Here is a 144179-nt window from a genome sequence, read left to right as displayed (position 1 = left end):
ACTCCATTTCTGCCCCCAGTGTAGAGAAAGCCCTGGGGGAATGGACAGAAAAAGTCTAAGTGTCATTGGCCGCTTCTCTAAATGTGTTTACATACTATCATTAGGCCCTGTTCACTTTGATCTTTCCGTGTTTTGTGCACGTAACAAACACAGGTTGCAATACAAAAGGATGAATCATTGGGCTAATGGGTGGAGCAATAATGAAGAAGAGTTAAGATTATACTCTTGGGAGACCTGTGAGATACAGTGTGGTTTTATGTGTTTCAGTGGTGCTGTAAAAAAAATTAAAGGCTTATCATACAATTTGTAAAGGAACTTTAATAACTTTAATAATAATAATAATAATAATAATAATAATAATAATAATAATAATAATAATACTAATACTAATAATAATAATAATAATAAAACATTAACTTAAAACATTAAGTTACAATTTCAAATGTTTAGTCTACAGTCCAGTCATCTTAAATAAGCTTTTACTTAGAATTTGTATTACTATTATTATTATTACTATTGTATTACTAATAGATATCTTTCAAGAATCACCTTTCAGTGTTATGATATCTTTAAGATCAAGCAGTCTCCATTAATTATTTTTTCATTTCTGCCTTTTCTATTTATAACATTAGCCACTACAAATCCATGGTTTTCTCAATTAGCTTGATATATTGCTTATTACATCTTTATTATGCTTTGCAACTGGAAAAATAATCACACTTTTTATTTTTTTTCTTTAAATTGAAAAATAATTCTGAATCATTAGGCATGTTTCTTTTACTTAACTGCATTATGGAGCTGAAGTGTCTGTTTTGCTGCTTATCTGCCCCAATGATCTTATTTCTCCCATTAAGTAGCTTACCTTTTGAACTGAGGCTGGTATGATGTTTTTACTGAAGATGGGGAGCATTCTAGAATGTGCAGTCATAGGTCAAGAGGGCAAAAGAATTGTTTTGTTTTGGTTTTGCTAACCTTTTTTGTGAGATATATTTTCTGCTGATTGGCATTATTAAAACATTTGTCTGAAGTGAGTGAATCTAGGATTTTGAAGCAAGGTTAAAATGTCCATGTTTGATTAACAGAACCCAGGGGATACTGAAATGAACAGCGTGGGTCAGTTATGTTTCCTTATGAAACCAAGGCTGGCCTCTAATTAAAATTGTTGTGCTCCAGGAGCTGTATGCCACACTCCTGGCTCTGAAGCCAAGCAGTTGGAGCCACCTGTGCAAAATCTCCAGTGACCCCCTTCTTAGGCATAACATCCTCCTTATTAAACCAGCAAGGGTATCAAGTATAAGTCCACAGAGGTGCTCTCAATCTAGATAACTCCCTACTGAGCTGGTCTACCTCCTCTTCCCCACTAAGCCAGTTCCAGCTGCTGTTAGCAATGTCTAATAGGCAGTGTGGGCAAGTTCCTAAACCTTTTTAATCTGCTACTGGCGTGGCCCACAGCACCCTTCAATCCTCTAAAAGCTGACCACCCTGCTAGTCATTTATGGTATTTTGCTGAGCTTTGTGGTAAAAAAGGTTTGACCTTCCTTTAACCATGTTCAATAGCAGCTCGATCTCTCTTGTTGCCTCCTGACATAAAGGCTTAGCAGCATTTCCAGTAAAAAAAATTCCAGTGGGAGCTCCCTTCCGCCAACTATTCTCCAATAGCAACAGTAGGTGCACAGGGGATTTTGCTTGAACAAAAATAGGATTTACCTGTATTCTGTACCAGCAAGGCTGCCCCTTTCAGAGTACCCACTTGAATCTCAAGATTGAAACCTCACCCGAGGGCTGGATTAACTCTTTGGACTCATGGCACATGCTGTCTCAAGTTTGCTTTTCAGCTTTATAAATACATGATGTAAAAGACTGAGAAAGATGCAATGTGCAATATTTTAAAAACAATTGTCTTTATTGTTTCAATAGAAGCCTACCTATTATGTCCTTGTCAGATAATTCCCAAAATGCTTGTGCATTCCAGTTCAATTTATTTAGCCAAAAAGCATCATCTTGCATATATTTATTTTAGTTTAAAGCTCAAAATATAATGACAGGTTTAAAGTGGAAACCAAAAAGAAAATTTCAGCAAAGTTCATTCTGCAGTAGTAACCATTTTAATGCATATGTGAGAATGTTTCTTTTACCATGATTTTTGTAATTTTACTATTAATATTCAAGATAAAAGTCTTCTTGGAGAAAAATAAATAATTTAATTTTTTTTTTAGAGTTAATAATAAAATAGTTTAGTATCATAGTTCAGTGGTATTTTAAATGTAGACTATTAAGTTACTCTATGTTTCCACATGTTAAAATATTTATACATTTACATGAGCTAAATTTCATTTATACTAGAACTTTTTCACCTGGCAAAAACACAGTAACATTATACAAAGTGTTCTACCAAATTATTCTCGTTTTTATTAAAGCTCTGGCAAAACTGAACGAAGCAAATACTTTCAAAATATTTAAAATTCAACTGGTTTTTGGAAGTGGGAAAGAATCTGCAAATTAAATTTTAAAAAATGTAAAGTGAACCTAAAAGAATTTTCAATAAATATACTGAGAGCTAATGGAATAAACAGCAACACTGAGCTTTCCTATTCTCTTTGCATAATTACTTGGAAATATTTTGGCTAACACTGAATGGGGAATGCTAAACACCTGTTTGCAATCTTAAACGTAAAATCCTCAAAATGTTCCTAGCTGGTATATCACCTATAATCTTTTCCAAAGAAATTAAAGATAAATTGGAAGTACAATAAATGTGCATTCGGTTTTGTAGTTTTGACAGACTTCCAACAAAACAGAAAAGGTAACTGTAACAGAGATGTGATGAATATGGTTTTCCTTTCAGTCTTTATGATTCACTGATGCTGTTCAATCTGATTCATCTGGTTGAAACAGCTAAAACTCAAAAACATTTAGATTTTAATATCTCCCAGGAATATAAGGTAAGGTCATAACTGAATTAAATGGATTTCCTGTGTGGAAAGCATATTAATAAGCATGAATGAGAAGTTGTCAAATGAGCTCATAACATATGGACATCTGAGTTCTACTCAAAGCACATGCCACCCATAATATATGACTTACATTTGAAGTCTGTTAAAAGGTCCTGGTTTCTTCACATATATGAATGTTTTATGTATTGTTTAAATTTGATTTCTCTAATTGGATGAAATACGCTAATGATTTGTTGCTTGTTTTACTTTTGTGATAAATAACAAGAAGATGAGACTGTTTCCAACTCATACATTAAATATAAGCAAAATATCATAAAGTGAAGCCTTTTGTGGAATTTTGTCATCATCACAGAAATCCCAACTTTATGTTTTAGTATGTCAGGATTATGAGACACTTACACTTGGATCAAGACAACGCTATGTAATATGAGCTAAACAATCCACCAACAAAATATTTGGAGTTACCACAAGAGTCAAGTAAATGTCTGGATTTCTGGTTGAATGATTTTTTTTTTCTGCAAAGAGTAATTATGTGTATTGTTTTACACCTTCAGGCCAGAAATTTGTTTTCCCATACTAAATTTGAATATTTTAAGTTTCAAAGTTCAGTTTTAATTTCCTGAATGCATTTCTGGTGCCACACACATGAAGTTTTGGATTAGTATTTGATTTAGTATTTGTATGGAATGTACAATATTAATTCTCAATTCAATATCTGCTTTGGATTTTTTTAAGTCTTCCTCAATAATTTACAAATGTCTACATTTATGACATTCTATACTACAGTATATGCTCTAGTCAATTCTGTTAAAATGTTTTCCTCTGCTACATGAAAATAGTATGCTACAGTAAGTTTTTTAATATTTGCATATTTTGGAAAAATAAGGAACAAGTAACAGGTTTATTCCATGCTGAAAAGAAAAAAAAAACAATGTTTTGGCTGTGGAGCCTCTTCTTCACAGCCTAAACATTGTGTTTTTTTATTTTCTTTTCAGCATGGAATAAACCTTTACTTGTTCCTTTGCAGCCTACACATGCTGACGCAGCTACCCACCTGAACTACTTTTGGAAAAATATGCAGTTTGTGAAATTAACACTACTGGAAGGAACAATTTCTGGACTTATGAGGAGGTCTGACAAAATCAAATATGTTTTCAAAAGTCTGTCATTAATTTTGGTGATAACTACAGGTGTTTTAAATATTAAACAAAACTGACAGTCAATATTTTGTTGAAAACTCCCCTGAAAACTAATGAAAAACTGGAATTCAAGAAGCCACCAAACATTTCTTGTGTTGATTCTGGTGTTCTGACCTGAATAAAAACACGTAGTAGTCATTTGCAATTAAAACAAATTGACATGGAAATTGCTTTCCAGATTTAATCTCTGCCACAGCTTGTGCTTTAAGGCCTAAAGAGCACCACACACAGTCTCAGAGGAAATACACTCCACTCTCTCAGACACAAACCTTTAATATCTTTTTCTCTATCAAATAAATTAAAGATGAGTATGCTGTTTTGGCCGCATTAAATATGTATATCATACTTTATATCCATGTTTTAATTTATATTATTAGTATACTTTAAGATCCAGAATAAATCAGGTCACAACTTTTTTAATTACATAATTTAGTCTAGTACAAACTAAGATTTCCACAAATATATCATTCAAAAAAGAAAAAGATATGACAATACACACTGAAAGCATGTCCTTGTGAGAAAAGCCTATTTGTTATAGTACATCTTGAGGCAGTGGCAGAGGTTATATGGAAGGTAAAAGGCAAATCTACAAGAATCCAGACAAGATCTATATCCCTTAACTCAAAAACATAGGGTTCCTAAAATGCCTGGGAACCGAGTATATAGGTTCTATGAAAATTCTGAAATGTTCAGTGCTGCAGGTTTACAGTAGAACTGCTACCTACCACAGGAACATTAGATTAAGAAAATAAAAGTCTTAAGATAATACTATTTGTTCATTAGAATGCTTATTTAACTTTTTACATGATCCAATCAGCTTATGTCAGTAGCAGTAGAAAACTGCGATAATAAATGTAAAATTCAAATGTTTGATTATGTGTGGAATGGTAAAAATAGCTCATGAAAATTAATATTTACATATCTTATGTAGAAGCATTACATATTTAGAATTATAGTTCTTAGATATTTATTAAAGACAAAATACAGTGCTCCAGCTGCTGGAATTGATATGGAGAATGCACATAGTGTACATATTTCACTGCAAACCTCTAAAAGAGAGTAGTTGAACCAACATTAAATCCGGGAGACCTCTTACTCCCTTAGGTGTTTACTGTGATAAGGTAACGGAACAATGAATATTATTGTGTATTTAACAGCTGCCTGGTTAAAGAGGATCTCAGGAATGCATACAACTATTAAACTATGAAAACAAACACATTTGGATGCGGTTTAATGAGATCTTTCCCACATTAAGTACATAATAAAGATCTGCATTTGATTTTGAGGTGTTGGCTGAACCTTTGAAGCCTTAAACTTAAATGATTGCAGTGTTATGACCCTTTAACCTGATCACATCTGATCTTAGAAGTTGCGCAAGGCTGGTCCTTGTTAGTTGTAGAAAGGGAGACTTTAAGGAAAGCCCAGTTGCTGCTGCAAGGAGTGTACCAGTAGGTGGACCAGTAGGTGTTACTCTTTCCACTAGTCAAGAATTTCCATACCAATGCCTTAGTGTGGTATCATTGGAAAGTGTGCTGTAGGAGTACCAAGTAGATACATTCCATTGTGGCCTTAATTTGACAATATTGGTTGGATGACATGGGTTTCCCCTAAGTGTAAAACATTTTAGGATCCTTGGGGATGAAAAGTGCTCTATATACACAAGGAAATATTTTTCAATATATAAAATATACTTACCACTTATCATTTACCTATTATTCATGTCTTTCCTTTAACAATGTCTGTTATTTTTTCTGTTAAGACTGTAATTGCCATTATACATCAGCATTCCAGCAAAGATAAATTATTATGATGTCTTGAAGTTGAATGACTGATAATATCAGATGGAAGTAAAGGAATGTTACATCAGCTTGTGAATACTGGGTTTCAGATTCTTGTATGATGCAAATACATCTCAATTATGCACTGTCTCCTAGTCACCCTTAAAGGCCTGCTTCTAAAGACACTTATTGCTTTTCCATAAAAAAACAGACAGGCCAGGCCTCTTTTCCTATTTTGAACTATTTGCTTTTTGTGTGCTATTACTGTGGAATTAAGTTTTAAATGATTCCCTTCATTCAGCTCGCCTCCTGCAGCCCTGCCCATCTTCAGTCTTTTTTTTCTCTTTCCTCCCTCAGTATAGCTAAAGCCTTAGACTCTATGTTGCTCTCATTTTCACTGCCAGATCCTTAAAGGTAAATATGACAATTCCGTTTCTCTCATATTAGATTGCTCTGATAACAATTACTGAGTAGTGGAATCTAGAGGCTCCAGTTGCTCTAAATCGTGAGATCCACATCTTCTCAAGTTTCACTCTCTGCGAATTTATTCTGAATTTCTCTATTTTCAGGGATGCTATCTGTTCTTTCCACCTTCCGCAGGGCCAGGAGTGGACTACTACTGCTTATTTTTGTTTGTTAAGGTGGTTCTTTTTTTTGCCCAATTAAATTTTCAGTTTGAACCGATTTGTAATTTATCCACTCTTCCTGTTCTAAAGCAAGCCCTTATTTGAATATCCATAACCTAGTGGTCTCGCCCTCTCTAAACTGATCCGTCCCTCTGCTCCAAAATGATTCTCTTCTTTCTTCTAACAGCTGAGCTCCTAAAGGTTTTCTCATTGGCTCCTTCCTAGAATCTCCTCTTCGCCACCCCCTTTTGGTATTACTTTCTAGCAGAAAAGCCCTATCACTTTGGATAAGGTTAAATTTGCAGCTCACCTTCCTCCCGACAGCTGTCTCTATTTTCATTTCAGATTTTGAAATTATCGCTACTGTGACTTGCTATCCTAGTCGGTGCATTAAAATTATGATACCCGCATTTTACCTCACGCCAAATCTTTCTCCTATCTTCTCGCTTTCTACAACAGTTGTCTCTCAATGCCCACGCTAATATATCAGCTGCCACTCGGAAGGATATCAGACTTTGGATCTAAACCCCGTCTTCAGAACTGCCTCTCTTCTACAAGAATTGGTGTCCTTCTCTGAATGACCTCCTCCTTTTCACTAATACTTCTGTCTTTCAGTAATATTTAATGCTCAGTGGTTTTCTCTCTCTTCTTGTATAATTGTCAGCCCTTCTAGAGCTCTGCCATCCTACACTGCAGCACCTACACCGAAACAGACTTGGAAGGGAAGAGAGAGCCTCACAGCCTCCATCCCATTATAAACATTCCGGTAACCCAAGTCCCACCCCTCAGGCTCTGTTCCCAGCCCGCATTGCGTGCGCATGGCTGAAGGGGACGGTGCAGCCGCTAAAGTGTCCCAGGTGGGTACATGTGCATGATATAGCTTTTAACAGTTATGATTGTGAAACCTGAAAAAAGTGTCCTGAATTATAAAGAATTGAATTGTTATTGATAAATTAGCAGACACGGGTTTATTCTGCCGGTTTCTAATTAGAAATTGAACTTTGAGCTACAAATAACAATTTGGACAATGATACAAAATGTGCAGTGAGGCAAGGGAAGAAGTCACTCCTTGGTCTTTATTTATCACAGTTGATGGGAATTGCAACATGATTTCACGGGGTATTGGTGAACTTGATTTTATGTTGTTTGAAACAGCATATACAGTAGAAGCAGACTAATAAATAAACTACTGTAGTTGACAGATAATGTCTGCCTATATTTTCACCCTGGGGTTGGAGTGATGACTACAAACTTTCAGCAACTCATTTTGTACATGAAACAGCTTTGTACAGGTCGAGATTTGCCAAGGTCTGTATATCATTCTCGTCTGCTGATCTTTGTGACTTAATAGAGATGGAAGATCACAAGACCCGTAGAAAGACAGCGATCTGCATTCTTATCAACTGGTTTATTTTTCACAAAAACTGTCTGTAATGGAGAAAACAGGAGGTCTTGTATTTGTGATTGTAAATTCTATATCTTGATTTAGAACTGTTTCAGGATGTACAGCAAAAGGGCTCAGTGGAATAGCAACAACAAAAGCTGAACAATTGAGGTTTCCTTTGTGACTGGGCTTCACACCTCAGATAAAATTGTTTAGTTTTATCTAAAGGTTGATTTTTTTTCTTACTATGTAAACACAAAGACCTGTACTAAGTAAAATCAAACTTTTATTTGACTACTCTACTCCTCTGCACATCCATATATTTTATATAGTAGTTCTTAGACTAAATGGTACAAATGCTCAAGCAAGCACAATGATGCTCCATCGAACTCCTTATTTCAGAATATTTTGTTTTATATGTCTGTTCTTGCCTTGCACCCATTTTTCCTTCTCAAATCTTAAATGTTCAATTCTGACTCCTCGTGATAGCACATGATTGAATACAGATGCTATACTTTTTATACCCAAAAAAAACAGAAGTTGAGACTAATCTGGTTCATGTTTTTTTGTCCTTTGGTGTTTGAAAGACTCACTCGATGAAAAAAAAAATGAAACTGAGACTTAATTATAATTACCAAAGACCTTTAGATAGTGTATCAGGTTTTTTTATCTTTGATCTGGCAGTGGTAATTAAGAGAACAGTACAATCATAGGGGTGGTCTACATAAAACATACAAAAAAGAGAACCACCGACCTAATGGAGTTCAGGAGAAAAACAAACATGAACAACAAGCATGAATCACCTACTCACTAGCAGATAAATACAGGTCTTTCCCCCCCCCAGCTTTCTATGTTAAAGCATCCCTACATCATTTCAAATGTAAAACCTTGTTGGATTGTTATAAAAGGGGAAGATTCCCAATGCCTTGTCCAAATGACCAGGCTGTCATCCCTCAAGTCAGGAAGGGCTAAAGCAAAATCACGACCAAACAACTCAAATCCAATATTCACTATCTCTGAAAATCTGTTTTAAAAGAATCATAGAAAACAAGAAGAACAGAACACAAACTTCACTTTGTAATGTATTCCATAATCCTCTCTGCAAAGAAGTGCCTCCTCTCTTTCTAAAGTTGTTACATGCCTAAGGCAAAAACAAATCACCCGACTGAATTTCACACTGTGTGGTGGAAGGAACCAAAAGTAGCAACAAGCATATATTGTCTATTGTTTTGAAGGCTGAATGTTACCATAATAAAACTGAGACTAACATATCACAACAGATTTCTGGGAAACAGCTAAATCGTCTCCAAACCAGATTTTAATAAGAGACTCCCGTCTATGTACTGCCTTGCTTAATTTTCAAGTTTATTGAAACAAGCAAGAACTTTTTAGCCATACAAACTTGCTAAGCTTAACACAGTATAAGATTTGTTATAGTGCCTGCATGTCTAAGAAAATGTTTTTTTAATTAGTCTAATTCTATATGCAAAATATAACCCTTTTTGTTTCCTATTTTGCTCAGAATATTTTTTAATTGTACGTTTATTCCAAAATCAGTTATATTTGTACAGTGCAGAAGACCAATCAATTGGTGAACAATTAATAATAATTTATAATGGGAAATTAATTTGCATTGCTTGATCTTGTCCTGAACTCATCTTTGATGTTTTAACATCAATCAGCACTTACTTCATGAATCAGTATGAAGCAGATTCACGTGATGATGTCAGACAAGTTTACCACAACATTCCACTTTAAAATGATTAAAAATGTATTTATCAGCACAAAAATGAGGAACCACAAAAAGCAAAAACACTATAAAAAGGCCATTTATTTGGAGAAAAAACCCTGAAATATTCTGATGGATAGTAACTTGTTATTTCACAAGTGCATACTTGTATTTAGCTCATTTAACACAGTGATCTCTACTTTTAATAGGTAGGCAACTTTTTATAAAACAAATAACTTGCTACTGCTATGAATTCTTCAGATTTACTTTGTAAAATGAGGAGAAATAACACATTTCAAATTATAAAATATTTTTTTGAAAACCTTCAAATGCTTCATGTATAGAACTATTAAGGTTTCCTACCTGAGCTCAAGTCTTACATACTGTACATAATTATACAGCAAGACCAAGCTTAATTTACACCCCTGGAGACAAATAAAGCATTTTGAATTAAATTTAATTGAATTAAAGTAATTCATCTCTTATTATTGTATATAATAAGTGTGTTTCATATTGTAAATATATATAGTATTGAAGAAAATCATGCACAGGTTTTAAGAGTACATGTAAACTTATGAAGATTAATCTTCTTTTAAGATAAAGTTTGAGAAAAGACCAGACGTTCATCCAGATTTATCAGGGGTGCCATCGGTAACTTTACCTGTTTGAGGGAAATATGAGCAGGGAGTGTTTTTCAGACCTTGCCAAGGACACACATATTTACCATGAAACACTGTAGAAATATTCACTAAAATTTATTCTAAAACTCATTTGTTGTGTTTTGCATACCTCTCACATTATATTAATGCTAGTTTTGGATTCGGTGCTGTAACATTAGAAGAAATAATTTGAAATGATAGACTTCACACAATTTTTTTAGTTCACAGCCTTATTAAAGATTCCCGCACTTTTTAGTTTTAGATGTTTTACAAAAACAGGGAGGTTAATTTGTAAATTGAAGCAATTTTAAAGGGCATTGCAATTGCTTAGAAAGATATCAAAGGCATCACTGATTCTACGTTTTTCAGCAGTTTTATGTAATTGAGTTTGAGCTTTGATAAAAGAATAATATTTTGGGACATTTTCACTGGCACACATCACGTTAGAGACTGACAGGAGCAATGTATGTAACATAAGATAGCAATCCAAGACCAAGAACAGCTGGAGAGCTAATTAAACTCACTTACGAATAAGAGCATATTAAATCACTTCTATGAGCTACAGATGGTACTGACATAAATAATGTGAGAAAACTAGTAAAGTGTTTTTGCTTTGTTATTGCTGTGGTTTGATATAACATCACCTGAAGAAAGTTAAGCAACTGAAACATTGTATTTCTTCTTTCTACTTTTCAGTATGGGATTTATTTTTAATTCTTTCCTCGCAAAAATATGTGATATTTACTGAAATGTACAACTACAATTTTAGAGGAAGTAATTCAAATGCTCTGCATTTACGTTTATCAGAGCTCATTCTCATGTACTGCATTGTCACTGTGTCTTTAGTAACAAAATGAAAACAATAACAAAAAGAATACAATTAAGGTGGTCCAAAATTACTTGATAAAACCAGTCATGAAATCTGCTTTACAGCTCTATCTTGTCCAATCCTCCGAGTGATGTCCCAATTCTTCCAAACTGTGAGCAAAATTCACACCTGATTAAGTTCAAATTTCCTCCATTTAAAATGACAAAATCTGAGGTGATGTGCATAAATCCCAGGGAAGATACAATAATGCAAGGGTATTCAGACCCTTTAAAGTTTTCAAATGTTGCTGGGTTACAAATGGTACAAATATTTTTCCAATTCGTATTTTTGTTGCAAACAAATCAAAATTAGTTAATAATCAGCAGATATCTTAAAGAAAGTCCAAAATTGAAATATGCTTGCTGGCATAAGTATTTAGACCCCATACTTGATAGAACCACCTTTTGCTGTAACAAGTTTTAAGTATTTTGGGGAAGGTGTCTACCAGCTTTGCCACAGATCATTTCATTTCAAATCATGCCACAGATTCTCAATTGTGTTGAAGATGGGACTTCCACATACCACTCAATGACATTCAGCTTTTCATTCTTGAGCCAATCCAGTGCCAGCAGCCATATCACCCTGCAACTCACAACTGGCAACTCACTGAAGCTAAGCAGGTGTGAGCCTGGTCAGTACCTGGATGTGAGACCTCCTGGGAAAAACTAAGGTTGCTGCTGGAAGAGGTGTTAGTGAGGCCAGCAGGGCGCGCTCACCCTGCGGTCCAGGTGGGTCCTAATGCCCTGGTATAGTGACACGGAGACTATACTGTAAATAAGCGCCGTCCTTCGGATGAGATGTAAAACCGAGGTCCTGACTCTCTGTGGTCATTAAAAAATCCCAGGGTGTTTCTCGAAAAGAGTAGGGGTGTAACCCTGGGATCCTGGCCAAATTTCCCATTGGCCCTTACCAATCATGGCCTCCTAATAATCCCCCTCTATGAATTGGCCACATTACTTTGTTCTCCTCCCCCCCCCCCCACTCAGACGGCAGGCGGAGCGACGCGCCGGTTGGAGTATTCTTGGTCACATTTAATGGCAACGTCAGCTCAAAGATTTGGTTCAAACCACCAAATGGAGACTGGTGTGCCGACAAGCGGACCCTGCTGATGAGGGATTAACGCTAGGAAAGAGAGAGAGATTCTTGAGCCAATCCAATCCTGGTCTCATTTTACCACAAAACCTTTTCCCAAATTTTAGCTGGATCACTCCCTTGCTGTCTGGTAAACTTCAGATGGGTTTTAAGGTGGTTCATTTGGAGTAACAGCTTCTTTCTTGCACTTCTTTCTTGCAAAGTTGGTAAAAACCCTCCCATACAGGCCAGAGCTCTTGATATAGGTGACTGATGCACCTTTACTACACTCTCAGCTTCTGAACTTTCTAGGTTTTTCAAAGCTGGCCTCTCAGTGGCTTCCCTCACAAGTCTCTTTCTTGTTTGGATGCTGAATGTTGAGGAATGGCCTTTCCTAGGCCGTGTCTAGGTGGTGTGATGCAGTTTCCACTTCTTGTTTATTGAGCCAACTGTGTTCACTGGGATATCCGAACAGTTTGATATTTGTTGTACCCTTTTCCTTATCTATGCAATTTTATCTCTAACTTCCTTAGAATGCTCTTTAGCCTTAGTTTTTTTCTCATTAGATTCTGGCGAATAATCCTTAACTAGGATTGTAAATGTGACAGTCACTTCAATGATGCACAAGCAGAGCCCAATGGTAGCAATAATTGCTTACACTTATATAGTGCTTTTCTGGACACTCCACTCAAAGCGCTTTACAGGTAATGGGGTCTCCCCTCCACCACCACCAATGTGCAGCATCCACCTGGATGATGCGACGGCAGCCATAGTGCGCCAGAACGCTCACCACACATCAGCTATTAGTGGGGAGGAGAGCAGAGAGTAATGAAGCCAATTCATAGATGCAAGTATATCCTCATTAGGGCAATTTCTTTCAGTAGTGTAAACCTAAAGCTCTTAGATCACAGGGGTCTGAATACTTATACTTTTTTTACATTCTTTCAGATATCTGATTTTGTCTTTAAAACATCTCTGTTTGAGCATTTGAGTTTGCAATAAAAATGTTGATTGGAAAAATGATGTGAATCATTTGTGATCCAGCAACATTTGAAAACACATAAAGGGTCTGAATACTTTTGCAAAGCACCATATTTACTTAATTCCCAACAACTTGGACACAGTAGCCCAAAACCATGCCCTAGTATGAGAAATATGGGAGTCTTGTTTGATCCTGTACTCTGTTGTGATGCACAAATAAAAGCAATCTGTAAACTTTTGTACTTTCACCTCAGAAACAGTTGGTTTTTTCTTGATTACCCTGTGCAGTAGTAGCTTTTACAGTGGTCTCCCTACCTTCTCCTTATAAAAATTGAAATGGTCCAAAACTCGGCCTTTTAACTCCTACTGTCTTAAAGGTATTCAAAACCACATCACCACAATTCTGACATGTCTTCACAAACTCCCCATTACCCTGCACATTTAGGTTAAAATTTTACTTTAAACTTTTAAAGACCAATACACCACATTGTAGAGAAATAGGTACACTTCTGTTACTTCAGAATGCTTTATGATGTCAATAGCATGCTCAACTAGCACAAAGAGTATGAAAAAATCTTGTTAGGATAATGAATTCAAAATGCTATAATGCAGAGGTGGTAAATAGCTTATTTAAATTAATTCCAGACAAAGATGAGATGCACAAAAACATCATGACTGGTGATGGGGTCCAAGAAAGAATTAGACATAATATGGGAAACTTCTGCAAAAAATCGTCAACAAATCATATTAAAAACTGAAGATTACTATCTTGTTTTAAAGCACATCAATTTCAGGCAGTAATTGGATTTTAAAGAAAACAGGATAACAGTTCAGAACATCAAAAGAACTTTGGATCAATTAAAACTATGATAAGACGTTTTTAGGAGGGAAATAGAGTGTTACAGCCACAAGATATGGGTAAAACATTTAAATATGGGTAAAGCATATGTTCTTAAAATGGACATGCAGGAAGTATACCGTGTCTGTAATTTAAAACTTTGTGTGGTATGCAGTGAATTTAGATCAAGTTATATGCAATCACCTTGTGGCTAGTTTCTATAACTTGAGTTTAAATGTTTAGGATTTGTATTTCATTTAATCTGCTTCCATGTCATTCTCTTTATTTTCATTTCAGCATTTCATTTCTCTTTGAGGAAGCATGCATGGTTTATAGTTGTATGCGAACCGTTTCGACAGATGACAGGAGAAGTTGCTATGGTTGACAAATTACTGTATGATGTAATGTTTCCTGGAGCTGCAGAAAATAGAAAGAAAAACAATTTCAATTAATATTTTGTGTGCTCTAGGAAACTTCAGGTATCTTGAACGTGAGTTTGCTGGAACACTACTCATCATTTGGATGCAATTCTTGCATTTTTCTGATAGCAAAAAATAAATAAATGTAAATATATTTTAATGGTGTCATACAGGCACTAAGTACAGGTTTGTGGAGGGAGCCAGAGCCTAAACCCAGAAGCAGCAAGTACAAGGCAGGACACAAGTTCTGTACAGAATATCACAGGGAACACAAAGTCACATATACACTCACACCAGAGTCAATTTTCTCAAAAGTCAAATTAACCTACCAGTATGTCTTTAGAAAAACGGAGCACCTGGATGAAACCCCAGACATATTGCACCCCAGAATTCAACCAAGGGCCCCAGCACTGTGAGGCAGCAATGCTAATCACTGCACCACCATGCTGCCCTTTAGAGACTGAATCATGTAATTGAAAATATTGCTAATGCTTAGCTTTTTATGTGTTCTGCAAATGCTGAAAAAGAACTTATGCAACATTACTTTACTCTGAAAACGAACTCATAAATGTTTTTGGAAAGACTTCTAAATGTTCCAGAATGACATTATGTTTCTGGAAATGTTTTTGAAATGTGACAAACTCTCCTAGTTCACATAAATGCTGTACTACCAGAAACTAAATACATCTTAAGATAAACCTGTTACTGGACATTGTACCTTCTTCCCCAAAGTAAAAAAATAAAAATGTACTGTATGTTCACACTTTTCTGTGCATGTAATCAAATACACCATTTACAAATAAAATATACCAAACACATGTCTTATAAAATATACATGTGCAATTCATGACTTAAGGAATCTTTTATAAATCTGTAGAAATCAGTTCTACTTTTCAAAGCAAAATAGAAATGTTTTTTGGGTGGTGAATAATTCAGATTTTATTTTGAGGCTGGTTCTCAATGTGAGCAGGATGATCAATTTACTTACACACTTATGAAGTTAGACCAGATCTTCACAACTCAAGTTGTTTAGGGTCACTGTTTTTGCAGGGTTATATCCTACCTGAGCTCCTGCTAAATAGCTCCTAAGAACTACCTAATAAATCTGTTTGCTGAATTAGCCCAGATTAACACATGCCTCCTGTTTATCAGATGCTGAGCTATAAAGAGACCTGTTAAACCTGCCGGATTGTGGACTTTCAGGACCAGCGTTGTGTACCTTTGAACGAGTCTATTCTTTTTCACTTTTGGTTTGCAATAGTTTTTTTTTACTTACGCTGAATTCTTCAAAAAAGAAGAACCCCAGTAGTTATCAGTGTTAAGGACCCTGTTTTAGTGGTGTCAATAAGACTTTTGAAAAAGGGGAATGTATTCATTCTTTGAATGCCACAGCAAAACCCCTTTCACAAGCCTAGAGCTTTTTTGTTACAACTCTGCTAATTTTATCTGTTTTTTTCACAAAAACATTTCTTAATGCATGACATTGATGAATGCATGTAAAAGATATGGTGCAGGTAGGATACTATTACAAAAAGGAAAAGGGGAAAAGGTCCAAAATATGAAGATTAAGCCCTGTACTACAAGGGCAGGATGTTTGCTTGCCAGTGAAGTGTGACTTCAGAGATAGAGGAAAATGTCCTTAAAGACAAGGTAAGCAACATCGGAGAGTAACATATCTCTCCAAGAGCTACAGCCTGTTCATTTAGTATCATCCCTACAACATTGTATTTTTTACTAAAGCAAACAAGAACTCTGCATTTAACAAAAGTATTTTATTTCTAATTGAACGCAGTACATCTTATTTTATTTTGTTTGATTGTGTCAATGTTATGTCCTGAAAGATTTCATCTCATATGGAAAGAAATAGGCAACATAATAGTTTTTCTCAGTGTTTTCATAAGCCAATTACTGTTAATAAAACTGTTTATGTCTTTAATAGTCTCAAGTTTATTATATAAGCAATAATCTATATATGTGACAGTCCTACATTTTAAAATGTTTATGAGCTCTGAATGTGCTATTATTTCCCAACATTCTCCCATTGGAATACAATCCCTGAGGAGCAAGGTGCCCCTAATTAGACTCTTCCATTGACACACTGTAAGGAATCTTGAATGTCATTTTATGAACTGCTTAAAAGCATCCTTTCCAGAATGACAGATAGAACTTGTAATCTTGTGATTGTGAATTGTTTTGCAATGCCCTAATAGTGTTCTGAGTTTGTATTTGCTTATATATTTTAAAATTTAGGGTAGAGGGTAATTTAACAAAAAGCAATTTTATGTAAACAATAGCACGGCATGGTGGCACAGTGATTAGCATTGTAGCCTAGGGCTCAAGCTTCAATTCCTGGGATGCTATCTGCATGGAGTTTATAAGTCCTCATTGCGTATGCATGATTTTCCTTCCATAATCCAAAAACCTACTGGTAGGTCAGTTGACTTCTGGGACAATTAGCCCTGGTGTGAGTGTGTGTATGTCTGTGTCTATGTTTGCCCTGTGATGGACTGCTGTCCAGGGTGTATCCTGCTTTGCGACCGTTGCTTGCTGGGATAGGATCTGGCTAACCTGTGTGTATTGGATAAAAAAGTTAGAAAATGGATGGAAGGATATAAAAATTATGTCCTACTACAAATATTTTCTAGTTTCTATAAATAAGCTCAAAAGCTATCCAAACATATTGAGCATGTTTAAAACAGTTGTTTTTTAGTCGCTAAATGAAATGTTTAACAGCATAATATAAATGGATGAAGAACAACAATTGGAAGCAGACCTTTCCTGTGAGACATATTTTATAACTTAATAAATAGGGTACTCATACTATCTTTATTTGTGTGAGTGATACATCAATAAACAATACCCCAAGGCAACAACAACTGGGATTTGTTTGAGCTAGTTAAATAATTTCCAGCGACAGAAAAAATACAATTGAAATGTCACCCATTTTTCGGGAAAATGAAAAAAAAAACACCATAAAAAGACACACTCTGCTAATACTGTATATTACAACCATTACTAAAAACAAAATGATGTAGCAAATATTTCCTTGTAACTGAGTGCCAGTGAGGAATTACTAGCAACTATTTTAGTTAGGTAAAGAAGGCTGAATGTTGAATCCAACAAAGTAAATGGATAAAATATACCAATCAAGTGTTATGTTAATTTAACTAACGACTAATGCTGTTAAAATGCTTTTCACATTCACTTAGAGTTGATTCAGCTTTTGAACAGGAGCAAGTCAAAAAGACCATCTCTTCTAAGGTCATTACACATCCATCATGTTTCACCTGTACTTGTGTAAATAACATTTATCTTAAACAAGAGCCTGAGCACTTTACAGATTAGAATGACAGTGATATGCAGTTGGGTTTCTCTCCAAAAAGGTGTCTGAAAGGTATGGCATGGATCACTGCTAGAGAGAGATCTTATAGCACCTGCCTTCTGTTGAATTTGACATTAAAATGTTCTTTTTCATAGACAGCCAAAGCAAATAAGTGATCTTCTCCTCTAATCAATAAACTCTTAATGTGTTAGTCAGTTTTGCGGTGTTGCTAAGATAGCGTGTTTCCAATTATGCTACTTCATGTACTGTATCTCAGTTAATTAAGTTCACACAATTGCAGTTATACAATAATGTGTATGATAAAATAACTTTTGAATTTCTAAACATTTATGAATAATTTAATGACATCTGGTGTTATGCTTTGTACTCTAATTCTCCTCTGAGAACAGCTTCCCCACACTCTACTGCATCCTTTTCAGTTACAATTTTTAGGTTTTACTTCTTTTAGCACACACACAAACTTTCCAGCAAATTCGTAATAAGAACAAGCTTGAAATTCTGAAAATAAATTATGTAAAGCACTTCGAGAAGCCACTCAAAAGTGCTATATTACGTAAAAATAGAGTTTATTATTATAAAATCAATTTTCCTAGATTACACAGTGTAGTGGAATCTCTGGAACAGAGACAGACTATCTTCCTCAATTTAAATTCTAATTCTCCATGATCCCCATTTCTCACATCACAATACAGAATTGAAACCAGGGAACTTTTTTTACACAGGACGTTGTGAGAGTCTGGAACATGCTGCCCAGCCATGATGTTGAAATCAATACATTGGCTTTTTTCCAGAAATGGTTGGATGAAATCAGATCACTTGTCTTCTAAGAATAAAACAAGTTAAATGGGCTGTGTGGTCTCTGTTTATCATACTGTATGTTTCATATGTTTCTTTGACATTGGTTGGCATGACTTCCAACATCAGCCAGACTGAACTCAGAAGCCGGAGTTGTAATACAGCAAGAACAAGGGGGTGCATGGCATTGTCAACCTACAGGAAAAAGAAAAATAGGGAAATTTAAACAAAACGACAAAACCAGCCAATAAAATGATGCCAAAACATCACTGATTATTATTCACACTTAGAGTCACGATAGACATAAAGTCAGTTTAGAAAATAGCATTACTAATAACAGTTATTTTGTATTGTAATTAACGGAGTAATTTTGTCATGTTTAGATACATAAAGAAAATTTACCTCAGTGTTTAGTATGTCTGCAACTAGAAGCAATAAGGTACTTCTAGAGGGCATATCTACTTCGCTGAGTTTATTCTAATTGGTTTGTTGGTTTTGTCCCTCACCAAGAGGGATAGTTTGGGTTAAATTACTGTTTGCTAACAGGATAGGAGTTTCAGAAATTATTATGGAGTATCTTTGTAACCCAAGTAAAAACATTAAGGATACACCTCTTGTTTTGAATATGTAAATAATCTGTTTGATTTAACAACAATGGATTTTGCATTTCCTTGTTAATAATGCTGCGCTACAAACCGAACATCTGTGCTTTACTACGTTTGGTTTAGGACTCCACTAAATTTCCACTAAAATCTTTATCATCCACCAGGTCAGTGAATGTTTACCCTTCTTTTATATTCTAAAACAAGGTAGTGTGTATGAACCCTTTCAATATTTTATACATAGATATAAAAAAACACTGAGAGAACAATTGATGCTGCATATTAATTCATTACAATCCTAGTAAACAGGGATAGGGTTTTCCCCATTACTATGTAAAGCAAACTGACAATTTTATAACTATACATTTTTGTAGGGATAATCAACCAAACATTCTGCAGAAAACATTATAGCATTTTAAAGCTCACAGTGCCCAGGTTATACCCAGTGTTAAGAATTGGATGGATTCTTGTGTGCATCAGTTTATGACATTCCAATAGAAGAGATTTTAGTTAAACCAATTATACTTAAGGAACTTGGACCGATGGACAGCTGTGGTTCAAATACAAAACTACCTGCTTTTTGACTGGTTCTTAATTCATTTCCAGTCCAAACGGGATATATAAAAATGTTCATATTATCTGCAACATTTCTGATGGCAACAGACTGTTCAACTTTCTGGATTAAAAGAAAATTTGCTTGCTTTCTGGATTTTTTGTTTATGTTTTATCTCAGGTTTTGCACAACCCTTCTAATGGATGGTATGTGCTTTAACCTGTCATAGATGTGGTCAGGGTGGGACTGGCATGTACGAACACATGTTTTGGAAAAAATCATGTGACATTGTCAAGTGCTGTGTCAATGAGCCCAAAACTGATTTTACTCTATGATGATTCCTGCTGTTAATCTTCAGTCAATCTTTTAGGAGTGGACACTAGAATTTCTTCTAAAAATTTGGTTGCATTAATTTACAGAAATAGTCCTTATAGAAAGAAGTCGGCCAGGCTATTCTGTGCTGCCAGAAAATCTGTGTCACATTCACATTCAGACCCAGAAACCATTATTGATACTCAAAATCTGAGTAGTTTTTTACTGGCAAACCTCTACCTGTATTCCAATCTCACACACATTAAAGTCAAATGCAACTAATGATTTAAAAGTGACCGTGTTTCTGATCATTTTCCACTTCAGAACAAGGCTTAATCATCTATTTCATAGTTAAGAGTAAATCACCTTCATGAAGATTATTGCTGGTGAAACATCGATATTTGAGATGACCATTTTTGTGTACTTAGGATACTCCTCTTTCAGGTTTTCTAGATTTCTATTCCCTTTTTTATTTTTTTAGTATGATAAAGTGATGTATCAAACTTTTGTGATGTGCCACAGTTAGCTTGGGATATTGTATTTGATGTATATCAAATTCAATCAACTTTCAAATATTCATTAATATAGTTTTAACAAGTCTCTGAAATTCAGTATTTCTGATGGTATTGTCTCAGAAACATCTGTCCTAAGCGTCTAGGATTTTGAATGAAACAAACTTGTTTGCCAATGTTTTGGAATTGCAACAGTGTACCTTGTCTCTATTGACTCTGTTAACTGGAACACACTCCTTTTTGCCAGCTTTTCTGTATTGGTGCTCTGATGATTAGGAATGTGTACCTCCTGGAATTAGGAGTTTGCCAAATTCATTCTTTTCATGGTGTTCTTAGTTCCTGATGCTGCTTTTCTGGGGATTGTATCTATTTAGGGGGGAAATGAGTTTTGTTGGTAAATCCTAATAGCTCTGGCTTTTGGAGTTTTCCAGGATGATAAAAAAACATGGAGGACCATTTTATGATGGCTATGTAAAATATATATTTTTTTATATAAAATAAAAATATAAACTGATTTAGTTTAATCTGTTTATATACAGTCAGTCCATGTACAATTAACATAAAACAAGTTCTGACTTTTAGTACACAGTGGTTTCCAATAGTTATTTCATGTGTGATCACCCTATAAGATGTATTGTAATTCTAGTGCCCCATGGTCTTCCATTGTCCACTGGGGATAACGCTTCCAGTTTGGCTTGCAGAAGTTGAAAATAAAAAAAAAAGTTATCATTGCTGAGCAGATAAGATTCCCTCAATGTCCACCAACAATGTTCTTGTATTAAACAAGATTCTTCCCATTTCATTACTCTTCTAGCACCCCATCAGCTGGTTGAAAGATGCTACATCCAATATATCTTCCACGCTGTCTTCCACGATGTCTCCACGCATCATCTGTCAAGGTTGAAACAGCTTTTATTATTGAATAAAACACTCAGCCATTCTCTGTACCACCACTTCAGATGTTGTATGGTTCACAAAAGACAGTGCTTTGTCAGTTGTCAAAATGATAAATCAGGAATAAGTCAGAATGTTATTCACTGTGCATGGCTACTTCTTTGCCATTGAATTCATCTAGGTTTAATATGATTCTGGGTTGTTATAAGGTTGAAAAATATATTTATTTCTAAGGGCACTGCATTGCATCAGAGAAATAAATTATGTTGTATTATTTTATTGTATCATAATAATTTAATAATAATATAATATTGTAATAAGATTTTATTTTGCATGTATAGTGGTTTAATTTCTAATGGACTGTTATATTCAATGTACTGTACCTTGTATTTCTATTACTCTGTATGTCTGTTTTGTGAATTAGGAAAACAGACATGAAAGCTACATATTTTATTGTAGGTTCTAAACTATAACTTATTTTATTCTATGTTTTTCTTTTCATATAATGTTTCCCTTTGAAGCTGAACATTTAAAACATTGTTTTGTCTATTCATTACAGTCTTCTCTATTGCTCTTTTGGCCACTTTTATGGTTCACTGCCAATTCCTAGCTATTTTGGCAGGGGCCACTTTTGTTTGCATAACTACACGTTTCTTTATCTCTTTATTGTGGCCTCTGCTCCATTAAGTGAAACTTTGATATTTTTCCAGTTTTTCTCATAGAGTATCTTCCTCATGAATATGAAATATGCATTACTAGAAACCTCCTTGAAATTATAAAGATTGTTTTTCCACCTTTCTGCTGCTGATCAAAGGCCTGGCAGAATGTCATGTCATACTATACAGGTATACCGGGATATAGAAGCCATTCAATTTGTGACAATAATTAACAGTTTCTTTGTCTACCAAGATGAAAAACAGACACCAACATTCAAAAACCATTGAGTTTTCCCAGGGCGAGCCAAAGCTACAGTAGGTTTCCTTGGAAACTGGGCACATTCCCATGAGGAGCCATATTCTACTCAGGGCTATTCTAGCTCTCACAGGCTGATGGTCCCAGCCTCCTCCATCCAATTCATGGGTGCTTTATTCATCAAGCTACAATACTTAAACCCTGCTCTGCCACTGATCTGGTGCTCTGTCACTGAGGTACTCTGCCTGAATCTGCCTGAAAGATTCTGTCATGAACTTATTCTGCCTGTCTGCAACCAGTGCCTTCTCAGCACTGGACCAGTTGCCTGCCCGAATCCCTTATGGCAGTACAGATCCCCTGTCTATATCTGCACTCAAAGCTCCAGGTCCAGGTCCTGCCAGATCCTTATCACCATCTTACTTCCTCAATCTCTGCCTGTGAATCAGGCCACCAAAATTGCTGCAGTTCCCCTCTACCCTGGACCTAATTTATTTCAAAAGCTTCCCTCTGGCAAATGCTTCAAGGCAATCAAAACCAAAACCAACAGACATTTGAACATTTTCTTTCCCAATGCCATATTTCTGCTTAACCAGCATCCTCCCCCTACAACTCCCCATTTTAGCTGAAAAACTTTGAATTAGTATTATTGCCAACTTGGTTCATACATCTTGTACATTTTGCACTTAAGAACTGATGCGGTTTCCCAACATGTTTACTGTACAATGTTGCACCTTACTCCTCAGGCAAATATAGTTTAGTAAGGCTCAAAATAAATATATTATTATAAAACAGAAAATTTAAAATTAATATAAATATAATATAAACATAACAGAATAGCAATTTACAGTGTAACATACAGCTGAGTCTTTCATTTAACTATTTTTTCCAGAAGTCTCACTTGTTGTTTATGAGTGTTCAAAAAGATCTCAGCTGGGGGTAAGCCGAAACACTTTATGGAAACAGCAGTGAGTCATCATATACTTCAACCACATTTCAGTGTTAACCAGAGGGCATGTAATCCAAAATGATTGAGTAATACCAATGTTTCCTGTCTAATATTTTTCATATAAGGTTCCATAGTGATTTACAAACTGGAACTTAATTATATTTAATTATAAATTTCCTTTTAAGCATTGGGTGGTGAAGTTTACCTTTTGGGAACCTTTTGCATTCAACTGTCTCTTTCAGTGTACAGTATTTATGAAAACAAAAGAATAGCTGTGAAATTATAAATACCTGGGTGTTGTACTTTACGTCATTAGCTATGGTATGTGTTGGAATTTCATTTTCAAAGTAGTAAAAATATTATTTGTGGTTAGGAAAATTATACAGTGACAGTAAGACATCCCAGTTTCAGCTTGTAAATTGATTATGGTGTAATAACTGTCTTGGATATAATAACAAACATATGAATCAGCTAATGAGCTTCGGAAACTCTAGTAGTAGCACAATTTGTTTTAATACTATGATTAAAAGTTACAGGACAATTATATTTCTTTTGGATTTTAAATATTTTTTAGACGTGCAGGGCATATATCATTATTCTATTAATTTTATCTTATATTAAAACAAGTAACAAACACATATCAGAATCTAGAATCTACAGTACCTAGTAAATGTACAACATGGACATATGAGCTAATTTGCCCGCAAGAAGGAGAATATTTATTATATTAGGACAACATTGCTACAGCAAAACTATGAGTATTGTATTCTTAATGGCTGAGCATAGAGTGGAACACTTAAGCCCATGTTTTAAAACTATTATCTGTACTCACAGATTATCTTATTTGTACAATCAATGTTATCCCTCCTTTAGGTGCTAAGGGACAACATGAACAATATTTTGATTGGCTTTTGTGCAAAATCCTCAATTAATATGTCTAATCTTCACAAAGTGCTAGTACAACGTGAATTTATAGCAGAGAAATCTACTGTATGTCCATCACGTATTGAATATCTTCTTCAGCCTTTCAGTTCAGGATTCTTGACCATCTAATTAAACAAGTGACCACAGTTTCCAGAAAAACTTAATCAAAGTGAAGACTTAGAGAATACCTTGCTCGTGTTTATTTCTTTAGGTTTTGCATTGGTATGAGTCCTACAGGACCAAGCCCTTGGGCATCTCTGTTATACAGTATAAGCATCTAAGAGATACAGTAGTTTTGCTGTCATTTAAACAACATATTTAAATATAAAAACATTTTTTACTTTTATATTTTTCTTTGCAGTTTTTGTTGGTATTAAACTTTTTCAGCCAAAAGACTGTTTAGTTTAAGTATCCATGTTTTGATTTAAAATATTCTATCTATCCACTTTATCCAACACAACATTGCAGAGGAGCTTGAGCCTATCCCAGCAAGTAACAGGCGCACAGACACACACTCACACCAGGGCCAATTTCCCCATAAGCCAATTAACTTCCCAGTATAGTTTTGGAGTGTGGGAGGAATGTGGAGCACCTCGAGGAAACCAAAGAGAACACGGAAAGAGCATACAAACTCCACACAAATAGTACTCCAGGGCTCAGTGCAGCAAGACAGCAGTGTTAACCACAGTGCCACCATGCCACCCTTAATATGTTCCATTTTAAAATATATATCTGTAATTTGTAATTAGGGATAAATATTTTTGGAAGGCACCATTAAACTGTGTAGGCTTCTTCCTTTTCAATTAGAATACAAAAGCATATATTTATACAGGCATGTGTGATTCATATGTATAACATATGAACATTTTTGCCTATTTGATAACATCTGAGTTGGCACAACTTGATTTTTATACAAAACATTCCAAGCTATTGTTAGAGTTGGTAAGGTACCATAATTTTTTATTAGCAGTAGAAAGTTGGTTTTAATTATTTAGTGACTGAATTTTAAAACATATGGCATTACCACATTTTTTCTGAGCCTAAATGCATTTTTGTTTCTGGCAAGTTTTAAAATGTTTTCAATGAGCTATTGTAAAGTACAATTAATACAAGTGAGAGTATTATTTTTCTTCATTTCAACATTTAAAACAAAGTTTAAGTTTAATCTTTGTCTCTAATTTTTCATGTTACATAGGTAAGTGAAATATTTATTGGGCAGGAGATGTTTTGGGGTGTTAATATCTATATTTTCATTTAGACCAGTTTGAAACATATTTAATGTGTCATGGGATAATGCAATAATCATTAGTCTCATAAAATTAGACTGTTTTGTTATATTTCTTTGAAGTTTGGAGCTATTTTGGATATACAAAAATGCACCACTCCAATTTTTTCTGTCTTAGTATGTAGGAAAATAAAGAAAATGCAATGCGAGACAAATGTTATAAAGTATATGTCCTGGTCTCCTCTTAAAGCCATTGACTTGTATTTTCAGTTATTTTTTATCTCTATATTTTGCTTTTTCAGTTGCTGAAAAAAATCTGTGAAACTGTCATATTTAGTCAAAAGTGACTGGAAACAGCAAAACCAGAAGAATCCTGAGGGCCTGTGGAAGACTCCTGCTCATTTCACACTGGAATGTTTGCCACTTCTAAGATTCCATCCCACAGTCTTGTGGAGCCAAGCCAAGTTTTAATACAGCCATTACAGAATGGCCTGAACAGGAAAGGAATATGGTTTTAATTTATTTAGTTGAGCCATCGATTGCATATTAACTGGGTGTAAAAGTACATGTGATGGGGGTTATGGGATAATCTAATTTATGTGTTATTCTCTGACAGATAATTAATGAAGAACTCAGTGCTATCACACTGGATCACAACGCACAATATAAGTCATTTTCCCGTATATTCAAAGAAAGACAAGCTGTTTTGACCTTATTCTCAAACACGCCACCTTATTAACTTCAGCTTACCCATTTTATAGGACTTTTAGTTATACTTCTTACCCAGTTTCAAACTACACAGGATTTTATTTTAATAACAGGATATGCCAAATTGAAATGTATTTAATTTTAGGCCACCATGCAAGAATGGGAAGATATTTCCTTTCCAACAACAAGTGAATAGCTCGCAGCCTATGTTGGTATCAATTTCCCTGTAACACTGGTTTATGTTACAGTCTTTGCTTGGTATTGCTGACATTCATAGACATACCATGTTTCCAATGAAAACACAATGCAAAGGTCAAAGGGAATTCTTGAAATGCATGCTAAAAGACAATTTCTTTATAATCCCTAGTGTTTGTTATTATTTGGTTTCTTTGTGCGGTCAAAAAGTTGTCCAAGACATTTTTTGTAATTCTGTTATTTATTTGTTTTAGATACAGATGCCTGGTCTTTACATTCAGTCATTAAAGCGAAGATTCATATTCCAGAAAATCATACTTTTTGAAATGTGCTCCTGCAGCAACAGAAGTGATGTAATACAGTTGGCAACAATGTTTTACTCTTTCTCTTCTTTATATTTGAATAAAACCATACATCTGTCCTTCAAATAATAGTAATATAAATCATTATGTTATATTGTAACTTTAAAAGAAAATGACTAAAATTGCTTATTGAGTGCAATACAATGCAAGATAAAGTGTATGATGTTTTTTTATACTTCATTTTAACTTTTTCCATCTGAACTAAAATAGCCACCTGCACCGTGGAACAATTCACATACTTCAAACATCTGGTCAGCCTGTTTCTAAAAAACCTATCAAATTAGCGGACATTTTCAGATGTCTTAATGATATTTTATATACAGTAGTAACCTTTTAGACAGTTTAGTGCCAATACTCACTATAATATCTGTTTAATACAGCTTTTCAGTTATTAAAGTAATTCTTGAAATTAATACTGCTGTCATTTCACTTTCATCCTCTCTGCTATAGGTCAGTTCATTAATATGTGTTTAAAACATAAGCAAAGTTCATCTATCCATTATTAACTGCTTTATCCAGTTAAGAGTCATGGGGGAGCTAGAGCCTATTCCGACAAGGAACAGGTCCAAGGCAGGGTTTATCCAGGATGGGACACCAGTCCATTGCAGGGCACACAAACACAGACATGCAGAGTTGTACACCAGGACCAGTCTTTGGGCTGTGGTTGGAAACTGGAGCACTTGGCAAAGTCCCTTGTGAATACAGGAAGAACATACAAACTCTATGCCAATAGCAGCCCAGGAATTGAACCCAGGGCCTAGCAATGCTAACCACTGCTCCACTGTGCTGCCTGAAATAGCTTATATCAATTTAATTAAGAACAAAAATATTAACAAAAACATGGCTAATGAAATATCTTTAGAATTTCAGAATAATTTGATCACCACTCGTGATAGCAAAGTCCAAGTAATAATAATAAAAATGAAAACATATAGCAGCATGTTCAAATACCTTACATTGTCATTCAGTGTTACCTGATGTAATATTAAGGAGGACATCATGTGCTAAAATGACCAGATTATACTACTCTAACCAGTAACGTATTCATAGGTAGTACATTATGCAACACAACTGCAACAAAACAAAGTGCATCAAAACATTTTTGAAAGCATAAGCAATTTGATTAGTTGAAGATATTCCTGTCTACATAGGAAAAAATATTTGTGTGTACTCCAGATAAGTAAATTATACATTGGAAATGTTTCCTGATCTTCGAGCCATTTTCTAGCCACTTTCTCCAGTATGGAGCTGTGGGTGAGCTGGAGCCTGTCCTGGCAAGCAACAGTTGTAAGGCAGGATAAACCAAGGACAGGATGCCAGTCCATTGCATTGTGCCCTGTCCTTCACATCAATTGATTGTAAATTGTTTTTCTGTGCTTTTTCACCTGTTTTCTTTTGCGTTTTCATAAATTAATTTAACAAAATGGCACATAAAAATGATATGATAAAGAAATATTTATATTTTCAGCATCTTGTTTACAAGCCATATTATAGACTTTACATTTCAGTGGTTGTTTCTTCACTTTTATTTTTACTATTTCGCTGACGTCTCCACACCCAGTACCCAAAACATGCTGTAATTTGTTTATTTTTTCTAAGCTCCTAATCTCTTAATTACACCCTCAGCTACTACAGATTTTGTTTGTAAACGTATTCAGCTCTTAAAAAGGTTGGGATTTAGAATATCTATATTTTTATTGGTAACATGAAAACTACAACTGTTTATACAATAGGAATGCTCAAGGGACAAAAATAGTTTAAATAAGTGAAGTTGGAAAGAAATTTAAGGCACAATGAATACTTTAAGTTCCTGGGTACCTTCACTTGATTTAACTTGGTCCCAGCATGTAACTGGAGCTACAAAGAAGGCACAACAGAACCTTTACTTCCTCAGACAGTTGAAAGAATTTGTTTTTATCTTCAACTATCCTTACCACAGTTTACAGGTGCGCTATTGAGAGTGTGCTTATGTGCGGTTTGGCAGCAGCCTGTTGTCTGACTGGACAGTGTTACAGGAAGTGATCAGGTCAGCCCAGTCCATCATTGGAGTACAGTTTCCATCTATAGTGGACATTTTTACAACTTGCTGTCCCAGGAACACTGGAAGTATTGCTAAGCATAACAATTATCTTGGTTTCTAATTTTTCTTCCCCTTTCCCTCTGGTAAGCCTTATAGGAGCACGGATCTCTAGATTCAGAGACAGTTTCTTTCCACAAGCTGTCAGATTACTGAACTCTATCCCTACCACTGGCTAAAAATTGATGTTTTTTTATTTCTTCTCACACTGCTTGTCTGACTTTTTTAATGTTGTATGTTATTTCACTTGTTGTTGCTGCTGCTGTTCTGTGTTTATGTTGTTAGTGATTCATTTAATGTCTTGTATCAGAGCATACATGCAAATAAGCATTTCACTGCACTTGTGCATATGACAAATAAACTGAACTGAACACCCAATCAGTTACATATTGAAAACCAAATTGAAGCATGGAGGTGTGTGGAAAAAACACTAACAGACAGAGAACCATCATGAAGACATGCATGTATGTGAATGTATACTCTATATTCCTTTGCGTTAGTCCTTTAGTCTGAATTAGGCAAATCAATTAGTTTTTCCTGACCCCTTAACAGCTCCAAAGACAGGATATTAAAATGTAGATCATGTTGTGTTTAGTGCCAGCTACTCTTCAGATACCTAAATGCAGGTACAGTTATTGTATAAATGACAATACTGGAGTTATACAATCATAGTTATTGGACAGATGTTTCTACTTAAACTAAATATCAAATATTTTAGATAAAATAATCATGACAGGTAATTTTAGAGGATAATATTTGGCCAGATATTGCTTGGACAACAGTATTCTGTTAATGTGTATGTATGGATGGCCACATGTCTGAGGTATGATGACTCATAAATAGGTGAAGAAGTTTGACTAAGACCCCTGACAGATTGATTTTCTGGGGGCAGGTCCTTCAGAAATAATAAAAAAAAACATTACCAAGAAAAGATTTGGAGAGCTCCTGCAGTGTTAGAGCTGCTACTAAAGGCTGTATAGATGGTTAAACCCTCTTATCATTTATTTTACTTTTATAACATTTCAATAATGTTTGGATACATGTCATTTACCTTCCCGACAAAATCCTTCCTTTTATTATCTTAACCATCTAATGCTACAATCTTATAAAAACAATATTGCTTTGAAAATGTTACAAACCCAAATTGCTTCATGGGACAATGTATTTCTTACAGCATTGAAACCCCAAAATAGGTGAGATATACATTGAATCAAATAGTTTTCATTTTCAAAAAGGTAACATGCTCTGCAAAATCATTTCTTTAAAGAAAAAAATCCAGTGCTGTTATGGTAAGGCATTTTAAATTTTGAAGCCCAAACCATATGTTTCCAGTAGCATTACAGTAGCCCCCAAACCAATTTCTCCTCCATCTGGCACAGGATACTACATATTCAGACCCAGCAGGGGTGCCCATAACCAACAGGAGTGTGTTCCAGACTGGTTGCAGCCATGTTGTGCTGAGAATTCAGGAAAGGTTAGCTAAATGTAATCCAGCTTTAGAATATACGTAGACTATAGCATAGTGTTTGAAATACTCTTAATACAGCTACAGTACATAAGGTTAACTGTTAATTCCTCTTCAAGACATAGCTTCAAACTTACTGTGTGCTCAAGACCTTCCCTGAGGGTTTTACTTTTCACAGAGATTTTGCAGAACAACCAGGTGAAATTAATCTCTGGTCATTTCATCCCTAATTAAAGTTTTTTCCTTGATCTTTGAGCTAAAAGGCTTAACTAGAGGTGTTTGATGACCACATGTGGATTTGGCATGGGAAATACAACATTTTTTAACTGTATTAATATGTTGCCAGTAGCGCGGTGGTAAGCATTGCTGCCTTATAGCACTGGGGTCCTGGGGCCCAGGGTTCTGTTCTGGACCTGGGATACTAGCTACTGTATGTGGAGTTTGTATGTTTTTCCCATGTTCGTGTGGGTTTCCTCCAGGCACTCCAATGTGTTCCCTCCCACAGTTCACAAACATACTGGTAAGTTAATTGGCTTTTGGAAAAAATTGGCCCTGGTGTAAGAGTGTGTATGTCTATGTATGTCTGCCCTGCAATGGACTGATGTCCTGTACAGGGTGTTGCTTGCTGCTTGCACTACTCTAAATATGGATAATAAATGAATGGATGAATGGAATAGTAATATGACAACCCTATCAAATTTTAGCCTCCATGTTTTAGATTTAGAATGAAAGAATTTGCAATGTAAAATTCTAAATCAAAACAAGATTGAGTTGTAACCTATACAGTACAGTATGTGTCGTTTGTCTAGTTGTACAATACAGTATGAATTCCTCCACCTGCTGCACTTTGACTTCAATCAGGTCAGGCTCACTTCTGTCCCCAGTCTTTAAACTGTAACTCATTTGCTCCCAAGTTTGCATAAAACACAACTCTGATAAAATGAACAAATAATGATAAGAATAAAAAAGGGCTTAGGTAGTATGTCATGACTTCTTGAACCATGTGTTAAAATCAAACAGATAACCCTGTAAGTATCATGATACTTATCCAGGCACTGAGACCTCAAGAGCACATAGACTATTTTAATAATCATGTTTGCAAAGCACTGTTCATCAAAAAGGATGCCAAAGCACTTCACATATACAGTAGGTGGGGATCCACTTCATACCTACAGAGTTTTTTGATAAAGTGTCCTCCTGGAATCTGCCTAGCAGGGATGTTGCAGAATAAAGTTACTGGGGCATTTAGGGTCTATGCTTGCTATACATTGCTATAAGCCAGCAGTGCTACCAGCAGGAAGAAGCACCTGTGATCAAAACAGGTATAGACCCAGTCAACCTTGTGCGCCAACTTAGGAAGAAACAGCAAGGGAATGTAATGGCACAATACATGCTTTCCCAATTTCACACATTTGAACCTAAGGATCGTATCAGATGACATTTTACTGGAATAATTGTTTGATATTTCCAGTTAAAACAAACCGGGGGGGATACACAAGATGTTAGTGTCAGAAAACAAAAATGCAGTTAACTGGTTTGGATCATTTTGGTTTCAATAGGAGAAAAACTCAAACTTTTTCTTATGATTTTCTTAATTAATCTCAATAAATCCGCCCCATGCTAATTACAAACTCAATACTGGATGGCAAGTTTGCATTGAAAAGAAACAAAAAGTCAGAGAACAGCTAACAATTACTAGGCTTATTATGAACTGACTGAATTTTCCATATGTAAATATATATTATAATAATAGCATTATAATAATAAATAGTATTATAACATTTGATAATAATGTAATTTTAATAGTGTAATTAATAGTAGTAGAGGTTTCTAATAGTGTAATTATTAGAATTGTATATTAATAGATTCATAGTTCTGTTCTCTTCTTTAGACTTCTATGTGTTTTGAATGACTGATGCTGGGATAGGCTCTGCCTGTAATTAGCCACCTCTCCAGGCCAATTAAGGAAAAGGGCTTTATTCTGCATCTACAGTATGCTTCATCCTGGAAAAAGGGAAAGATTGAGAACATTAGAAGGGAGTTCTCATTAGTAATGGATAGGGCTAATGAGAGTAATTGAGCTAGGGATACTTAAGAAACTACAGCTTAGCCTGTACTGAAGGGCATTACAGGTGCTGGCTTGATGAGATTGAAGCATTGCTGAGGAACAGGGATGGCCATCAGAACCAGAGCTGAAGCTTTATTACCTGGAGAAGTAGGTCATCACTTGGCAAGGACAGTAGCAGTATACCTTCTCCCTATAGTTGAGAGAGAAGAGTGTAGATAGTCCTGTGTCCAGAGGGTTGGCCCTCCTTAAGGAGTGACATTGTGTAACAATAGCTGAAGCTGACATTTTTAATTTTCAATTAATGATATACGGAAAGAAAATAATTTACTCAGGCATAGAGTCCATGCAAAGCTACTTATTGTTGTTTTTAATTTGCAAACCTGTCGAAACCTATTACAACTTTTGATTTTGGGTAACATTTTAAACAATACTTTGAGGTTTTAGGTAAGGCAGCATGTAACGCAAGACACTGATTAAAACAGTAGCCTACAATTATCTGCCAGACTTGATACAAAATAATCCCACACTAAATAATGCATGTTACCCATTCACTACAATAAACAAAACTGCATGCTTCCTAGCAATTACAGAAACTTTTTATGTTTACATCCTGATGAAATTAAAGAGTTTTATGTTTCAACAGCACATGTGGACGTAAGCTGTAAGTGCTGCTGTAATTGCACCTGTTTGGCCCCCTAAAGTACTTCACAACTCACATTATGTTGGTGTAATTAAAGACAATGAAACATTAGAACAAAAGACCCAATTAACAATTTAGATGTTTTAGTTTACACTAAAAAGAAAACACCCTTAATTTGGCTTTTTCTGTACTAATCTAAGAAACAATAAATTGTGTTTACTGTTTCTATGTTGTACGAAATTATTGCCAGCTGATATATTGGAAATAAATCACTTAAACCCTTGCTTAAAAGTTCTGGTATTCACGACTTTTAATGCTGTACTTCTGTTTTATTGCTTATCAGAAAGTCTTGTTCTTAAAAAAGTCCAACAGTCAGTTCTACAAAAAACTATTTTTATACATTCAGAATTTACTCTACAAAATTATCTGAGGTCTATCCTAGTAAATAAGTAATTCATTAAAATAATTTGCAATGCCAATATGCTATCTTAAAATCAAATCATGTTGCAAATTAGTGCAACCTGTCTAAGCCAGTACTATTTGTTCTTGAAATCTCTGAATTGATCAGAACAATATACAGTTATTTTGTACAATGGAAAATGCACAAGTACACATTAATGCAGTCATCATTGTATGTTAATGGACACTACAATTTACAGAGGCACAATGGAAACATAACAGTCTGCATTTTATATGAAGGAATAACTTGGTACATACATAACAACATCCTTTCAGTTGTAAACATTATGATTAAATGTCACTGTGAGCCGGTGGGAAAAATTGTGAATGAAGAAGCTGTTAAGTGTTTATGTTGACACATCATCTTCATCTTCTGTGCAATGTGGGGAAACAATAAAAAGGTTAACAGAATGTTAGTATAATTAAATAAAAGTGTAGAATTTAAATTGATGTTATGTAAAAATGTACAGTAGTGCTACATTTTTCTTCTAAGAAGATTAAATGAGCATATGTTAATTTCAGATTATGGAGGACAGACAGCTAGACCATCAGTTACACTGTAAATGAAAATTTCTGTTCAACTAGCATTTTCTTATGGCAAGAAAATGATTTGCCCTTAATATGATTTCTCACTGACTGAATGCAGCGATTAATGTAATTTCATTGATTGACAGAAAATACATATTTACAAAAATAATTATAGGCTCTTAATTTTTACTCTCAGTTCATTTTTAAGTGTCGTACACCATAACATACATTTATAGTACTTTCTTTGCTCTGTTTATCAGAAACAAATCAGGTAAATATGGGAATATTCTAATGCTAAAAAAACAGCTAAAATAAAATAGGTATAGGAATGAATGCAACAATTGTAAAACAGAAAGAATAGAAATATCATAAACTAGTCCTAAAACAGTCTGTTAAACTGAAAACATAATGTACACTGAATGATTTTTTGTATGAAGAAGATAGCAAAAATGGAATTATATGGGACAAAAGCTGTGTGTTTTGAGGCAGAGAGACCACCTGTTATGAAAGAAAAAAAAGCTCAATCAAAGTAAAAGATCACTATGAATATTTGGCCTTGTAGCCTTGCTTCTTAATATAAAATGGTTACCACCAGCAATCCAAACCCATTGAATCTCAGCATGTAGTTCAAATCAATAGCTGGGAATGCTGCTGGGGCACTAGGTTTCCAAGCAACAATGTGGAAAAATGAACTGTAGTACTTTGATCACTAAATGTTCAAGGCCAACTGTATAAAAGTTATTACAAGATATTTTTTTGATTTAATTCAGTAATTTTACCAGTTTTCTATCTGACAATTCTGTAATCAATTCATCATGATTTAAAGTACCCAATGTATAACTGCAAGTAAAAATCTTTGACTCCTGTAGTAAATTAATAATTTAAATATAATAAACCACTATAATATAAATAAAATTAAACTTTTTTGCAAAAAGGTTTTAGTTTGGATCACAATATGGAAAAGTTACATTATAAAAGAATGCGTAGTTAATACTATAATCATTCTAAAATCAGTCAAGGACTGGAGGATTTTCTTTGCTGTTTTACTTGCACACCAATAAGCAGCAGTCACAGTCATAAATGTTTAATGCTACTGAAGGAACTAGCAGGTGCAAAAATTTACTGTGCTTGGCTGGGACATAGCCAGACATATGACAATGTGATCAATATTTATAAAGAGTTCTTGCAGCTGACTTGGAGAAACCTCAGATTAATTGCTGTTAATGCATTTCAGACATCAAGGCAATATGTTTTTACAGCCATGATAAAAGAAACTTTTAAACGTATAATTTTGACAGAAGATAAGAGAATAAACTGCTAACCTTACTGTTCTTATAAATCAACCTCATTTTCCTTTATTGTGATACACATAATTGCATGGGATTTAAGATAAAAAACACTTTCTTTTTCTGTGCTTCACATGTTTTTATAATATTCATAGCTTTGGGTTGTTTCATACTTAATAGATTTCAGACCACATCTAAAATGCTGATGCTCTAGCAATCTAGTGTGTATTTTCTTGCAAATTGTACAGCTTCTGTAACACATCAAAAGCTCCAGTTGCTTTCAAAGGATCATGAAGAAACTAATTTCTCAAAATTGAAGTCTTAGAGATTAGAAAAAATATACTTCTAATTGATTTTATAAGCCTGAATGTCTTACAGTATGCAAGTTCAAGATATTCAGTCAGGTGATGCGATGGCTCTGTGACTCAGGATCTGCACCTGTGGCTGGAAGGTTGCTGGTTTGTATCCAGTGGCCAGCTGTGGAATTCTACTCCATTGGGCCCCTGAGCAAGGCCCTTAACCCCAACGGCTCCAGGGGTGCGGTATAAATGGCTGACCCTGCGCTCTGACCCCAAGCTTCTCTCCCTGTCTGTGTGTCTCATAGAGAGCAAGTTGGGGTATGCGAAAAGACAAATTCCTAATAAAAGAAATTGTATATGGCCAATAAAGTAATCTTATCTTATTCTTGTTGCCCATGCTTTTCATTGAAAGACATTTACAGGTACACGCAATTATTGTAAGGCCATTGTATTTTAGGCTTAGACTATGATCTTGCAAAAGAAATTCAAAACAACTCATACCACGTTCAGAACTGGGCAAACACCTGGCAGATGACATATGAATGCAGGATGTTACATGCAGGTAACAGAAACATAAAAAAACTTAAACTATAGCTATTATGTGGGAAACACTTAGCTTGAAGCTGTACCTATAAGAAAGAAATGCTAAGTGTTCATGTGGAAGTACAGTATTAGTACTGTATATACAGATAGAACAAATTCACTGTATATGTAGTTAGTGCACAATTTTGTTGACCACATAAAAAAAATAAAATATTGCTGTTCTGGAATCAGTCCAGAGAAGAGCAATCAGATACCCACCCCTTCTTAGAAAAATGTTCTACAATGACAGGCTGAAATAAATGGATTTTTTTTTCTTAAACAGAGGAGACTACAAGGGTACCTGATGCACATTTGGGGCGTATTGATTGAGCATGCAGGGAAATGGAACTGCAATTCACTGAGATTCAAACTAGATGCATACCTAGAAAAGGTGGGAGTCTGTATTATGGGAAGACTGTAAGGAGGGCATGATCTGCAGAACAGTGATGAGGTACAAATGAATGACGAAGCAGTGCATGACAAAAAAGGTAAAGTATGGTGGATTCCAAAGCAGTAGTATATGAGTATATGATCTGGATCAGTCATGAGAGCAGAGGGATCTGTGTCTGTTAAAGGTGATGGCAGACACAGAACAAACTGATTTGACTGGATTAAGCACGCCATTGCAGTGGGGTGAAAGCGCCAAGCTCCTACAAATGTGAAAAACTAAAAAATCCAGCTGGAGAGGGAAAAAAATCATTTTTTCACCTTTCAACCAGAAATAAAAGGGACATGAACTAGTAAAGATCAACATCAGCCCATAAAACATAGAGAAAACACACTATAACCCTCTTTTGTGGAGATTTTGACAGGGATTTATAGGTACAGAAAAAGGGGCTTTCCTTATTCTTCAGCTGAGGTTGAACATTTTCAGCTCCTTGTGCTCTCTCCCAGTACCTCAGATTTTCTGATTTGGGCCTCCTTTCTACTACAGAGACTAAAGCTGGATCACTGTTTTTGGTGGGTGACCTCCCATTTGGCTATTATATTTCATCTGTCTGCAAGGGCACTTAAATGTAATATTACATTGATCCTACTCCTAACTGGATTTTGGCACACAGATGAATGTTCCTTGAAGTCAGCTTTGTACTAAAGCCACTTATCTCTAATATTGATCAAGCTGATAGTTCAAAAGCTCATTTATCTGTTTTATTTTCAAACTTTATGATAGTCTTACGCTAGTCCTCTTTTGTACGTTGTATTATTTTTATAGCAGACACCACACTAGAACACATCTTTTTTTGTAATTGACTGACTAAAATGTCAAAAATTTCAATTGATTCATCTTTTTACTAGGACCTACTGTATGTCTGATTACCTTACAGTTTATCCAATATTTTCTTGTTAATTTTTTCCTTTACTTTTCTTGTTTTCTTTCTTTATCAGTATGTTTTTCCTAGTTTTTTCCAACCTCCCAAAAACATAATGACTAGGTTAATTTAGTGTTTCCAAATTGTCACTGTGTCTGCACCCTGCAGTAGACTGTTCTTCTGTCCTGTGCTTTCAGATCAAGCACTACTTTGCTTACTATGAAAAAGCAACTTTCTGAAACTGGAGGGGTGGATGGGTACATTCATATGCTTTTTAGATCACTTACTTATCTTATATTAGTCTTCTACTCTTTTCTTTTTAGTTGTTATTTAGGCTATTTTACTTTTTTGTTGATTCTAATTCATTTTGCTATAGCTAACATTTTGTACAGTTTCTTTACCACAGTGAATTAGTTGATTTGTATTACCCACAATAAAATTATGCTGATGAGATGATCACTAAAATATTTAATGTGTACCCATTCAAGTCTAATTTCTTGTGACATTTAGATTTTATTCAGTGTTCATAAAAGATGTTTAAAAAATACTCCTGAAAATACAAAATGGTGAAGGAATCAAATGCACTCTTAGGTCTCAGCTACAGTACATACCATCTTTGACCACTCATGGTTGTGTCAGAATGTCTTTGCTCACTGTTTGATACACGCACCTGCCAAATTTCATTTCCCGGTGAAGACGGATCTTTTCAACAACAGCAGCAGAGAGTGACCAAGAGGTTTCATAATCCCCCTGTACTCTGTATGGCTTGTTTTCCCTGTGATATGATGCAACACAAAGAATAGCATTCTTTTTATTTCTTTAACATGGCCATATACCATCTGCCTTTTTAGTTTAGTTTTTGTTTTACTTATTTTTGCTTTCTATAGTAAAATTTCATAATAATAGTTAATATGTATTACATCTACACTATATAAACAGGTGTTTAGAGGTTTAAGTTTTTTTAGTTTGCCATATATGAGAATGTTACTGTCCTAGTAAAATTTTAGATTTTCAGGTCTTGTATCCACAGCACAAAGGAGTTGTAAAGACTGAGCATATGCTTCCATTTCTTTATTACACATAATAAACTTCTTTAAAGTTAGACTCTTTTGACTCCTGTCATATCTTACTGTTCTGCTTTTACTCCTGATCAAGAAAGTACTTAGACACAGACCTAAATTAACAGAAGTACCATCATGCATCTTTCAGTTTTCCTACGGTATTAAAAAACCTCAATCAATTATGTAAATCTGCTGTGGTCCATTCTTACAATCATTGACTCTCAGAGTGTCTATGTATTTGTTCTGTACTAGCAACATATATAGTATTTTGAATAGCTAAGTTTCTTCATATATAAAATTTTTGAAAAAGAAGTATTTTAAAATGGTTTTAAGAGAACATTCAGTTCTTAAACTGACTGGAGTAGCTTTCATAACACTGACTCCCTCTAGAGTCAATAGAAAGAACAGTATTTTTTTAATGAAGTGATTAAACATGATTTAAACTACAAATTTAGAAGTTGTGTCAGGAATACTGGTATTTTATTGTTTATTAGTGATAAAGTTGTTGGTGTAAATAGTCCTTAGTAGACAACTTATTTCTGATGTATAATGATCTAATAAAACAAAAAAATATTGAACTGTGTGACATTACCAGTAAGATCAAGTTTCTCAGCAAAGCACATCTGGGAATTTTATTCATGATTTTCAGGCTTGTGAAGGATTTAAATCCTCTTTTTTTGTCAGAGTTTTTATTTTTTTTGCTTATTGAATCTTAATTAATTATTAAAATATTATTAATTAATATTTTGAGGCATTCAGTGCCTCCTCTTCCATAAAGTTTTTCTATCACACAGTATCCCTTGTATAAACAGTGACAATATACTCTGCCAGAATTTTCATATGTTTAGTTTAATTTCTGGAGAACAACAGTACAAATATACTAAAGAAGGGATTATGTGACTCAAATAATACCACTATTTATTCAGGTGTTTTGTTTAATGCAGTGCAAAAGTGGCTTTCAAACTCAGTTAATTTACAGTTCATCTATCTGACTATTAGTAAAACAACCACAGTGTCCGCATTCTTTCTTACAATGGTCATTTTATTAAATATGAGATTTGTCACGATAGTTAGATTTCACAGATAATACAAAACAAAAAGAAAAATTATAAATCTTCAATTTATTTCCCATCGTAACAAGTAGTTTTAAACATCTTGTTAAAATTAGGGTGGCTATCAGTAAGGTGTCTTTTTATTAACAGATGCTTTTTCTAATTTGTTTTAGTGTTTTTGTGGGATTAAACAATGATATTTCTCAGCAATCTTGAAAATGAGAAGGTAGGAAAACAATCTTTGTCATCTCTCATACTGTAAGTCAGTATGTGTCTTCAAAAATAATATCTGTGAAAAGATATAAATCCTGTATAATAATATTAAGCTATATATAAGTTTCATTCAAATATTCTTCAGTTTGATATTTGCTTAGTATTTTAAGATGTTTCAATTTCAATTTAATTTCAATTCACGAACAAAACATTTATGTCCTGCACTACAAATATATCTTAACTGTTAAAGTAAGCCCAAAAATAAATAGCATTATTACAGAATATATGGATAAAAATACTTTTACTTTTTTAATAAATAGGGCATTTTTCATCCGTGCTAGGATTGAAAATGAAGGAATTGAGCAATATAATAAAACATTACATTTATGATGAAAGCAGTAAGAGTACATTTATTTACAAGTTAATCTGCTTGTGTTCTCTCTGTTTTACACCTACAGTACATGCATTTACCCATTACCTCAGAGTATGTTCTAGCGCATGAGCTAATCTCTAAGCCACCTGTAACGTGCTTAATAAAACTTTGTCTGCATGAATTATCTGGTCATTTTGCTCAATGGCTACAGCATTCACTGCTGTACTCCAAAATCTTATTGGTTCATTAAGGTTTTGATATTCCTCTAACTTTTTCTTCCAATTGTACACACTGCACACATTCATGTGTTCATTATGTAGACATTTTTCTGCTTTTCATGAATACTCACACCCTCCTGTTCTTTTGAGATAATTGTGAGTACTCTGTATTCAGACACACTTCCTGAGCATAATACCATCATTCAGCGGGGGTAACCAATGTTCTCTACCAAGTGATGCAACATTTGCTCTCTCTTTCCTAGTCCACTAATTATAGCTAACTGGTCAGTTGGTATATAACATTTATTTATTTTCTCTTTTTTATTATAAATGAAATATAATAAAAATATGAATATAAAAATATGATGTTTTTCAAATATAGTAAACAATGCTTGCTAATTTAAAGAAATCCAACAATTTATTTTATGGATTGGCAAAATTTATGGATTGACAAAAACTGCAGAAATCACATGCAGTCTTGTGTTGGTTTTAACCCAGTATGTAGGGTTAGGAGACAATGAGACAAATATAAGGAGCAGTGTACCTAATATTGCAGTGCTTGGAAATGACAGCGGGTGACATGGAGGCTTAATGTTTATCATTACAGGTTAGTGCTACAGTTCTTGGTTCATTTCGGGACCTGGGGTGCTATCTGCATGGAGTTTGTATGTTTTCCCGATGTTTGCTTGGGTTTCCTCCCAAAGTCCAAAAAATACTGGTACTTTAATTGACTTCTGGGAAAACTGGCCCTGGTGTAAGTGTGTGTACTGGTTTTTGTGTCTGTCTGCCCTACAATGGACTGTTGTCCCATGTAAGGTATACCTTGTCTTGTGCCCTGGATAGGCTCTGGCTCCACCATGACTCTGAAATGGAAGAAGCAGTTTAAAAATGGATAGACATAAACGACAGCCCTGGCAGTTAGGTTAAAACAATCAACCCCCCCCCCCCCCCCCCCCCCCCCCGCTTATGAGGAAGGAGCCTTGATGCTTGATTCCTGTGCCATGGAATTAGCTGTGTATAATGCAGGCAATTGTTCAAGTATAGACCTGTTGCTTCTGCTGCTGGTACTGCAACTGGGGCATGGGCACTGTGGACAGTGAGGGCTGTGAATGAGTAGCCTTGACCCAATACAGATAGATCCAGTGTGCTCAGACTCTTGGGGAGGAGTGGAGATGAGAGACTGGACGCTTGACCAAAATCTGAGGGGGGGGGGAGGCAGAGAACAGATGTAGTGTGGAGTGTATAAAAGAGAGCAAGGAAGGATAGAGAAATTGGAAATGGGAGAGAAAGCTAACATTGTTGATCCAGAGTATCAGGAGAATCAGAAGCAAAGAGGACAAATCATGGCAGTCACAAGGATCTGGTTGTTTTCCATGGAGAGGTTGAAATTTCAGGACTGCTTGTTTAAAAAGAGTCATAAAACTGACTCAAAACCTGGCTTGGAAGAGGTCTGATCTAGATTGAGGTAGAAAGGCAAGCAAGCCAGAGGAGATGTTTAGGAGGGAAATGTGCAAGATTGACAAAGGTAAGGTCCAGCAATATAGAGTTATGAAAGGTATCTGTCACGATCAAGGAGTGCATAGCAGACAAATATTTATGTGAAAAAAAATGTAAGTGCAAGATTGTGAATTCCTTCCTTCTAAGTGTGAATTCCTTACGTCTGTCTATGTTTATTAATTTCAATGGAGAATATAAAATTCTGAGTATGATTTATGATGTCAATGACCAATATTTTCATCTACCGGAAATTCGGGAGTTTTGAGATGTTCATGCTAGGTAATCTCTAATCTCCACTGTAAGCAATGAGCTAGCAACTTTTGGAAATAAGGGATAACAGACTGATTGTTGCAGTTCACTGAAGAAAAAGGGATCTGTTCTGCTCAGCCTTACAGTACATGCACATTAAATCAATGCCTGAGCAAATCGGTCAGGGGTTCAAGAAGCACTGAAGTATTTAAATACTTTACTAACTACTGCTCTTTATCTCAAATCTGTTCAGGCTGGAATAAAAAAAGGTCAGATTTGTCCTCTTATATCCATTGGTTCAGCAGCTTCATAAGGTAATACTGGTGAAGAAAGGCCATTTACAAGTAAAAACAGAATTGTGACTTGGCCAAATGTATATAAATTGTTAGGTTGAGACAAAGTGATGCACAAGAATGGGGACAATGTCCTCTGTAGGATATTTTTCATAACACTGTGATAAATATCTTTAAACATCTAATAATCTTAACTAGGCTAAATTTAGTTGTACATAGTAAGCATATACTGTATCTAATATTTAACAGGAGACGAATTTCCCTCTCTGTTCAATATTAAATTAGGATTATAATTTGGTTGTTTTAATCAAGGGTTAATGCCCTTGGTTAAACAGTCTGAAAGCACAAAATAGCCTCTTTCAACAAAGTATGATGTGCAAGATGATTTCTGATTCATTACTGTGGCAGGAAATAATAAGAGATAGTATATCACTGATGATGAATGATGTTCAGTTGATTAGTAAAGTTTGGTGTTTAGATTCATTATATAAAGTAAGCCAATATATTTAAAGCAATATATTTAAAGCATGTTGAAAACATTCTGGGATGAAAGACCCATATTATTCCCATTTAAAGTAAGCATGGGTTTTTAATAACTATTTCCTCGTGATTATTCATTGCACAAATGTGACCCCTCCCCATCTCAAAAAAGACCCGTGTATCACAAGGGATTTCCCTTTTTCTGTGAATTTGCTGGCTCTAGCTGACTGACAATCTGCTCGTATTTTATCTCTAAATTACAGCAATTTGTAAACAAACTCGAGCACTGTAATTGCTGGCAAGAAAAAAGTTAGTAAATGAATATAATAGCTTCGTTCTATATTATCTTTGTGCCAAGTGTCTAATCTCGGATTTACTGTATTTAAACTTTCAAATTTCTTCAACTCCTCAAGGTTTGCAATCTCACATCATCAATTTACCAAAGTGCCACAAAGAGATACGTTGTGATACAAAAATACCTATTATATTTCTTTTACAAAGAAAAGCCATCAGATTTAAAAGGAATAAAAAGTAACTACATCTTGCCTTAGATGTTTGTTAGAATATGATTATCTTCCGATATTTTTAGCACCTATGGTACTGATGCGCCTATACAAACTTCAAATCCCATTTGTGTAATAGAAAGTTTAAGTTCAAAACTGTTAACAGCGGTTTATTCTGGTATCAAGGCTAAAAAAATCGTGGAAAATATATCACAACACAGACAGACAGTACATGATAAACTTGTGAGCAAAAAATAAGGAAATGGATAAGAACGAATCAGAATCACTTGAAATAAATTAACGGAAAAATATCATTGTGAAGGAAGATCGGCTTTCCCCCATAATTCGATCTATAAATTGTAAATGTGCGAGGGCTTCAATTTAAGTTAAAACAGTCAATGGGGTGTAGAATGCTCTGACGTTGTGGTCTCGCCTCCAAATAAACTTTCAGAAGCGAGCAGGAGACAGCAGTAAGTTGAAGCCTCACATCTCTGAGTAGATCCCAGACTTAGTGAATGGAAGTCATGCTTTTGGAGTGCAATACTCAAAAGAAGAGGATAAGAAACTAAACAAATTCGACGGTGGATAATTCAGACATCAGAATTTATTATACTAAGAAGATGAAATTCTAATAAGATCGAAGTTCTAATAAGTGATGGAAACTAAATCTAAACACACACGGAGCTTTGTTGAATAGAGCATCTCACTAGCTGGACGATAGAGATTACTTGTCACTGATGTTCATACGGGTGGAAATACTGAAAGAAGAAACTAAACCCAAGCCTCCTTACTTTGCTCCGATTAGTCGCAATTTAACACTTTTCAAGTCCTTCCCAATATTTTCCTATTGGATGGTGAAAGAAAACCACAGTTTCTAGGCAATTGTATATTTTAAAGATTTTTTTTTCGTTTGCAGGATACTATCCATATATACGTATGGATTTTATTATGTTTATGACTTGAAAATGTTACTTCTACAACGGTCACGGTGTTTTCGGACCCTTCTTGACAATACTTCTCTCACATCTGTGATTTTTTGGGAGTTTTGCTTCTTTTGGGGATAAAAAGGTAAATCGACGGATAAACTCATTGAAGGTACTGATATAAACAGAAGAAGAACCATCTCCAGGTGACTATGCAATTACGACAGTTATCCTTTGTTTTGATCTTCTTACATTGTATGGAATACATTGACAGCCAGCACGCCTCCAGAAGCAGGCAACATAGACGTAAGTATAATCTTCATATGATGCTTATTCACCTGTTTTGAAAAGATGTCGTTTCTTCACGTCTATTCGCAGTCTAGCAAAACTGTAGATTAATTAATTTCACTAGTTTGTGTTTGAGTATGATATACATGTTCAATAAGGCTACAGTACGTCTTCCCTATCCTGTTTTGCAAGGGGGTTATTGGATTAAAATACGTTTATTAATTAATAAAACAGAAATGACACATTTCTTCTTAATCCTTAATGTAACAAACTGCAAGTTATAATTCCGACAAGTTATTTGATAATAAGTATTCCATATATGTAAATAAAAAAATAAAAGCAAATAACATAACACGTCGAAATAAATGAACATATTGAAGATTTGTTATATAGTTTATGCATATTAATCTGATTTATTTTATTTAATCCTCTGTATCCGACGAAACAAGTATGCACTCTCACGTTGTATAAGACTCCAACTCAGCTAAGACTAAATATAATAAGTTAATAATTCCTTATACTGTATATGTAGTGCATCAAAAACTGCTTAATATTAATGGACGGTTATATACACATCCTAAATTTAAATCGCAACACGCTACTGAACTTCGCTGTTATTCTTGTAATTTTACCTTGTTTGTATGATATGGCCTCTTTCTAGGAATCTAACGAAAGTTAGTTGCATGTTCTGCATACCTTTTTTATTTAAACAACGTATGAACTCTGCATATTTTTCATTTTGGTTTGTATCTTATACAGTACCTTCAGTTACAAAGCAATTTGATTGATTTAGTCAGCAGAAACAGACTATCTGAAAAAAATATATATACTGTATGGATAACTTCATTACTAAGACCTACCACCTCCTTCAATAAACTTAAGATCAGCAGACAGATGTATTAATAAATATTCAATCATGACCTCCAAGCAAAAGTAGTAGACTACATTATCATAAGCGAAAACCTGTCAATCATTTAATGAAAATGAAAAATTAAATTGGTGTTTTAACTGTTTATAAACATTGTTCAAATCAGTTCATGCTTTTTGAAATGATATATGTGAAACATTTAAAACTAAAGACACCCTATTGTCTTTAAGTACAAATAACTATAAGGTTTCGCTATGAGTAAACTAATAAGTGGAAATAATTCGTTGTTTTCTTATCAAAAGCACCATTGAAGCGCTGCTAAATTCAACCCATTGATTAACATTGAATCCCTCTGATCTCGATCTCTGTACCTTACATTTAGTGTATCTGTCTTATAAACTGTAAGTAAAACTTTCTAATAGTATTGACAAGTCCAGTCTATAGTCCTGTACTGTATGTATCATACATGCTACAGATAAAACATCGCTGCACTAACGCTGTCAGTGGGACGCCGCACGTTCACTCTTTCCATAGCTGCTCATTTCGGTATTCTTGTGTATTGCGCCATCTGCAGCTATGAGACTGTTAACGCAGACTTTAATGTGCGTGCGTAGTTATGAGCACCGCACTATACACAACCAACGCAAACTATTTACTTTTAATACTTTTTAAGCTCATTGTAACTGAAGTAAACCCACAATTTCAGACCTATTATTTAAATGGTCGAGGTTAGTAGAAAAAGGTAAAATTATATTTAATTATTTAAAAGGTGATATTTACGTACAGTATAGATGTATGATCAAGGGTTCCTTTAAAATAAAATATGTTAACTATTACAAGAAACAGCTTGCTCTCAGATATCAACAAGCAGTCTAATGCTAACGAAAGACGTCATTCCTAGGATCTCCTAGGATTTCAGCAATCCTATGAAATTGGGATAAAACATTTATTCCTTTTAAGCAGCACTTTTACTTTAAAATGTACTTCAGTAATAACAAAGTGCCTTTTGAAATGGTATAAGCTTTTACCTATATTAACATAAATCTTTTTATCCACACTCATACTTAGAAATTTTATTGAAGGAGTTACAATCATACTGTATTTATGATAGATCAAACAATAATGTTGGTTTTTTGACTTCCTTTACTTTTGACAAGATCCAGATTGTGTGTACCACATCACAGGCCATAATGTCACCATCAATTATATATAGGATATACAGTAAAAGCATCTTGTGACAGTAGAGATAAACCAAGCATAACAATATTTTTAGATCTTTAAGCTAACATACATCTAGTTTCTTTATTTTTTGCTTTTTTAATTTGATGTCATTTTCACTGTTCTCCTCAGCAAATTTTAATGGTACAAGGTAAGAATTAACTAGCAAGGATTTTTATAGAAATGCAAAATATTGCTCTGCTTTTGATTTGCAAATCACAGGTGTGTCTTGTGGTACATTCAACAATTAATTCATCAGTAATAGCACTTTAGGAAGTTACATACTGTAATACTGTATGTTTTAAGCACTTTACAATTTCAGTTTAAAATGAACATGAACATATTTAAAGTATTTTAAAGTATTTGTTGCAAATATTTTAGAAGAAAATATAATTTAATATTGAGACTGCTCACTTGTTCCTGGTGAAGGTATACAAACAATTGCAAATATTAATTATATTTTAAAATTAAATATATCATGACATGACACTGTTTCCAATTTTTGACATTGAGCAATTGGACTTACTGCTGAATATTACTGATTGCTGAATATTCTTTGCCAAGTGCTGTATATACCAAAAATGTTTTGGCTACAGTCTAGCTATTTTTTAATTTTTTATCAGGGACTTTGTAGATTGCAAATAATCGGTTCTTTGATAATCTTATCTTCCTTAAGAATCACTTATTTAAGACAATGATTTTTCTAACATGTATTAGCACATATTAGAAATGCAATTAATCAGTGTCATATTTAAGTTCAGTTCAATGTCATATGTTTTATTATTTTGCATAATATCAACATTTTATTTATTACTGTACAGAGTTAAAATTAACAGTATTTTAAAAACAGCAATTGCATAGTATCATATTTTTAGAACTACTATTCCCTATAAAACATTACAGGGAAATGTTTAATGCTTATTAAGACTTTGCAGATGATAAACTGATTCATAGAATCAGTGCCCCTTGTCTCAAATAAAGAACAAAAAGGAACTTGGGGTCTCTGGTTACTCATACAGCCATGAATCAGGGTTGAGTCTGGAAGAGTGTTTTATTCCAAGTATAAGAAGCCGTGTGCCATAAATTAAAATAACACAGCAGGTACACTGATCATTCATCTTTAGAATTACTTTTGTAATTAGGTTAAAAAGTAGGCCTAAGATTGAAATCTATTCCTTTTCCTCAACTCATATGAACTTTGATGGGATGAATCCTGATTAAGGCAGTCCTGTTTTTGACATTTTGTTTTAGGTAAATGTACTGTATACATTGGAAGCTTTTACATACTGTATTTTCAGTTTGAGGTTTGTTTGAATATGTTTTAGAATTTCCAGTCTCGTGATGTTATTACTCTTGCTACGCAAAGCTCAAAGGGGTCTGCCCAATAGCAGAACAGAAGTAGGAATTATTTTAATTCAGGGTTCTGTGCATTGGAAAGTTTGGCAGGAATACATGAGGGCAAATGGACTGCAGTTGTAAAGTTTTCTTAGATATGTCAAACATATTTACAATGATGTATTGCAAACTGTGGTTGCCAGCCCTGAAAAACTTTAAAAGCTTATAAATTATATAGAACAAGACCATAAAGAATATCAGATATTGGATGTTTTTTGCTTCAACAGTTTTAGCTTAGTGACATATTACACTGTATTGTTTTTTTTATTTTTCAGGTTTTCTAAAGTACATTTACTTTAACCAGGCAATTACATTGGCAAACTAATTACAAGACAAACATCAAACTTGCATAATTGTACTAATTTAATTAATATGGTTATATACATATACAGTGCCTTGCAAAAGTATTCACCCCCCTTGGACATTTTCACCTTTTATTGTGTTACAGCATGGAACCATGATGGTTGTAACTGAGAATTTTTGCCACTCATCAACACAAAGTACTCTATAATGTCAAAGTGAAAACAAATCCAGACATTTTACTGAATTAATTTCAGAATATGATTCACATGATTTCAGAATAAATGCACCTGTGTCTGGGAGCTTCCCCACTTAGGTAGTGCATTTCCAAGGAAACACTACACCATGAAGACCAAGGAACATTCCAAGCAGATCTGAGACAAGGTTCTTGAAAAATACCAGTCAGGGCAAGGATGTCATTAAAAATCCAAGGCTGTTTCTCGAAAAGACTAGGGGTGTAACCCTGGCATCCTGGCCAAATTTCCCATTGGCCCTTACCAATCATGGCCTCCTAATAATCCCCATCTATGAATTGGCTTCATTGCTCTCCTCCCCACTGATAGCTGGTGTGTGGTGAGCGTTCTGGTGCACTATGACTGCCGTCGCATCATCCAGCTGCACATTGGTGGTGGTGGAGGGGAGTCCCCATTGCCTGTAAAGCACTTTGAGTGGAGTGTCCAGAAAAGCGCTATATAAGTGTAAGCAATTATAATTAATTATTAACTGCAACTAAAGGAGTTACAGCCCTCCATGACAGAGATCGGAGAAACTGTGCATGAGACAACAATAGAATGCACACTTAATAAATCTGGCTTGTATGGAAGGGTGGCAAGAAGAAAGCCTTTGTTGAAAAAAACTCATATCACATCTCGGCTGGAGTTTGCCCAAAGGCATGTGAGAGACTCAACAATTTAGAGGAAGATTCTATGGTCTGATGAGACCAAAATTGAACTTCTTGTTTGGCACAAACCTAACACAGCACATCACACTGAGGACACCATCCTTACAGTAAAGCATGGTGGTGGCAATGAAAAAGTGAATGGAGCTAAGTTACCCAAAGAGACTCACAGCTGTAATTGCTGCCAAAGGTGGTCCTACAAAGTATTAACTCTGGGGGGGGGTGAATACTTATGCATTCAATTATTTTCTGTTTTTTATTTTTAATTAATTTAGTAAAATGTCTGGATTTGTTTTCACTTTGACATTATAGGGTACTTTGTGTTGATGAGTGGCAAAAAGTCTCAGCTAAAGACATCATGGTTCAATGCTGTAACACAATAAAATGTGAAAAAGTCCAAGGGGGGTGAATACTTTTGCAAGGCACTGTATATCTTCAAAATAACCAACCAACGCTCTGTGGTAGCTTCAGCAAAGCCTACAAATTCAAGAAGAAAGAAAAACATTGGAAATAAAGAAGACAATTTAGTTTACTTAATGAGGGTCAGGACAGATGAGGAACTGTCCCCATTTCAGCCAGAAGATTAGCAAAAGCATTTGATCAAGTTTACAGACTGAAAAATTGAGGTGAATAAAACACAATATAAAACTAAAGCTGACATATATGGAAATGCTTCCCTGTTGTATTGTGAGTTTTAATAAGATTTACTCATTGCAGATTACCTGAATAAGTGGCTTATTTTCTCTCTTATTTACATTACATTTTCATTAGCATTATTAACATCAACATGTGAAAGTTGTGCAACCTAATCATCCACAATTGGCTGTTTTGCCTGGTGATGGCTGTTACTGTTCAACAGACCCACTAGAGTATTGTGCAATAAGAACAAGAGTATCGATTGTAAAATTTAGGCATATCAAAAACCTCTAATAGAAAACATGCAATGCTCTTCAGTGTACTCACTGAATTTGAAAATTCAGTAATTTTCAAAAGGCTTTCTTAAAAAGAAAAGTGTACTCTACTGTGTTTCATTATTTTCTAAATAGTCTTAGCTCTTCAAAGTTCATTCTTACATTGCACCACCCTTCACAAGAATGACCCCTTGACTTGGATTCCCTGGCTTCAGTTTATTGACAACACAACTAGTTCACTAGTTGTGGTAAAAATGCAGTGAATTATAGTGAACTACAGTATGAAATAAGACTATTCTACCAATAATTTGAAATATCCTATTTATTTAAAATATAAAAATAGAATGACATAAAGTATTGAAGAAACTTAAAAATAGAATCTGCACCAATGCTTGAAGTAACTGAAATGTATATACAGCAGGAATATGAAGTTTAATGGCTTTGGCACTCATGGTCAACTAAATCACAACATAAAGAGGCAATACTCTGCGTTCACAGCTTTATTGATTCATCTAGAAATTATAAACTTTAAATAAACCCCCATCATGACATGCCTATTGTACCTGACGTAGAGCAATGAAAAATGCAAAATATGGGATTGGGCCTCAAAAAGATATTGAGTAAAGCAGTTCCTTTTAAACCCAGTGGACTACAGGAACATGTTTTTTTATTAGCATGTAAGTATAATGATAGAATTAATTATTTCTAAGCATAACACAGTGACTGTTTGAAAGTGTACAGTACTTTGTTCCCTGAGATACAATCAGTTTTAACTGGTTAGCTAAAATGTGGTGTACACATTAATTTGTAATATGGAAACAGCCTAAAGATGATTAACTTAATTTTGAACATTAAGTATTAACTATCACTCTAACACTATCACATATGAGGAGAAGATCTGTTGTAGGTTCAGAGACAAGACAAAGGATAAGAAACTGTTTGAAACATTCACTATTCACTGTTTTAAGTTTGCAAGTATCTGCAAAAATGTCTTCCCTCAAATATTTTGCCACATTTTTCAGTGACTATTCATGAATACAATTTTAAAACCAAGCAATAAAAATTCAGTTCAACAGGAAATCATAGTATAAATTATTGTAATAAAATTTGAATTACTGGTATTTATTATTTATTAATCATATTTATTGCACCAAAGTAGTCAAATGTACCTAAACATTCTATAACAAATCTAATGAAGTTTTTATTTAATTAAAATCAAATTAAAAATAGTCTTTAGAAAATGGTATCACAATGTACATTACTTTTTTGGTTATAGACAATTATGTAATTATGACAATTATTACAATTATGTAACCAATTGCTACAGTTGCAAAGTACCATCACCTTAGAAAATGCAGTGACATGTATTGCAAGATTAAATAATAGCATTAATTAAAATATACCACAAGAACCTTTTGCAACATTTCAGTCTTGCTTTTTAGTCTTCTGGGGGATGCCTTGCCCAATTCACTATTTAGCCAATTAAACTCCAGGTTTAGCATTGCTCAGGCAAGGTGACCAATAGACACAGCCATACAGAGTCTCTTTTTTGATTACATATTGGTTTACAGTTTAAATAATAACCTTTTTAACATTCAAGTTAATTATAAAATACAATAAAGCATCACTACCTAAAAAGGTGTTATAGGGCAGGTACAAAATGGTCTGATCTTACAGTTAATTTATGATGTTGTCTAATGAGAAGCAAAAGTTACTTTGAAATCACAAAATATATTTCACATTAAGTAGGACGTGATAATACTAACCTTCTTCTCTAGCTAAGCCAAGCTAAAAACAGGTGCACTATACCAGGGGTACAAGCAACCCATGGGCTGTCAACAGCACAGAAGCCATTTTGTGGCAGTCTAAAAGCTGTTACTGAAATATTTTTTCTTAAGAATTAAATTGCCAGTTTTCTCACTGATAATGATAAAAGACTGATAAAATGCTGGAATGTGAAGTTAATTAAGCAAGGAATTTCATTGAGAAACTATGGGAAAAAAAGCATTTCTTTACCACTTTAAAAAGTTGTGGTGAAGTTTGCTTCGTTGTTTTGTTTTTGCACTAGTGGCTATGTTGATAGATTGAGGGAAAAATATTTTACATCTCCTGCTTAATTGGCTCATGTCAGCATCACATTTGGTGAAACATCTATGGAGTGTCAAGTATTTTCATGATGTCTACACTTGCTATTATGTCCATTATATCCAGCACCGAAAAAAATGTACAGACATCCCATTCACCATTTCGTGAGCCACCACTGCAGCCCTTGGTCAATTTTACATTTGTGTCTGCTGCAGTTCAATGTACAGTACAGTACAGTGACACTATGCACAACAGAAGAGATGTTAGAACATCTCATTATATTCAATTGATAGCATTATTATTAATTTTGGAAATGGTACTGTTTAATCAGTTTTTCATTTAGCATGCCACAGTGATATGGCATTTAGTGCTACTGTATCACTGCACCTGAGTTTAATTTTAGTAGGTATTTGTCTAGAGTACTGTATATGTATTCCCTTTCTGTGTTTCACTGGGTTTTCTCCAGGTACTCTGATTTGATCCCAGCCTCATAAAGACATGCTGATAGGTTTCAACGGCTACTCTAAAGGGTCTCTTCCTTCGCGTCCCTATGTTGGATTGCCATCCCATCTAGCCGGATACTGATTCTATAAAAATGCAATTACACAGTCAGTGGCTTTATAGATAATTAGATCTAGAGGATAAGTTGAATAGAATGATGGTGAGAGACAGTTGAGTAAGTGCAGTCCTGAAGTTCAGGTTCAGCTATTTCCACCACCTGGACTAGAGACTGAAGCAAAGTATGTACAGTATATACAGTACAAGCAACAGTGATTCAGAGGGATTGCAGAATCAGGCCCTGCCAGGAGAATGTTGCTGCAGTTCAAACAGATCTAAGGCCTGGTCTTGCAGCTGAGTAGTTCCAGGGAAAGACTCTGCTGAGTGTATTAGGGGGAAGATCATATCAGAAGAATAAGGGATTAAAGAAAATAACATGGTACAGTCAGAAGAAATAGTTTGATGGATCAGAAGGGGGGGAGAAGAAGAGGTGAAGAGGAGGTCAGATGCTGATAGGCTAATGGTGAGATTAATTGTATATATAAGAATATTCAGTACACAAATTTTCAATACGTTACAAAACAATGTAAAGCAGAAGATTTAAGCCTAGAACTGGTAGGGAAAATGACAGGACAAGATAAGAGAGCCCAGGTGGTTGGTGTGGAAGATTAAAAAGATGGGTTCCAGTACTGATCTCTTCATTACAACTGTGAAAATAATAAAATGGATGAAAATCACCCAAACCAAGACACCTGGGATCTGAAAAGTGATTTATATCAGAGGTCTTCACCTTGACTTAGAACATGGGGTAGGTTTTGTGTAGTTTTATACTGTTTGCTCACTTTTCTGGGATGCAAAGATCTTTAAAAAAATAAATGACTATATTTACGAACTTAAAATGGATCAGCACCTATCATATAGACAAACTACCCTGAGGTACTTAACATAACATTTAGAAAGTTTGAGCTTTTTGTTTTGAACGTTTGTATTATCAATAGTACCATTCTTGTGTAACCTCCTTAAAGTGGAGTTGGGCCACAATCCATCTGGAGGAACAGCCCTCACTAGCTAAGACTTTGCACTTTCATTTTGTTCTATTTTATTATTATTCTTTAAATATTTATAGTTATGAATGGCACAGTAGTTCGGCTCTTGGCATGGCTGCCTCATAGCTCTTGGTTCTTGGGATTTGAGTACAGTTAGGTATACTCCCCATGACCATGAGGGTTTTCATAGAGTGCTCTGATTTTCTCAAACAGTCCAAAGACAATTTGTCAAAGTTTGTTAATTGTCCCTGTATGGGTGGAAGTGTCCTGCAATACATTTCTGCAGGATGTAACCAGCTTTGTCTGTCAGGTTAGGCACTGGCTCACTGCAACCTTGCATTAAAATAAGTGATTGTTAAAAAAAGTATGGATGGACTTCTAGTACAGCATGTACTGTATGTATATTATAACACCTGCTATGATAGGTTCTTGATGAAATAAATGACTAATGCTGTTATTACAAAGTAATTATTCACTGCAAAATTACTACAGCTATCTTTTATTTACATTTATAATTGTGTTCCATATTTCATGCAAGTTAAACATATGCTGCAATTTAATGTTACTGAGGGATTTTGCTGTCAGCTGAGCTCATAGGTCTCAGCCACATTCCTTTAGTAACTCTGACGCACATGAGTAAGTGATTGACAAAAACATATTAAACTATAGCCATTCAATTATCATTGTGCAAAGAGAATATTCCTCAGACATCACTATTACATGTAAAGGGAAAAAGCTGATATTCACCACACACTCATTTTCTTCCTCTTTGTTATTTTTTCAGAAAATCCTGGAGTTAGCCATGGCTGCCAAGGGGGATGTGCTACATGTTCTGATTACAATGGATGTCTGTCATGCAAGCCCCGGCTGTTTTTTTTCTTGGAGAGAAATGGGATGAGGCAGACTGGAGTTTGCCTGCCCTCCTGCCCAAGTGGTTACTATGGCACGAGGTCACCCGACATAAATAAATGCACAAGTAAGTGATAATGAGCATTATTAAAGTGGAAAATCATTATTGAACTTGATCAAACAAATATGAACAAATATAAAAAAGATCAAATTATGTTTACACAAGCGAAACATAGAAATAAAAACAGTAAATAAAACACTTAGTAAATAGAAAAGCAGAATAAAATTAAACCTCTGATTACACTGAATTATGTTGAATAATAAAGTCAAAAATTCACTTGTCTTTGATATTTCTTGTCATTTTTTAAATGTCATTGAATGCAATACAAATGAGAACATACCTGTTTTATACTGCTGTGTTTCTTTTTTTAATAGCCTTGGTCTTTCCTTGACCCCTGTTGCATTAACCCACTTGCACTTTTCCCTGTCTCTTCATCAGGCTAAATCTGTCTTAAACCTGGAGAATTTCCCAGAATCAAGCTTCATTGGTTTGATACCTTAAATAAGAGCTCTGCAATTTCTAACATAACAAAATAATGTTGTCATTACCATGAGTTCATATCAGTGTACTGCTGGACATTTATACTAAGACTACAAAATGAAAGACCAAGCAATGAGTGAGTGTTTTGGTGGTACAGTACAGTATATTATATACAAAAAGCATGAACTTATATTCTATACAGTGCCTTTCAAAAGATTTCACACCCTTCTTATGGTGTCCCATTTTTTAAAACTACAAAATGATACATAAACATTTTTTTAAACGTATTCAAAATGCTGAAACTGAAGACTAAAAAATTATGTTTGCTGCATACATTTTCAAACCCGTGAATTTATTATTTGGTGGAAACACCTTTGACACCAATTACTGCTGCAAGTGTTTTACCCTGTTTGCATACCAGCTTGGTACAGTTTTTGCCAGTTCTTCTTGGCAGATTTGATTAAGCTCTCTAGCATTTGTTCAGACTGCTGATGACCAGCAGTTTTTAAGTTTTCCAAAGATTCTTAATTGGATTCAAGTCAAGACTTTCAAGTGCAGCTATAGCCTTGTGCTTTTCATAATTTTCCTGCTAAAAGGTGAATTTTCACCCCAGTTTACAGACTAAGACATGCACATTTTCTCCCATTTCAACCATTGAACTTTTTAGTTTTTTCAAAGTTGTTGTTGGCCTCATAATTTCAACTGTCACCAGTTTTGTCCTTGCCCAACTGCTCAAGTTGGAGCGATGACCTAATCTAGGCAGTGACTGGTTGGTACAGTACAATATACCTCCCAATTCTAGATAATTGAGTATCAAGATACTAATTGACTAAACTAGGTCATTGGGTAGACCATGCTACCTTATACCTTTTCTTGATCTATCTTTTTCACTGACTTTTCATTGATTGTTTGAAATAGAATACAAACACCTAATACTGTACAGAGCCCTCTCAACTAACTAATGTTTGTGGCTTGTTAAGGTAATTTTGTGCAGCTAAATTGATTTAAGTTTGCCACAGCAAAGGGTTCGAATACTTAAGCAATCATGAGTTTTTCATTCATGTTATGTATTTGCTAGTTTTTGTTGAGTTAACTTGTGGTTGTATATGTAACAGATATTAATTGCTATTTCAAAATGTCATGACTACAGTTTTAAAGTGACAACAGATGATAATTGTACAAGGGTCTGAATAATTTTTCAAGACATTGTATAAATATATTTTCGTTAATCCAATCATAAATAGTCATGAGTATAATTTTGCATGTGAGCCTTCAAAAGTTGCAATTTTTATTAAAGACAAAAACAGCCCAATATTACCATGAAATCTGCAAAAGTCAATGAACTTTTTGCACAACTTCTGAAGAAAGTTACTTGAGAACTATAACAAAAGTACCACAGTTTAAAACTATCAAACTATCTTTTAAGGATATCTCTCAGAAAAGATGGTTCTTATAATAAAGTTGGAATTCTGACATAATATGAAAAAAACTGAAGTAAAACTAAGTAACTTAATATATTGTTTTGCATCTGCTTCATATGTGGTCTTTACTGATCACAGTAAATTACCTTTATAGTTTTTATAGAAAACACAGTTGAAAAGCTTGGCAGAATACAGGAAAATAAGAACTTTAGATTAGTAAGGTTTCTTCCAAGTCTGTCATGGACTGTGAAAATGTAGTTGTATTTATTCTTAGAATATTGTGAACACATATGCATGTTAGGGTTTCATTTTAATTTCAGCATAATTATCTTGAAATTATTATAATATTATATTATCACATGATACAGTATACAGTATATATATATAATATGATAACCCATGTTTGATGTGAAATTAAAGATTAGAAAGTAAAAGAGACAAAAATACAAAAATACCAAAGATTATGACAATGTAAAGGCTAAATGTACCCAATTAATAAAACTATATACAAGTTTTTAAAAAGAAACTGCTTTCATCAGTGTTTTTTGATTGCTGTGCGTTGTTACAGAATTAATGTGCCTCTGGAATGTAGAAAAAAGTGCAATGCTAATTTTGTCTGTAAAGTAAATTCTTCAACCCATTCAAGCCCAAGAAATGTTAATGGTAATAATAGAGATGAGACTACTAACAGCATATTTCTGAGCATTATTTTATCTGCAATTATTCAGAAATGATCACTCTCAAGCACTCATAATATGATGTTCATATCATTAATGAACTGTTACTTTCCAAAGAGAATGGGAAATCCTGTGAACTTTCAAGTTATTTTTCTAAATTAATGTGGATACTTTCCAGAGTTCACACTTCATAAGAGTTTACAATTACATACATTAGCAATATACGTACAGTACATGTATGTTTACTTTAATTTTTCCTCTGTTTTTCAGAATGCAAATCAGACTGTGATGCTTGCTTCAACAAAAATTTCTGCACCAGATGTAAAGCTGGATTTTATTTATATAAGGGAAGGTGTCTAGAGAGTTGTCCAGAAGGACTGGGTCCCAATGACCAGCTGATGGAATGCACCACTATTGGTAAGTTCTCCTAAAGTTTTTGCTTGTCTGTAGAAATGATATCAAACAGTCCCACATATAAATAGAATTATTTAATCAGTGGAAGTATTTTGAAATTCCTAGGTTTTCCTTAATAACAATATGTTGAAAATATACTCATAGGCCATTTATTTGTGTGGTAGGTCTTTTATGGTAGATACACACTGCATTTGCTAAGATTGCTTTTACTAAGATTCAGAGGTAGCATAGAATAATGAGGACTAAAAGATTATGGGATAAATTCCCACCACAGAAACTGCTTTTATATACTTGAACTTCAATTTGTTCAATAAATCCTGCTGTATAGATGGGTGCCAGCATTGTTGGGGTGATACTCTATTGGACTATTGCAGAGATTGGCATTCCTAGTCTTGAGGAACTACAGTCCAGCAGGATTTATAGGCAGCCTTAATTGATCAATGATCAGCGATCTGGAAAGTATGTTAACTCCCCTTAGTAAGTGCTGTAACTGATGGATCTAATCAAGTCATTCAGAATTTAGCTGGAATGAAAATCAGAACATAACATGGATCTCTCAGACATATTCATGCTATTATCATCAGTGTAACAGTTTGTACCTGCACCACATGCATCAATGGAATGCACAGCAGACGTGATATCTCATAAGAAGCAATATCTTTTTTAAAGTTACTTCAAGTAATCACTCTTGCCTAAGCATTTGTATTTTGCCTCCTTCTCCCCCGCCTCCACCTGCTTTTGGATGGGTAGCAACACACTGCTAACCTACCCCAGGCTTGCTGCCAATACAGGAAAATCAGCAAGCTAAGCATTGTAGAACAGTGACACCCTGAAGGATAATGCCAGTAGCTAATAATGCAATGTAATATGTAAGGTCTTATAATTAACGGTTCTCGTTAGTTCTGCTGACTGAATAACAATATTTGTCTGGTATGTACTGTGTTTCTTTCAGAGTGCAAAGCTGATTGTGAGTCCTGCTTCAACAAAAATACATGCACCAGATGTAAAGCTGGTCTTTATTTACATCTAGGAAGATGCCACCATGTTTGTCCGGATGGCTTTGAGCCTACTGATCGATTAATGGAGTGTAGTATTAAAGGTACATTTTCACAATTCACCTGGAAAAGTCTAAAGAGATGAAATGATATGATTTTAAAGTATCTTTTGTTAATGCAAATAATGTCCTATGCCCATGCCAGCATCTTAATTAAAGGGATAAATAAAATCAATAAAGTATGCATAAAGAATTCTCCTGTTAATATTAGCAGTTTGAGATATACTGTAATTTGACATTATTCTTTTTACTTTAAATAAATACAGAAATGAAAACAAATATAGGAGAGTGGTCACATGTTAACTGATACTTGTTAACCCCAAATACATTTTATTTTAGGTGACAAATAGGAGATTAGTAACAGTCAGGGGAAAGATTTTCCACAATGAATAGACAAGTAAAAAAAAAGCTGAAATCAGTATCAATGACCAATCATTCAGAAATGTAAAAGACAGCCAACTTTATAAATTAATTTATTGTAAAATAAACAATGGAAATGTCCATATTCAATTCAGATAAATTCCTTACAATAAGTAATCAAAATTGCAAAGAGCTGATTTTGAAAGGGAAATTTCACATTCTATTGTAGCACAAATAGTTCAGGTTAGGAACATTCTCTTTTTCAAGGCTTTACATCTTGGGTTTGCTCTGTCTTTTTAATTACTTGATATTTCTCATCAACTTAGCCTTTATTATTTGAAAATTCACAGTATCACAATATGCCAAGACTGCTCCATTGAATGCTGTTTGATTTCTCCTTTAAAAGACTGAAATGTATTTAATGTCTTTCTAACATGCTAGTACAATAGCTCTAAATCATTAGAATTTTACCATAAAATAATTCACAGATGAGAATTACACCAAGAAAAAAAAAACATTATGTATGTAATAGAGTGAGAGCGTATAAATTAACAAGAAGTATATCAGTGTATACAAAATGAATACTGCATAACGCATGCTATAGCGGCACATTGGCGTAGTGATTAGTACTGCTGTCTCATAACACTGGGGCCCTGGGTTCAATTTTAAGCCTGGCGTGCTATCTACATGGAGTTTATACAGTATGTTCTTCCTGTGTTTGTGTGGGTTTACTCTGGGAGCTCCAATTTCCTCCAACAGTCCAAAGACATACTAGTAGGTTAATTGGCTTCTGGGAAAACTGTTCCTAGTTGTGAGTGTGTGCCTGTAAATCTGCCCTATGATAGACTGGCATCCTGTCCAAGGTGTACCCTCTCTTGTGCCCTGGTAGGCTCCAGCTCCCTTATAACCTTGAATTGCAAGAAGCAGCTGGAAAACGGGAAGACTGATAACCCACACGTTGTGTGCCACTAAAAAACAGACTTTTTAAATCTATTCTCTGATCATCCCTCAGTGCACTGTGAAGTGGGTGAGTGGAGCACATGGAGCAACTGTTCTCGGAAAGGGAGGACCTGTGGTTTCAGAAAAGGAGAGCAACACCGGAGTCGGGAGATCCTCCAACATCCTTCTGCTCATGGAGACCCCTGCCCAGTTACAATTGAAAAGAGAAAGTGTGTTGTACAAAGGCAGAAATGCGTAAAAGGTAAATATTATTTTCTGTTTGTAAAGCGTGAATCTGTTTTGAGTTGACCACTTTCTACATACAGTACCTAGTACTTCTACATAGTGTATTTTTGACAGCCTTCCCAGATCACAGGTTTTATTCTATCCTTGCATATTTCCTGTACTGTATTAATACTAAATTCATTAATACTAAATTCCAGCAACTAGTTTTAGTACTGATATTTTACTTACAATGCGCTTAAAATTCACGGGATCTATTGAGATATTAGATAAGAGAAAAAAAGAGAAAGAAGATGACATTCAGCAATGATGCAGAAAAAGGAAACGTTCAAGTGAAGGCTCTTGATTTATATCTGAATGAGTGCAGTTTGTGTAAGATGTAAATCAGTGCTCTCTCCAAGACGTGTGGCATCATGCATCACAAATCTGGGGAGTGCAGTGAAAAATACATGGGCTGCACCAGCCAACTATTAAGTATATACAGGAATGACGTCAGTTTGGCCAGGACGTTCTGGTGGAAAGGAGGTATACCTGTCCAAGAAGCAAGATAAAATACCTGATCTCAACTTTATTTCCTTGAACTGATGCAATGTCAAAATTACATTTCATAAGTATAAATACTTATTTAGAATGTCTATATTTTGGCTCTGTTGATATTGTATTTTATTTTGTACTCAGATTCAGATTTTTGTTTTGGTCTTTGTGTTCTACATTAATAATGTTTCTTTATTAGCCCAATACAATATCGTGCATTAGGAATTCATCTTTTCACATACCCCAGCTTTTCTCCATGGAGACACAGACAGGGAGAGAAGCTTGGGGTCAGAGCGCAGGGTCGGCCATTGTACGGCACCCCTGGAGCAGTTAGGGTTAAGGGCCTTGCTCAGGGGCCCAACAGAGTAGGATTCTTCTGCCGGCCGCAGGATTTGAACCGGCAACCTTCCAGTCATAGGCACAGATCCTTAGCCACAGAGCCACTGCTCCGGGTGTCCCGTTCTTAGAATTCTAGAAAATATATAACTCACATTTTGAAATTAATATTTAATCACTAAATGTTCTTAAATAAAAAAGATAATTTTTTTTGGTTTTTAATCTCCGGTGGGAGTTTACATAAAGGAAAAATGTACATCCTGAGGCCCCACAGTCAAAAATATTTTATTATTGTTTAAACACCTCAGTACAGTGAGTACAAATGAAGTAAAATCAGCTACCATCCAGATCATATCAATTAATTTATCTAGGGTACAAAAGTTTAGCTTTGCATTATGTAGAAATAGGAAGTGATTTGTTAAGAAATACTACAGGACGTTTTATGTCTGCAGCTTAGACCCCTTGAAATGCAGCTCTGGCCTCATACTTTCCCTCACGTAAATCAAAAGAAAAACATTGAATTCCCTTTAGGTGCCCTCTGAATCAGACACAAGAGAGAAGTTTCAGGGAGCTTGAAGTCTTGGGATGGTCACGGTAGTTCTGGTGTGGAGGGCTGCAGCCATGAGTGTATTCTAAAGACACCAGAGTTGGTTAATGACCTTCCTTTGTGATTATCCAGCAGGCTGCTCACTTTAAAAATGAACTGTAAACTAATTACTATATCCTCTGGACCAAGGGTGTTTATATTCTGCATACGCCACAGGGTTAGAAGATCAACCAAAACAAACAATCCTTGTAATAATGTGAAACAGTATTCTTTTACAGAACCTACCCCCCCACTCCATTTGTTTGTTGTTACTTATGCCAAGTGCTTCTTTTTTGTTGTTATTAGAGGGAAGTTAATATTTTGAAACACTTAATACATTGCGTGATTTCCAAATATTCCAGTATTTAAAAACAATCAGCAGTTCACAGGCTGCACTAGACTCGTACGTTCAGATCTTTTGTAGCCATAATAGGCTTTTTGACTAGGTGCTTGAAACATAATACTTATACTGAATGTAATAAACTGTATCCAACATAGCTGGTTCATAGTGGTTCAGTAATTTATAGATTACTGGCATGCTCAATAAGATTCAGTGATACTGCACATCCTGTACAAAGTGACTGAATCTCAGAGAGCAAGAAAGCTATAAATATTTACGCTTGTGTTCCTTCCAGCTGCTTTTTTGCATGTTTACACGAAATTTCCTAATTTGTTCTCCAAAGTGTTGTTTTCCTATCTGTGTCTGAAGGCTTTAGCTCTTAAAAGAAAACAGGCTATAAATGGCTTCCAAGGTTAAAGCATTCCTCAGACATGACAGGCCAAAGGCTTTAATCTTTGTGTGGCTCCCAAAAAACCCAGAGATGACACCACATCTGGTACAAGGATATTGCCCCTTGTCATTAGCTTAATTGTGCTCCTCTGCATCACAATTACAATAGCAAGGAAATTGTCTGGTCTGGGGCCATGACCAGCCTTTCAATTTTCACTTTGATTCTGGCACCTTTTCCCAGTTCTGCAAACTTTATTTTCTTTTGGCTATCAAGAGAAACTCACAACTCATTTATATGCTACCTTTAAACAGTCCTGAAATGGAAAGGTCCAGGCTGCATCTATACTTCATACTTGCTCAACGTTCTTTATAGTTCTTTAATGTCAGAAGACATAGTTTTATAATTTAAGGAAACTTAACTTTTAAATTTAAGAAGCAGTTGAATTGAACAAAATCTTATGTAGTTACAGTGTCTAGCAAAGGTAATAGGAAGTACCCTTCCTACTGTACAGTATGTCGCAATGATATGCCATTTTGTAAAATTACACATTATTTTTAATTAATATTGTTAGAAAGTTTGGGATATATAAATTTTGGCCATGTTTGAAAATGCTGTGAGTTCTTCTATTTCTCTGGCACAGTTCTGGTGATAGAGTAATAAATCAGTGTCATACCTTGGCAAGACATATATTTACTATTAATAATTAAGACAGCTACACAACGTACAAAGATTCATGTACAAATTAACGCATTTCAGAGGCCTAAATCCACAGAACTAGCACCCCAGAATTCTACCCCATCACCTGAAAGCACTACAGCACTAAAAAAGCCAAAGATAGAATAATCCAGTGTCCTAATACAGTGATGCATGAATATCAATCAGAACTAAATCTCCCTTCCTACTACATGGATGCCAGAAAGTTAACAGGAATCAATCTCCCTTTTCTAAAAATGCATCACAAAATTAGAATAGAATATTTAGTATGAGAATTCATTAAATAAACTAAATCTCCTAAAATAAATACGACAGAAAACTCTCTAAAATAATGTTCAGATTACATAGCCAGAACCTAGTCTTTACTGATCAGAACAACATCCTCTCACATGGCAAATGTTTGAAAAAGAGGTGTGTATTCTCCTGTTTTTCTGTCTTCCTTCCTCCTTATGACCTGTCTTTGTTTGTCTCTGTATTTATGTTGTGCCCTATGGCTATTAAGATAGCCATTATTTACTATTAAGTTAATTAACAAGAATTTTATCATTTATGTTTACCATCTACTTAGCCCACCTACACTTCAATTGATACCCTTTTTCTGTGAAGCTTTCTGAGATAGGCCTTGAGTATAGAGTAGTGCAAGATGTAAAGTGCAAATGACACACTCCCTGGATCTTTACAATATTTTAATATCTTAATATGTTATGCTGAATATTTCATTCAAACCCTAATGCTAAAACTGAAGACTTCTAAAGTAAGATAAGTTACAGTAAATGTCAGCAAGAACTAACAGAAAAAAAAGTTGATTGCATAACAATTCAGACCCGTGAACTCAATACTTGGTAGAAACACTTTTAGCAATAATTTCAGGTGCAATACGTTTGGGTAAGATTTTAATCACATTGAAGACACTCATCAGTGGGGAGGAGAATAGGGTAATGAAGTAAATTTATAGGGGGGAATTTGGCCAGGAAACTGAGGTAACACTCCTTCTCTTTTTGAGAAATGCCCTGGGATTTTTAATGGCCACTGAGACTCAGGACCTCTGTTTTACTATTCATCCAAAGGAGAGCATCTTTTTTTCAGTATAAAGTCCCCATCACTATACTGGGGCAGTAGGATCCACACAGACTGCAGGGTGAGTACCCCTTACTAGCCCCACTAACACCTCTTCCAGCAGAAACCTTAGGTATCCTAGGAGGTCTCCCATTCAAGTACTGGCCAAGCTCACACCTGCTTATCTTTAGTGGGTTACCAGTTGTGAGTTGCAGGGTGATATAGTTTCTGGCTATAAGATGGGTTTGCTATTCTGTCATATAGACCAGGGGTGACTGGGATATTACTGACTGATGCACATTTTCGTCTATTTTAGCCACTGAGCTGTGTAGTTATTTCTAAGTTGTCATTAGCCTTAAAACAGCATCCATCACCCATTTCCTGCTTGCCCAGCAGCTCACTTAGAGGGATGAACTGATCTAGGCAGTGTCTGGGTGCCTTCCACTTCTTAATGATAGACTTCACCGTGATCAAAGAAATATTAAAGGTTTTGAAATTTCTGTATACTCTTATCATGCACTTTGCCTTTATACAGCTTTATTCTTGAGTTGTTTTGAAAGCTCCTTGATTTTCATAGTTGAATCCATGCTTGAAATTCACTACCCAGCTGAGGGAACTAATGGAGACAGGTGTATTTATTGTGAAAACATGTGAAGCACTATTATTGCACACAAACATGGCCAAATGGCTTATTGTGGAAGGCAATTTTGTGCACCTAAATTGACAGAGCAAAGGGTTTGAATACTTATGCAATCATGACTTTTCCATTTTTTGTTCTTATTAATTATCTATCGCTTCTTTTTGCTATTTTTTTCTTTGAATGTGTGAAGTAGGTTGTGTACAGTATATAACCTATATTAATTGATCATTATAAGTGTCATGAGCACAATCTACATGACAAGTCATGATTTCATATAAAATTGTCATATGTTAATGTGTAGTATTTTTAGGTAAGCTGATAAAAAACCTATATAAATAGGCATTAAAAAGACATGGTTTTAATCAATAGAGAAACACAAAAGAGGAACTATGACCCACTTGGGTTATGATGATTGCCTACTTACTATTTTTATTATTGAAAACAGCCTGTCTATGAGAAAAACTACCTATAGAATTAGATGGCGGCAGACAAGTTGAGGAACAGGCCAAATCTTGGCCAGTACAGTGTCACCACACAGCCCTAGATCTGTGAGACCCATCTACCTAATTATTCTCAATTGCTCTGACTACATCACAAAAATTCAAAAAAAGAGCTAACCTTTACAGAATGACTGCAGAATGACTGTATCTTATGATTTACATGGAACAAATCCTCTTGATCAAAGGCTGTTAACATGTAGATTAAAACTGAAAAATTAAATTGCTCTCTTCAAGTGAAAAGAGAACACCTGACATGGCAGAAGAAAGAGGTGGTGGAGTAATGTATTCATCAATAAATGTCATACAACTCTAGAGAGACTTGATAGAAGAGGTTTTGTGGCAGTATGTGTGGGGGGCATTATTGTAAGCATTAGAAAGCATATTTTAAGAATTACAGCTCAGAGATCCAGTAGTATCCAATAGTAATTCTACTTCTGCAAGCCAATCCTGAAGTGTTTCCAGCAGGACAATGTAAAGCTCACAGTGATAAAATTACAACAGAATGACTTCAAGTTAACCAATAAACAAATTAAACATAAAGAAGGCAAAATTGTGTCTTTTCTCCTTATCTGACTCCAACAAAACATTTGTGGGAACAACATGAACATACCGTCAATTGGAAACAACCGCATCCAGCAAATCTTAGACTGCAGCTACACAAAGAGAGTGCCAGAACATCCCACAGCAGTCTATTTAGGGGCTGATCAGGTCTACACATCATTGCTGTCAGGAATCTGTTAATGCCCAAGGAAGAAATACCTAACACTAATCTTAATTAGTCATCTTTGTTTTAATTTTGACATTGTCTTACATTTAATACTGGAATCTTATCATAATTCTTTTGCCTTTAATTTTATTGATGTTTTCTGTATTTTTGTTCAATGTCTATATTGAATATACACAGAGCATGAAAAGAAAATCAGTATACTTATGCATTGTGTGAAGGCAGTAGTTTCAGGCAAAATGGAGATTCTTGCTTGAGCCACATTCTCTAGCCTTAGGGAATCATCTGCTGCCCTCAATCACTTGACCAGTTGTGAGAAAACGATTGGTCAGGTGTTTAAAAACCAGGAATAAGAGGCTAGCTGAGTTGATTTTCAATCTGCTGACTGGAGGACAGAAAACAGATCCACTGTGTATGAAATCACCAGAGGGTAAAGTGACAGACTAACTAATTGGAAGTCTTAGTAACTCTAGAATACTCTTGAAGATAGTCTCAGAGAGTAACTTGCATGTTTGAGAGTTGTTTCAGTAGCCATAAACAGCTTAGCTGCCTGGCAGTATTAATAAAGAGGGACCAGAATTCTAGTTGGCACCTCAAAAAGGAGCTGAGACCTCTGGTTTTGGTTTGTTTTTTTCTGTTTCCTGCAGTGTGAATAAAGAGCACTGGCTGTGTACCTTATACGTTTTCATTTTTATTGGGTCCACCTATACTTAAAAATCCTTTTATGACAAATCCAAAGCTGAGATGTCACAGAATGTATTTTTTAGAAGATATTTTAGATAGTGATTAAATGTTTCTAGCACCATTTTAATTAAGTGACTATTTTATGAATAACTGTGATACACACAAGTAATTTTTAATAGTTATATACTGTAAGCACCAAATTCCTCATCAGATTTATTCAAGTAAACAATTTATTCTTGCCATCTCTTGCTATGTAATTTCTTGGTCATTTCATCTGCTGAAGAATAATCCTCATCAGCAGTATCATTGTCTACATCAACATTTAAAATACTATTTTTTAGATTGTTAAAATGTATGTGATTTAAGTTTGTTTTTTATCATTGAGTTAGTACTGTATTTGCCATGTTTTAAAACAGGAGAATTAATAAAGAAAATATTACAATTGAAGGAAAATACGGGCAATTGTAAATAATCCCTTTTAACTGATAACTTGCAACAAGCGAGTTTGTTCTGTATATACAGCATTTGTATGTCTACTTCGTTTAAGTGGAACATCAGTTCAAAATAAAGGGGGTGATGTTGTATGCAGTACCTTCTTTCACCTTGATGAATGTTTTAAATAGGAGAATAAATTTAAAACTTGAATTCCCCCTCCAAAGTTTTTAAACTTGTGCTTGTCAACTTTTACAACAATGACTGTATTTTTTTCTTCCTTTGGCTGTATTACAAAGGACAATTACATCTCCTTAAGCTAACATTGGAACACTGGAAACACTTAAATACCATACAGTACTTACACAGTATGATTAGTAACAATTACATTAGTTTTTTTGTGGTTTTCACCACCAGTTTTGCCACCATGCTCCTTGCTGAATATTGTTCTCATTTAAATATCATTCATCTTAAAATCTGTATTCATCCTAAAATCGTAAATACTATCAAGAAATAAAAAATTGTTTTAATTTCAGTATTAGCTTAAAAAAATTTAAAACATTCTTAAAACATTTAAAAAGCTTAAAAGCATTCTTCTACCTTGATTCCTATTCATTTTCCAGAGCACAACTGTAGTTCCCTTGCCCTTACAGGTTTTGAAATTCAAGATATGGGAATAATCAATTTCATATGTTGACTTTGTATAAATAAATAATGAAAACTTAAATAAAAAAACTATTATAATATCCCCTTCTTAAGGATGACTCACTCTGTATAACCCCTGAAGCATTCCTGTTTTGTTTATTCTGTAACTCCATGCTGTCAAAGAACTCGTACTGCTTTCAATAGCAGTTCTTTCACGCTGCATTAAACTGTTAGTGTAACTAGACTCAGCCTTATTTCTTATGGTTTTGTGGGAAGGGAGTTTTAAATAAACAGAAAAAAGTCACTTTATGAGTGTACCCTAACAGTTTCCAGAGTAGTTCCAGTTGTATCTTTTCACTAGTAACTTTTCTCCTTGTTATTTCTAGAAAGCAGACTAAACATAGAGTTGTGATACACCACAGCATAACATCATTTGGATTTCTGGTATGTTTAAGACTGTGTCAGCTGATGTGAGTGGTCCTAGGTCAAAACTGTTACCCTTCTGAGATTTATGGAACCAAACGACATCTGAGAGGAAAAAGCAGAGCAAGACCATTTAAATCTTTGATTCTACATTGACACACAGAATGTAACACTAATGGCAAGTGTGTGTACTGTATTTTCCAAAGAAATCATGCTCAACATAAAACAGACTTTCAGTGGTACATAACGACTCCTACACAATAACACCAAATAAACCAAAAACTCGTATCTTTTGTGTTGTTTTTGTTTTCCCAATATATTTTAGTTTGTAAAATTATAGCATTTTTTATTTCATGCAGTATGTAAGTATGGCTATTCTAATCAAAATGCAAGTAATCTAGATCTTGATATAAAACATAGTTAACTTATTTCTTATTTTCGTAAATATTCTTAATGTACAGTAAAAGAGAAACTAGAATGGAGTTGAACAATCTAATTAAGTTAGTTATCTGAACTGTCAAATGTTATTTAGAAATGTGTTTTGTCATTTTTTGTGAAATGTTCTGCATGTTTGAGCCAGGAATGAATTGGATTCTACTGTCATCAAGATGTCATTTAAACTTAATTACATGGCAGATAAGGATACTTTGTTTCTTGGGTATATACATTTCAGTACATTTGTAGTGCACCAGAAATGCTGGTATAGGTGTAAATCATGGCACATAATAAAAAGAAATGAGACTACATAAAGCTTTGGATCACATGTACAACCCTTGTCAGCCTTACATTCGGCACTTCTGTAGCTTTATTAATACAAATGAAATATTGGATTAATAGCCCATAAAACTAATTTTAACCCACAGCATTTAAAATAAGAGGAACACTCCTAAACTCCTGGCGGACACACTATTGCTTTACATGGTAAAAGAGCTCCCCAAAGTGGTAGAAGAAAGGAACTGATCCCAAAGGAAAATGACCCCTAGAATGTAGCATTTCATTTAAGTCCTTTATTTGTGATGTAAACCTTTCCCTTCAAACCACCTTGCTTCAAAGAACTACAACAAAAACATACAAACAAACAAAAACAAAAAATTCAGATGTCTGTCAGAAAATAAAACCAAACAAGGCAACTTGGTAACCAGGATAAAAGCAATCTGATGTCTTAACAGTTTCCTAATAGTTTGACAGCTGTACAATTTTATCATATCACTCAGAGAAAAATGTAAATGTTCTGTTGGATGTGTTCCACTTGTAGTTAGTCAGCCAGTGGATGATACTCCTTCATGAGCATGGGGCCTCATTTAAGGACCGAAAAACAGAAACACAAGGCCTGGAGTGTTAAAAGGGAAAAATTAAATATCCCTAGACTTAATTAAAAGAGACTTATATGAAAGGCTGCAAGACAAAAAAAAAATGAAAATGACAATATACAGTATGTACACAATTCTTTAGAACAGAAATTAAAATGAAAAATCATCGGTAGGCAGAAATAATTCCCTTACTAACCATTATAATCAATACCATGGCTAAAATTCATTTTTATATTATAGGCAAGAATGTTTTAAAAAATGAATATTAATTCATGATTCAGTAGTGGTTTTGTTTTGATGTATATGAAAACAATATGTGCAATTTCTGAATTTTCAGTTATTTTTATGAAGAGTGTTCTTTTTTATGTTTGCTTAACACAAAATGTTTAAAAAGAATTAAATTATCAAGCACGCCCTACATCATCAATTTCAATACCAGTGTTAACCATTCCCTTTCTAAGCTACAGGAACAATTCTCTCCAATCTTTATATGTACTGTTATTTCTTTAGGCATTTGTAATTGTTTTGATGCATAAGCCAATATTTTTGAGGCCAGCTCTCTTAGTTATATCAGCTTTATGCAGATATTTGCTTACTGTTTCACATCATATGTTGAGGTCTGATCTGCACTTTAACTTACAACTTACAGTGTTGAATGCTCTATACAAGATGACTAGCTTTGAAAATCTGAACAATTTGCCAAGGCCACTTTGTATCTTTTACAGATTACTCTTTCTTGTGAAGCAATTCCACAATTATTGTATTTTTATTTGACTTTTAAAAATCTTAAAACGCTTACAATTTACTCTTTCTAATGTGGTGCTCAGCGCAATGTCAGATCACATGAAATATTAGTGAGTAACTCAGTTATTTGAGGTTCTGAAAGCTTTGTTCAACTTTTTGAGTGAAGGAGGAATGCACACTCCATAACAACACTAGTATGGACTTATCTACAGTATTATATAACGTTTTGCATAACCCAACTGTGGATTGATATAGTTTATTAGTAAGAGTTCATTAAATATATTAAATATAAGCAGTACATATACTACAGTATATATCTATGGTTTATATACAGTACAATAATATAGCACCTTGTACAAACAAAGAGACTTGATGAGACAGATAATGAGAGGAAATTAAAGATAAAATTAACTTACAATGTATGCTCTGTACCTAATGCTAAAAAAGGGTACCATTTTTCCTTTCCAGGGAGGAAGGGGAAAGGTGAGAGGAGAGGGCGACCTAACAGAAGGGAACATCAGGACAGCAGACAAGAGGAAAGAGATATCCACAATAGGGAGGACTCAGAGAACAAAAACAAGACTGAACAGAGGAGACGGAAAACACAAAACAAGGAACAGATCTCTACAGCTGGGAGCACTGCACACTAACAGACTCACTGGAATGTTAAAGACTGAAGATGCTGCTAACTGTATAATTTAAATATAGACTTAAATGCACAAGACAAGAAGATGCCTGCACCTTTGATTTGGTGCACACTTTGAGGACATCAACCTACTTCATCTACTTTTATTCTCCAATTTGGATGGCAAATTTAAGAGTGAGTTAGAAACCACCTTTCCAGGCTTAAAGGAGCACAATGGAGTGACAAATTATAAATCCTTTGTGACTGATGAGGTTCTTGTTAACTTTTTATTTGGTGAGGCCCAGGTCCATCACTACATCAAGGTTTGAATGTAGGTATTGTGACTTTATTTAGAGTTATGTAGGTGTCTAATAATTGCTGAGTAAATTAAAATAAAATGTGCTTAATGTGTCATTTACATACAGACAACAGGATTCTACGACTGCATGTTGATAAATAGTTTTGTGTGGCAAAATAAAAAAGCAAAAACAAAATAAAACTAGTTCAGTACTACATTTTTAATGATGGTTTTTCTTCACAAATGCACAATATTTTTCCCTGAGATATTTTTTTTCAATGCCACAGAAAGAGAAAGCTTACCTTTTAGTTTAAATAGGTACATTGCCAATGCATTATTTCATGTGACATGAAAAGCCACTAAACAAATCAAAGCACCTGTATGTCAAATAAACTATATTGGATTAATATATTTTTGGTTTGTGTACCTTATTTGTCTGTTGTAAGCATAACAGTTTGCAATTTGTGCTTCCATTACATCATGCTTTATAATTAGTAACAAATGGTTTTCTTCTGTGAGGCTGAGAGTTTTTCTTCCTATAGTGTAACAAAATGTTTACCTCATCAGAAAATATACAGCTGGTTCAAACCAAAGCTTGCAATAAATAGCTGTAACTTCATGGTTATATTTTTCCACTTTCCAATTTACCTTTGTACACATAGGTTTGTATATATTAATTAGCTTAATGTTTCTATCTGTTGTATCCTTTTGTTTTGTGGAAACACCATGTGATTAATTTTCTTGTGATACTTGTCTTCAAAATATGCCACGTCTCAGAAAGGTAGCTCAGATTCTTAAGCCTGCTTTGTTAGTCTGGGGTAAGGAGCAAGCACTGAGTAAAACCTGACATTTAATTGGAAGAACTAGGAATGTATTGCAGTTGGTTAGCTTGGTTAACTTGATATAGTTTACTACTTGATTTAAAGAATTGTTTTGGCCACATACAGTAAATTGATATTCATAGGTTGAATACAATGTTATCTACAAAGGTTTCAGTTCACTTTAGTAGGAATCAAAGCATGCTCAATACCAAAACAAAAGGCACTGCTTCATTCTGCAGTACACTGTACAGTATGTGTCTATTTAAATTTTCTGTCAATGTTGATGAAACTATTCACAAATAACAGAGATGTGATAGGAAACTTCTTTAGTGGTGCTGATATTGCAGAAAGTGACCTATAAGGAGGACCTTCAATTCAAATTGATAAAAGAATCAAATGCCATCAGTTACCTTTCATTTCAGAGTTGAAGCTCACATATTTTTAAAAATTCACAATCTAGAATACGGTCAGTTTTCCAACATGTGATGTGTGGCTAAACTCTAGTAACTTTCATCGTAAACCCATTAGCCTACACAAACACACATTAAATTTAATTTAATCACATTAAATGTACTGGAGGGTGGCATGATGGAGCAGTGGCTAGCATTGATGCCTTAAAGCACTGTGGCCCTGGGTTCAAAACCTTACCTTTTCTGAGTTTGTATGTTCTCCCATTTTCAACGTCAGCTTTTGCCAAGTGCTCCAGTTTCATCCAACAATCCAAAGATATCCATCTATCCATTTTCTGGCCACTTCCTTCAATTCAGAATCGTGGGGGAGCTGGAACCCATCCCAGCAAGCAACATTTACAAGGCAGGGTACACCCTGGATGGGAAGAAGGGCACACAAAGACACAGACATGCACACTCTCACACGACGTTCAATTTTCCCGTCCCGTCCAGGGTCTTTCCTGCCTTGCGCCTGTTGCTTGCTGTGATAAGACTCTGGCTCTCCCATGACCCTGAATTGAAGGAAGTGGCTAGAAAATGTACTGGAGATCCTGTATATACTGTATATAAGTAAAGACATTTTCTTTCTAAACTGTTTAACCTTCTTTCTACAAATGTCCTGAGCCAATACAAGCTGCACATCTGTGATGCATATTTTGCTCTAGATAGAAGATGTTGTGGGATTCTGTCTTTTTATAAACAAATGTATGGACTGACATATGCCTCTTTATTCACTTCATTAAATGCTCCACTAGAGCCGAGGTATGACATGTAAGGGAATTCATGGCATAACTGGCACACTCTCATGAGGACATGTGCTGTCTTGCTGTCCTTGATTCATCCCTAAAGTTGACTTGACTCTGTTGAGTCAGTCTGAAGTATTGCTCTAACACATGTATGACACAAAGACATTCTCTTGATAAACATATTGGTTAAAATACTTTTCTTTCTTGATTTTCACTAAGATTGACCTCATAACCTTTGCACAATAAACCTACTCACTAATAATGTGACATAAATAGTTCTGACTACTGCATAAGCCACATTTAAGTGTATCACAGTCATGAATTATCAGTTTATCAAAATGACACCAAAACATTTTCTCCATCTTCAATAACCTTATTTTTCTAAAAATATACATGCAGACATTGAATGAAAACAATTAAACATTTTGATGATCTTTAGTATAGACTGAATATTTAATTCGGAGTATTATGCACAGGTAGCAAAAACATAAGTTACTGTATATATGCTGTAAAATTGGAAATCACTAAGTCTGAAGGTTAGTGAAGATAAGACTTCATGAAAAAGGTGTCCATGGTGACATATTATTTATGTTTTCAAGACATTGTGGATATGAAATAAAAGATAATAAAAATTTTAGAATATCTAGTTGAAAGCATGACATTGAAATGTTAAGGGATGTTACATTCAAATTGTAAAATGTGCTAGTAACACCTTATATCACAATACTGTGTAGAACAACAATATACTGTAGATATTACTGCCCAGAATGTGGTACACTAACAGACAAAAGAAACTAAACACTGAAAACAATGGAACCATATGAAAATATTCAAAGTCCTTAAAATGATCGACAAAGTCAATCCAGTGGAATTCTTCAGAAAAAAACAGTGAAATATGAATTAAAGGACACAAGTGCAAACTACACAGATGTGTATTTTAAACAGAACAGGAAGCACTTCACATTATGATTTCTGGGAGTGTGTAAAAAGCTACTGTATGTACAGTAGTACAGTATGTTGTTGAATGTAATTCCCTGGCTACTTTCAAGAAATGCCTGAATGAGATCTTTGGACCAGATAGCTAATAACTACTAAGTGGGCTACATGGCTCAATTATCAAATTGCCTCCTTGCTTGTAACTTTATGTTCTTATAAATTCCTTTATATAATCTCTCTATATATTGTTATGACTATCAAAGTGTGTCAGGACCTATAGCAGAAACAATGGACAGAGGTCAAAGCAGTTGCTGAGCTCTATGGGGTCTGAGAGACATTGATCAAAATGAATTGTTTACCTTGGTTAATTTACATTAAGAGTCTTCCACACTCCAGAAACACAGGATAAAAGACAAGCAGAAACAAAAAGAGACACACAGAAAAAGGAACAGACAGAGGAGACGAAACATGCTACAGTAAGTGACCTACTTTGTTCAAATGTGTCTTAAAGACAAGATTCTAGCAAAAAGTATTTGAACTTTGTTTCAGAGAGCTTGTCATTCTGTTATTTTAAGAAACTCTAATTTCCTAAAAAACAAGAGGAATTTTCCTAAACATTCCTCGCATTCCTTTTCCCAGGCTAAAGATGTTTTCTTCTGGTTAATATATTCTGTACATGTTTTAGAACAGGGAGGTAGATTCCCATTCACTCTGGGAGCTTTCTAATCTATGGGAAGATACATTTAGCTTTGGGTTGAAATCTGTTTTATTTAAGATGCAGGTTTATCTCTTGTGTTGGTCTGATATAGGTATGATAGAGAATTTCTGAATACAGGGTTAGCAGTTTGGGTTTTTCTAGTTGGTCAGGATTCCGACCTCTGAAAGGCCTTGTTTGTTAATAGGGTAACTTGTATGTTTTATGTTGTACAGTGTTGTCTAGTTATTGTTAATAAATATTAGTTCACAGCTGTTTGCCTCTTATTCATTACTTTTTAACCAGAAGTGTGTAAGAGAAGAAACACATTAGGTGCCTCTAACTATACAAACTGCTCGGGTATATTCTTGGCATATTTTTACAATATAATAATAACAATAATTGATTGCTTACAAGTATATAGTGCTTTTCTGGACACTCCACTCAAAGCGCTTTACAGGTAATGTGGACTCCCTTCCACTACCACCAATGTGCAGCATCCACCTGGATGATGCGACGGCAGCCATAGTGTGCCAGAACGTTCAACACATACTGTATCAGCTATCAGTGGGGAGGAGAACAGAGTAATGAAGCCAATTCATAGATGGGGATTATTAGGAGGCCATGATTGATAAAGGCTAGTGGGAAATTTGGCCAGGAAACCCAGGTAACACCCCTACTCTTTTTTAAAAACGCCCTAGGATTTTTAATGACCACTAAGAGTCAGGACCTCGGTTTTACGTCTCATTTGAAGGATGGTGCATTTTAACAGTATACTTTATAGGGCGTGACCGCCCCTGCTGGCCCCATTAACACCTCTTCCAGTGAAACCTTAGTTTTTCCCAGGAGTTCTCTCATCTAGGTACTTACCAAGCTCACACTTGCTTAGCTTCAGTGAGTTGCCAGGTGTGAGTTGCAGGGTGATCTGGCTGCTTGGATTATATAAACTTGGAAAGTTCATATGCTCACGCCTCACAAGACAGCTAAAGACAGGATGACCTATCACAATTATCTTTAAGAGAATGATATTATAGAAGTTGTATAGCTCAAAGGTACTGCAACTGTTCAGCTAATATCATTGTAATACTCAAAATGGTGTTTTACATGGTAATGAGTGAGATGAACTAACAGAATGTTTACATAGACTGTACAGCATGTATTGATTTATGCATGGCACTTACTTTTGCTTACGACACCAAGTTATTACACAAATGTCCTGTGTATAGTGCTATGGTGTTAAAGAATAATGTAAAAAACAAGGCGCTGTGCACTGTGTCAAATCAATTCTACTGGTAGGCATCAGAGGACAGTTTATGTCTCCTCTCTCCTGAGCCATAAATGAGTCACTGCTGCAGTGTTAAGTCCTAAAATGTCAATGATTTAAATATTTCAAGGAGATAAAAGCTAAAGGTTAGAACTGAATAAATATATATAATGTAAAAATAATGTTTTAAAATAAATCAGGATGTACCTCAGTCTTCTTCCTTTCTGTGATTACAAGACTCAATTAGGCCTCACTGTTGTAATGTAGTTTAAAAATACAGCCTTTTAGTGCTCTGGAAAAGCTAAACCCCACTTCTATTGACTCAACATACAGGAGAATGAACGTGATGACAAACTCTATAATATGCAGTACAAATGTTTATCATATAAAATGTTTTTTTTTTTTAATAAAACATGTTTATTTCATTCTTTATGTAGATGACACCCTAAGCTGTCCAAAGTTACTTTTATTTACATCCATTTCTACAACAGGGCATTTTACTGAAGTAATTTGATTGAAGTACTTTGCTTAAGGATACAACAGCAGTAAAGAAAAGCAATTTAGTTGCGACAACCAGTTTGCCAATGATTTTCCTTTGAATTCATTAGACAACTATTTGTCCTAACTATCCTTAAATGACAGCACTGTAGAAGGTAAATGTAGATCGCCACCGTAAGAACTCAGTTCAGCTAATCTCTAGATCAAGAAATTCAGGTTACCAAATGTCAGCAAGTGCTTGCGGGCCACAACATACTGGTTAAGTCAGTAGACCACAGAATCCTTGATTTTCAAGGCATTATTCTCAAAGACCGGCAAAATAAAACATTATTCATGATAACAAAAGCAGAACTAAAAGGTGTACAGTGTAAGGGTAAGGTCTAATGTGTTTGATAAGTGATTTGATATTTACACAGTACAAATCGTGAAATTGGTAGTTTTACTTTATTGCAGGGAGCCCCGCCACTCCAGTTATTACAGTAAGCCGTACTGAAGTCGAAAACATCATTCCTACGTCAGAACTCTTCTATTACATTTAAGGTACGACAGGCTGCGATCGTTACTTTTATCAACGTATTACTAAACCATAAAACAAATTAACGTTCGCTTTTTTAAATAAGTACTAATCCAAACAGTAAATAAGCATTATTTATCAAATGAATCAGTGTTCACCTTAAAAGTATGTAGCAAACGGGAAAGAGAACAAAAATAATGGATTATGTAGTTCAGGTGGGTAGCTGCGTTAGTATGCGTAGGCTGCAAAGAATCAAGCACAACAGCACGATGCTTCCTGTACGTTATCAATGATGTTAATACAAAACTCATTAATTAAAAATATCCAAACCAAACTCACGAAATGTTTAAGCGTTTCAACCCCCCAAAAATAAAACACTGAAACATCTCAGAGACTACCACCCAATAAGCACAACTTTTCTTTCGCCTTTTATTTCCAGGTGACTTTTTTAGAGTTTATTTCATTTCCAGGTGACTGGAACACCCGGATGCTCCGCCTTTACGCATTCCGTATCTACGTAATGACGTCAAAACGCCCTAATCGTCAGCACGCTGAGGATGATGCGTATTGTTGGTGGCTTCGGCGTCTTGTGAAGGAGCTGGAGGAGGAAAAAGGGCTGGTGAGTATTTTGAGAAATCTGTAAATAGGGCAAATTATAATTTCGAATTTGTTATAAGATGGTGGGGCGTTGTTTTAGACAGAAATGTTCGGCCGATGAGTAGAAGCCCTTTTATTTACGGTCTGGGAAGCGGCCGGGGTCTGCGGTGCTTGGCCAGGCTATTACCAGCGGCTGTCATCACCCTGACCAGACAACATATCTTATTGTTGTTGTGGTGGGCCCTGGGAGTGGTCGTTGTACGAAATCAAGCAATCCTAAACGACACCTGTCTTTGTAACCACTTCTGCCTTCTCGATGATACTACCCGCGAAGGCCTCGTGAAATGTAATTATTTCAAGTTTACCCTGTCGGGCCTCCGTCGTGTTTAATGGTCAGCCTACGGTTTCCTCACGTCCTTTTGTAGCCACCTTAAAAAACGAAGAGTGTCGGCGAGTCTTTGAATCTCACGGGCAGTGGCTTCAGAGAGAATGCAGTTTGGTCCTTCAAGCGGTCCGGAACTGCGTGGCTGAGTTCTGTTGAAAATCCGTTGTTGTTAAGGAAGACCTCGTTACTGTGAAGATTGTGTTTGTAACAGCATAGTTTACATTTTAATAACAATGCTGAGCCTGAGTCTCGATTCTGTGTGTATATATACATGCAGATCGTTACCGTAGGGTGTGAACACATTAAGAAATGGAGCAGCACAGTAGTGATAGATAATTCTGCACATATCCGATTGATAGCTAGAGAACGTGGTATTAACTCCGCTACCGTTTGGTGTGGGAACTAAAAATACAGGTGGTTGAGCTCATCCCAAACAACTTAATTTGCAAAACACAGTATTCCTTATAAAGAGGACTTGAAAGAAACTGCTTTGGTTTACCAACTTAAAAAGAATGTTGAAACAGTGACGTATGGACTTTTAACTATTCTATATAATTGATAAAATTAATGTTTTGTGGGAATTACGTTTTTAATGTTCTGTTGATAGAGTGTATAAAGATAACATGTTTTATTAAATATTCGAATTTATAAATGCATCAAGTTACTGACAATTCATTTCTGTAGGAAGAAAACAGTTTAAACAGTTTCACATTTCCTCTGAATGCTTTTCTCCCTCCTCATAAGAAGAACTTATAGTTCTTATATATATCATATAGTAGGTTTGATAGTGGTGATTAGATTGATTTACTTGTTCATCTATATATGACCTCTTTGTTACTACATTTAGTAAAGTCCTCTAAAATGGGCATCACGAATTTGAAGAAAATGTAGTTATTTATTAAGAAAATGACACCATGCAGACAGTTGCTACAGAATGCGTTAATATGCAGGGCAGAAAAAAAAAACATTGTATGGCCTTATCAGTACATAAATGAATATTTAAGTAAGTTATGTTAGGTTAGTGCTTGGGTGAAACAAAGTAAATTATTTTCTATCGGGTACACATTTGTACCCAGTGAATGCTAGATGAGTAAAACCTAAACAAAGGAATACCTATTTTAGTAATTTTTTTAAAGCATTTTCTTAAGTGGGGTAGCACCTTGAGAGAAACTGGAGATAGTGACACTACATGTGGAATGTTTAGTAAGAAATAAACGTACCCAAGACCAGGGATTCAAAGGTATTCATATCTATGTGACAGATGTTAATTTGCATGTACAGCAGGAGGCAATGGAAAAAACGAATTTGTTTAATATCATGAGCTAAGTAGTGGGAGATGATGGATGAAGAATCATTTGCAAGTTTATGTAAAATATTAATAACCTGAAAGATTATTGAAAGGTGCTAGTTTTCTTTACCAATGTGTTTCTAAACATGATACACCATGATAATTGTCTAAACTTTTTCATTTTGATTTTTTGTTTCAGATAGGTGTAGATAGGCTTGATTATTGTTTTGCCTACCATTTTTTATGTGATGATGAGGATTTTATAAGGGTGGATTGATAATTGTTTATATTTGTGTATATACATGCATTTCATATCTTTATATAGTTACCCTGGGTTTAGAGGGCAGGTCTCAAGTTGTCTAACTAGTGGGATGCATGGAAAAATCAGTTTCATGTTATAGGTTTTAACATTTTTCTTTTATCAGGGAGAATCTTAAAGAAGAAAAATATCCTCTTGATGAAAGTGCTGTAACTACCGTGTATATCGTAAGTTCTGCATCTGTCTTTCTTTAGTCATATTTTATGGAATATTATGCTCTTTACATGAAAAAAATCAACAACTTGCTTCATATGTAAAATAAATGTGCATATTACGAAATGAACAAATAGAAATCAAGTTAGTTTCAATACATAAAAATAAACAATTTTGACATTATTAAAGTTATTAATCACTTTTAGCATCCTAACCCATGGCATTGAAAGCCCCCAAACATATGCAACTATTTATATATTTGTGAGGTAAATAAAATATGAACTCTGATTTGGGCATTCCAAGATTAACAATTTGGAATTTAATTAGAAGAAAACACCAGGCATAATTACAAATAAGACAAAACCTGGTTGGCCAAGGGAATCATCTGCAGCTGATAACACAAAAATGATCAGTATTGTATAAGAAAATCCTACAAGAGCTGGTAGTGAAATCATCATTAACTTTTAGATAGTGGGACCAAGTTTAATCTTTTCATTACGTTGGTAGAACTCTTAAGTGTGGAGAAAGGAACTGCAAATGTTTTAAAGAATATCACCTTATCTGTGAAGCGTGGTGGAGATGAAGACATGTCCTCCTCTTCTGAAACCGGCTCAGTGAAATGTATCATTGATGTATCTAATAAGAAAAACAGAATGAATTCTGAAGTTTACAGAAACACACTTAATGGAGCAGCACTTTACCATGCAGTTTAATGGTCACCCAAAATATATGGCCAATGCAACCAAGTTTATTAGGAAAAGAATTGAAAATCATAGATTAGACAAATCAAACTCCAGATTAAGATCCACTTCAGCATGTATTTTACATGCTGAATAAAAAAAAAACATCCCACGAATATTCAAGAACTTGCAGTTACTGTGATGAAGCATCTCAGATAATTACACCATTATTGGTGAGCTCAATGTGTTGCAAATTATTAAGCATTTATTGTCTCAAAAGGATATTCAGTCTTGTACTGACACTTCTCTAAACTAACTGAATGTGTTCCAGTATGTACAATCAACTCAAAATAGAGTTGAATGCCAAATATGTTATTGTTCTTTATGATGAAATGTTTATATTGAATTACTAAAAATAAAACATGTTGTTTCTAATGCGTGTATTAGTGCAGTGATAACAAATATCAATTGCTTGACTGTAATGCAAAAAATATATTCCTATTTTAAAATGTAAATACATTTGAAGGGCACCTGTAACATCTGTCTATGACAAAGCTTTATTTTCTCATCACTGAGAATTAAACAGTAGAGGAAAAATCTAGATGAAAATAAGAGTGAATCAATCTTCATAACAAATGCCTGTTATTGTTTATATGTGAGAAAACAGTTTTCAATGTGTCTGTGCTCTTTTATGTCTTTTTTTATTTGGTTTTTTTTCTGCAGAATGGCTAGCTGTGGTGAGGTTGACCATACATTGAATATGCTTCCCTCTAACAAGAAGGTGAATGAGCCTTGTTCAAGTACATCCCCTGCGCTCTCAGTCCCTGAATGTGCTATATGCTTACAAACCTGTGTTCATCCTGTCCGACTCCCTTGTAGACATATTTTTTGTTATCTTTGTGTAAAAGGAGCATCTTGGCAAAGTAAGCGCTGTGCGCTGTGTCGACAAGAAATTCCTGAAGACTTTCTTGAAAAGCCTACTCTGCTGTCCCCAGAGGAGCTCAAAGCAGCAGGAAGAGGCAATGGAGAGTATGCTTGGTACTATGAAGGTAGGAATGGCTGGTGGCAGTATGATGAGCGCACAAGCAGAGAGCTAGAAGATGCTTTTTCAAAAGGTAAAAAGACTACCGAGATGCTCATAGCAGGATTTTTGTATGTGGCAGACTTGGAGAATATGGTTCAGTACAGAAGGAATGAGCATGGGCGCCGCAGAAAAATGAAAAGAGACATTGCTGATATCCCCAAAAAGGGTGTTGCTGGACTTCGGTTGGACACTGACTCCAGTGCTTTGGCTGTGGCTCGTGAAAATTCTGCAGATGGGGCTGATACAACAGCTGTTCAGGGGGCTGCATCTGCATCTATACGTACAGCCAATTCTGTGAGGCCTCCTACATCTCTTGGTGGCCAGCCAACAAGTCCTTCAACCCCATCTCCTGATGCCAGCAGCTCTATAGAGAACTCCTTTGCCCAAATGCAGATTAGTCATCAAAGCAGTGATGACAGAGGGCAAAATGGAGAGGGGGAGGAGGTGGAAGAGGATACAGCACTGTCTCATGGTTCATCTGCTCCAAACACATCTGTGGATGAATCAGACTCAGAATCCAGTAGTGAAGAGGAAGAGGAGGAAGTAGGGGATGATGCAGAAGAAGTGACTGGTGACCAGCTGCAGTACGTGTCACGTACAAGGCAAAGACTCCTTCCATATGACCGGGTTAGGGAGAGCCAGGCAGAGAGGCCGTCTCCAGGAGGTGAGTCTGCCAGTAGCAGCAACAGTGTGAGATCAAGAAGGCCTGATGGACAGTGTACAGTTACTGAAGTTTAAACTGAGCTTTTTTTAAAAAAATTGTACTGGAATGGGAGCTGAGGTTCTCGGCCAATATTGCACTCAGAACTAGATCATTTCTCATTTCTATCTTTATTGGTAAATTTGAAGGGCACTCATAATTTGCAATGGAAAAAAAAACATCTGGAGGCCTGGTCTGGATGTAGCTTACCTCCCAACAAAATACAGAAGTTATTAATAAGGCTGATTTTATCAGCTTTTTTCTATAAAACACTGAAAAAAAGATATTTTCCCCGATTACTTGTTCAGGCCCAAATAAGCATTCTAAATTGGTGTGTTTCATAATCAGAGCATGGTCTTTCAGTGTTAAATTCATATTTCATCATAATATGCTTGTCTTTACCATTACTTGTGCATGTGTTATTGTAAGAGAGGGTTCTAAACACTAATGTCAGAAAGATGAAAAGTTTTTGTTTTAGAATTAGTTTGGTTAACTTTATTGGAGTCTTTTTGTGTACCTAGCAGATTGTTCTTTTGCAAAATGACAAGGTCAGATGTCATGTACAGGCTGCTTAACTGAAACATTATGGGTTGTCTCTTGCATTTTGAAAATTTCAGTGTAATGATTTTTACATTCATCATATTTCATTGTCATGTGTCCCTTTCATTCTGCTTTTTAAAACTTTTAAAAATCTTAACATTTTTTGCTGTATTTTGCTTTACTGTAATTTGTTACAGGATTTGTAAGTTAAAAATAAAGTATTTGTCAATTTATCAACCCAAAATAAAAGATTTCTAGCCTCTTTAAGATGTAATTTAAGAGTGTAATAAGCATAACATTGTGATCACTTTCATTTGGGTGCCAAGGCATTAATAAATTCTTTAACATAATACCTATAAGTAGAGTGTATGCTGTTTATCTAGACTTTTGTCAAGGCTGGTATCAGCTTTTTCACAGCATGTCAAGTGAATAATGTAATTAATTTCAACAATATAAGGAATGGACTAATGAAAATTTTGTATGTGAAGTGTTAAATCCCAATGGTATTTTTCCACAAATATGTAGGGCTATAATCAAGAAGGATAAGAAATTGTGAAAAATATTGCATTTATTAGGTAAAACTTATTCCTCATGAAGAAAGCTGCTGATAAAGTACTTTGCAGATGTTTTGTGAGTTATACCAACTAGAAGTATACTCTTAGAGGTAAGAAGCACAATTTGTGGACTCTTGCATTACCTCTTTCAGATAATTTTCCTAAATTATTTTGTTTATTCATTGTATTACAAATATTGTACTTTTGCTGATAGGTGATCTAAATATTCCCTTTTCCCAAAGACGTGCTGTTAGGTTAATTGGCATCTCTCAATTGTCCTTTTGTCAGTGTGTACCAGGGATACAATCCTGATCTTAGAGGGCTGGTGTGCCTTGCAGGTTTTCCAGATCTTAAAAAACACTATTACCTGAATAAGTGGTAACAATATAGGTTAAGAGCTGAGCTGAAATGAAAACCTTCACATGCAGTGACCCATGAGGACCAGGATTGCCAAAGCCTGGTGTGTGCGCTATAGTGGATAAGCATCCCATCCATTGTGTAGTCAGGTCTTGCATCATGTGCTTGTAGATTGTTGCACTTGTTACTAGGAATCAGCAGAATTCTGATACTGGATGATGTACTGTATATGTGGTTCATTAAAGCAAAATTCCAATCTTTAAACTGTCCTCAAAAGTTTCCATTCTAAAAGTTACAAAATGTCATGTAAAAGTCAGTCATGTTTGTCTGGACACTCAAAGCACTTTACAGGTAATGGGGACTCTCCTCCACTGCCACCAATGTGCAGCAGTGGAGATGAAGCCAGTTAATAGATGGGAATTATTTGGAGGCCATGATTGGTAAAGGCCAATGGGAAATTTGGCCAGGAGGCTAGGATAACACCCTGGGATTTTTAATGACGACAGAGTCAGGACCTTGGTTTTACATCCCATCCGAAGGGCGGTGGCTTTTCACAGTATAGTTTCCCTGTGACTGTACTGGTGCATTAGGACCCACAGGGACTGCATGATAAGCGGCCCTTCTCGTTCTGATACCACTTTCGTCAACAACCTTAGTTTTTCCTGAGAGGTCTTTTATCCAGGTACTGACCAGGCTCAAATCTGCTCAACTTCACTGGGTTTTCAGTTGAGTTGCGAGGTTATATGGCTGCTATAAATGCATATAACTGCAGCACAACTGTATTGTAACAGATTATTCCAGCACAGTTATAACAGACAAGAAAGTAAATTGATGGTACAGCATTGATGGTACAGAAATTGGTCTTGTTAAGTCTGGTGTCCCTCAGGGCTCAATACTGGGTCCTTTGCTATTCAGCATTTACATGTTTCCTCTTGGTCAGCTTTTAAGATCACATGGCCTCAGCTTTCATTTTTACGCTGACGATACTCAAATATACATCCATACCAAACCTGACACTGATGTGGCTGTCTCTATTCTATCTAATTGCATCTCTGACATAAAAAAACATTTGGATGACTCAAAACTTCCTTCATCTCAACTGCGACAAGACTGAAGTCATGCTTATTGGTACCCCCCCATCAACTTCGGAAAGCCAGTCCTGTAACCCTTTCTGTAGATGGCTCTGTACTTGAGCTTAACATTCGACCCACATGTGCAGCATACTATCAGAACATCTTTTTTTCACCTTAAAAATATTGCAAGACTACGCCCTATGCTATCATTAACTGTGGCTGAAAAGCTGACCAACACATTTGCGTTGTATACTGTAATGCTCCACTCGCTGGGGTATCGAAATCTACTCTGAACAAACTGCAGTATGTCCAAAATTCAGCAGCCAGAATCCTGACCAGGTCTAGTGCAAGTGTTCACATTACTCCTGTCCTGGAGTCCTTGCACTGGCTTCCGGTCTAATTCCGTGTAGACTTAATCCTCATGCTCACCTATAAGGCTCTGCATATCTTGGCACCTCAGTACCTGTCTGAACTATTATCGCCATACTCCCCACTTTGCAACCTCCGCTCTTCAAATTCTGCCCTACTTACTATCCCCCAAGCCCGTCTACATTGTATGGGTGACAGGGCCTTCTCCTGTTATGCCCCCAAGCTCTGGAACTCTTTGCCCAAGGATGTCAAAGAGTCACCTTCTCTAAACTCCTTCAAATCCAGACTCAAAACCCTCTTCTTCAGAAAAGCCTTTACTTAACTGGTTTCATTCTTCACCCCTCTGCTCTGCATCCACGGCCTCCTCTATATATTGTAATTGTGTTTTATCTTGTGTATTCTCCTTATTTATTGTTGTATTCTTCTTATTTATTTCATATTGTCATCCTGTAAAGCGCTTTGAGAAGCCACCTTTAAAGGCACTATATAAAAAAGTCTATTATTATTATTTCACATACAATAAAATTGGAGACATCTTGCATTCAGGGGTTGGTCATAAAGGACGTTTTGTTGGATGGAGATGGGGTGGGTGGGAATGGAGAGGTACCAGTAGCTACTCCCTTCCTATTCTAGCATTTCACTCTCCTGCGGTTTGTTTAATTCTCTTTCTTATAATTACTTATGTTACCTTTTCTGCACAACAAAAACTTGACACCTTTATAACTTAAGTGATAACATAGGGTTTTTTGAACTTATTTCACAGCACAACATTCACATACAGGCATTACTCATTACTTCATATATGGCACATTACACTCAGGAAAAAAAACAGGATAATAGGTAATATTTAAGAAAAATGGAAAAGTCATGATTATGTACAGTACTTACTCAAACCATTTGCTGTGGTAAATACAAATTTACTGTAGATATACAAAGTTACTTCAGTAGGCCACACAATTACTTGAGGGCCCCTTTGCAGTGTTTTTATTCTGAAATTACAACGTTGTGAGGTTCCAAAACCTCTGCGAAGAAGACTAAGGAGCTTGCAATGGAAGCCAGGGAGAATTCATTGAAAAGCACAGAGCAGGAGAAGGATCCAAACATCCCTGAACATCCCCGTGAGCACAGCCTACTTAATCATTAAGTAATGGAAGGTGTATTGTACCAACCAGACACTGCTTAGTGACTCCAGATTGAACAGCCAGGTAAGGCAGCAACTGGTGATGGATGCCACTGTGGGGTCAAAGACTTCTAATGATCAAGCAGGAAAGCTTGCTAAGATTGAAGAAAAAAATGGGCTATGCAAATAGAGGAAATTCAGTTTCAGTCTGCTGTACCCATGAAACGGGGGTGAAAATTATCCAAACCATAAAGCCAAAGCTGCCTTGAGTGGCTTAAGAATAAGAAAGAATGTCCTTAAGTGGCCCAGTCAGTCTTGACTTAAATCCTATTGGGAATCTATGCAAAGACCATGCAAAAACCACTTTCCATAAGCGATTCCCAAGCTTTAGAGAGCTTGAAATTCTTCAAATAGAGTTCTCATGGTTTTAAAACAATCAACATATTTCATTTATTCTACTTAACTTTTGTTGACACTGTCACTTCTTGCGCTTTTAAATCTTTAGTTTGAGCATTCAGGTTTTGAATAGTTTAAAAATGTGTTTACATTATTTTGGTATTTTATTAAATGGGACAACATAGGATCGGAATAATAGTTGTAGGCACTACAGATCTGAATCATATATGCAGAGACTGCATTATGCAATTCAGTCCTGTTTTACTACAAGTTTTTATAGAAACTTGCCAGATTTACTAACAGGACAGTTAGAATGGATTTATTTCCTAGTACACTTTTTAATTTGTATTCCAGGCATGTACAGTTCAACAGAAACTGCATTCATTGCCATTTTCATTTATTCCAGAACTAGTGCCTGATGTGCTGCCAAGGTCTTAAATGACCTTTGCTGCTGGAAAGAGAGATAAAAGAGCAGACGTTCTTCAAAACTGTAGCTTTACTCTAACAATCCAAATTATTTTTTGCAGACAATCCAAGCTGCATAAGTAATGATGAATGAGCATTAAATGGTTGACTTTTAGCAATCACAAAATAAAAGTGCTGATTATGAATGCCATGATTTTAAATCAGTATGCACAATCATTTTGTATTAATATTTCTTTGTATGCTAAATAGATTTAAAATCCATTCAAATGTTACAACTGCATATGATAATCCATAACTTGGAAAGATATCCAAGAATATACCCAAATGGTTGGTATAGTTAGAGGCAAGTGATTTTTTTGTTCTCTGCCACAACTTTGTTAAAAAAAATAATTCAGACACTTGGTTAAACAAATATTTATTAACAATGACAGTGACACACACTACAGACAACAAACATACAACACACAAATTACTGTATTTACAGGTTAACAGAAAAGGCGTTTCACGGACCTACAGTACATATAGACCACTCAGAAAACCCCAGGCTCCTACCAAGAAATTGGCTATTAAATAAGGCCCAAAGAGACAAAGAAGAGATAAGTTGCCTTCCAAACTAAATAGAATACAACCTACAATTAAATCTCTCCCTAACCCAGATTACATTAAATGAATAGGAGCCTGTCTCCCTAATTTAAAATGCACCCACAAAGCAGAAGTTGCAGTTTTAAACCAAGGGATACCTCACTCAGGAACTCCAACTTCCTTAAAAGCAGCAGAATAGCAAGCTCTTAGCAAGATGGAAATATATAACTCCAATCTGGATTTTCAAGACGATCATGAAGAAGGGACTCTTGCCTAGTACCAGCTTCAAGTTCCAAGTGTTCCAATTGTTTCTCTCCTCTCTCTCATCTACTCTGAACATCTTTTTCCCTTTAATCTTATTCATTTTTTCCATCTACCTGAGCCTATAACAATGCCTACTCATGTAATATTATTAATATCTGAATTAATGAATTGTAAAAGTTTAAAAATACAGTACATTTTACATGCTAAACTATATTCATTTTTGTGTTTAAAACTAAAGAAAATAAGTTTAGCCAAACTATACTGGAAATTGTAATGCTCACATGAAAACAAGTCAATAATTGCATATTTTATACGTCATTTCAGAAGCAGGTTGAAAAAAAAAGCAATGTCACAAAATTGAAAGCCATTCACACTAGATGCATTGAAAATACCTTATTACAGGTACTTGACATGATTCTGACCTATTGGGAGACTTTTGTGGACTCCTAAAGCAGGGATTTGGAAATTTGTTTAAAAACTGTCCGAGGTAGGGTTAGGGTTAGTGTTGCAACAACACCCAAACATTTTCTAATGCATCTGCCATGCTTTAGGATGTATTTGCCGTGCAGGAAAGGTGTTTTGTTGTTTCCTCAAAAAACAAATTTTGATGAATTTTGACGTTTTTGCTAAGCCGCGCGGCCATCAAAAATGACAGAAAATCAAAATTCTGAAAACACACTTTCTACATGCTAAACTTTCTTATTTTCCGTGTTTAAAACTAAAGGAAATAAGTTTAGCGAAACTTTACAGTTAATTGTCATGCTCACATGAAAAGTAGTCAATAATTGCATATTTTATACGTCATTTCAGAAGCTAGTTGAAAAAAAGCAATGCCACAAAATTGAAAGCCATTCACACTAGATACATTGAAAATACCTGTTAACAGGTACTTGACATGATTCTGACCGATTGGGAGACTTTTGTGGACTTCTTTGAACACAGTTTTCTAAAGCAGGGATTTGGAAAGTTGTTCCAAAAGTGTCCGAGGTAGGGTTAGGGTTAGTGTTGCAACAACACTCAGACATTTTCTAATGCATCTACCATGCTTTAGGATGTATTTGCAGTGCAGGAAAGGTGTTGTTTTGTTGTTTCCTCGAAAAACAAATTGTGACCAATTTTGACGTTGTTGCTAAGCAGCGCAGCTGTCAAAAGTGACAGAAAATCCAAATTCTGAATACACACTTTCTACATGCTAAACTGTCTTCTTTTCTGTGTTTAAAACTAAAGGAAATAAGTTTAGCAAAATTTTACATGCTCACATGTAAATTTTGTCATGCTCACATGAAAACTAGTCAATAATTGCATATTTTATATGTCATTTCAGAAGCTGGTTGAAAAAAAAGCAATGCCACAAAATTGAAAGCCATTCACACTAGATGCACTGCAAATACCTGTTTACAGGTACTTGACATGACTCTGACCGATTGGGAGACTTTTGTGGACTTGTTTGAACACAGTTTTCTAAAGCAGGGATTGGAAATTTGTTCCAAAAGTGTCCGAGGTAGGGTTAGGGTTAGTGTTGCAACAACACCCAGACATTTTCTAATGCATCTGCCATGCTTTAGGATGTATTTGCAGTGCTGGAAAGGTGTTGTTTTGTTGTTTCCTTGAAAAACACATTTTGACCAATTTTGATATTTTTGCTAAACAGCGCGGCTGTCAAAAATGACAAAAAATCTAAATTCTGAAAACACACTTTCTACATGCTAAACTGTCTTCTTTTCTGTGTTTAAAACTAAATGAAATAACAAGTTTAGCCAAACTTTACAGGTAATTGTCATGCTCAGATGAAAACTAGTCAATAATTGCATATTTTATGTGTCATTTCAGAAGCTGGTTGAAAAAAAAGCAATGCCACAAAATTGAAAGCCATTCACATTAGATGCATTGAAAATACCTGTTAACAGGTACTTGACATGATTCTGACCGATTGGGAGACTTTTGTGGACTTCTTTGAATTCAGTTCTCTAAAGCAGGGATTGGAAACTTGTTCCAAAAGTGTCCGAGGTAGGGTTAGGGTTAGTGTTGCAACAACACCCAGACATTTTCTAATGCATCTGCCATGCTTTAGGATGTATTTGCAGTGCAGGAAAGGTGTTGTTTTGTTGTTTCCTCGAAAAACAAATTGTGACCAATTTTGACGTTGTTGCTAAGCCGCTCAGCTGTCAAAAGTGACAGAAAATCCAAATTCTGAAAACACACTTTCTACATGCCAAACTTTCTTCTTTTCTGTGTTTAAAACTAAAGGAAATAAGTTTAGCAAAATTTTACAGGTAATTGTCATGCTCACATGAAAACTAGTCAATAATTGCATATTTTATATGTCATTTCAGAAGCTGGTTGAAAAAAAAGCAATGCCACAAAATTGAAAGACATTCACACTAGATGCACTGAAAATACCTGTTTACAGGTACTTGACATGACTCTGACCGATTGGGAGACTTTTGTGGACTTGTTTGAACAGTTTTCTAAAGCAGGGATTGGAAATTTGTTCCAAAAGTGTCCGAGGTAGGGTTAGGGTTAGTGTTGCAACAACACCCAGACATTTTCTAATGCATCTGCCATGCTTTAGGATGTATTTGCAGTGCAGGAAAGGTGTTGTTTTGTTGTTTCCTGGAAAAACAAATTTCGGCCAATTATGATATTTTTGCTTAACAGCGCAGCTGACAAAAATGACAGAAAATCCAAATTCTGAAAACACACTTTCTACAGATGCAGCCATTCAAAGTGCGCGGTACAGACACGTACCGGAGGTAATTGGCTACGGCGTCGTGCATCGTGACGCAAGATGACGCGGGGTACCGCGGTTCATGATTGGTTGACCGACAGGGGCACTCGTGGTCCGTTGGTCTGTCGTAGAAAGACTTACAGTAAACGTCTTTACTGTGCCCGTTGTAGATATTGAATTTTACCACTGAAGGGAAATCTTAGTAGCTGAGCAAAAAAATAATAGGAGCATACTGTAACGTGTGTGAAGGCCATAAACGATATCAATTTTGGAACATAAACATACAGTATACAGCTGGTCTTGGTACTTTAAAGAAAAAATACACACCAGTATTCCATTTCTCCCTAAACATTTTAAGCATCGAAGTCTTTAACTAAAGAGATACCGGAGTCAACAAGCATACTTTTAGAATTTGATTAAAAGGGAATATAATATGGAATCGCGTATCTAAAGAATTTAATAATGATATGATTATATTCGTGTACTGCGACAGGGCTGTGTAGGGCTGTTTCGCCTCCCTCTTCATGCGACTTCCCTTGTAGCCTACTGGTCTACGTGCCCGATTACCAACTCACGGGTTGTGTGTTCAAATCCAGCTGGTGCTGGACTTTTCTTTTAACAAACATTTCTTCGAAAAAATAGAATAGCAATATTAAGGACAATCAATTGACTTTTATATTTCAAAATATCACAACATGATCGATTCTAAGTCATTTTTGATAACAATGAATAGTCACCTTCTTCCCTTCTGACGGTCCCTGCTTCTGCTTCCTGCTTCTATTGTGTGTGTGTGTGTAATAGAGTAAATTTTTATAGAGAAATGGAGGCTGGACAGTATGCGATACAATATAAACATTTATATTGATTTAAATCGTGTTTTGATTTAAATCGCAAACGTGTGTTTAATTTATGTTGCTAATGCAACATAAATTGATACAGTGTCTTTGTCTTCTAAGTATCTTAATAAACTTTCAGCATAGCTTTCTACCCATTTAGATTTATATTTCTTGGGATTTTGGGATCAAACGTGGAAGGATTAGATTGTAATCGTTTTTATTTTTCAAATACGTTTTAGAAAAGTGTAATCTATACCTGCCCAGACTGTACGCCTCCCTATATCCCGCCTTTCATTCCTGTCCTGCTCTTCCCCACGCACCCCAGCCGGGCACTCTTCGGCCTCTGCCCGGGACGAATGTATATTTTGATATTTACACCCGGCGCGGCACCGAGGGATTTATAACTGCATTTATAACTTAGTTTTTAAAATTAGTCAAGCAATATGAAGCATCTCCTTTTACTTTTAAGTCCCTTAAATACATTGAGCACAGCTTTCTCACCACTTAAGATTACTTTTTGATACCATCCTTACACAAAGCAGAAACTTTCCGATGACATACAGTACAAGTGGAAAGATTACAGATTTTAATCGTCTTTAATTTTGTTACATTATACGTTTTAGGAACGTTTCATCTAAACAAACACCACAAAACTATTCTCGATTGTATTTCTGAATGTTATGTTACACCTTCAGTAGTTCACTGCTTTAAATACATCGAATTAAGAAAGTTAGGTGTAGCATTTTAGATCTTTTTTTCTGAACCAGGGAAAATCTGATCATGTTTCTCTATAACAATAATAAAAAACTTTATTTTACATATCACCTTTAAAAGTGGCATCTCAAAGCAATACAGTAGATCGAAAAACAGTTAAAAGGGACCAAAGTAAATACCAGACAAACGCAAACGTGTTTTTAATAAAATGCTTTTATTCATTCAGCGGAGAGTGAGAGGGACATCCAGCAGAGAGAGACACACACACACTGGTTTCCATTGACAAAATTGTTTTTTTTTAAATTCCTCTTGTCTAACAGGAATCTTTTGTTTGTGGACAGACTGTTAGACTAGAGGAAAAGAGCGCCTCCTTCTACGAAGCATTTAGTTGATCCGATCACAAATTCTTTTCCAGTCGCACGAAGTAAGGATTGTAAAGTGCGAAGTAAAGCGCTGATTCTTATGGAATGTGTTCCGCCGGGGATTCAAAAAAAATATTTTTTTTTAATCGCGTATCTAAGGAAAATTGCAGTATAACTTTGTTCATGCACATCATTATACAGTTTCTCATTTTGTATTTCTATATAAAAAAATCGTTTGCCCAGCCACTATTGTTATTGTTTTTATCCTGTAAAGTGCTTTGAGGAGCACAGCTTTCTCACCACTTAGATTACTTTTTGACACCATCCTTACACAAAGCAGAAACTGATTGTATTTTCCGATGACATACAAGTGCAAAGATTACAGATTTTAATCGTCTTTTTTCTGAACCAGGGAAAATCTGATCATGTTTTTCTATAACAATAATAAAAAACTTTATTTTACATATCACCTTTAAAAGTGGCATCTCAAAACAATACAGTAGATGTAAACCACAGGTTACAAAGTAAATACCCAGACAAACGCAAACGCGTTTTTAATAAAATGCTTTCATTCATTCAACAGAGAGAGCGTAAAACCTGGGTGTAACAGCTGTTCCTTTTTCTGATCACTCGCTCTCTGGATAAACGTCTCTCCTGTCCAGTTCTTTGTTTTCCTAATTTGCCAATTATGCCTGCTGCGATCCACTCCTACCCTCACACCTAAAAAATACTATTTTAAATTTCTTTGCGCATCCTTAAGGTGATATCACATAAAGGTGATATGTAAAATAATGTTTTTTTATTGTTGTTATAGAGAAACATGATCAGATTTTCCCCAGTTCAGAAAAAAAGATCTAAAGTATACTAGTTAAGGAAAATAAATCTTAACGGGGAGAAAGCTATGCTGAAAGTTTATTAAGATACTTAGAAGACAAAGATATCAATTTATTTTAGTCAAAATTGTATATATCACCTTTAAAAGTGGAATCTCAAAGCAAAGTAAATACCCAACACTGATTGTACCCATCTGTCATGCTAATAAAACACCTTGAATTGAATTGAATTGAGGGAGAGAGGGGGGGAGGGCGAGATAACCAGGACGCAAGGCAAATAAGATGCACTCCACAGGCATTCACAACAGCAACATATGAAACGTTTGCACATATAGTTAAGTTATTACTTGGTTTTCAAAGTGCAATGAAATACAATATTGTTGTTGTTGCTGTTCTTGTTGTTTTTATCCTGTAAAGCGTTTTGAGAAGCCACCTTTAAAGGCGATATATACTGTAAAAGCGCTGATTCTTATGGAATGTGTTCCGCCGGGGATTCAAAAATTTTTTTTTAAATCGCGTATCTAAGGAAATCTCAGTATAACTTTGTTCATGAACAAACAGTGGCATGTTACATTATTATTAGTTTTTTTGTTAACAAGGCTCGCCAGCTAATGTGAATCGAAACCTGTCTTTCTAGCTTTTAAAGTCGTGCGATGTGTAGGCCACAATTCAAATAGAGAAAAAAGAGCTGACTGACAAGATTTAAGATGTGGCTGTCAATGTTGGATTAAAAAAAACACATTGCCCGACGTTTGTTGCATTGCTTGAAAAATAACTTTATTTAGAGAGACTGGATAAGTAATTCAAGTGTTTTTTTTAACTTCCTGAAAAACAACTAATAATTTAACTATATGTGCAAACGTTTTATGATATGTCACTGTTGTGAATGTCTGTGGACATGTGCTGGCTGGACAGGAGGCTCTACTGTACACAGAGAGGGGCGGGAGGAGGGGACAAGCCGATACATACTCTTAGAGTTTGATTAATAGGGAATATAATACAAAAATATAGTACTAAAAATAAGAGACACTCTACAGACATTCACAACGGCGACTGTCAGAAGATAGGACACAGCGGCTCAGGCACCCGCTGAATGGAAAACGGGCACTTTAATGTTCTGTATGGCTAATACTAGAGCCAATACTAATATTCAATACTTTAATATTCTTTTCTGTATGTTTAACAATAGTGGGTACTGGCCTAATTTGTCCCTGCTCCCGTTGTTAGGTGTTAATGTGTTGTTAAGTGTGAATTTGTACCTGTTTCCCTGAGGTCTGGCTTTTTTTCTGGAAAACCATAACTCTGGTCTTGTTCAGATTGACTGTCGGCGCCCAGGTCTGACAGTGCTGCTCCAGCAGTGCCAGGTTCTGGCGCAGCCTCTGTTCTGTGGGCAACAGCGGGACCAGGTCGTCTGCAAAGAGCAGGAACTCGATTTCCATAATTAATGCAGATCAGTAAATCAAGGGACAAAAACAACTATTGCGCCCGGGTCCTCAATGGGCTTTGACGTGCTAATGCGTTGGTTTAACAGTCCGGGTGTGGCAAGCCTCTAATGTTTAACCTTTAACTGTTTTTCCATCTACTGTATTGCTTTGAGATGCCACTTTTAAAGGTGATATGTAAAATTAAGCTTTTTATTATTGTTATAGAGAAACATGATCAGATTTTCCCTGGTTCAGAAAAAAAGATCTAAAATGCTACACATAACTTTCTTAATTCGATGTATTTAAAGCAGTGAACTACTGAAGGTGTAACATAACATTCAGAAATACAATCGAGAATAGTTTTGTGGTGTTTGTTTAGATGAAACGTTCCTAAAACATATAACGTAACAAAATTAAAGACGATTAAAATCTGTAATCTTTCCACTTGTGCTGTATGTCATCGGAAAGTTTCTGCTTTGTGTAAGGATGGTATCAAAAAGTAATCTTAAGTGGTGAGAAAGCTGTGCTCAATGTATTTAAGGGACTTAAAAGTAAAAGGAGATGCTTCATATTGCTTGACTAAATTTAAAAACTAAGTTATAAATGCAGTTATAAATCCCTCGGTGCCGCGCCGGGTGTAAATATCAAAATATACATTCGTCCCGGGCAGAGGCCGAAGAGCGCCCGGCTGGGGTGCGCGGGGAAGAGCAGGACAGGAATGAAAGGCGGGATATAGGAAGACGTACAGTCTGGGCAGGTATAGATTACACTTTTCTAAAACGTATTTGAAAAATAAAAACGATTACAATCTAATCCTTCCACGTTTGATCCCAAAATCCCAAGAAATATAAATCTAAACGGGTAGAAAGCTATGCTGAAAGTTTATTAAGATACTTAAAAGACAAAGATATTGTATCAATGTATGTTGCATTAGCCTGATTATGATTTAAAAAAACACATAATTAAACACACGTTTGCGATTTAAATCAAAACACGATTTAAATCAATATAAATGTTTATATTGTAATGCATACTGTCCAGCCTCCATTTCTCTATAAAAATGTACTCTATCACACACACACACAATAGAAGCAGGAAGCAGAAGCAGGGACCGTTGTCAGAAGGGAAGAAGGTGACTATTCATTGTTTTTTATGCCCGTTGAAGTAAAACAAAATGCCTGACAAAGTATGGCTTGGACAGATTCCAAGTGCTTGTACAAATGTGCTAAAGAAATGATACTTTGAGTATACAGCTTGTCCAAAGTCATTCATTATTAATAATATTAGTAATATCTTCGGTAAAGGCTTTGATGCATAAATATTTCTGATAAAGGTAGGTTGTGTACTTTTGTCCAACTGAGCAATCTTGCTTTCATAAAATATACCAACATTTTAATGACTGATGATTAACATGCTGTAATACACAGTTCAAAATTAAAAGCTTAAATGCTGTACATGAGAGGTTAAGCTCCCCCTGGCGGTTTTACAAGGTGACGCCGGATAGTTTCCGGCATGACGTCAAATGACGCAATTAACCACGTGATACTGCGTGATACCGCGACACGCCCACCGGGGTATGCCGCGAAATACCCCACCCATTTTGAATGGCTGCATCTGTACATGCTAAACTTTCTTCTTTTCTGTGTTCAAAACTAAAGGAAATAAGTTTAGCCAAACTTTACAGGTAATTGTCATGCTCACATGAAAACTAATCAATTGCATATTTTATACGTCATTTCAGAAGCTGGTTGAGAAAAAGCAATGCCACAAAATTGAAAGCCATTCACACTAGATGCATTGAAAATACCTGATTACAGGTACTTGACATGATTCTGACCGATTGGGAGACTTTTGTGGACTTGTTTGAATACAGTTTTCTAAAGCAGGGATTGGAAATTTGTTCCAAAAGTGTCCGAGGTAGGGTTAGGGTTAGTGTTGCAACAACACCCAGACATTTTCTAATGCATCTGCCATGCTTTAGGGTGTATTTGCAGTGCAGGAAAGTTGTTGTTTTGTTGTTTCCTCGAAAAACAGATTTTGACCAATTTTGACGTTTTTGCTAAGCCTCGCAGCTGTCAAAAATGACAGAAGATCCAAATTCTGAAAACACACTTTCTACATGCTAAACTGTCTTTTCTGTGTTCAAAACTAAAGGAAATAACAAGTTTAGCCAAACTTTACAGGTAATTGTCATGCTCACATGAAAACTAGTCAATAATTACATATTTTACACGTCATTTCAGAAGCTGGTTGAAAAAAAAGCAATGCCACAAAATTGAAACTCATTCACACTAGATGCATTGAAAATACGCGTTAAGTGGAACCTGACATGTTTCTGACTATTTGGGAGTCACATTTGTACTTTTTATAACATACTTTTTAAAGCTGGGATTTGGAAATACACATTTTGTAATGCATGTTCTGTGCTTTAGGATGTATTTGCAGTGCAGGAAAAGTGGTGTTTTGCTGTTTCCTCTTAAAACAAATTTGGACAAAGTTTGCCATTTTTGCTAAGCCTGCGCACCTGTCAAAAATGGTCAAAAATCAAACTCTCAAACTACACTTTTAAATGCTCTGATTCCGATTCCTGATTCTGACTAATTGGGAGTCATTTGTTTACTTTTTTTTAACAGTTTTTAAAGCTGGGATTTGGAAATATGTTACAAAAGTGTCCGAGGTAGGGTTAGGGTTTGTGACAGAGGAGACTGTCACAAGGTACAGGTAGCACGGGAAATACACTATTCAAACAGCTTCTGTTGAGCAGCTGCTAAATAAGCTCCTGAGGGTGCACACTCAGGGCTTTACTAGTAACTGCTATTACTTAATTTCATATACATTCACATAAATAAAAAACATTCTTTAACACAGGTATTAGTGAGTATTCTGGTGTGAATGGAGAGCACTCTCAAAATGGATAATACTCACTGTTTGTTTGGTGTTGGTACTTCCAGGTTGGGTTAGCCTCTGGAGGCCTCATAAGGCCAAACCTAACCCCACTTCTCAAGGTTTATTTATGGAGCTGGGAAAAACCACATACATGTGAAGAGAGGGAAATGTTATTGTTTGTATTGTTTATTTCTGTATTGTTTATTTGAACCAGGATCAAAAGCACTGTGTTGTTAAGATATGCGATGTTCTTTGGTTAGAAAGGAATTAATTTTGAATGTATAATTTGTGAAATTATAAATTTGGAGAAATGGTTTGTTCCAGAGGGGGAGGGGTTTACATGCTATTTAAACTGGCTCCTCAGCCTTGGAGGGAGTTGATGGTTGGTGAGTCATGTAGTGTGACTTAAATCTGAGAGAAAGCAATAAGAAAAGGAGGATTGGTCTATTTGAATTATTATTTTTGTTCCTTTTGGGGGTTTTGTTTTTCTGGTGTGTGGGACTGTGAGCACTGTAAATAAGGTGCACTTATTATACTTGAGTGCTTTGCAGTGGAGGCATTCTTCTATAAAATGTACCTACTTTGGCCTTCCTCTGGCCATTGTGTGACAGGTTTAGTGTTGGAACAACACCTACACATTTTATAATGAATTTGCTGTGCTTTAGGATGTATTCACAGCGCAGGAAAGGTATTGTTTTAGTGTTTCCTAGAAAAACAAATTTGGACATACTGTATTTTGTCATTTTTACTATGTGTGCCTGTAAAAAATGGTAGCAAAATACAAATTTTCAAACCACACTTTCTACATGCTATTTGCTACTCTATTCCTTGCTTGTGTATTTTCTTCTGTATTATTTTGCCATAATCATGCAATTATTTCACTTGTGTTGTGTTATTGTTAACTGTGAACTTGTTGTACACCAGGGGAAAAGGTACAGGTAAGGTTTGTTTTTGTCTTGACACACTGGCTTAGGGGCGAGTGCCACCTTTGTCTTTTTCTGGTTCTGGTTAGTCAGTGTAGGGAAGTTAGGGCATGTGAAGACCTTTTGTTTTGTTTTGTGGTTTTGGTTAGTTAGGTCAGATCTCACCCTCACTGTATTAGCTAGTGCAGTTTTGTTATTTTTCTTTTCTTTGGCACCACTCAATTTCCTTTTCCTTGTGTGTTATTTGTGTCTTGTTATACGTACCAGTCACTTATTCACTTTTTTACTTTGTAAATAAATCACTTTTTCCCCGAAATTTTGTTGTCACACTTCCAAAGTCCCTCACCTGAAACCCGCCTGCATCCAAACCCATCCTGAATGTTACACCCCTTTACCCCTAGACACCTGGGGTCGTAACAATATTGAAAAGAATGTCAGTGTCAATGTTGCATAATTAAATAAATACACATAATGCACACAGATTTAATATCAACTGATTATAAGGATCATCATTTAACTGTTTTTAATCTGATATTTTTTTCTTAATTATTATTTTAAGAACCACATTGTGAAGATACTCTTCTAAGGTTGAAATGAGAAGCCTAGATAATCAGAAATGTGTTGGAAAAGCAGCTGATTAAATAGTGTTTCTAACTCTGTATTACAGATTGCAAAATATGAATACATCTGCATCAAGGTCCTGCCAACTACCAATAAAGTGAATAAACTTCATCAAACATCTTGAGAAAGCATATTGAGGAGCTGTGAGCAGTCACTGTTCTTTTTTCACAGCCTTTGATAAATGTTGGCAGTCACCTTCAAAGGGTGAAGCTGTTGTTTCATTAAATGCTTTCAACATTGATTTTTACAGCTACATACATCATCTTTATTAAAATCAACATTAATATCCTTTGGTTGTTTTCAAAAGTTTATCATTATTTAAATAATCATTACACAGAAACATTAATACTTGATTTGCAATAACTGCTTCACACGCCTTCAAAGATGTTTAAGTTATCTACAGTGGAGCTAGAAAGTTTGTGAATCCTTTAGAATTGTCTGCATTTCTGCATACATTTTACCTAAAATGTGATCAGATCTTCATCAAAGTAATAAAAATAGAGAACCCAATAAAACAAATAACACACAAAAGGGTATACTTTTTCATTCATTTATTGATCAAAATGATCCAACATTAAATGTGTTTGTCTGAAAAAGTATGTGAACCTCTAGGATGATCAGTTCAGTTAAGGGGATAATTAGAATCAGGAGTGTCAATTAATGGGATGACAATCAGGTGTGAGTTTGGGTGGCCCTGCCCTATTTAAAAAAAATAAACCTGTCTTCATTTCCAAAGTCTGGTCTTCACCACACAGGCTTGTGAACGCATGCCATGCCTCGATCAAAGGAAATTTCTGAGGACCTCGGAAAAAAAGTTGTCGATGCTCATCAGGCTGGAAAAAGGTTACAAAACGATTTCTAAAGACTTTGGGCTTCACCAATCCACTGTCGTTGCAGATAGTGTACAAATGGAGAAAATTTAACACTATTGTTACTCTCCCCAGAAGTGGTCATCCAACACAAATCCAACTCCAAGAGCAAGGCGTATAATATTCTGGGAGATCACAAAGAACCCTGGGGTAACGTCTAAGGATCTGCAGGCCTCTTCCACTGGCTAATGTTGGTGTTCAAGGGTCCACCATCAGGCACTGAACAAGAACAGTGTGCATGGGAGGATAGCAAGGAGGAAGCCACTACTCCCAAAGAAGAACATTGCTGCCCATATAAAGTTTGTTAAAGTCCACCTAGATGAGCCAGAAGACTACTGGAAGAATGTTCTATGGACAGATGAGTCGAAAATAGAACCTTTTGGCTTAAATGAGAAACGTTATGTTTCAAGAAAACCAAATACTACATTCTAACATAAGAACCTCATCCCAACTGTGAAACATGGTGGTGGCAGTATCATGGTTTGGGGCCGTTTTGCTGCCATGGGACCAGGACAGCTTGCCATCATTGACAGAACTATGAATTCTGAAATGTACCACCAAATTCTACAGGAGAATGTCAGAGTATCCGTCCGTGAACTGAAGCTCAACAGAAGGTGGGTCTCGCAGCAAGACAACGACCCTAAACACACAAGTCAGTCTACCAAAGAAAGATTGAAGCAGAAGACAAAGTCCAGACATTGATCCAATAGAAATGTTGTGGCAGGATCTGAAGCGGGGAGTTCATGCAAGAAAGCCCACCAGTATCACTGAGTTGAAGCAGTGCTGTAAGGAGGAATGCCAAAGGAGGACAAAATTCCTCCAAGCTGATGTGCAGGACTTATCAACAGTTACCGTAAACGTTTGGTTGAAGTCATTGCTGCTCAAAAGGGTCACACCAGTTACTGAAAGCACAGGTTCACATACTTTTTCTGACAAAGACATTTAATGTTGGATCATTTTGATCAATAATGAATGAAAAAGTATTTTCTTTTGTGTGTAATTTGTTTTATTGGGTTCTCTTTATCTATTTTTATGACTTAGATGAAGATCTGATCACATTTTAGGTCACATTTATGCAGAAATTCAGAAAATTATACTGCATACAAATGTTTAATATTTTTAATACAAGGGCCAGTGATAGGGTCAGTAGGTTTCATTGAATAATGACAAGGGTCCACTTTCCCGATGCGGAGTACAGAGCAGAGAAGACAGAGGGTACACAGAGAGCACATTTCAGGTGAGTTTTCCGTTGTGTTGTATGATTTCAACTAGACGGGTATCAGATCTTTTTCCTTACTACAACACATTATTTCCTTTATCAAAGCCAAAATAAATTCAATTCCAGAGCACTTAAATATTTGTCAAGCTGGTTTTAATCATTTGGTTCATGTCACTTGTGTTTTGGACGTTGTGCTAAAGCTTCAACGTTGGCAGGTCCACCCCACACACTTCCAAAGACCTCTTTTTCTGTTTTTAAGGCCTCATCACTGGTCAGTTCTCTCCCAGACAGAACCACTTTTTTAACTGATCTGATCACAGCTGCTGGTCCCTTGGTGAAATCACTTAACCACTTCAATGCATCTTCCAAGGGTCTTCCCTCTTCATTAGATACCAGAATTCCATCTGCTAATCTTGTCTGAAGTGCCAAATCTGGATCCACTTTACATGCCGTACTCAAAATTTTTAGGGCATTTTGGCTTCCAACAATGCGGACTAACCTAGCTCCTCCTCCCCAGCCAGGGACTAAACCCATGTGCTTATGAACAAATCGAATTTCACTCCCGGGTGCCATCAGCCTATGAAAGAAAACATCAGGTCCATTATAAAAAAAATCGAAAAAACAATATTTTAATTTTCTATATTAGCACTATACTCTACTGTACAAAATAAACTAAATTCACACATTTATTTTCAAATACTACTGATATTCACAAGAAACAAAGTTATCTATTGAGCAGCACTATATAATGATACTTAATGAGAATTATACTATAGTATTAGTACTTAATTCTGTGGAATATTTCTCTTTTGATAAGTTCAAATAAACTTTTTAGAAACAGTGAAAAACCCTTACAGTACCTACTATAACAGTTTAAAACTTTAGATTTATTAAAGTTCATGCAAGTGCTACTAACCAATCAAAGTGCCTCCTGTTCTCATTTTTAAAAGTACTTCTCGTACTTTCCAATAGAAATGCTGATGAGAATGGAATTCAAAAGGATTTAACAGACATCCAAATCACTGTTTCCCATTTTATATTTGTGCTACCTTCTTGTAACACTCTGTGCCTGCCTATATTAAACCAGAATTAAAACATCCATCAGGTGTTTTCTTGGTCTTAAATTTTGCATTTTTGAATTTCTATTGCAGCTTCTACAGTGTTTGCTAATCCCCCTGTTTTGGTTTCATCTGCACACTTCACTAGTTCATTGGTTGCATAAGAAAAATCAATATATATTAGCAAGAACGTTTTTTTAATGGTCTTTAAATATTTATATATTTTTTGTTTAATTGGTAAAATATCATCAATTAATCTTAAGTGTTTCTAGTAGCTCTGCCTCTCTAATGCAAATATGCAAGTTAGAGTTTTGTCTTTCTATAGACTGAAAGTGTTATCAAAATCTTCTTTCGTAAATTTCATGAGTGAAATATTTAACACATCAGCCTTTTCTTTCTCAATATCTAAAACTTTCCATAATTATCTCTGAGACACTTCATCAAAGAGGTGTTACTAAGTAATAATAATAATAATAATAATAATAATAATAATAATAATAATAATAATAATTGCTTACACTTATATAGCGCTTTTTTCTGGACACTCCACTCAAAGCGCTTTACAGGTAATGGGGACTCCCCTCCACCACCACCAATGTGCAGCATCCACCTGGATGATGCGACGGCAGCCATAGTGCGCCAGAACGCTCACCACACATCAACTATCAGTGGGGAGGAGAGCAGAGTAATGAAGCCAATTCATAGAGGGGGATTATTAGGAGGCCATGATTGGTAAGGGCCAATTGGAAATTTGGCCCGGACACCGGGGTAATGTCTGACTTAGTAACACCTGATTTGCCCAAACTTTTGAACATGCCACATTCACTCTTTTTTTTCAATCTGTTCAATTCAGCAAATAAATCGTAATTGTGTATTAAAATTTGCAGAAATATGACGTTTCATTTTTGTGCACTGCAGAGGTTATGTTAACTACTTTTCACTTAGAGTTATGGTGAAACATGCAATTTGATCGGGGGTGCCCAAACAGTTGTCAAGTTTGTGTACAACTGTATATATAAAGTTCTCATATACCTTTTATGATGAAGGTATAACAATTTAGGAGCAATGGTCCAAAATTAAACAATCAACCAATATAATTTATAATTATATATGACAATATTTTTTTTTCAAGAACCACCACCAAAATAGTTGGTTTGCACCAATGCATTAATTTAATAACCCCTTCGAAAAACTCTGCACACAGGTGGACTCCAGTCAAGTAATTATGTGACTTGGAGAAGAGAGTTGGTTACTTCAGAGGTAATTTAGGTGTGTCAAAGCAAGGGGGTGAATACTTATGCATTCAATTTGTTTCAATATGTTTTTTATTTTTAATGAATTTAGTAAAATGTCTGGATTTTTTTTTCCACTTTGACATTATAGAGTACTTTGTGTTGATGAGTTGCAAAAATTCTCAGTTAAATATATCATGGTTCCGTGCTGTAACACAAAATGTGAAAAAGTCCAAGGGAGGTGAATAGTTTTCCAAGGCACTGTATGATCCCATAAATTATTAAATAGGCTACAGGAGAAATAATGGCTTCTCTTTTTATTCACCAATGAATGGCGATATTTTTAGTATACTGTTCTTGCCTCATTTTTTAAGAAAAGGTCTGTCTATATTTCTGTATAATTACTGATTATTCAATAATCACTCAGATTCACCAGGTTATTGTTCTTCACCTCAGTGGGTAAACCTGAATTAAACCAAGGAAGAACACTTAAAAAGAGACATAGCTCATCACTTATTTGCATCCATCCATTTTCTAACCCTTTCATCCAGTTCAGGGTGTAGGGGAGTTGGGGCCTATCCCAGCAAGCAATGGGTGCAAGGCAGGGTATACCCTGGACAGGACACTCCTTACAGTACTCAGGCCCTGGGTTCAATTCCTGGGGTGCTCATTGCTCTCTTCTATGTTATCCCTGTGTTCATGTGGGTTTCTGACAAGTTCTCTGGTTTCCTCCCACAGTCCAAACACATACTGGTAGGTTCACTGGCTTCTGGGAAAACTAGCCCCGGTGTGAGTATGTGTGTGAATGTGTGTGCCCTGTGATAGACTGTCTTTCCATCCAGGGTGTATACTGCCTTGTACTTGTGACTTGCTAGAATAGTCGTCACCTCCCCCATGACCCTGTATTGAATGAAGAATTGAGATCGGTCAAGCAGCCATTATGTAACCACAGGCCTAATACACAGCAGCTCAGGAAGAGAAGCAAGAAAATGTTTTGTTAATTGAACCCAGAAGATAGTTTAGGAAAGCCAGATTGTACAAGAAAAGGATGCAATTTAGCCAGGACATCAGAGATCTGGTGAAACACCTGTAATCTTTAGAAAATTGCCTTGAGATCCTAAATGATCAAGTAGTTAAGACCTCTGTTTAATGTCTCATCCTAAGGACAACATCTCTTACATCAGAATATTCATGATCAACACACTGGAGCATTAACTTGGAAAATTGATACACCTGCAACAATTACTGAAGCACCTTGATTCTCCTTAAAGGTCTCCCACACCAGTAACTACCAGGCCCAGCCTCAGCTGTTGATTTGACAAGATCATACAGTACATGTTGATGGAGCTTTAGGTATTTTTTTATGTAACACTTGTAAAAAGGGATTCCTGGTCTTACCTAAAATCACAGGCTGTAGTGAGTTCTGCTCCACCACCTAATGCTTTTCCCTCCACTAGAGCCACACTTATTAGAGGCAGTCTGCACTAGAAAAAAAATATTGGTAGCATGTAATTCATTAAATGTTAACTGAAATACAGTAGAACAATAAAGTTAAACATTACACCATTTCTTGAATCAGTCACATTAATGATTAGGCAATATTATCTTGTTTCTTCCATCCTACCTACAATCAATTCTCATTCTGTTTTTCCTTCACGTTAAATTAAAATTACATCCCATTGAAATGGATTTGTTTTCCCAAAGATAAGAACACAGGGCCAAAAACGTCTATTCCCCATTTAACACTTCTGCTGTTTTGAATAATTTAACATCTAAACTCTACTAGGTAAAAACAGAACATGATGATTTTAAAGAGTGTGTTAAAGTAGAAAATAAACTGTGTTTGCACTACAGAATCCGTTATAACTGAACATTTGTGCGTAAAAATGTGATAGCATAAAGTTTGGTCCTTTTATAGCACTCCATAAGATTTGATTACAAAAATATCAAAACAGAAAAAGTATTTTTACAAAAAAAATTAAAAGAGACTGTTATCCAAACTTGCAACCCAGTATTTTACCTCAGAAGTCGTGTCAACGTGTTCTGCATGAACATGCACATCTTCATTCCATCCTACAAGATTTTAAGGAAAAAAATTCAATTCTTGCAATGCTTAATATGTCAGTTTTCTTTTATATGTAAAATGTAATTTGTCTTAAACATTCCATCTAAAACTCCAGAAAGCAACAGGAAAAAAGAACATCTTGCTTTGTTAAGATTGGTGGACAGCAAAAATAAAATAAACCCAAGCCACATGTTCAAAAGATTAATATTGCAGATTCTTTGTCAGGCGTCTCCAACTCTGAGTCTGGAAGGCCCTAGTAAAGGTTCTCTGGGTAGCCTTTGAGTAATCAATTTAGAGAGACCTGCACCTATTTGCCTAAGATCAATTTAGCAGGTAATGTGTTCACTTAAGTAATTTAGAAATTATTTGGAATAAAAATCAGAATATTAAATAGATGTTAAAGACTACTGTCACCTTAATTGAAACATAACTTGTTTAATCAAATGCTTAAAGAAATGATTTAGGGTGATTTAAAGTAGTGGTTCTCAAACTGTGGTACGCGTACTAGGAGTGGTACGCAGCGCGCCGCCAGCTGGTACGCCATATGACCCTGGAACTTTGGTGTGTGCGCTTGACCTGTTTGACCTGCTGCCCCCTCTGAAAGACACAGTCACTCAGAATTACTGAAATGGCGGATTATATCAAAAGTACACTGGTAGAGCGCGTTAAGATGAGCAGATGCTTTTCACTGCAATTAGATGAGTCTGTAGTCGATTTGGCCAATTTGCTTGTTTACGTTAGATACTGTACGAATTCGAGGGTACGTCCAATGAGTACTTTCTGTTCCTGTAGTACCAACAGGAACTACAGGAGAGCACATATTTCAGCTTCTGAATAAATTTATCGAAGAGAATGGCATCGACTGGATAAAATGTGTCGGAGTTTGTACAGACGGTGCTAGAGCGATGACAAGCCGACACAGTGGTGCAGTTGCATGAATTAGAGAAGTTGCTCCAGAAATGAATGGACGCATTGCAACATCCACCGTGAGACCTTTGCTGTCAAGAAAATGCCAGATGATTTAAAATCTGTTAGACTCTGTTGTGAATTGTATCAAGGCTTGAAAAATGAATTCACATCTGCTTTGCTCGACTAAACAGGCTCACCCCTCTCACTGAAATGGTGCTTTTTTATTGTTTATTTTTATTTGTTGTTGTTCCTGTTTTTTTTTCTGTAAAGCGCTGTGAGAAGCCACCTTTAAAGGCGCTGTATCAAATAAAGTTTATTACTATAATATTTATTATATGTGTATGTGAGTGTGTGCACGCACTTGCGCTCATGTTTCTCATTGAGAATTTCTGGGGTTCCTATGAGAAGATGACTTGTAGGTGGTACTTGGATGCTTTGGTTTGATCAGGGGTGGTACCTGGTCCAAAAAGTTTGAGAACCACTGATTTAAAGAATAACTGGACTAAGGCATTCCCCGGCAAACCCTGGTCTCCAGTGTGTGGATGGCTTTAAAACAAACTAATTTTGAATACTGAAGGGACAATTTAGAGAAGAAAATGTCACGCACTGGTTGTATTTACAAGAAAACATTTACAATTTCCATAGAGATGATCCTCCAGAAGGACCACATAACTGCTGGATTTCATTCCAGCTGAACTTGATGACCTGATTGAAGCCTTAATTGAACTAAAAAGTTGATTGATTGAAATATTTGCATGTTTTTATTTCTACTTAATAGTCTGGAATTTCATTTTAATTTAAATTTAATATGAAAATGAAAAATTAACAATGAAATAATAGTTAAAAGGAAATATCTTTACATGTTTATGAGCTGAAAATGATTTTAAAAAATCACATTTAATCTAATGATAAAAAAATCAAATTAAACTATCAAATTAAACCTAGCTGAAAGCATTCAGTTTGTTCATGCTGGATCCCCTGCTCTTGATTAGTTTTAATTCTTGTGGCCTTGAAGCAAGCCTTATTAGTCTACAATTATATGTTACCACCCTTTGATAATGTTTTTTAGATCTTTTGTATGGATAGACATTACTTTAGCAAATGTGATACAATAAAAATATACATTATTTTAAATTAGAAATGAAACCACTGCCCTGTGACTTTTTTAACATCCATAAAACCATAAGAAACATTACCAATGACTGACTGACATTCAACCTAGCTCACTTAGCTAATCGATCTGAGGCTGTAATCACTCATTGAAACAGGTAAGGGCATCAGCTTGAGTAACTTGTTCCAGGCTCCCACAATTAAATTGTTGAAACCATTTCTCAGTTTTCTACATGACCTGTTGGTGCATAACACCACTCATGTGTCACCCAGGTGCTCAGTGATGGATGAAGTAGGTGCAGTTCTATAAATTAAAATGCTTTAGAAGCTTTTGGGATGAAAAGTACTATATAAATGCAATTAATATTAACATTAATACTATTAATATTGTAATATTTTTCAGATAATGTTCACAACTGTAAGGCATAATATAAACTAAAACCTGTGTATTGCTTTGTCTATTGTTCAACAAGCACTGTTACACAAGGAATGTAAAAAATAAGTCCTACCTGACAACTGGATAGTGCTCTGACTGCATTTAAATCTGAACCTGAACAGAAAGTATTGGCTGTTCCCTGTACAATAAGACCTTTTCCCTCTGTCCATTGTTCAAGTTGATCAATTCTGTCCTTCAGTTGTATCATCATTGTACCTGTCAAAGTAAGGAACATGGTTTCTGAAATCTTTCATTCCTGGAAGTTGCTGCACTAACTGGAACAGGCCTCACAAAATCAGCACTTTATTCCTTATCTCTCCAATACATACTTCTGGGTATTTATGAAAAAAGCAGTATGTATGGTATTATACTGTACAGTCTCAAAACTTTCCAAAACTCTACAAAGCATTGAGTGTCCTCTCCTTTATACTGTAGGATTTTACTAGTGTAATATGCATAATTGTTTTAGTTAATCTGTAACTAAATTCAATATGAAAATATTTTCTCTTAACTTTTCTTCACTTTTAATATATATATATATTTTATAGTATGTATCAAATACACAAGTCACAGAAAATGAAATATAAATTGACAGAATGCAATTAACTTTATTTATAATACAATTTTAAATGAGAAATGATCAAACAAAAACATTGATACCTGTGAATGCATTCTTGTGATTGGGGTTGTTTATAGTAAGAACTGCAATGCCACTGTCCTGCTTGATGAGGTCAACTGATCCTCCTGGGAATGCCTGAAGCTTTTCTTTGATCTCTTCTTCATTAAAACAACTGGCATTTGTGTAGATGGCCTTGCTCCTTTTCTGAAACACTACTAATACATTCTGTGTTTTCTGAAGGAGGCGAATACCAATATTCTGCAGTGCCATTCTGAAATAATAAATTAATATTAGAGAGGAGAACATGATGAAAAAAAACTATGTTTTATATAACTGATCCAAATTCAAAATGCATTATAAGATTAAATCATTACTAACTTAACAGTTAGGATATTAAGTCCCAGTTCTTCTGGAACATTTTAAAAAGGTAACAGCATCATTGATCATTTTACAAAATTAAATCTAAACCTATTTACAAACTAGGCATCCCAGAGGCCTGCTTTCCTATTTTCCATGAAAACCTAGATTGCTAACCCTGTAATTTAAACCCTTTGAAGCTAAAGAACCCTATAAATTCAGGTGCTCCAATATGAATGGGAATGCATGCACTAACCAGGAGAGAACGTCTTTAGTCTGGTGATTTCACATGAAAATCAGAGTTTTCTAAAACAAGACAGCAAGCTCTCAATGTTCAAATACATAGCTAGATTTAAGGTTGATCAGAACAAGGTTATTCTTCTGATTCTTCTCTCTCTCTGCTCCCTTTCTTTCTTCTTCTCTTCTCCTCTTTCTTGTCTCTCTTTTCCCCCTGTTTCTGCCTAACTTTTAGTCTGTGTTTCTAGACTGTTTGTACTCTTAATGATTTACCAATTCATTAATTAACTGGAGTAAACTAGTTTCATTATTGTCCCTTGAATTGCCTACAAGATAGTAAATACCTTTTCTCCTACCGATTGTTTCTTATCTTTTTGTGATCACTGTAATAGTATTTTAATGTATTTAATTTGCTCAATCAAACAGCAAAGACTATGAGGTGCCGTTTAGGCCATTATTCAAACTTTACCTCTCATATACACACATATTACTCTCACGTACACACAAAAAGCTCTCACATTCTCTAGTTTTACCTCTTACATACACATAAAACACTCTCACATTCACTAGTTTTACCTCGCACATATACATAAAACACTCCTTCACAATGTGAACGCGAGCGGCAAAACTAGTGAATGTGATGCATTTTATGTGTATTTAAGAGGTAAAATGGAGAGTGTAAGAGCATTTTATATGAATGTGAGAGGTAAAATGGAGAGTGTGAGAGCATTTTATATGAATGTGAGAGGTAAAATGGAGAGTGTGAGAGCATTTTGTGTGTATGTGAGAGCAATTTGTGTGTGTATGAGAGGTAAAGTTTGAATAATGGCCTAAACCGCACCTCATAAAATACTGCAATAACAACATAGATTTATGTCAAACACTAATCCACTAATCTGTGTATTTCTATGCAATAAGAACATAAAAGAAAAGTAAAAAAAATGATCCATTCATACCATCTAGCTCATTTGCAAGCTATTAATTTTTTTCACTATAGGATTTTGTCAAATCATTTCTAAAAGAGGACAGGGTCAAAGTCAATTGAAAATATCAGTCTTCTGGTTTCAGTTGTAAATGCACTTACGTGTAGTTTTCGCTTGTGCCCTTTGATTTGTTTTACTGCTGATCAATCCAATTACATTGACTTGGTCAATGATTTTGAGTATTCTAAATATTAGAATAAGGTCACTTTGCATTATTCTCTGTTCAGGATTTTAGCCTGTTAGTGTTTTTTTTTTAATCCTGAAATGCAGTTGGTTACCCTTCTTTGAACAGAGCAGAAATATTTTTTGTAACATGATGATCAAACTTGACACAATATTCTAAATTTAGTCACACTAGTAAATTGTAATTTTTAACACATAATCCGTTTAATTTAAAAAATGTTTTAATTTCTTCCCCACATTATCTAGAGCAAGAGATGTAAATGACATTTCAACATAAATTATTTTTTAGTTTCTTATCTTACATAATTATTTCTAACTACAGTATAACCAGTTTTGAAAAGTTATTTTTGAATTTATTAAGCTGTTTCTACAGTGCCTTCTAATCATTGTATAATGGTAATTTTTGCAATCTTAAATAGTTAATTAATTATCCCATAATCTAAATAATTTTGTAATTAGGAAGAGCAGTGAGCCCAATGAAGATCTCCGATAATTATATCACCTTAATCTGAGCATTCACTACTAATCTATTATCTGTTTACTATCCATTAACCCATTCTTGATCCAAAGACATACTTCAGACTATCATCTGCAATTTGCCTATTTTATTTGAATTAAACCTTTTTGAGGGACCTTATCAAAAGCCTTTTCAAAATCAAAATATTCCACACCATGCACTATTTGTATGCATTAATGCTGGTCTTGTTCAAATGACTCTGGCAAGGTAGTTAAGCAAGACGTACCTCTACTGTATCTAGTGTACCTATTACAATACACATGATCTATAAGAGTTAAGTTTTCATGAGTATTATCAGCTCCTTAACCTTCCATGTACACGTGTATCTTTTACTAAAGTTTTATATATTTTCTATTTTAGATATCTTAATGAATCAGACATGATATCAGAGAAGGATACTTATATATAGTAAAGAAAGAAATCCCAACTACCACAATTGTACACATCATGACAGGGATAAGCCTGCATGCCATCCTAAACAAGTACTCTTATTTTTTTCAACACACCTGCATACCCAGGTATCAATTAAATAAGACCCTTCTAATTACCCTATAATACCTTGGTTTGGTTTTGTCAAAGTGTTTTACAAAGTTCTTGACTGACTACTCAGACTATTTTGTTAATAACATAAATAACACCTTCCTTAACTATAAGTGGTAGAATATCATAAGGATCTAGAGATTTATCTTAAATACTTATAGTACTGTAATGTGTTTATACAGAATTTTTTTTTCCTTTGGCCTAAACATACTTTTGTTGCAAATTATTATCCCTTTCTTGGCCTTTGTAATACAGTATCTTTTTTACTTGTGTTTGCAATTGATTCTTTTTTTCTTCAACAGAATGGTGTTCTCTTCTAAAGAACATTTTTCATTTTCTAATTTGCTTTCTTTCTCCTTATATTCTCATATGAGGCTCACTTATCCGCCAGGGATAAAGGGCAAGGTTTAAAGAAGTTGAAGACCATTATTCGTTTTGTTGTTGTTTCTTCAGGCTCACGAACGCAGGAATTAATGTACATCCCATCTCTCTGGGCCACAGCTGTCAATTAATTTATGAAAAGTGAACTAAAAATATGAAATATTAAAACTAAATGAAATATTTAAAATGGCAAAGCATGATTTGCCCCTCTAAACAATCAAGATGACGGATGTGTTTTTGCAAAATAGTACATAATTGATAGGCGTACGAATACAGAATGGAGCACAACATAAACACCTATAAATGTACAGTATAATTGCCATCAGACAGTATGGGGCAGTAGTGAACAATAACCTTTCCAATAACTTTCCTTCCACGACACTTTTACTATGACAACAAAGAAGAATAAAGTGTTACTTTTTTGCTAAAAGTACATTCCATTTAGAGTATTGTAGTACGATATTCCTAAAAGAGATATCTTAATTCGCAACTTCATGAACTGATTGTGTAGAAAGTACTTGTATTCGTCCGGATACTTTATGACTGGATGTCAAATATCTCAGGAATTTGAATATTTTAATCAATTGTATTAGTCATAACGTGTTCTGAACAACCTTCTACTAACCTGAAACGTTCGCAAGATTTCCGCCTGTCCTGTGTAACAGAAAACTCAAACCCCCAAGAAACAAGTCTAAATTGATCATTTCCTACTGGAGGTGCAATACATTATTACGGTTTAGCGAGGCAGGGAGAGTTAAGACTTTTTCGAATCAGTGAATATAAATTCTAATTATGTAAGAAACATATCTTTATAAAAGCACATTGGAGTCGTGTAGAGATCTAATCAATTTTAGTACTACCTGCAAAGTAAAATCCGCAGATTAAGTTTGCTGTGCACGTACTGTAGCTACACAAACTACAAGTAGCGTTGCGTCTAACATGGCATGTCATTTACAAATGTTTTTTTTTACAATAACTAGTTAAATAAAACCGATATATTTTATCTGTTACCAGTTGATTGCAACATTGAAATAACCGATGATCACATCAGTTATAAACTTTTTGTTGCATTTATGCTTAATATAGTTTCTTCGCATTATTATAAAGTATGCCTAGCCACTCGATACTGTATATCTATGTTCAATATTTTTTTCTGTGACTTCTGAAAGGGGCAATATACTGTACAACAATGATACAAACGTGTTCAATGACTTTTCTACTAGGTAAAGATCACAAAATATTTTTTAAACAATTACTTGGTGTTTCTTAATATATTGAACAAATGATGAGTCCGACTTAATAGGTAGACCTTCAAATGTATATATACTTTATGTCCATCCATTTTCTAACCTCTTTATCCAATTCAGGGATGTGAGGGAGCCAGAGCCAAGCCCTGCAAGCAGGATACACTCTGGGCAGGACATCACAGGGTACCCTGGAAGTGCACACTCTTACACCAGGGCCAGTGTTCCCAGAAACGAATTAACCTACTAATATGTCTTTGCTCAGGGGGGAGAAACCAGGGCACCTGTTGGAAACCTGCGCACACACATGGAGAATAAACATACTCCATGCAGATAGCACCTTAAGTCTGAAACTGAATGCAGGGCCCCACTGTAACCACTACTAACCACTGTGCCACTATGCTCCCCTTGTACAGTATATACTGTACTTTTTTGAAGTACTGTATTGGTCATATACTATGTTAATTATTAATTTTGTCTTTTACCTACCAAAGAGAAAAATGGGACTGGTTGTGGTGCCAATAGCTGTACTGGAGGAAATTAAAGAGATATTAACATTTAGGATCTTACATCACAGCTACAGTATCTTAAGAAATCAGTTGTTGTTCATATTAATTGTATACCTACAATTTAACTGTTATTGTGTCTTCAATGTCTGAGAGTATTTATATATTTTATAATCATTGAACATACAGTATATGACCTCTAATTAAGTTCTGTTCAGCAGCTTAAAGAAAAATGAATTACAACATTGACCAGATATTACATTTTGAACTTTTGTGCTTTGTGCCACATTTTTCAATACAATAATGTAATTGCACACTCTATGAATAATAATATACTGTTTGAATTTCTTGGACTGCAAATTATTTCTTATAGAGTCTTTATTAGGCAGTCCTAGATGTTTTTGCAAAGAAACGTTGAAAGTTTGTTCCTTGTACTTTTGTTTAAAAAAGGGTTTTGCAGTGTTTTCTGCTGTAGAGTGCTACTTGAGCTGTCACTTGAGTGGTGACTCTTATTTTTTTAATTTAAAAGCATACAAAATGGTAAGTAGGGCCAAACATTAGTGGTAATTGTAATCTTAATCTTTTCACAACACATAAAACATTGAATATGAAAAAAGGAAAATGGGGAAAAACTCAAACAGGTTCATATTGCAACCTATACATTTCCAATACTTTATGTCTGGTATTCCACAAGATTCTACACAATGTGTACAATAATCCAAAAACTCAGGGACTCCAAAATGATTTTATTTGTTAAAATATCTAATGCCATGAAAATATAGCATAAGCTCCATTCAGTGATATTTAAAAATTACCTTGTGTACTGCAAAATTACTTTTAAATTTTACATTACCTTTCTATAAAATAATATAGGGTTAGTCAACATGTTGTCAACAAGTATAAATGCCCATTATTTTACATAGCTAAAGTTTAAGTTTTGTTTTCTCCTCCACAGGTGGTGCTACAGTCACACGGTATACACAATAGCATCACCTGTGGAGAAATCATTTTGTATTCTCTGTTATCATGAAACAAAATCAAGTGTTTCCATGCATCGATCGTTCCAAACTAAATTTCACAAACATCCACCAATGTGAGACTCCACCATTAAGTGGTACAGGCAGTTTGTGGGGCATGTATGCATCTCCATGGGCAAAAGCACAGGTCATCCTTGCACAGATGACGCGACTGTGGGCCATGTTAGAAACTTCGATATTTATGCTTTCGTTTGAAACCTTTTTTGTCACAGTGACCCATGTAATTAATTTTTATAAACTGTCAAAGTTGTCGAAAGCATTTTGAATAATCCTGTATTTTACAGTGACCAATATAAATACAAATTGTTTACCTCAGAATTTACTTCTTTGCAGTACCTCTGTAACCTATTAAAATAGTACGTTTTTTCTATAACTATACACAGGTATTTAACTGTGATCTCTGAAGTATTGTTATTTATTTTCTTACTTATTGAAGAATGCAAGTTTCAGCATATTAAGATTAAAATACCTCTTTCCTTCTCTTTCTTTTAATATAATATTTTTGTGATTTCATTAACACATAATCTGAAAATAATTCACATTTGATGTAATTGATTTGAACCACTGTAGGGCAGTGTTTAGCTGGTGACTGATTTCTAAAAATATTTTGCTTATGTGTTTCTGAAAGTCTCCTGAAACATTTATAAAAACAAATGAAGCAGTTTTCCTAATTGTTTTTTTTTCTGTTACCTTGTGTCCCTAAACATTATGAGTATATAAGAAAATTGAAAACTTAAGTAGATACTTTTATATGAGTTTCCATTCTACCATTGATTCATTTCTTCTCTGATATGAACTACTCAGATATAGTTAGACATATAGATATTCGCTTCCTGGAAATTCTGAGAAAGATGGAGTAACTGATTATGCAACACTTACAGTAGCAAGTGAAAACACTGCAAAGTCAGGGCCACTTAGGTTATTATACATATGAATGGACTGTGCTGCACAGTTTTATAATTTGTCAGGATATATCAGCCTGTGTAGAGCACGTCCTGCTGTATCAGCACTTGACTGTTCATCTTCTTAAAAATATTTTATTCTACAGCACTCTCTTTCAGACTAGCCTGTTTTCAACAATCCTCATTTGACACAGTACCCTCCAGTTGTGTCATAAGAACATAAGAAAACACATAAAAAATGTTAAAAAATGAGAGGATGCCATTTAGATTATCTGTCCCAGTTGGAGGTAATGGTTAATTAATACTATAATCTCATTCAGCCATTTCTTAAAAGAAAATAGTTTCGGCTTCAATATCATATTGCTTGGCACCTTGTTTCATACTCCCACAACACTTTGAATAAAAACATGCCTCTACTTATGCCCACTGGCTCATGTTTCACTATTCATTCTGAACCTGCTAGATTGACTTTGTCAATGTCTTTGATTATTTTGAAGAATTATAGTCAGATGCCCTTGTAGCCTTCTTTGTTCAAAACTGAAAGGGTTCAGTTTATTCAGGCTGTCAGTATAGGACATCCCCTTAAGCCTCAGAATGTATGTGATTGTTTTTACCTTGATTGATTCTATATGACTTCTACAATGTGGTGACTAAACTGTACACAATATTCTAAATGAGGCCTTTCTAGCGTGTTCTGCAAATCCAACAAAAAAACCCTTTATTTAAATTATACACTTTTAACTATATTTCCTAGAAGTATAGCTGCCTTTTTAATTTCTTTTTTGACATTGACTAGTAGGTGTAAAAGAATAAGCCTTTTTCATAAGCAGCTTTTGTTAACTCAGCTTTCCAGCTCTTTCCAGTTAACTGGAAAACCAGCAGCCATATAACCCTGCAACTCACAACTGGCAACCCACTGAAGCTAAGCAGGTGTGAGTCTGGTCAGTACCTGGATGGGAGACCTCCTGGGAAAAACTAAGGTTGCTACTGGAAGAGGTGTTAGTGGGGCCAGCAGGGGGCGCTCACCCTGCGGTTCATGTGGGTTCTAATGCCCCAGTATAGTGACAGGGACACTATACTGTAAACAGGTGCCGTCCATTGGATGAGATGTAAAACCCTGACTCTCTGTGTTCATTAAAAATACCAGGGTGTTTCTCGAAAAGAGTAGGGGTGTAACCCTGGCGTCCTGGCCAAATTTCCCATTGGCTTTATTAATCTGCTCTCCTCCCCACTGATAGCTGGTGTGTGGTGAGCGTTCTGGCACACTATGGCTACCATCGCATCATCCAGGTGGGTGCTGCACATTGATGGTGTTGGAGGGGAGTCCCCATTACCTGTAAAGCTCTTTGAGTGGAGTGTCCAGAAAAGCGCTATATAAGTGTAAGCAATTATTATTAACTGCATGCAAATACCCTACATTTAATGTCATCTGAAAGGAGTTTGTACAGTCTTGTTTTGTTTCGATATCTTTTTGAATTTAATTTGCTACCTCTATACAGTTTGCTTATCCTCTTAAATTGACTGATAAATAAATTGATAAACTTGACTAATTTATCACTCTTATTTTAAAATCCAGATTTTTTATGTTAATTATATTATGTCCCAGTACAGATCCCTGCATTACTTTGCAAGTAATGACCCCAATTTGAGTATTCACATCTTATCTGCAGCCTTTATTTTCTATTTAATAACCGGTTTTGAAACCAAACACTCATGTTTCCCTGAACACCTACCATTTTAAAAAATAAGTCGTTTATCAACACTTTCTCAAAAGTCTTCTGAAAATCTCATTACACCATGGGGCTGTTTCAGAAAGCAAAATTACTCAGTAACTGAATAACATTTGGTTTCTTGAAGCAGGTAAATTGTATCTACAGCAACTAAAGTATAAAGTACTTTAGTAACTACAGCAACATACAGTACTGTATCCTCTATTCTTATGCTCCAGGGTAAGTTAAATCTTTATGGATAACTAGATTCACACACCAATCAATCCCATGAAGAAAACATCACTTTTCTCTAGAGATCCAGTTGATATTAGAGCCTTACAGAGAGAATTAAGTTTAGAGATAGCCAAAACCCTTTACAGTTTGCTGATACACTAGCATTTCAGCAGACCGGGTACACTTTACATTCACAATCTCTTAAGCTCGTACATTAATATTACTTGACGTAGTTTAGCATTAAAAGAAACTCATACTCTTTTCTTAGGAGTACAATTCCTCATGACCAGTCCAGTTATTTACTGTGTTGTAACTCAGAGTGCTTCAGTAAAGTGACAGCGATTCATGCAGTGAGGAAACTGGAGTTTTCACTCAAACAGTTTTTAACATTCTTAACCTTTCCCAGCCATGCATTAGTAAATACCATCAAACAGGGGTTCCATGAAATAGTAATCTCATACTGTATGTACTGTAGTTCTATCCACTGTAAATGTATCTTCTGTTCTCTGTGTAACAGTGTGGAATTCTGACTGCCTTTTCACTGGCGGAAGTTTGATACCTCTGGTTGAGGTAGAGAGCCAATGTGTAGTTACTCTGAGTTGTGTTCTTTCAGCCTGCAAGAAATAATGAATGGTGAGATTCTACATGAGTGTAGAGAATTCTCTAAATAAAGTAAAGGGCTTCCGCATCCTTTCAGCTGGTGCCGTGGTTCTAAGGGTGAACACCAGAAGATCGCATGAGAATGTAATATAGGCTTTCTAACAAAGACCCCAGGTGGTGCCGATATACGTTCTTATGCAGAATTAGCTAGAGAGGGCACAGTTAGAGGGCCCTCTAGTGGTGCCCAGTGGGAAATCCCTTCCCAATTTCACATCTGTAACTATGTGTCATAATCTAAACATTTTTTGCAGCATTTCCTAATGTAACAGGTGCCCTGGACTACACAGACATCCTCATTAGCCCCCACAAGGCCAAACTGTCAAATGGCCTTTTTTTTGCAGAAAATAAATTCACAGCATCAATGTACAGTTAAAAATTCCAGCCTCAAACAATATGAACCTTGATTGCACAAAAGAAAAAAAAAACTATCAATCAGTTCTATCAAAAGAAGCTTTTAGTTGTGTTGACCAGTGGGTGTTACCTAGCCTTAGGCATTCATAATGTACAGTTTCCATCATTACATTGTTTACTGTTTAATCAAATGATCTATGATGCATGGTGTCACATCAGCAACATGCTTAAGGGTATCCCCAATAATTGGTAAGACATCATTAGGCCCTGGAGATTGATTAGTTTTGAGTGCTTCTAGTACCCAAATACTTTCATTCTTCTGTGTGTAGAAAATCCACACTCTCCGTCAGGTTTGTTTGTGAGAAAGGCTCAGTGAGTTTATTATGTACAGTATGTATACAGGAATTGATCAGCCACAGGAGCCGCAGTCGTTTCAAAGTACGAGCTGGTTCTTTCCCATTTATATAGTAAAGCAGTTACAAAAAACAAGCACAGAGGAGGAAGTGTTTCCTGAGGAGTGATACCACTCCAAGTGAGTAGTTAACATATTTGTGCAATAAGGCATTAAGCAAAGATATTGCAGAACAAAGACAGCTTATTTACAACTCCAGATATCTACTCCCCACTAGTCCTTGAACATTACTTTTTAAGTCCTGAGCAATTTCAGCTTCGCAAATCTTATGTGACAATTTCTGTTACTCCCCAGGCAGTTTTTCTGCCAAACAGCAAAGAGCTCCAATATGTTCTTAACCCTTTCCTTCTTATGCAGATACTATCTAAAACAGAACTTTTTCCTTCCATTGCCTAAGGTACAGTATATTGTCATATTGTTGACTTCTTCATAAACGTAGAAAATAAGCTAAGTAGTGCAGTAAAATAGGTAATAAGTACATCAACCATTTTCTATTCTTTGTTTAGTATGACAGGTACAGTACCATGTTACTTTTCCACTACTTGTCTGCGTATGGCTTTCAATCAAAATTTACTATAGAAAAGTATACTTTATAAAGTTCTGTTTATCAAAAATAATTTTAATATATACTGTAACTTGTAAACAATTAACAAATAATAAACACACACTGCAATAAATAAAAATAAAAGAAGATAAATAGCTGCAAATTCTATTTTAAACTTTTACTAAAAGATACTGTATGGGTGCTGTCCCCCAGTTTGGTTGAGAGGGACCTGCGTTCTTCAGATTTGAAGATAAAGAGAAGACAAATGTTTAGCAAAAATTGTTAAAGAAAAACTGAAATTGAAAAAATAGAGGAGGTAAACAAAATCTCCAGTTATTGATGAGGTTATACCCTTATACAAAAACAAAGGTCACAAAAAGTATCTGAAAAAATTAGTTTAAAAAAATCCATAATGGCAATTAATGTACCAGAATGTATTGTTTCTCAGATCTCATCACCTTCTGAGATTAACCCTTCAGTCAATAGGGGATTTGATTCAAGTTCTCTTTCATCTCTCTTCCCCAAATGATTGCAGTTAAGGTGATTAAATCCCTACTTGCTCTGTGTGTAAGATATTATTGTATCCCAAATGACGAGGCTGTAGCACTATCGAACAACATGGTTTCTTTCCTAAGGAAAGGAGGTGTGCTTTTCAACCAAGGTACAGTGCCTTGCGAAAGTATTCGGCCCCCTTGAACTTTTCAACCTTTTGCCACATTTCAGGCTTCAAACATAAAGATATACATTTTTTATTTTATGTGAAGAATCACCAACAAGTGGGACACAATTGTGAAGTGGAACGAAATCTATTGGATTTTTGAAACTTTTTTAACTAATAAAAAAATGAAAAGTGGGGCGTGCAAAATTATTCGGCCCCTTTACTTTCAGTGCAGCAAACTCACTCCAGAAGTTCAGCGAGGATCTCTGAATGATCCAATGTTGTCCTAAATGACTGATGGTGATAAATAGAATCCACCTGTGTGTAATCAAGTCTCTGTATAAATGCACCTGCTCTGTGATAGTCTCAAGGTTCTGTTGAAAGCGCAGAGAGCATCATGAAGACCAAGGAACACACCAGGCAGGTCCGTAATACTGTTGTGGAGAAGTTTAAAGCCGGATTTGGATACAAAAAGATTTCCCAAGCTTCAAACATCCCAAGGAGCACTGTGCAAGCGATCATCTTGAAATGGAAGGAGTATCAGACCACTGCAAATCTACCAAGACCTGGCCGTCCCTCTAAACTTTCAGCAAAGACAAGGAGAAGACTGATCAGAGATGCAGCCAAGAGGCCCATGATCACTCTGGATGAACTGCAGAGAACTACAGCTGAGGTGGGAGAGTCTGTCCATAGGACAACAATCAGTCTTACACTGCATAAATCTGGCCTTTATGGAAGAGTGGCAAGAAGAAAGCCATTTCTCAAAGATATCCATAAAAAGTCTCGTCTTTGGCTTGTGGCAAAAAGTCTTGTTTGCCACAAGCCACCTGGGAGACACCCCAAACATGTGGAAGAAGGTGCTCTGGTCAGATGAAACCAAAATCGAACTTTTTGGCCACAATGCAAAACGATATGTTTGGCGTAAAAGCAACACAGCTCATCACCCTCAACACACCATCCCCACTGTCAAACATGGTGGTGGCAGCATCATGGTTTGGGCCTGCTTTTCTTCAGCAGGGACAGGGAAGATGGTTAAAATTGAGGGGAAGATGGATGCAGCCAAATACAGGACCATTCTGGATGAAAACCTGTTGGAGTCTGCAAAAGACCTGAAACTGGGACGGAGATTTATCTTCAAACAAGACAATGATCCCAAACATACAGCAAAATCTACAAAGGAATGGTTCACAAATAAACGTATCCAGGTGTTTGAATGGCCAAGTCAAAGTCCAGACCTGAATCCAATCGAGAATCTGTGGAAAGAGCTGAAAACTGCTGTTCACAAACGCTCTCCATCCAACCTCACTGAGCTCGAGCTGTTTTGCAAGGAAGAATGGGCAAGAATTTCAGTCTCTCGATGTGCAAAACTGATAGAGACATACCCCAAGCGACTTGCAGCTGAAATCGCAGCAAAAGGTGGCTCTACAAAGTATTAACGCAAGGGGGGCGAATAATTATTTTTGACTACAGCAATTTATGTATTACTTTATATGTTGTCATGAGTTCCAATAACAACTTGCCTAATAGCTTGTTCATGCTAGATTATCTCATATACCTTTAGAAAGAATATAACGCTATCCGGTCATAGTGAAGGAACCACAGATCATTAACTCCATTATATTACTGTACAGCATATCATAAATGCAGGCTAGAAGCACAGACAAATCAAGTCAGCAGAAACACACGCTGTGTGGAAAATTGATTGTCAATTCAACACCATAGCATGCTGATCTGCAGTTTTATTTTCTGTACAACAATTGTGCCTTTTACACCAGTTATGGATCATAGTATTTTAATACAATTTTACCAGAGTGGGGTCTTAAATCCAGTAATGATCAGCCATAAAGTACAGTATGGCTATCCCTTAATACAGTACAGCATGTGAAATATCCCTGCAGGTTTATTGACTGGCTCTTTAGAAATACAAAAGAAGTCAGACATTTTTGTTTATTATATATTCTTATAATAATAATAAACTTTATTTTATATAGTGCCTTTAAATGTGAATTCGCAAAGCGCTTTACAGAATGACAACAACAATAAATAAAAAGAATACACAAGATAAAACACAATTACAATACCCAGAAGAGACCGTGGATGGTGGTACTAAGTACAGTAGGAGCAGAGGGGTAAAAAATGGAACCAGTTAAGTAAAGGCTCTTCTGAAGAAGAAGGTTTTGAGTCTCTATTTGAAGGAGTTTAGAGAAGGTGACTCTCTGATATCCTTGGGGAGAGAATTCCAGAGCTTGGGGGCATAACAGGAGAAGGCCCTGTCACCCATACAATGTAGACAGGGTTGGGGGACAGTGAGGAGAGCAGAATTAGAAGAGTGAAGGTTGCGAGGTGGGGAGTAGGGCGGTAATAGTTCAGACAGGTACTGAGGTGCCAAGGCATGCAGGCCCTTATAGGCGAGCATGAGGATTTTAAAGATGGTGTGTGCTTCTGACCATATTCTCAGCCAAGGTATTAGTCTTTCTAAAATGAGAATTACTTTAGAAAAAATGTTGCACACCGATCTTTAAATACTAAATCATATGGCTTTACAAAATGAGATTTATATGCATTATTTTCATAGAAACAAAATACTCTGTATACCTGAAGTGGTAAAACATCTGTGTGACATACAGATCCTACAACAGACGGGGTCTACATGTACCACACAAAATCTTATTCTGGACCTGCAGCACATAATTCTCTCTACACTATTATCATTCTATCCACACTATTTACTCTTGCACTATAATATTCTGCAACACAATATTTTCTATATTTCACACAATATTGTCTAGACACACTTGTCTCCCACTTTATGGACTCTTTTGGCCCTGCATGTTAAGGCTGCCTAGACAGCTCCCATAAGCAGTGGAACCTGTGCAGGTTTCAACTGATATGGATGTCTAATAGACACAGTGCACAACTGAAATCTAGAAACAGACTGAAATAGAGAACCAGGTAGACAATCCTAGAATAAATAAAACATCCACAGCAGAAGACAGAAAACAAGGAGAAACCTGGAGGTAAAAGCATGAAAAGAAAATAAAGAACAAGGCTGAACTGAACAAGAGAAGGAAGAGAGGCAAAGAGCAGAATACTAGAAACAGCGGAAAATTGGCAGAAGTAAACAATACCTGAACACTGAAAGGACTGAGAGCACAGCTTATATAAGGCTGAGAAGGGGAGGTGTGGAGCCCCAGGTACACTATGTGATTGGCAACAGCCATCTGCCTGGTCTGCGCCTCTGCTGCGGGCCAGCAGTGGGCCAGCAACCACTGCTGTAAGCACCTTCTGGCAGTGAAACAATGGAATTGTAACACTGCAGTGGAAACATGCCAAACTTCCACTGAGCACCAGTGGAGTCAGGAGCCAAGAACCCTTCAGGCAGCATCTTCTAATCTGTGCTCTCTTCAACACTAACCCTGTTCAGCATCATTATACTGTAAACTTTCTCAATAATCACAATGCTATCACAAAGGTTTCTCACAATATTCTCACATAAAACTTTCTTTTGTGCAAATGGTCAGTGCAATTTTTCAGACATAAAACCAAGGTCCCGACTTTCTGTGGTCATTAAAAATCCCTGGGCGTTTCTCGAAAAGAGTAGGGGTGTAACCCTGGCGTCCCATTGGCCCTTACCAATCATGGCCTCCTAATAATCCTCATCTTAAAATTGGCTTCATTACTCTGTTCTCCTCCCCACTGATAGCTGATGTGTGGTGAGTGTTCTGGCGCACTATGGCTGCTGTCGCATCATCCAGGTGGATGCTGCACATTGGTGGTGGTGGAGGGGAGTCCCTATTACCTGTAAAGTGCTTTGAGTGGAGTGTCCAGAAAAGCGCTATATAAGTGTAAGCAATTATTATTATTCACTCATTCTCAGACATAACCACACAGGTGTTGTTACTGTTAAGTACATTCTTGAACTTGCACCAGACACCTATTGTGTTTATTCTATACTCACTCCTAACAAGGAAATGCCTTCTGAAGCAGAATCATTACATATATTTCAATAGTCATTCAAATTGCTAACCCATGTCCACTACTTCACTTTCTAGTTGAAAATCTATTTTATTTAATCAGCTTTTAAAGTAAACCTAAGTACATTTTACAGACTTGAGAAGTTAATAGTTCAAAATGTATTCCTTTTAATGTTCCTTGACCTGTCCATAATCTAACAATGCCTTTACAATTTTATGTTGGATTTGATTCAACACAACAGGGTTTTTTCTTTCAGTATGTTCTTAAAACTTTAACCTGCATTGTCCATTAGCACAGTCACTTACTTCAAAACAAACTAGATTACTTTTGAGGATTCAATCTTCATTCAAGCAGCAGTTTTTAAATGTTCAGTAACATTTCCTGTAGAATGTTTTTTTTTTCATGACAGCTGAACACAAAAATCAAGCTGAAATTGCACACACAATAGGGGTAACCAATTTAAGCTTTTATCCAAAATCTGAACATTGCCTGTTTCTGTATATCACTAATGTTTACACAAGGTCAATAAATGTCTGAACTACTGCAGTCTCAAAAGATTACATCAGCTGCCACCACAATTGTTAAGGAGAACATTTTTGTTCCACTAGAAAGGGGTATCATTGAATGTGCTTATGTACAGTTTATGGTAAGATGTATTGTTTTAATGCACATGAGCAAATACATGTTTTAACAATTGTTTTTAATTTATAATATTTTTCCTATCATCTTATCTTTGGGTGGCATGGTGGTGCAGTGGTTGCTGTGACCTTGTGTTTAGTTTCTGGCTTTAGGGTTAGGTTAAAGTATGTGAGTGGAGTTTGTATGTTCTTTTCATTTTGCATGGATTTTCTTTAGATGTTTCAGTTTCCTCGCACAGTCAAAAGACTGGGTGGGTAATGAGGCCCTGTTTAATGTGCACGTGTGTACATGTTTGTATTTGTGTAGTCCCTGCGATGGACTGGTGCCCAGTGCTTCATGGGATTGACTTGGGGTCACCATGACTCTGAATTGAATAAGTGGATATTGAAAGAGACGTGATGACATTTAGTATTAAATTAAGAATGTTAGGATTTAACTCCTTTATTACCATTTATATATTGTTACTGCTTAAGATGACTGAGATAAAGCTGATAAAGTTTGTGGCACTTGAAAGGGAAAACACTTCAAACTTCAAAGGAGAAAGGATGTTTGCTGAGGTCTAGGGGTCCCTTGAGCAGAAACAATTGTAAAGTTTATCTTAGTATACCTAGGTAAGGTGTGGGTTAATGATTGCAAAGGAGCAGGATAGAAACAGACAATATAAGATGACATGAAGAGCTCAAGCAAAAAAAAGATGAAAGGGGAAAGGAGGAAGGGACAAGAAACAGGCAAGAAGGAGAGGAGAGAGAAGTCCTGAGAAACTGGGACTTGCAATATAGGTGAGAAATAAAGTGTATGAGAAATAAAAGTATTAATAGGCAATGGAAAGTAATAAATATGCAGATAATATAACCCAAGAGCATTAGTATAGCTGTAGCTTTGACCTTTCCCACAGGACACCATCAGTATAACTCACTCAGCCCTTATGAGCCTAACTATGGGTTACAGAACATTGTAATTACTTCTTCATTCCTGTAAGTCTTTTCTCTGACCTCAGTACATTTGGATTAGTAATATTGATTGGTGTCCACTTATGGCTAATTTGAAACACATAACTTAAAGCACTCATCATTTGAACTGATCCATTACACCTGAAAGAATTTCCCTCCAAACATAGCAGCATAACATGTTACATTTTCTCTTTCTATGCACATGTACAGATGCAATTCACTGGTCTAATATATGTAATCATATACTGTACTTTAAAGATATATATATATACATAAATGAAATAAAATGTTAATAACTACGGACCAAGTTTACAGCTTGGTAATGTATCAAACCTATCAAAATAAAACAGTTTTTATTGAGCACCAATTCTTTGACTTGCTCAGCCTCTGGAAAGACCATTGCTGGATGCTTACAAAGTCTTCCTTTGCTGCTGCAGCCAACTGATGAAGGTTGGCCAGTTATAGCTTTCTTATGTTAATGAGATTGAAAAATTGGCCCCACAGGTATTTTACTGGGCTCAGGTAAGTAATAAAATGGCCCTTGCAAGATTTGAATATTTTTCCAGAATGATTTATTCTTGAAATTGTGCTATTGTAATTCTTTAAAAGTATATTTTTTGTGGTGGAAAACTTTGTTTTATGTTACTTTTAAGAGGTTAAATATGATTGCTCTCTATGTTCACTTAAGGCATTATTTTCTTACATAATGTAATTCTAATAGTTCAAAATGTGCAGAGTCAGAAGATTATTATGGATGGTATTTTCCTTTTTCAACACAAGAGGTATTGTATATTTTGCTGTGTTAGTTAATTAAGTAAAGGGAGCCTTATCTTACTGTAAAGTATTAAGGGTATCACTGTTCAAATTTTAAGTACTTCTTTATTTAAAAGTAAAACAACAGGCAGCATAAGGAACATACACTACCCAAAGATGTATACAGAGGTCTTTATCTGATCAAATCATTGAAACAATGGACATGCCTTGGAAAGTTTTTTTGTACTAATTTTTAACAGAGTAATCCAATACTTAGTTGCTATTTGTGGTACCAATCTCTCGTTTTGTAGGAAAAAAAGGTTCCCATTCATTTAGTACTTATTACAGAGAATGTGACAAACTGGGTGAGTCGTTAAGGGATTTTTAAAATAAGTAGGTACAGGCCAACAGCCAGACAGAACACAGAACTGTAATGTTCAAAACACCTGTGCCTTTTATTGTACAGTGATTGGAAAACTGCTAAATGGCCTCCATAAAAATAAAGTCTCTTCCACACTCTTTAAACAAAACTTCCAAAATTTTAAAACTCACAAGTTCCTTTTTCTTCAGTCACTGGTCAGTACTGATGAGTGGTGCAAATGTCACAGATGCTCTTGTAAACCTTCTGTTCTCTGCTGACAGGGGATTTTGAAGGCTTTTCAAGAGTGTGGTAGTGTCCCTGTAATGTTTTGGGTGTGAACATTACTAACTGCCCAGGGCGTGTTCAAGAAATGGCTGAACAAACGGCCAGATGTAATGCATTGTTCAATTGCACCCTGCCCTTCCTAAGGACCCCCTCCAAAAGCAGGTAAAGTCAAACCTGTTTGTAACACCACATGGTTAACTTTGAATGGTGTGGTAATTTCCGAGCGGTGTTAAGCCTTTGATCAGGGAAGCAAATGGTGAGGATAAGGCATGAAACTGCATCAACATTAGGGTGTCACTAGCCCATAATTGCATCTTAATATCCATACAGCCTTCGACACCTTTTTCCCCAACATCCACCCTTTTCACTCATGACTCCACAAGTTCCTTTGTCTTCAGTCATCGGCCATGATTACCTGATTATTATTTTGTTGCATATGATACTTATATTTCCTGACAAAAGTGGGTTTATAATTCCATCCATCCATTTTATAGCTACTTTATCCAATATACTATAAAATCACTGGAGATACCACAACCTATCCCAGCAAGCTATGGGTGCAAGGAAACACCCTGTATGGGACACTCATTCATTGTAGAGGACACACACACTCACACAAGGACCAATTTTCCTAGAAGCCAATTAACCTACCATTATCATCCAGGCGGATGCTGCACGTTGGTGGTGGTGGAGGGGAGTCCCCATTACCTGTAAAGCGCTTTGAGTGGAGTGTCCAGAAAAGCGCTATGTAAGTGTAAGCAATTATTATTATTACCATTACGTCTTTGGACTGTCAGAAGTAACTGGGACATCCCAAGGAAACCCATGTAAACACAGGGAGAACGTACAATCTCCACACGGATAACGCCCCAGGTATTGAACCCAGCATGGAAGGAATCCCCAGTGAAGAGGTAAGTGGATCCTATGCAGATGCAGGAGCAGGTAGATATCGAAACAGGCGTACAGTCCGAAACATTAGGTAAGATTGTGGTCGAAAGGCAAAAGGTAGTTCAAAATCCAGGAGATAAAAGGAGAGGCATACAATCCAAATCCGTTGGAGAGGGTCAAAGTTGACCGGCAAAAGGGTAGTTCGGAAACTGGGATAAGTATAGTAAGCGAGGTACAAACAAAGGCAAGGTAGAGCTCTCTAAGAGAAGACTCAATACCGAGCAGCAGGAAGTGGGTTTGGATGGCTTAAATAGCGCTGCCTGCCTTACGGTAGGGCGTGTGGTGATGGGTTTACACGTGTGGCAGCGCTTGTTATTATCAACCTGCTGCTGGCACTGGTAAGCTCTTTTGTGGGATGATCTGGGCTTGCTGGCGGTCGTGACACAGCGCCGTGCGGTAGCAATGTAAACCACTGCACCTGATGTCATAATTACATTTTTTATTATTATTTGCATACTAAGCTTGAGTCAGGACCTTATATTGATTCTGAGTTGATTTTATATTTATTATTGTTACAAAATAGGGGGGTCAGGAAAATAGAACAGTTTAGTAAAAGTATACCTGTGTCAAAAATGTACCCTGTGGTAAGCAACAATCTGAGGCACATGAGACCTTCACATTCCCTTGCACAGTGAAAATTGGATAAGACAAAAAAATAATAAAATAGCACAACTAAACAAGATAGAATGTTACACAACACACATCAATTCCACTTGATGTATCTCTGTCATCTACATTCTATAAATAAATGTTATATGTTCTGAGAAATAAAAGCTTTTTCTACTGAATTTTTTACATCCGTGTTGTAGGATAGTAGATTTTGTCCTTGGTCATATTCTATTTCCCATTTGCATCGATATAGCACCAAACCTAGAGATAATTTTTAGCCTGAGGATTCCACAACAAAATAAACAGAATTTCCTAAAATAAGTCAGACAGTATGTAACAAGGTTCAAATTACTAGCATTTGATCTCCAAGACAGATCAGCTGAAATTGCTCAACCTTAGAGGAAGAGAAGGATGATGGTATTTAATTCTTCTCTTTGTGTCTTCCTGTATCTCTATCTTCCTTCTGTTCCACTATCTCTATTTTTGTCTTTATGCTCTGTTCTGTTTGATGAAACCACTACTGATTTACTAAGAAGTTAATTAACAGCATAATTCACCATTTGAAATCCCCTTTGATTATCTGTATTTATCTGTCTATAAGCTCACCTGTACTCTAGCTAGGAAAACACCTCAAATGAAACCCAATTGTTTTTAGGTTTTCTGGGATAAGAAACTTTCAAAATGTGAATGGCAAATGTTAGAGATTTTATAACCCTACAACTGTAACATTATTTTATAATTCTAGCCCCCTTCCCTCTTTTGTTACGAAGCTTTCACCTTTGCCTGCTTCTCAGACAGAAATGAATTGTCTCTGCAGTCAATAGTATTATTATATATTCCAATTTACTCTCACACAGGTTAGTTAATTGCTGTGAATCAGCACTATCAGCAGAAGCCTGTAAAATATTACCAGGTGATCTCTAGGGAAAGAAGATTAGTATTAAAATTGTAATGAGCTTTGCTTTGCAAAGCCCAGAGGTAATATTTTTACCACATAATGTGTTGTCTTCTGTTCACATTCTTGGTTGTTAAATTGCTTGCTTTTTAATATTGAAAGTGTTTTTCTTCTGAATATAGAAGTTTTCTTGCTCATAAAAGAGATGATATGTAGAAGTCTCTTTAAAATATTAACAAGGAAAAAAGGATCACCATAAATTATCAAAGTATGTAGAAACCTTCTCAATCAAATGCAGGACATTTTGGTCCTATTTTACTTATGACATTAAAATATTCTTCTTTCTCATCAATCTCAGATTCACAAACATTACCCAGGGCAGTCTTGTTTTGTGTGTGTGTTTTTTGGTCTCCTTATTTCCATATAAATGTTTGCATTCATGTTTTTCTCTTTCTTGTCAAACTCATACCTCAAGTTGCTTAAGGTCAAAATAATGACAAGACTGGAAAGACCACTGCAGATGTCAAAATGCAGATGTCTTCTTTGTAATATGCTATTTTAGTTTTGTCTGTCAGTATTGTATGTTTAATATTATGTTAAAAAACAAACCCTTTGTGTCCCTGAGGGTATTGCATGACATTGAAGTGCAAGGTTACTGAAATTCTGCTATAAGGATAAAATCACAGTGGACATTTGTGTTAAAGCTGTCAGCTTTGATTTAAGTCTTATTTAAACAAGTAGGGTCAGAAACAATGGTAAATAAGAAAGAGAAAGATGAACGTGTAACAGCGGTATCTCAGAAACGAAATATTTTCATATACTCATAGGGGAATACCTGGCATAATATCTTTGTATTATATTAGAAAGAATAATATTACATAATTTGCCAAATTGATCAAAGCTTTCATTTTGAATGGGACTTTTGCTTAAAAAAAGGTAGAACCACAATGTTTTTTGTGATTTAATGTTAAATAAATGTTGCTCTTGCTTAGATACAAACAAACTTAAAATAAAAATAGGTTAACACCACTTGGTTGTGCCCATGAAGAAGCACATTAAACAAAAATATATTTTTTTAATGTAATAATTCTGCAGTGGAGAGGGTCAGCAATTTTAAGTTCCTAGGTGTTAACATCACAGAGGACTTAACCTGGTCTCACCACACCAACATCGTGGTCAAAACAGCATGGCAACGCCTATTCTTTCTCCACAGGCTAAAGAAGTTAGGCATGCTGTCACATATCCAAGACAACATCTACAGGTGCACTGTTGAGAGTATCCTGACTGGCTGCATCACTGCCTGGTATGGGAGTAGCTCTGCCCGGGATCGCAAAATACTGCAGAGGGTGGTGAAATCAGCACAGCTCATCACCAGCTGCATGCAACCGGCCATCGAGGATACCTACTCTGTTAGATGCCTCAAGAAAGCCAGATCTATACTCAAGGACCCCAGTCACCCAAACCATAATCTGTTTTCCCTACTACCATCTGGATAACGAAACCAAAGCCTACAAAGACCAGCACATTTCAAAACAGCTTTTCCCCTGCAGCAATAAGACTTCTTGATCAGCCAGCCACAGCAGCCACCAGCAATTACCTTAATGACCACTGATAAATAGTCAGTCCACATCTTTTTTTCTTTCCCCTGCGTTTTTTTCTTGCCTCTGTTTTTTTTCCTCCTGCATTTTTTTTATTGTGTAATCTTGTAAATTGTTACTGTATAATTTAATGTATTCTTCTTGTAACCTTCTATCAAATTCTGTCCTACAGATGCAGCCATTCAAAGTGCGCGGTACAGACACGTACCGGAGGTAATTGGCTACGGTGTCGCGCATTGTGACGCACGATGATGCGCGGTACTGCGGTACGTGATTGGTTGACCGACAGGGGCACTCGTGGTCCGTTGGTCTGTCGTAGAAAGATTTACAGTAAACATCCTTACTGTGCCCGTTGTAGTATTGAATATTTATATGGAATTTTACCACTGAAGGGAAATCTTAGTAGCTGAGCATAAAAAGAATGTGAAGGCCATCAACGATATTAATTTTGGAACATAAACATACAGATGCAGCCATTCAAAATGGGTGAGGTATTTCGCGGCATACCCCGGTGGGCGTGTCACGGTATCACGCGGTATCACGCATTTCACGTGTGTCACGTGACTAACTATCCGGCGTCGCCTTGTAAAACCGCCAGGGGGAGCTTAACCTCTCATGTACAGCATTTGAGCCTTTAATTTTGAACTGTGTATTGCAGCATGTTAATCATCAGTTATTAAAATGTTGGTATATTTTATGAAAGCAAGATTGCTCAGTTGGACAAAAGTACACAACCTACCTTTATCAGAAATATTTATGCATCAAAGCCTTTACTGAAGATATTACTAATAGTATTAATAATGGATGACTTTGGACAAGCTGTATACTCAAAGTATAATTTCTTTAGCACATTTGTACAAGCACTTGGAATCTGTCCAAGCCATACTTTGTCAGGCATTTTGTTTTACTTCAACGGGCATAAAAACTTCCTTGCTTTTAACAGGGCGTTTCATAATTTCTAGCTACGAAAATGATTTAAAATGCGACACCTATCATTCAACTAGAGCTTAAAATATCACAAGGAAAAATACACACCGGTATTCCATATCTCCCTAAACATTGTAAGCTTCAAAGTCTTTAACTAACATGATACCGGAGTCAACAAGCATACTTTTAGAATTTGATTAAAAGGGAATATAATATGGAATCGCGTATCTAAAGAATTTAATAACGGTATGATTATATCCGTGTACTGCGGCAGGGCTGTGTAGGGCTGTTTCGCCTACCTGATCATGCGAGCTGTCTTGTAGCCTACTGGTCTAGGTGCGTGACTACCAACTGGCAGGTTGTGTGTTCAAATCCAGCTGGTGCTGGACTTTTCATTCTATTTATTTATTTTTTAATCGCGTAACATAAACATATTACCGTATGCAAACTGTACTGTATACAGTATGTATATGTATATTTAATGTCTTAACTGTGCCCGTTTAATTGAATTAAAAAAAAATATTTAACACGAACATTAAGCTGTTTACATCTTCCGCCTGAGAACAGTCACCCGTTGCTACCCAACGCAGAATGGTGATTGGCTGACACTATCTGACACCCCTCTGATTGGAGAAAAAAGACGTGCTGGTGTGCTATACACACTGTGCCAGGAAGAGGATTTCTTTCTATTCAAAACGTGTATTTTAAAAGTTTAAGAAGTAAAAACCTTACAGCGTACACAGATTTCTAAACTGATCAGGATCGTTATCTTTGTCTTATGCATAATAATGTTCACCGCTCTGTCCAGCAAATTAATAATAAACTTTATTTTATATAGCGTTTTAAACGAATAAGTAATTAGATTGCTCATAAACCTAATCACTTGCTTTTTCTTTTTATTTAGGCTCAGATTTCAACTATAGATCGTATTATTAATAACCATAATAACAACCAACCAACAAAAACAACCATATAAACATAATGGTGGTGCTGGACCTTCCAGTTTTATTTATTTTTTAATCGCGTAACATAAACATATTACCGTATGCAAACTGTACTGTATACAATATGTATATGTATATTTAATGTCTTAACTGTGCCCGTTTAAGTATTGAATATTCATATCTAATTTTACCACTGAAGGGAAATCTTAACATAAACATATGTTATTCACAACGTGAAATCTAGAAAATAATATTACGTAACCAAAATCCGCAATATGGAAACAGAACCTGTGTAATTGTTGATAGATGATGTACTCGTAACATTTTTTCAAGACGAACTACAACATTTAAAAAATGACTTGTATGTACTTGATATCTCTAATCAATCCACGGGTCCCAGCACAAAACGAAAGTAAAACGCATACCGTTTCGCGCTTCTTATTAGTTGCTCAAAAGTAATTTGACCGTATGAAATGCATAATATAAACCTAGAAACATATACGTGAGCAGTACTTAAGCACTGTAGTATCGGTGTTAAGACATACCTCTCAAATACTGTAAATCAAGTTAAAAATATCTCAAGACCGATTCTGGTCGTAATGAAACCATGCAAGGGAGTTTTTATGTCCGTTGCAGTTCTTTTGCAACATGAATATAATTATATCGTTATTAATTTCTTGAGATACGCGATTCCATATTATATTCCCTTTTAATCAAATTCTAAAAGTATGCTTGTTGACTCCGGTATCACGTTAGTTAAAGACTTCGAAGCTTACAATGTTTAGGGAGAAATGGGTTACCGGTGTGTATTTTTTTCTTTAAAGTACCGAGACCAGCCATATACTTATGTTTACGTTCCAAAATTAATATCGTTTATGGCCTTCACACCCGTTACAGTATGCTCCTATTCTTTTTATGCTCAGCTACTAAGATTTCCCTTCAGTGGTAAAATTCAATATCTACAACGGGCACAGTAAAGACGTTTACAGTAAGTCTTTCTACGACAGACCAACGGACCACGAGTGCCCCTGTCGGTCAACCAATCACGCACCGCGGTACCCCGTGTCATCATACCTGCGGTATCTGTACCGCGGTGTCTGTACCGCGCACTTTGAATGGCTGCATCTGTACAGTATATGGCTGGTCTGGGTACTTTAAAGAAAAAATACACACCAGTATTCCATTTCTCCCTAAACATTTTAAGCATCGAAGTCTTTAACTAACGAGATACCGGAGTCAACAAGCATACTTTTAGAATTTGATTAAAAGGGAATATAATATGGAATCGCGTATCTAAAGAAATTAATAATGATATAATTATATTCATGTACCGCAACACAAGAATAGTACACGCTGTACATTGTCTGTTGATAATGTTTCTCTAGTGCTTTTTCAGCACTCTGCATGTGACCTTGCCGGTGGCGCTCTGGGTTAGGTTCCTGCCTCCCATGTCACACGGTCTGTGATCGAATCCCACTGGACTTTTTTTTTAACTAACATTTCTTTGGAAAAATTAAACGTTTCCCTTGGTCAGAGATTAAATAAAACCTCACTCGCACCAAACAAATTTATATTTCTAAATATCAACATGATTGAATTTAAGTTATTTTAATAACAATGAATAGTCACCTATGCGTTACAAAATAAACATTTATATTGATTTGAATCGCGTTTTGATTTAAATCGTAAACGCGTGTTTAAATATATGTGTTTTTTCATTCACAATCAGACAAATGCAACATAAATTGATATCTTTGTCTTCTAAGTATCTTAATAAACTTTCAGCATAGCTTTCTCCCCGTTTAGATTTATTTTTCTTGGGATCTTGGGATCAAACGTGGAAAGATTAGATTGTAATCGTTTTTATTTTTTAAATACATTTTATAAAAGTGTAATCTATGCTAAAAAGTTGTACACCACCTGCTATAAAGATACATATTGTAATACTTTCGGTTCGGATAGGACAGACACGAGAACTCAGACTTGCGGAGTTAAAGCCTTGATTTTATATATCACCTTTAAAAGTGGAATCTCAAAGCAAAGTAAATACCCCACACTGATTGTCATGCTAATAAAGCACCTTGAATTTAATTGAATTGAGGGAGAGAGGGGGGAGGGCGAGCGAGAGAGCCAGGACAGACAGGCAAATAAGATACACTCCACAGACATTCACAACAGCAACATATCATAAAACGTTTGCACATATAGTTAAGTTATTACTTGGTTTTCAAAGTGCAATGAAATACAATATTGTTGTTGTTGCTGTTATTTATCCTGTAAAGCAATTTGAGAAGCCACCTTCTAAAGGCGATATATAAAAGCGCTGATTCTTATGGAATGTGTTCCGCCGGGGATTCAAAAAACATTTTTTTTTATCGCGTATCTAAGGAAAATAGCAGTATAAGTTTGTTCATGCACAAACAGTGGCATGTTACATTATTAATTTGGGTGTCTCCTCTTGCCAGAAAGCTCTAAATTGCATTTTGAGTGCGGTTTTTGACTTTTTTTGAATTGCAACCCATACATAAAGCTGATACAGTTTAGACTTATTTTAAACTGTATTACAGCAGCACATTGGACAATGCAACGTAAATTGCAAAAATGCACTTGGAATCTGTCCAAGCCCTACTTTGTCAGGCATTTTCTTTTACTGCAACGGACATAAAAACTTTCTTGCTTTTAACAGAGCGTTTCATAATTTCTAACTACGAAAATTATTTAAACTGCGACACTTATCATTCATTTCATTCCATTCCATTCCATTATCAGTCTTCCATTTCTCCCTAAACATTTTAGGCATGAAAGTTTTATGAAACGGTACCCAAATATGCGATTGCTGTATAGAATGAATTTTAATTTTAAAAAATTATTTAACACGAAAATTAAGCTGGAAATCTCACCCCCTTCTACTTTGAAAATACCTGTGAAACTGGTTTAATTTGTCACAGCCAGCACTCCCGCAGAGAGGGGGGTTGTACTCGTTAATGTCTTAGCCGGAACACATCATTATATCTCATTTTGTATTTCTATAAAAAAAATCGTTTGCCCAGCCACTATTGCTGTTATTGTTTTTATCCTGTAAAGTGCTTTGAGGAGCACAGCTTTCTCACCACTTAGATTACTTTTTGATACCATCCTTACACAAAGCAGAAACTTCTTGTATTTTCCGATGACATACAAGTGGAAAGATACAGCTTATACAAGGGTTAATTGCACAATGGACCGCGCAAAGAAATTTAAAATAGTCTTCTTTAGGTGTGAGGGCAGGAGTGGATTGCAGAAGGCATAATCGGCAAATTAGGAAAACAAAGAACAGGACAGGTGAGATGTTTATCCAGAGAGCGAGTGATCAGAAAAAGGAACAGCTGTTACGCCCAGTTTTTACGGTCTCTCTCTGCTGAATGAATAAAAGCATTTTATTAAAAATGCGTTTGCGTTTGTCTGGGTATTTACTTTGTAATCTGTGGTTTACATCTACTGTATTGTTTTGAGATGCCACTTTTAAAGGTGATATGTAAAATAAAGTTTTTTATTATTGTTATAGAAAAACATGATCAGATTTTCCCTGGTTCAGAAAAAAGACGATTAAAATCTGTAATCTTTCCACTTGTATGTCATCGAAAAATACAAGAAGTTTCTACTTTGTGTAAGGATGGTCAGAAGGTCAGGCCACAAGAGAGAGGAGCAATATGAATCCTCATACTCCCTTTGTTTCCCAGTTTTTCACAATGGGTTTGAGTTAATGTAACTGTCCTGTGGATTAAACTTGATGTTCCATGGAGGTGAGGCTCCCCGCATACTCCCAATTATTTTTCTTTAACATAAATTTTCAGTTTACAACTTTTCCATAATATGAGCTCCTCATATCGTCAGTGTTGGGGCTACTCTAAAAGTGGACTTATCAAACTGGGCCTCTCTAATTAAATTGTAGGGGTAACAGTTGTGTGGCCCTGGCCTCAGTGGCTGTACCATTTCAGAAAATTGTTTCTGGTGTGGTGGGGAAATCAAGATCAGTTATTAAAACTGAGGCACTTTTATCTCTCAAAGAAATGCAGTGCCAACCTCCCAACTCTGCCTCAAAATAATGACCATCATCAAAATTTGGCTCTATTCAAGTAGCACTAGCCCATTTACTGCACATTATTTCTTTTGCAGAAATTTAGATTCACTTAGCACTCTATTGTCTGCCAGAAAATGAAATGACACAGGCCACTTTCCAATACATACCCTGTGAAAATAATTATTTTATCATCAGGAAGGAATTCCACTTCTATTTAAAATCAGAAAGGTTTTTTAGGTTAGTCTTAAGCACCCAGTTGTGTGGTTACGTCAGATCTGTGACTGCTTAACAGTCTGGGAAGGATTAAAAAGCCAATAAACTGTATCAAACTACTGTATATGACCCCAATTATTCCATGGTAAATAATACATTATTTCTTCTTCCAGATAATCTTTTTGAATAAATATTTATAAGAAACAATTTACAAACTGAGAAAATTCAAGAGTGTTGCCAATCTACCATCCTTTGCCATCCTGCCAAATTCTCTCCTCGAGATCTGATTGTAAGATGCACCTAGAAGTCTCAAAGAAACTCAAGGTTACATCTAAGGATCTACAGGCCTTTCTCTCTATGGTAAATGTCAGAGTTTATGAGTCCACCATCAGGAAAAGATTGAATAATAAAGCCAGAACAAAAGTCCTGCCCTCCCAACAAAGCACACTGCTGCATGGCTTAAGTATGGAAAACAATACTTGAATTAAAAAAAACAACTTCTACAACAATGTGCTTTGGACAAATGAGTCAAAAGTGGAGTTGTGTGGCCAAAACGTTTAATGCAAAATGTTACATTTAATGCAAAACATGGTGGTGGGGGATGATGGTTTGGTCCTGTTTTGCTGCCTCAGGACCTGAATAATCTACCTATCATTGAATCTACCATGAATTCCACACTATATCAGAGTATTGTAGAGTAAAATGTGAAACCATCCGTACAACAATTACAGCTGGACCGAAAGCGAATTATGGAACAAGACAATGATCTAAAACACAAGCAAATCTATGACAGAATGGCTTAAAACAAAGAAAGTCCAAGTAAAAATCCTGACCTATACCCAGTAAAGATGCTGTGGCAGGACCTAAAGAAAACTGTGCATTAAACATGGGCCAGAATTCCTCCTAGGCAATGTGAAAGTATGATCAACTCTTACAGGAAATGTTTGACTCAAGTTAATGCTGTTAAAGGGGATTCCACAAATTACTGAATAAAGAAGTGCCCTTTCTTTTTTACATAAAGATATTGAATTCTGTTTGATTTTAAAACAATAATGACAATAATGAATTATGTCTGATTAAAAAAATAATGACAAAGAAGAATTTTTCTGTGTTCTTTCTCAAATGAAGTTAGTTTCATCTACTTTTACTTTTAGTAAATATGTTCAACTTTAAAGGCAGTGAAATCACATTTTTATTACAGTGTAATTGGATCACAACAAATGAGGTAGACATTAACAAATGTTCCAGTCTTAACTCTGAAATTAATGTTTATCTTTATAATCCCTGAGCAAACTTTCAACTCTTTGTTTCACAACAGATTGAAATATTTATACAAATATACAGTGCCTATAGAAAGTCTACACCCCCTTGGACTTTTTCACATTTTATTGTGTTACAGCATGGAACCATTATGTACAGTATTTAACTGGGAATTGTTGCCACTCTTAAACAAAAGGTATTCTATAATGTCAAAGTGAAAACAAATCCAAACATGTTACTAAATTACTTAAAAATTCTGTTAAATACAGTCCAAGGGGGTGTAGATTTTATTTAGGCACTGTAATTACCCATTTTGGTGTTACTATATGTATGTATGTTTTTGGTCCTGTATTAATAAATAGTATATGGTATATTAAGGTATATGGTATATGGTATGGTGTATAAGGGTGTTTGTTAATATGTTAGATTGGTTCCTAACAGCCCTCACACCACTCCATCAATTTACTGTTCCAATTTCTAATTAGTTCAGTAAATTAAAATCCTCATATCATCACTTCAGAAAAGACTGCAGGAACCTAAGAAATAAATGAAAAGTGCTGTTCATCTGGCTAAGGCAGTAAAAGGTTACAACAAGCACTGCAGTGTTAATAAAACAACACAGGTTCATAATTGGAATTATTTCATTTTAAAAGGGCTATCATTCAGGATAGAGAATAGAAACCATTTCTTACACGCGTTATGGGTATCTTGAATGACACAAAAAGTTTTGTTTGGCACAAAAACTGTTCCATTGCAATGTGACTTTAATGTGACAGAACTATTTCTTGAACTTAAAAAAACAATTTCTAAAATATTTTCCAAAGGTATTACTTAGTGTTCTTTTTATATTTTTAATATTTGAATACATTATTGTATTTTTATCTTTCATAGGAATATAAATAACACTTTAAAATAAAAGTAATTGTTATTATTCATATGGAATATAGGACTCCTGGTGAAAAATGGCACTTTCTATTAAGTTCTGAATGAAGAGCAATAAAATCAAATTTGGTCAAGATATTGGGCAAATAAATACCCAATAGCAATAAAGTAACAACTAAACAAGAAAAAATGTTACACAACATAAAACAGTTACACTCTAACACGCATCTCAGAGGTCTACATTCTATAGACCCAGAATCCTAAATACTACCCTGTGACCTGAAGCATTATGCAATGCTAAATCAAGACTAGTTTGAAACAATTATTATGAGATAATATACAGTAGCATTATATACTTCTATAATGTTCATCACCTCTAGTTAAACACCCAATTGCTGAGCTCGCACCAAAGAAAACTGTGATTTTTAAAAGAAAAACAATAAAATGTATGTATTTATACATTTGGATGTAGCCCAAAAAATAAACCAAATAAAGGACTACAACTTGGGTCTAGGGTCTAAAGCTCCCATCCTACAACACAAATGCCCAAAAGTGAACGTGATTTTTTTACCTTATTAACCTTAAAATGCATTAACAAATTAATAGAGGATGTTTTTTTCCTAAGAATTTCACAATAAAGGAAATCAGAATTTTCTTAAATTCAAGACAGCAAGCTTTCTAAAACAAAGTTCCAGTTATGAGGTCAAAATCTGGTCTCCATGATCAATTAGAACAAAGTCCCCATGCCTGGCACAAATATATAGAAAATAAGCACCATCACCCATCTCTTGCTTTGTCTCTCTCTGTCTTCCTGCCTCTTCTTTCTTGTCTCCTCCTGTATCCCTTTCTGTCTTTTCATCCTGTGATTCTGTGTGTTAATAAAGACTCTAATAATTTACCAAGAAGTCAATTAATCAGAGTAAACCAGAATATTCTCCTAACTCCTTTGTATATTGTTACAAATAGGGGTTACGGATATTGTGAAAATCATGAATTGACCGAGCGATTTAGTCAACACATAATTATTCATAACCCCCAACTTGTAAGTGCTTTTTCCAGAATATACCCGAGCAAGTGGTATAATTACAGGCATGCAAATTCTTTATTCTCTGGCACAGCTTTGGTAAAAAGAATAATGATCTAGGCACACTTTGTTAAACAAATATTTATTATTATTATAGATGACAAGACACAAACTACACTACACACAACAAAACATACAACACACAAAGTTACAAAATTTACACTATGTACAGTACAAACAAGGTGTTTCAGTGGCCTAAAACACACTTGATTTACTGCAAGAACATACTCTATAGTTTAAATCAAGAAAGCCAGAGAGCACTGGAATGTTGTGGATTAGAACTACCTCAATTTCTACTCTGGAGCTTCTCTTTTTAACTCACAGAAGCAGCTGTGCCTGATTAAAATGACCAAAAGCATTATCCCTTATAATTATCCCTCTAATAAACACGTGGAATTGCTATACAATGCTTAAAGGGTTTGAGTAATAGGTACTCTCCTGTTGTTTTGAACAGAATTATATGCTGCCCTGCCACAGTAACCAACTGGCAGTGTGGTGGAGCTGTTTAAATTATCTGAGCATACCTTGTAAAAAAAAACTCAGCTGGAAAACAAAGATTTATGCTTCCCTTTCAGGGAGAAAGGAAATGCTATCATGCTAACCCATAAAATCATTTGCCCTACAGGTCTTGAAAATTCAAATCTCAGAAAAGTGTTTGCAGGTTACAAAGTCTGAAGCAAAGGGTAGAAACAGCTATTGGCTTAGTTACAGGCCAGTATATTGTTACAGCTTTAAGTGACTAAGGGAAGTGTCTCTTAGAGTTTGGATAAAGTTTGTAACACCTCTCAGAGTAAACACTTCTAGCTTCAAAGTAGAGAGGATATTTGTTGCGGTATGGGGGATCCTTTGAACAAAAACAATTGTAAAATTTACCTGAATACCTACTGTAGGTAAGTTGTGAGGTAATGATTGATAATGAGCAGGACGGAAACACATCATGTAAGATCACATTAAGACCACATAGGGAACAGGACAACAAGAAGAAAGGGAGGACAAAAACAGGGGGAAGAGAGGATGAGGAGAGACAAGAAAGGAGTTGGAACTTTAAGCTTGCACCAGGTGAGAGAACCCACTTCATGATCATCCAAACAAAACCTGACTGGAGCTAAGTATCTGAACCTTGCTAGGGAGAGCTTGCTATTCTGTGTTTTTGTTTTTACTTTATACTTTTGTTCAGTGCCTTTCTCACCTGCTTCATTGAACATTGTTTATGGTGCCTTACCTCCTTTCAGCTGTGGAGTTTCCACAATCTTTCCTATTCTGCTTCATTGACCATGCCTTGTGAGGTACCTTTTAGGGTACTGAACCTCTTTTTGAGCACTATATTAACCAGATGTATTCTTTGTTATATGTGTCTCCCTATTACCCCTGTGTAGTGTACTGTACAACATAATTCTTTTAAAAAATTAAAAATGTGTAAGATCTGTTGTTAATAGCCTGCCTCTGTGCTAGAGTGAGAGAAAAGATGAAAGAAAGGAACTACTGTATGGCAAACAGTGGTTTCCAGAAAAAAAAGAATTCCTTAAGATTAAGAGCTTTGGATTTAGATCTCAAAATCACTCTGCCTTTCTGCTTCCTACATGCAAGTGGTGGTCATTTATCTGAGTGTGCTTCTATTCTGTATGCTTTATTCATCCATTTTTGACAAGCTTTATCCTATATACAGTTGTGGATGGGCTGGAGCCTATCCCACCACGTAACATGCACAAAGCAGGGTACAGCCTAGATGAGATGCCAGTCCAACATTGGGCAGACAAACACACACTTGCACCAGGGACAATTTTCCCAGAAGTCAATTAATCTACTAGTATGTCTTGGGACTGTGGAAGGAAACAGGGGCACCCAGAGGAAACTCATGTGAACACAGGGAGAACATTCAAACTCTGCACAATCAGCGCCCCAGGCCCAAAATTGAACCCAGGGTCACATTGCTGTGAAGCAGCAATGCTAACCTGTACTCCCTGGGCTGCCATCTACATGCATCTACAAATTCACTTTATTTATTTTTTCATTCATTAATGGTTTGATAATGTAGAGCTGACACATTTTCATATAGCCAGCACAAAACTGAAAACTATTAAAGCTTATGCAACTAGGACTAGATATTTTGTGACATTGTTGATTTAAAAAAAATCCAGAAGTTTTAAAAGGTTTACCTTCATTGTTCTTTTTCCAAATAATACAACCTACTCAAACTGTAATTCACATTTTATTTGCTAGTAAAAATCATAAAAAAATCTCTATATAGCATTTGATTGATTTAGAGCAAATCCTAAATTTGAAACTAACATTTAATGTTAGTTCTTAAATAGAGTTTTGACATTTTGTCAATCAAATGAAATATAACATATTGTTGATGTCTGAATCTACCAGGTTGGCTTTTCCTTAACACTACATTACAGAAGTCAACTAGGGGTAGTACAAATGAGTTATTGACCATTTAAATTTTTGTAAGTATCTTTGGAATTTAAATGAAAATGTTCTTTAAATTCATTGAAAAGACTAGGCTTTATGTTTTCTTCCAATAAGCTCCCTACAGATATTCACACTGGACATGCTTCCGTTTCATAATTGATAATTGATGTGAAATACTTTGTGTTACTGCAACATTGGAAATAAATGTCAACTTTTAAACATCACTTGGTTATCTAGAACTACTTAATCAGATAGACATTGACCATGAGAGTGGCACCTTGTTAAGATAAAACAACAAATATTAAACTTTCAGCCAGAAGTCAGACAGTTATTTATTACTCACATAGTAAACAAGTCTTTAGAGCACCAAATGACAGGCAAGGAGGAATACAACCTGCTATATATACGATTGAATAACCTGATGAAAACATTTAGGTCACTATCCATTTATAGTAGATATTTTACTTGACTTATTTGTGAATAACTATTGAATTATGATATTATTGTTTTACTAATGATTAATTGGTCATTGCAAATGTTAATGAAATCTTTGGGTTTTATAAGACCTATCCCAATCTAGTTGTAGTGAGCAACTAATCTTTTCTGACAGTTTTCAAGCCACATTATATATATATTTTTTTACTTTTGATATTTTATAAAATTATTTGGAAAGCTTTTAAAAGCCAAATCTGAATTTGAAATTATTACAAGTACCGTTGAATCAAAACTTACTGCTGCAAGAAAACCTCATCTTAAAATAACTGGTACTTGCTAACATAGAAAAAACTAATTTGTTGTTGTTTTTATTGGACTAAGAGCATAATATTATATATTTTGGGGAACTGACATAATTATTAATTCCTAATACTAAATATCAAAACAAAACACTGAAATGGAACAGTTGGTTTTGATTGCATAACA

At 35.5% G+C, this 144179-nt stretch overlaps 3 protein-coding genes and 2 long non-coding RNA genes across 5 annotated transcripts; 3 read left to right on the top strand and 2 right to left on the bottom strand.

The window, feature by feature from the left end:
* Positions 1-41707: 41707 nt before the first annotated feature.
* On the top strand, positions 41708-71761 carry rspo3 (R-spondin 3). Its single transcript, XM_088625677.1, has 7 exons — positions 41708-41945; positions 44359-44671; positions 54657-54848; positions 57631-57777; positions 58727-58873; positions 60201-60389; positions 70898-71761. Exons 2-7 carry the CDS (start codon positions 44578-44580, stop codon positions 71077-71079), a joined length of 951 nt encoding a protein of 316 aa, XP_088481803.1. The 5' UTR covers positions 41708-41945; positions 44359-44577; the 3' UTR covers positions 71080-71761.
* A 6010-nt stretch (positions 71762-77771) lies between these two features.
* Positions 77772-84195, top strand: rnf146 (ring finger protein 146). Its single transcript, XM_088625676.1, has 3 exons — positions 77772-77893; positions 79970-80030; positions 81420-84195. The coding sequence occupies exon 3, from the start codon at positions 81421-81423 to the stop codon at positions 82516-82518; it is 1098 nt and encodes a 365-aa protein (XP_088481802.1). The 5' UTR covers positions 77772-77893; positions 79970-80030; position 81420; the 3' UTR covers positions 82519-84195.
* Positions 84196-96675: 12480 nt separating this feature from the next.
* On the top strand, positions 96676-99183 carry LOC148674918 (uncharacterized). The gene is made up of 2 exons (XR_015935415.1): positions 96676-96742; positions 97242-99183. It is a non-coding gene; the product is annotated as an uncharacterized LOC148674918 (long non-coding RNA).
* Positions 99184-101462: 2279 nt separating this feature from the next.
* echdc1 (enoyl CoA hydratase domain containing 1) lies at positions 101463-112986 on the bottom strand. The gene is made up of 6 exons (XM_088625679.1): positions 112829-112986; positions 109047-109276; positions 108460-108602; positions 105887-105939; positions 105265-105345; positions 101463-102153 (listed from the first exon to the last, which is right to left on the bottom strand). The coding sequence occupies exons 2-6, from the start codon at positions 109273-109275 to the stop codon at positions 101748-101750; spliced, it is 912 nt and encodes a 303-aa protein (XP_088481805.1). The 5' UTR covers position 109276; positions 112829-112986; the 3' UTR covers positions 101463-101747.
* On the bottom strand, positions 102378-105258 carry LOC148674917 (uncharacterized). Its single transcript, XR_015935416.1, has 2 exons — positions 103399-105258; positions 102378-103088 (listed from the first exon to the last, which is right to left on the bottom strand). It is a non-coding gene; the product is annotated as an uncharacterized LOC148674917 (long non-coding RNA).
* Positions 112987-144179: the final 31193 nt, after the last annotated feature.

The sequence above is a fragment of the Lepisosteus platostomus genome, chromosome 3, assembly GCF_059453375.1.
Source record: "Lepisosteus platostomus isolate fLepPlt1 chromosome 3, fLepPlt1.hap1, whole genome shotgun sequence".
NCBI classification, from domain to species: domain Eukaryota; kingdom Metazoa; phylum Chordata; class Actinopteri; order Semionotiformes; family Lepisosteidae; genus Lepisosteus; species Lepisosteus platostomus.
Note: the sequence above shows the minus strand (reverse complement) of the source record. Positions and strands in the feature narration are given on the sequence as shown.

Bases quoted from the DNA above. Each gene is read 5' to 3' on its own strand.
- rspo3 (XM_088625677.1), top strand. From the start codon at position 44,578: ATGCAATTACGACAGTTATCCTTTGTTTTGATCTTCTTACATTGTATG. The intron at 44,672-54,656 runs GTAAGTATAATC...TTATTTTTTCAG, and splicing joins CAGAAGCAGGCAACATAGAC to AAAATCCTGGAGTTAGCCAT. The intron at 58,874-60,200 runs GTACATTTTCAC...ATCATCCCTCAG, and splicing joins AATGGAGTGTAGTATTAAAG to TGCACTGTGAAGTGGGTGAG.
- rnf146 (XM_088625676.1), top strand. From the start codon at position 81,421: ATGGCTAGCTGTGGTGAGGTTGACCATACATTGAATATGCTTCCCTCT.
- echdc1 (XM_088625679.1), bottom strand. From the start codon at position 109,275: ATGGCACTGCAGAATATTGGTATTCGCCTCCTTCAGAAAACACAGAAT. The intron at 108,603-109,046 runs GTATCAATGTTT...TTACTTTGACAG, and splicing joins TCACAAGAATGCATTCACAG to GTACAATGATGATACAACTG. The intron at 105,940-108,459 runs GTAGGACTTATT...AAAATCTTGTAG, and splicing joins GAGCACTATCCAGTTGTCAG to GATGGAATGAAGATGTGCAT.